Here is a 144,179-nt window from a genome sequence, read left to right on the forward strand (position 1 = left end):
AAATGAGGAAACAAAGACGAAGAAAGCAATAGTCACATGAAGTGATGAAGACTCCTCCTCAAGCGAAGAGCTCATGCCTAATCACTGCTTTATGGCATAAGAAAATTATGAGGTAAGTGACTATTTCTCATCTAGTTTTAATTCTAATTCAAATGATAGTGAGGATGAGGATATCACTGCTTTCCCAAATTTGAAAGACTTGTAGCTGATCTAGAGAAGTCTACAGAGAAAACTAAGATATTAGAAAAGGAAAACTCTTTCTTAAAGATCAAACAAAAAAGTTTATAATCTGAAAATGTAGCTCTTATTGATCAAAATAAGAATCTATAATATAATACCCTTAATGAGTTATGATAAAATTGTCAATTAAGAGAATATTGGTATATGAAAATTTTCATAATTGCCCTTGAATTAAAGAGAAGGCACATAATAAATAGAATGCCTTAGGAGGGACAAAACGGTAATTTGGAGTCTCGTCCCATAAAAGGTAAATTATTTTTGAAAAAATTATTTATATTGGATAATTGATTTTGAGAGAATTTAATTCTTGTTTAAATGCATGAATAATTAGAAATTAAAATGGAAGCCAAGTAGGTTAAATTGGTGACACTTGGCAAGATCTCATGGAAAATGATTTAATTAAATTTGGGAATAATAAATTAGTTTGATTAAATGTTATTGGTGACACTTGGCATGATCTTGTGAAGCAAGAGTGTGATTTAAAGAAATTCAAAAAAAAAGAAAAGAAAATTAGTCGCTCAAGCATTAAATGAGAGTCATTATGGTGTGAATTAAAGAAATTTCTTATTAAATGAAAATTAGTCATGCATTTATGTGGAAAAATTGTGGATTAAAATAAATGCCAAATTAAAGGAATTATGTCTTTCAAGAGCAATTTAAATTAAATAAAAATATATATATATTAGTCTCCATTAAATGTTTGAAAATTTATGGGATTTAAATTAAATGAAAAATGGAGAAAATGGTCAATCTTGAAATTAGTCTATATTTATTAATTTTGAAAATTGAAGAATTATGGGAATTGGAGAATTGATCCAATGGTTGAGGATTTAGCTTGAAAGGAATTAAGATCTAATGGCTATAATTGAGTCTTGAAAGTGGCATGGATTGCCAAATTTGTAATTTAAATAAATATCCAATAAGCCTAATAAAAGAATGGATGATGTAGATTTAGTCTCTAGTTTATCATCAAGGTGGAGATTTAAAGAGACTAGATGGCAAGGATTGTGTTTCTTTAGAGAGTAGAGATTAGTTCTCTCTAAATCAAAAGCTAGGATTTGATGTTCTACCCTTGTGCTTAGTTTTGATGATGAAAAACATATGTTTTTAAATCCCTAAGTCATGAATCAAGGTGGTGGTTTTCAACAAAAATCAATTTCAAGTGCATTGTTAAAATGAAAACCAAAAAGATTCATGATTTTCTATTTTAGTTAGAGATTTGCAAAGTCAAGTTTTTAGTCTTAAAAGAATCTCCTAAAATGATTTTAAAATTAGCTTTGAAGTCGTTGGTCAACATGGAGCTAAAATTGTTCTAAGGCAAAAGACCAACTTGAACATAAATGTGTTTGATGAAAATTCAATCTTAAGTATGAAAAATCATTTATGTTAATCTCATTCTTCAGAATAAGCTTTCATATTTTGAAACAGGCATGAAAGGTTTTGGTTTGAAACTTAATCGTATGAAAAATCCTTTAGTTCATGCATCATGTCTTGAAACTCGTTTTGATAACGCTTCAATATTTTTCTAAGTCTGGAAGCCTAGCACCTTATAAGGAGACATATATGAAAATGGTTTCTTTTTAGAAAACTAACTCCCGGTAATTCAATAACTAACATTCATTAGTGATAAAATGATTTTTAACGAATTTTTCAAGAGATGAAAAGTGTATATCTTGGAGGTGATAAAATCGCAAAATCCTAAGTTCCTACTAAAATCCAAATTCTACTTTTTTATTCTTATGGATTTTGATTTTTTAGATATTTTTATTGAATCCAAATGGGGGGTACTTTCTTATTTACATTTATGTATTAAAGTAAATGGAAGGTAAAATATAAATTAAACAAAATGAGGACATTTAAGTAAATATGTTGTAATGTTTTCAAAATTCATTCTGTTGAAAATCTTCTTCATCTGTCGACTGTGTGCTTCAATCTGTCGACTATATCTTGCATCTGTCAACTATTTTTGTGTCCGTCGACTATTGTGAAAGGATAGTCGACTATGCTATTTCATCTGTCGACTATTTTTGTTCTGTAAATTCAAAATTTTCTTCACATTTTTGCAATAGTCGACTATGCATATGTATCTGTCGACTATGGGATTTTTGTGTTATAAGATAGTCGACTATGCTTTTCTGTCTGTCGATTATGGCTAGTTTTATTTGATAAAATAGTCGACTAAGTTATTTGATCTGTCGACTATGTGTTTCACAGAAACTTACAACGACTAGTTTTTCAATCTCCAACGGCTAGTTTCTCTTTCTCCAACGGTCACAAACGGCTTCATTTCTCTTCAATCTTATGGGAAGCTTATATATACATATCAAGGAGATCAATAGAAGGCTAAATGGACGGGAATGAATTAATTTGAGCTTACTGTTACTCGTTTGTATTTACAGTGATTGTGCTTCAATTTTTTTTCTCTCTTCAAGGCTTTGATTTTAACTTGTATTAATTCATTCAAGCCTTGTTTTTATTGTGAGAGAACTTGTAACTAAGAGTGCCCACTCTTAGCATCTCGTTTACATTTGTATCACTCTTACTTTCCTAGCTTTGTGCTAGAAGACTTGCTCGTTAAAGCAAGTGGCTGTAATTCCTAGCTAGGTGCTAGAGGGCTTGCTTATATAAGCAAGAGGTTGTAATTCCTAGTCTTGGACTAGAGGACCTACTTGGTTTAAGTAGGGGGTTTTAGTGGATGGTTTGAAAAATCATTAGTGAGGAGCTAAGGTAGTGGATTAGGCTTGGTTAAGCCGAACCATTATAAATCCTTGTGTTTTCTTATGCTTGTGTTCTTTGATATATTTATCTTTCCAAGCATTTCATTATTCCTCCTCGGTTCTCATATTTATCTTTGTTCATTTGTCATTTTTATGGTTTACGCTTTAAAACTCTAAATCCTCAATCTATATCAAAAAGTTTTTATATAAATGTTCTATCATTTAAGTTTTTAAAATAACCAATTCACCCCCCCTCTTGGTGTGTGCCATAGAACCTACCTGTTCTAACAGGATTAAGTTATCCAAAAGTACAAGGATTGTGCTAGTTTCAAGGGTAGGGATTTACTCTTCAAAATATTAATCAAGGGCTAGAAATTTGTCTTGAACTTGTGATATGTCAAAACTTATTATATAAAGGAAGAGAAATTTCTAAGAGGAGGTTTTGCTTGGTGGAAGAAATTAGAGATTAATGAGAGTTCTCTTGTGAGCTTCCAAATGAGAGAAATGTAAGTCTTGATTTAAATCTCTTCTAGAAAGGAAGTAAGTTTTCATTCTCCTTTCATTTCTCTAGTCTTCAAGCTCTTAAATGCTTTAAGAATATTTTTCTTAAACTGGTTGAAAGCCAAAGAGAGAGTCTTGGCAAGTGAGGGCTTGAAGCTTCAAGGATAAAGAGGTAAGGGATGACCCCAAGTAGTGGGGTTTGCTTGCATTTGTAATTGTTTTGTATGAGTTGCATGTAATGGTCATATTTGCATATTTTGTGTTCTAGTGGACCTATGACCATATGAAGGACTAGTGATGAGAGAGGGGTTAGTTGATGCCTTAACCTATGTGGTTATGAAGGCATGAAAGACTACCCATTATATGCATTGCATTTACATTACATGTTTATTTTTCATGTTATATTTACATTTGCATAGCACCCTTATTGAGCATTGGCTCATAAGGTCCTTTGACCTCTATGTAGGTGGGGAATCTTCTAAAGGAAATGGAGTTTTGGAAGGTTGAAGGTAATGAAGCAAGAGGAATGTATGTGTTGGTGTATGGTTTTGTGTATGGATGATGTATTTATTTTAGTTAAATATGTATGAATGCTTAATGTGAATGAATGGTGGAAAACTTGTATGTTTTGGAAGGTATTAAATGTATCTAAGCATTCTGGAAATTTTGGGTTTAAAAAAAATATATATATATTTTTTAATTAAAAAAAAGTTGGAGGCAGTGTGCTGGGCGTCAGGGCGCGGTCGCGTGCAGCATGCATGAGCACACGGGTGCAGCCTGCGCGCTGGGGCGCGGTTAGCTGCTGTTGCCTGCCCCCTGCTGCTTTTTGAGATTTCTTTTTATTTATTTATTTATTTTCTGTTTATTTAATTATATATAATATTTGGGGAATTTCTAAAATAAAATTATGTTTAAATAAATAAATAAAAGAAGTATTTAAGCCTCCAAATTAATTATTAAATTAATATAAATTTTGAGAAAATTGTGAAAAAATTCCTATACTTTGGAAAATAAATAATGGAGTATTTTCCTTAAATTTTGAAAAAGGGATGAGGATGCTTGATGTTTGTATTTCGAAAATTTATTTCCTAAGGGTTTGAAATTTGAGGTATTTTGAGATAATTAAAAAGAAAAATCAATGGAGATTTGATAAGGAAAATTTTATTAAATTTTTTCAAAGAAATATTAATCCAAATATTTCCTAAAGGATTTGGAAGTGAGAAAATGGGTTAATAGTTGGGTCAAAGAAAAATTATTTTCTTATAATTAAGGCCTTATGCCATAATTTATATGAAACAAGTGAGTTAGTTTATTTTGTCAAATCCTGTGAAGTCATCATTAGCTTTTTATTAAGAGCTTGAGAATGAGTGACACTTTGCGAGGTTTTGAGTTTTATTTTCGCAGAGTCGTTTAGATATTTCCCGGATCCTTGAGTGGAGCGAAGGGAGGGCAAAGCCTAGTTCCCACCTAGGTCGTTTTTCATTGAAACGTAGTCGTTTCTTCATCTTTGCCCTAGCGTGTGAATAATAAAATGACTATTCGTGAGTAACACCCATAGGTGGGAGCGGGGCGTTACATATAATCTCAAAATTCAATCTTTGTTGATCAAAATAAAAATCTTGAAATTGAATTGAAAGATTCTAAGTTAATTTTGTCAAAAATTTCTACTGGTAGCAAAATTCTAGATAATATTTTAGAATGATATTATGATAAAATTGGTTTAAGCTATGTTGAAAGAAGTCATAAGAAATTTGAAAAATTGCTAGAACCTAAAACAAAACAAAAATTTGATTCTAAATGTAAATTTCGTAAATCTTATGGTCATAGGGAATCGTTTTTTTCAAATAAAATGAATATTTCCTTTAAGATAAAAAAGGTATGGGTTTTTATGGATGAGCTTAAGTTAGCTCCAAAAATGATTTGGGTAGTCAAGAACAAGTCCTTGGTAGAAAAATAAGTTAGCAAATTTAAGGATCCAATTGATTGGGTACTTTCTTTTAGGAATGTTGTATATGTAGAGTCCATGGAACTTAAAAAGCCAATTTGTAAATATTAAGTAGCTAATCCTATTTAAAAGTTACCAAGTGTAATAAAAGGCATAACTTGTGTGTTTGTAAAATTCTTGGTGATAAATTGAGGTAGTGGACTAAGATTTAAATTTGAACTCCTTTAAATCTTTTGTACTATAATCTTTACATTCTTATTTTATTTCGGTTATTTGAATTTTTTTAAATTTAAAAAACTTAATTCATTCCCCTTTTAAGCTAACAAGTTTATCATTATCACATATTAGTTTGTTATATCATCAACATCTAGACACATGTTTCGTTTGGATATTTGTGTTACATGATTTCTCACCAAGCTAGGAGGCTTATTAGATATTTCAAAATATATGATAGAGGAATAGAATTTTGGCATATAAGGATGATTTGTTTTGAAAATGACCATAAAAATAGAAGTTTTTTTTTTTTTTTTTTGCGGACTATGATATTAATAGAACTTGTGATGCCTACTTGTCTATATATGGCATGTACAACAACCGTGGAATGAATGTTGCCTTAGTGATGATGTATTTGCTAAAGATGGATTTATAAACAATGATTGTATACACTTCCTTGTATAGCATGCCATTTGCTATTTGGTGTATGTGATTGGAAGCAAGAGCTTAGATGCGCAAGTTAATTTGATTAAATTATCACTGTATAATAAATAATTTTGAGTTAAGAATAGTCATTTGAAAATAGGACCTAGTAGGTCCAACTTCTTTTGTCTCGTGATAAGGAAAATGTGATGGTTTGGGATTAAAAAGGAAAGAAAAAAAATTACACTTAACATAGCAATTAGTCCTTTGAAGCATCTTGTAGAAGGGTCATGAGATCAAATCTTGAAGGATGTGGCTTAACATTAGGTCAAGTTACTAATAATTTTTAAAAAATAATAGAGTATATTCCATTAAAAAAAAGTAGTGTTTTCAGTTTAGTTTGTTGAGATTTCCTATAATTTTGATTTTGTTTAAATTTAGCGTGCATCTATCTATATGACCTTAATTAAATGTACTATAATTTGGTAAGTTTGTCAACTTGTTGAATTTTAAATTAATAAAAGGTAATATTAGAAAACAAAAAAATAAACTAGAGTGATCTTGGATATCAAATGTAAACTAAAATAAGATTAGATAAATTAATGGAATTATCAAGAAGTGTAAGTGTAGATTACCATTCTTTTTAGGATGGTGAGGCACAGGATGACTTGGCTAGTTCATCAAATTATCTTTATTTATTGTGATTTTTTTCTATAATATGCAACGATATTTTGATATTTGAAAATATCAATTAAGCCATAGGGAAAAGGTAGTGAAATTTCTTCCTTGCTCCTTTCCCAAATAACTGAAAGGCAGAAAGAGACATTTATCTTCATTAAAAAAAAAAAATAATGATATTTTTGACTAAAAATTCAATTGAGTCAAAGGGGTAAGGGTGAAATTTCCTCTTTACCCCTTCTTCAAAGAGCCAAACAAAGGTAATTGTGAGAATTCCCAAACGGAGGCAACGCTTATCGTCATTCTCCTTTAAATAATAAATAAATAATGATATCTAAACCCAAAAAACCAACCCAGTCAAAACAGGGAGAGGGGGAAATTTCGTCTTTTCCCCTACCTGCCCCTCTTCAACAGTCTCCGAGCCGGGGAAGTTCTCTTCACAGCCCCAGGGCCAAGAAAGTCCTTTCCCACGAGAAGCAAGAGCGTCGGTCGCAGTTGTGGCACCCGCGAGAGGTCATAGTCAGGCACGTGCGAGCCACATCACTCTCTTGCTAGCTCTGGGCGATGCCCCTTCAATTCCACCACCTGTCCACTTTGTCATTTAATGTATTAGCCAGTCGCTTGTGAACTCTCTCACCGTCGCATTTTGCCTCCTCGAATCCGGAATCCAAGGCTCCACAAGGACGCGCAGCGGCTATTACCTTTTGCAGCTTGGCCTTGGCTGCAAAAACGTAATCGCAGATCGAGTCCAGGTATGTGTATCTCTTCTCTGATTTTCTCTTTTTCTTCTTCTGTTCCTTTTCAATTGCGGGTTACTGAAGTTGAAGTGAAAGGAAGCACGAAAAATGGGTTAATCTATCTCGCTAGTTTGTTTCGTTGGTGTATCCAGTCTCGATCCCGGCAGCACTGTGCTTGCTTGTTCTATTTCTGCTTTTTGCGTATCATGCCAGTGTTTCTGAAGTTGTGTTTTGTGTTTTTGATGCCCTAGTAGCTCCAATTGTGTAAATTTGTTTCGAAAATTGGTGCTTGTGGGTGTCAAATTTTGAGGAAGGTGAAAGCTTGTAGGGTTTATGTTCGGGTCAAGTGATTTTGTAGGCTGCTCGAGGCCGTCAGTTTTGAACGTTTGAGGTGGAGAGACGAAAATATTGAAGTTGAAATGGGGCGTTCTTTTGAAGAAACTGGTTCCACAATGTTACTGCACAATATTTTCGGCCGGGGCTTTTAACAGCGTAGTTGCAAAGTGAGGAACAAATCTAAGTTCCTGTTGGTTATTAGTTGGTAGAGTCTGTCTCTAAATTACCCACACAAGATCACGCCTTCAAGTTCTATCCTTAGATGCTAAATTGATGAGCATCTTGTGTTAGATGTCATCTTATACCTATTAGTAGAGTTATCTAGTTAAAGTACGGAAGAGTTACTTTAGAATAATTTAGTAGTCATAATATCTGGTAAAGTCCCAATCTATTTTATGAAATGTTTTGCTGCCTGTAAATAAATTCACCAAATTAGGAATAATAAACAACTAGGAGTATATTTCGGGAGTAGTGAAATTTATAATCTTCTTGTTTGTTTGCTTATAGATTATTTTTCCTCCATCGTTTATTTATGCTGTTATCCTGGATATATTAAACATTCTAAACTTTGCATAGAATAATAGAATGATGGACAACTAATTAGGACGGCCTATGTCTGTATCTATTTCTAACATATGTACATTTTTGACTTTACAATTATACTCCTGTAAATACATCTAAGTACATAAATATACCATTAACATGTTCCCTCAAGTTGAAGCATATATGTCACATGTTTCAAGTTTTTACAAATAAAGCTCATTTTAGCTGCCCACAGTTCTATAAAGAAATTTGATAGTTGATCGTCTGACTTGATATAAATTCTCTTGATTACACTTTGTAGCATTTTTCTCAGATGAAGTGACTATCAATCACAATCCATTTAATCTTTTCATGAAACACAATATTAAGAGCAATACAAACTGTTGCTTGTTTATCACATATCAACTTCATAGATTGTGAATTTTGAACTTTGAACTTTTCTAGATTATCTTTTAACCATCATTTACTCCCAAATGGTGTTGTTCCATTCTGTAATACTAAATTACCTAAAAAAAAAGATAACAGTACCACATAGGGCATAGTAGATAATTTGTTTGATGGAGAACCACCCAATTTGTATTTTTGTATTCAAAGGCTGGTGACCATGATCTTAAATAATCAGTGTTCTAAAACGTGCTAGGCGCTAGACTGGGGCCTAGCACCTAGGATGCCTAGGCGGACTCTTTTTTTTTTTTTTTTTTTAAGTTTTTAATATAATTTCATGTTATTTTCAGATAAATCAAAGTTAAAAAGACAAATGAAACTTATATATATTTATATGTATACGCTGTTTATATATATATAAACAATATTTATATAAAACATTTTGGTAAAACATTTCTGCTGACGCCCAAGGCAGCAAGCAGCAACGCTTGCTGCTTGCTTATTGCTTACTGGAGGCTGAGGAAGACTAGAGAGAGAATTGGAAACTAGAGAGTGGAACGATGGTCGACGGCGGCAAGTCCACTGTCCACGAGAGATGGCGGCGGCGTGCGATGAGAGAGGCTATGACAGAAATGGAAAACGGCGATGGCGACTCTGCAAGAGATGGCGGCGGCGTGTGACGAGAGAGGTTGAGATAGAAAGTGTAAAAGTATACACAGAGGTAGTAACTAGGGCAAACAGAGAGAGGAAGTCGAGAACTGAAATCTGGAATTTAGAATGATCAATAAAATAAGAAAGAATAAAGAGTCGCTGATATATACTCAGCGACTCAACAGATACAAGGCACTCAAACATAAAGCGCGCAAAACAAAACACTATTGTATGAAATAAAACTAGTTTAAACTACCAACATATAGCAGTACAATATAATTTCAAAGAGGAGAAAATACAACATAAAGCAGTAAGGACACAGCTTCAAGTAACACTTCCTTTCACATTCCTCCTCAATTGTGACTCTCCTCTGTCAGGTTGCTTGCTTGAAGAGCTATTAATGCTTGAGACTGATTGTATAGGTGACTTCTTTAGATTGAGCCTTTCACATAGAAACCTGAATCTCCTACTAGGTAATCCCTTAGTAAATATGTTAGCCAACTGATGTAATGAAGGCACATACCGAATTTCAACAGCACCACTTTCAACCTTTTCTCTCACAAAGTGAACATCAATTTCAATGTGTTTGGTGCAAGAGTGGAATACCAGGTTTTCAGCAATACTCTTTGCAACCATACTATCACTCCACACTATAGGAGTAGGACCACACCTGTAACCCAACTTTGAGAACAGTGATTGTAGCCATAAAATTTCAGTTATCCCTTGGGCTATAGCTCTATATTCAGCCTCTCCAACTGACCGAGCCACAACTGTTTGCTTTCGGGAGCTCCAAACAATCAGGTTCTGACCAATAAAAACACATACCCCACTTGTAGATTTCCTGCTGACTTTGTAGCCAGCATGATCTGCATCCGTATAGACTACCAAAGGTAAATCAAGGGGAGCTGGTGCAAAGAACAAACCTAGACCCAAGGTACCCTTGACATACCGTAGAAGTCTCTTGTAGGCTACCCAATGTTGCTGTTTAGGGGATGATAAGAACTGGCCAATTTTGTTTACAGCAAAGGATAAATCTGGTCTAGTATATGTTAAATATTGAAAAGAGCCAATGATAGTACAATAAAGAGAGGGATTATCAAACACTTCACCCTCATCTGATACCATGTAAAAGCATACACAGAGGTAGTAATTAGGGAAAACAGAGAGAGAGGAATTCGAGAACTGAAATCTGGAATTTAGAATGATCAAGAAAATAAGAAAGAATAGAAGAGCCGTTGATTATATACTCAATGACTTAGCAGATACAAGGCGCACAAACATAAAGCCCGCAAAACAGAACATTATTGTATGAAATAAAACTAGTTTAGACTACCAACATATAGCAGTACAATATAATTACACAGAGGAGAAAATACAACATAAAGCAGTAAAGACACAACTTCAAGTAACACTTCCTTTCACAGAAAGGGCAAGCGGCGACGGTGACTCCGCAAGAGACAGTTGGTGGCGGTGTGCGCGAGAGAGAAGGGGAAAGCGACGAGAGAGAGAAGGGGTAAGAGGAAACAAAAAACCTAACATACAAAATGGATTAGGTGGCCGATTAGGCCATAATCACCCTAGGTGGTTCATGCGGCTAGGCGACCGCCTTGGCAGACTAGGTGCCGCCCGGTACCGATTAGCTGGGCCAACGCCTAAGGGGGCCGATTAGGCCATAATTGCGGCGGCCAGTGGCCGCCTAGTGCCTCGGCGGCACCTAGGCGACAACCTGTGCCGATTTTTAGATCACTGTAAATAATATATCATGAATATACTTGCTTTGAGAAATAATAATAGTAAAGCAGGACCTCCCAATAGCTGTACCCAAAAAATATTTATTATTTAAGGTTCGAAACTTAGAATATGAAGTGATTTTAGCTCAACTATACCCTTAGTATCATTGGTATTAATTAGATTATCATCTACATATGCTAATAACCATAGTCTATCGCTTGGACATGATAATAAAAAGTAGAATAATCCATACCCCTCACTAAAGGCCAGACTACATAGTAATATTATCAAATCTTCCAAACCAAGCATGAGAATACTGCTTTAATTCGTATAAGGATTTCTTCAATCTATATATTAGTTGATATTCTTGAGCAAAGAACCCTGGAGCTACTGTCCATAAACTTCCTTATTAAGGTCCCATGCATATTCATGAAATCAAGATATGTATCGTGAATTGGAAGGCCTAATTTCTGCATCGTGAATCATGAATTGTATCATATTGTATGATACAGTAACAATTTGATAAATAGCTTAAAAAAATAATATGAAAGATGTTTATTCCTATAACATGAATAAAATACTCAAACAATAATTTTGACCCAAGTTTAATAATTTTGATACCTTGTATCACACTAACAAGAGCTACCAGGAATCCAAAATTAACCATAAGTCTTACAGATAGGAAAGAGTGGAGAGAGCTGAGAGAGACTGTTCATATACTGGGCAGAGACCATTCTTCAGAGACCAGAAGTAAGCTTTCTTGGAGAGCAATAATATTTGACTGTTCATATGCTTATCATAATGTTTTTTAACCTAGTTGTTGATTTATACTTTTGAACTCAGTAGCCAGCAATAATTTGCATTGGATCTGTTATGACTGTTTGGATTCCCATATGACTGTCCATATTTGCAGTCTTGCATGACTGTTTGAATATTAAACTGATTTGATTTTTAACCTCAGCTGCATTTTTGAGGACTGTTCGCATTGACCAGGTTGCAAAAAGTCCCCTTGAACCACATTTTTTTTTTCCTTATGATACATGCAATATATGTTGCAATGCAAAGAAAAACGTGATTCACTATTCAATTCATATTGTTGAGCATGTGTATCGCATTGTATGATCCCTTGCAAGAAGACATTTTTAATATCAAGTTGATGCTTAACCTTCTCAATTATTGATCCATTAACATGCAATCATTGATTTGTCTAGAGGAAGTGGTGAATCCAAGTATCATTCCATTTCTTTTTCTAAAATACTATGTTTTGAAATAATTTCAAAATACTAGAGGATAAAATATTTCTTAAACTACACACAAGAACCATTGAATCAAACAGAAATGGACCAAACTACTGAATGGTTCAACGGTTCTTTAAAAGAACCATTCATTCATTCTATAAATGGTTGAATGCTAGAGTATAGCCTTAGTTTTCATAGCCCCAACAAAATGCCCCTCCAATTGAGATACCTTGTCTCATGAATAGCTGTAGCTCTTGAAGAGCAATAGATATCAGAGTGTGGAGGTATTAGAGATAAAAGGCACCATTGTATGCAATGTTTGAATAAGTCCTAGCCTTTAGCTGGGGAATACAATTGATGGGGTAGATATCCGTGAAGTAACTACATGTGCCCTTGCTGCTGGTGAGGATGGCTCACGTTCAAATGCGCTATCAAGTGAAGACATCTTATTTGCAGACCTAAGGGAAGTATACCTACTGGTGCCTATGGATGCCATATTCTTTTTCCTCGATGACTTGTTGGCTACTGTGAAGACTTGGCCCATTGGTTGTCTTGCTGTATGGTTGGATTCTGTAACTATGCAATGCAGACCTGAAGCAGATGTAATTCAATTAGATTAAGGATAGGATGAATATTACGTTGCACCATGCTTGATATCAAAGTTTCCATACTTAGTTGGGTGAGTTGCATGACAAGATTGCTCAAGTGGAAGGGGTTTGAGGGCAGAGGGGAGAGCTTATTTTGATTGCTGAGCAGGCATCTCTTGGCAGGACACAAAGGATTCTCTTTGACATTAATGATAACAGACTTGAATGCAGTCATGTGATTAGACATAATAGCATTATGTTTGTCCTATTCTTTGTGCAATGTAAAAGGATGATCTTAAATTTTTGTGTGCTTGTGAATATTCTTGCCTATTGTTACTTATATGCAAATGACAATTTTATTCCCCAAAATATTTGGCATGTGCTTACTATGCTAATCCAAAGTGTTCTCACTTCTCATTGCTTGATATGTTAGCAAAGCTCTGGCTAATTCGAAAACATCTTCACTAAATGCTTTATGGATGACATTATACCATTCTTACAATTGAAGGCGCCCTCAAAGAACTAACTTGTTGGGGGCAATTGGATGCTATATGTTGAGTTGGAGATTATCCTTGGATGCTTATTTGAGTATCCTGGGTGGAATTATAAATGGAGAGTTAGAGATTCCCTTGGAGTGAATTTCTTGAGGAGAACATCCACGGATAATTATATAGTGAATTCATGAGGGGAGAGCTCTTGGAGGTCTATTGAGTTTTCCAAGGAGAATTATCTATAGTGAATTTCCACATAATTGCCCTTGCACAGTTATTAAGCATTTCAAGGATATTTATTTATGTGGAGTTGGAGACTACCCTTGGAGTGCATTTCTTGAGGAGAATTGTCCATATAGATTACATTTGGAGAATTGTTGAATCTCCTAAGGAGAATTTCCCATGGAGGGTTGGCTATGACTTTAGGGAATTATTAAATTACCCAAGGAATATTTTCCCTGCAGATTTGGTCATCATGCTTGGAGACTGATTTTTCTCATAAGAATAGCCTATGGCTAGTTTACAATTACCTTAGGTGTGAATCCCCCCCCGCGCAGGGTTATTTATGTATTTGTGATACATTAGCAATACAACATGCAGAGTACTACTTTCATTAAAATTTGTTCATTGATTATCTAGCAAAAAGATTGTGGATGAACTAATCAGCATAATAACAAGGAGATTCAGAACATCAATTCATTGTTTACTAGGAGTCACTTGTTCCTTTTTTATTTACATATTTCCCTGGGAGAGGGTTTTTCTTAATTTCATTATTCATTGAGGGTTTTTCTTAATTTCATTATTCATTTGTGTAGTTCTTAGACAATCTATGCTTGTTTGTAATAAATGTATTGCGGTTTTGGGCAAATATAATACTTTGTTTACCAAGTCTTTCTAGCATATTTTCCAAGGGCTGATGCAGCTTAAATATGCTATTGATATTTCAGATTTGAAGATGTTGTAATTATTTTATGTAACTGTTAATGACAACATATGTTTTTCTCTTCCAGGATTTTGTCTGTTTCTATTTGTGTCTTCACCTGGTAGATGGCATCGCTAACCAGATAACTATATCTTCAAGGCGAGCCAGATGATTTATAGCAACTCTATTACGCTTTCCCAGTGCCAGAATGGGCAACCTTTCTATCGATATTCAAAAGCTATTGCTTTTTTATGTTCTTCTACTTTCTGTTATGGTGAACAATGCAAGAGCTCTCAGTCCTGATGGTATGGTTTTCTGCTTTCTATGTGTTTCTTGTTTTATTCCTTTTCTTCTGGGTTATCAATGTTAGTTAGATGGGGAAGTCACTGCTGGATATTCTACTTTCATCTGAGAATTCCTTAAGTGATCACTTCCCGACTTCATAGTAGTGGTTGGCGAGCATAACTTGGTTAGTTGCCCGGTGGATATCCCAGTCAGCCGTAATTTCACTGCTTTATGGCACCTGCTTGAAATGGATATGCCAATTTCTATACATTGTGAAACAGGCTCTCTCCCCTGTTTTCCACCCACTTTTCTGGTTTTTACTGTGATTTTATCATGTTATGCTAAAATCTTGATTTTGATTTGTAGGTGAGGTTCTTGTAAGCTTTAGGACAGCCATTGTGAATTCAGACGGTGTCCTACTTCAGTGGAGGCCAGAGGATCCTGATCCTTGTGGGTGGAAAGGAGTAAAATGTGATTCAAAAACAAAGAGAGTTATATCTTTGTGAGTTTCAAAATACAAGTTTTATTTTTCTTATGTGAATATTTTTACTTGCTTATTTTGTTAATAACATATTTTTGTAGTTGCTTTTGATAAAACATTTAATCAGCCATGGAGTTATGGAATTCGTTTGCTTTATTGTTGTATCACATATAAGACTTCTGGATTGCCCCTTTCATTATATACGAGCGTGAAGCTTATGAGCAAGATCAAAAAGATAACAGAAGGATTTTTCTTTGCTTTTTCATGTGATAACCGCAAGAATTGTTTTCCTTCTGTAGGAAGTGTTGTCAACTTTCTGCAATGTTATATGTTAAGATAAGGCTGGAATAATATAATTTTTTAATATGTTTATTGAAAATAAATTTTTAAAATTTCATTTGGAGCTCATGCTTGAAAATTTGGTTATTTGGAAAACCTTGATGAAATAAAATACTAAATCATCCCTTAAAAAATTGAAGATACCTTCCTCTATTAACAACAACAACAACATATCCAGGCTTTATTCCACTATGTGGGGTCGGTTACGTGAATTTTAGATTTTCATGTATTTCTGTCTTTTGTCATATTTTCATTTAGATCCATACACTTCATATCAAACTTTAATGTCTCTCCCAAAGTCTTCTTGGGTCTGCCTCTACCTCTTTTTTTAACTAATTGTTCTATTTCATCAACTCTCCTCACAAGAGCGTCTCTTGGTCTCCTTCTCAAGTGACCAAACCATCTTAGTCTAGTTTCTCTCATCTTCTCCTCGATTGGCATTACTCCTACCTTATTACGAATAACTTTATTTATAATTTTATCTTTTCTTGTATGGCCGCACATCCATCTTAACATCCTCATCTCCGCTACACTAGTCTTTTGCTCATGCTGGTATTTGACTGCCCAACATTCTGAGCTATACAACAAGACTGGTTTTATAGCTATCCTATAGAATTTTCCTTTCAGTTTTAATGGGATTTTACCATCACATAACACCCTTGATGCATTTCTCCATTTTAGCCAGCCTGCCTTAATTCTATGTGTGACATCCTCGTGAATTTCTCCATCTTTTTGAATCACTGATCCCAAATATCGAAAATGGTCTTTTCTTTGTAAGATTTGGTCTTCTAATTTTATTATAACATCATTCACTCTTACATTCTTACTAAATTTATATTCCATATATTCTGTTTTCTTACTACTTAATTTAAATCCCTTAGATTCTAAATTGTTTCTCTACAACTCAAGCTTAGTGTTCACTCATTCTTTTGTTTCATCCACCAATACTATGTCGTCTGCAAATAGCATACACCATGGCACCTCTGTCTGAATATCTTTAGTGAGTTCATCCATTACTAGAGCAAATAAGTATGGACTTAGTGCAGAACCTTGATGCAGTCCTATTGTAATTTTAAACGGTTCAGTATCCCCTTTGCATGTTCTGACCCTTATCTCTGCATCGTGATACATGTCCGTAAGGGCTTGTATATAGGCTATTTTGACTCCTTTCTTCTCTAAAACCCTCCATAATATTTCTCTAGGGACCTTATCATAGGCATTTTCTGGATCTATAAACACCATATGTAGGTCTTTCTAATGATCCCGATACCTTTCCATTAGGCGCCTCAGTAGGTATATAGTTTCCACTGTTGACCTACCAAGCATAAACCGAACTGATTTCCTGAGACCTTTGTTTCTTTTCTGAGCCTCTGTTCTGTTACTCTCTCCCAGAGTTTCATGGTATGGCTCATTAACTTAATTCCTCTGTAGTTTTCACAGTTTTGAACATTTCCTTTGTTCTTGTATATAGGAACCAAAATACTCTTCCTTCACTCATTTGGCATCTTTTTTGATTTAAGGATCGCGTTAAATAATTGCGTTAGTCAGGAGATGCCCTCTTCTCCCGTGCATTTCCATGTTTCTATTAGTATATTATCTGGTCCCACCGCCTTATGATTTTTCATCTTTTTTAATGCTTGCCTTATTTCATTTGAACTTATGCGTCGATAAAATGTATAGCTCACGTTCTCTTCGGAGTTACTAAGATGTCCCAACTTAACTCTTGTGTCCATAGTTCTGAAAGGCGCGAGGCGCAAAGGGTCCTGGAGCCTGAGGCGCGAGACGCACGAGACGAGGCGCGCCTTTGCGAAGCGAGGCGCACCTTTTAGAAAAAAAACTCAAAATCTTGTAAAATCATAAAAAACTATCAAATTATCAATAATAACACATGCATATCATTAATGTTTCATTATCTTCAAATTCTAAACTAACAACATCAAAGTTAATTCATTCATCATGCAATTTCTAAACTAGAAACATCATCAAAGTTCAAACTTAAAGTCTCAAATTCAAACAAGTACCAATCATCGTGCAAAGTTCTAAACAAACATATAAACACTACAAGTCCACAATCAATAAAGAAGTTTTAATCATCATCATCATCATACCCTTCACCAAATTAAAAATCATCATTTTACGGTGCCATATTTTGCTCATCCCTGATTCCCTGTTATTTTTCTCTCCAATCTCTTGTTTTATTGATGGAGGACATTTTGGAATAGCTTTAGTATTCTCCACAATCAATAAACACTACAAGTCCACAATCAAGAAAATGCTTTCATTTTGAAAAATGCTATTTTTCTAGGTCTGGAAGATTAGCGCATTTTTTCTAAGTCTGGAAGATTAGGGCATTATAAGGAGACATATAAGAAAATGTTTTTATTTTGAAAAACTATCTTCCGGTATTTTGATAGTTAATATTTATTGTTGTTAAAATGATTTTTAATGAATTTTTCAAGAAATAGTAGGTATGTATTTTGGGGGTGGTAAAATCGCTAAATCCTGAGTTTGTACTAAAATCAAAATTCTATTTTCTTATTCTTATGGATTTTGATTTTTTAGATATTTTTATTGAATCCAAATGGGGGTACTTTCTTATTTACATTTATGTATTAAAGTAAATGGAAGGTAAAATATAAATAAAAGAAAATGTAAATAAGTAGTGATGTATACATGCTGAAACTGAGAAGAGGGGATGCTGGAGAGGAGAGGAAGAAAGGATGCAGGCGCGGGTTTCATGAGGCGCGCCTCTCGCCTCAGCGCCTCACCTTGCAAGGTGAGCGCCTTGCAGAAACCGCCTCGCCTCAGCCCAGGCGAGGCGCCAAACTGGCGCCTTGCTCCTAGGCGCGCCTTTAATAACTATGCTTGTGTCGCCACCATCATTGAATAATTTTGTGAAATACTCATTCCATCTCTCCTTAATCGCTCCCTTATTCAGTAATACATTTTGATTTTCATCTTTTATGCATTTCACTTGATTTAAATCCTGTGTTTTTCTTTCTCTTGCTTTAGCTAATTTATATATATCATTTTCTCCATCTTTTGTATCAAGTCGTTTATATAGATTCTTATATGCTTTTGACCTTGCTTCACTAACAGCTCTTTTTGCTGCATTTCTTGCTTATTTATAATTTTTTTGATTTTCTTCATTGTTGCATTGATATACAGCCTTATAGCAAGTTATCTTATTTTTAATTTTCAATTGTACCTCTTCATTCCACCACCAAGACTCCTTAAGGTTAGGGGCTCTACCATTTGTCTCTCCAAGGACTACCTTTGCCGTGCTTCTCAGGGTGTTAGCCATTTCTCTCCATATTTGGTTTGTCTGTCCTTCTTCATTCCCTTCTACCTCTTAATTTTTTTTTGAAGATTAGTTGTTTCTCCCCTTTTAAATCCCACCACCTGATTCTTGGATTTTGTTTTATGTGATTTTTTCTCTTCCAATTTTTTATTTGGACATCAAGTACTAGAAATCTATGTTGAGTAGTCAAACACTCTCCCGGTATCACCTTACAATCCCTACAACATAACCGATCCTCTTGTCTCATGAGGAAGTAATCTATTTGGGTGCTTGATGTGATATTTTTTTATGTGATTAAGTGTTCGTCCCGTTTTTTAAACCTAGTATTGGTTATGATGAGCCTATATGCCATAGCAAAATCTAGAATAGATTTACCCTCATTATTAATTTTCCTCAAATCCATACTCTCCATGTACCTCTCTATAGCCGTTTCCGTCTCTACCCACGTGCCCATTTAAGTCACCTCCTATAATCACTTTCTCTGCTCTCGGTATCATTTGTATGACTCCCTCTAGATCCTCCGAGAATTTTGCTTTTATCTTATCACCTAACCCTGCTTGTGGTGCATATGTACTAAAGATATTCATAGTCATTCTTCCTAGACTAACCTTCACCATAATAATCCTATCCCCTATTCTCTTTACATCCATTACCTCATCTACTAAGCTTTTATCCACCACTCCATTTTTCGTTCGATCATTTCCTGTGTACCATATTTTATAGTCAGTTTCTGATAAAGTTTTTGCTTTTTTCCCCACCCATCTCATCTCTTGAAGGCACATAATATTAATTTTTTTCTCCTAATCATCACATCTACCACTTCCATAGATTTGCTTGTTAATGTTCCTATGTTCTATGACCCAATCCTTAATCTATGATTTTGTTTTTGGCCTTGACTTTGAATTTGATTTTGGTTTTGATTTTGATTTTGATTTAGGACTAGCTTCTTTACCCACATCTGTCCAAGCAAATGCGGGGACTCTTGCTCATTTGTCACTACATCCGACCGCCGATGCAGCGGCCCTAGCTCACTTGACACTACACGCGGGCAATGTAGCGCGTCGCTATGAAGGGTTATGTCTATGTCCAAACGATTTTTCATAATTTGTCTAGAGTTCATGTTTTAGATCCGACTAAGTTTTACGTTGGCTGTCGGCTACCTAACACAACCCTCCTTCTTTATCCGGGCTTGGGACCGGCGGTGGATAACATCCCAGGCGGAGTTAGATACCTTCCTCTATTATATTAGATTAATTCTCTCTACTCCTATGCACATTTGAACGCATGCCTGCTTCTTCTATTAATTCTTAACTAGATGAAGTTGTCAATGTATTTTGTAATTAAATAGTTGACATTATATTTAACTTAGAAATCTTTTTTCAGCATTATATCTGTGGTGAGGGGGATATTCTTTCAAAACTTGAAAAGCTCGGTTTTTTTTTTTTTTTTTGGGGGGGGGGGGGGGTGACGCAGCGTGTGTGAAAAAACACACCAAAATAAACCCTTGAAAGGGCAAACTTTAATGGCCGAAACTTGGCTTTCAAGAAGATATAAAAACAAGACTGTTTTGCTAAAAAAACCCAAATAAGTTGCTGAAATTTGATTGATTAAAACTTGATTATAAATTCTAAATCCTAGGCATATTTATAGTATTTGGCTAATCCAAATCCATCTAATATTTGTAAACAAAATCCAACTAAAATCCTAATAAAAATAAAATCCTAATCCAACGTGAAGTAAAATCATAAATCAAGTAGAAACATGAAATTGAATCCTAAATCAAGTAGAATTCTAAAACTTAAGAAGTATTAAAATAACATAAAGTAGAATCCTAAACTAAGTAGAATTCTAAAACTTAAGAAGTATTAAAATATTGTTTCGGCGTGGTTGGGTCGGCTTTGGGCAGGGTCTTGATTGGTGACTGCATCATTCACCTCCACTTGAGAAGCATTTGTCCTCAAATTATGATCTGGGTATGACAACTCAACGTCCGACAAATACAAAGAAAGATCAGCAACATTGAATGTTTTGGAAATACCCATATGATTTGGCAAATCCACAACATAAGCATTATCATTGATCTTCTTTGTAATCTTGTAAGGACCATACTTCTTTGACTTGAGCTTGTTTTGCTGTCCTGCTGGAATTCGTTCATTCTTTAAGAATATCATGACCTCATCTCCAACCGCAAATACCTTGTGCTTCCTATGTTTGTCTGTTGCTGCCTTGTACTTCTTATTTGCCTTGTGCAACTTTTGCTTAACATCTTTTTGAACTGCTTGAACGTGCTGGGCTAAGTCACTAGCTGCAACACTGAAACCTGGTACCTTTGGCAATTTTACCAAATCTAATGCATGATTAGGAACTTTCATGTATACGATAGAGAATGGTGATCTTCATGTTGAGCTATGCACGGCATTGTTGTAGGCAAATTTCGCTTGAGCTATGACTAGGTCCCATTGTCTTGGCTTGTCTTTGCAAACATTACGAATCAGATTTCTTAAGGTACGATTCACCACCTTTGTTTGTCCATCAGTCTGGGGATGTGCTGTGCTGCTGAAATTCAAAGATGAATCGAACATTCTCCACAAGGTAATCCAGAAGTGACTTAAAAACCTTGTATCACGATCCGAAGTAATAGTTTTAGGGACTCCATATAGTCTAACAATCTCCTTGAAAAACAGTTTGGCTGTAGATACTGCATCTGCTGTCTTCTTGCATGGGAGAAAGTGCGCCATCTTGGAAAACCTATCAACCACTACAAAAACAGAATCCATACCTCGTTGGGTTCGCGGTAGACCCACACGAAGTCCATAGACAAATCTTCCCAAATAGCATTGGGAACAGGCAATGGCATGTAGAGACCGGCGTTAGAAGAGTGCCCCTTAGCTGTTTGACATATATAACACGTCGCCACAATAATAGAAACATCTCTCCTTGCTCTTGGCCAATAATACCTTCCCATAACAGCTTCAATAGTCTTGTCTTTGCCAAGATGCCCTGCTAAGCCACCACCATGCAAATCCCGAATAATTTTCTCACGAAGAGATGTGTAAGGGATGCACAACTGATTTCCCTTCATGAGAAACCCGTCATGCACATAGAAATCTCTTGACGGTTGCTGAGACATGCATTGTTCCCACACATGTTTGAAATTCTTGTATGTCGCATATAATTCTTTCAAGTACTCAAACCCAACAATCTCAACACTTTAAGTGTCTTGATCAAATACACACGCCTACTCAAAGTGTTCGCCACTCGATTATGCTGTCCCGACTTATGCACAATTTTATATGGAAATTTATCAATAAAAGTAGACCATCGAGCATGCATATCACTCCTCAATTGCCTTTGGCTACTCAAGTACTTAAGAGCTTGGTGATCCGTGTAAAGAACAAATTCTTTGACAATCAAGTAATATTCCCATGTCTTAAGAGCCCTCATCACTGCATAAAACTCCTTATCATAAGTAGACCATTTTCTTCTGGCTTCACACAACTTCTCACTGAAAAATGCAATTGGTCTCTTCTCTTGGGACAACACAACATCTATACCCACTCCACTCGCATCACACTCAACCTCAAACAATTTGTCAAAGCTTGGCAAAGTTAAGACAGGAGCGGTACATAATTTCTCTTTTATCAAGGTGAAACTTTGCTCTTGTTCTTCACCCCAATGGAACTTTCCTTTCTTTAAACACTCAGTAATTGGAGCCACAATATTACTAAAGTGTTTGATAAACTGCCTATAGAAAGTTGCTAACCCATGGAAACTTCGCACATCACTGACATTTTTAGGGGTTGGTCACTCTCTAATAGCTCGCACTTTTTCCTCATCTACCTTTATGCCCTCTTTGCTTATAACAAAGCCCAAAAACAACAAGCTCTCACTCATAAAAGTACATTTCTTCAAATTAGCATAAAGTTTGTTTTCCCTCAACACACTCAATACATCCCGAATATGCCCCTCATGCTCATTAATAGACTTATTGTATATCAAAATATCATCAAAATACACCACAACGAATTTACCAATGAAAGGGCGTAATACTTGATTCATTAGTCTCATGAAAGTGCTTGGTGCATTGGTTAGTCCAAAGGGCATGACTAACCACTCAAACAACCCATCTCTTGTCTTGAAAGCTGTCTTCCACTCATCTCCGGGTCGAATTCTGATTTGATGATAACCACTTCTAAGATCAATTTTGGTAAAAATCACAGCCCCATCAAGTTGATCAAGCATGTCGTCGAGCCTAGGAATTGGAAATTTGTACCCAATAGTAATTTTGTTGATGGCTCTACTGTCAACACACATCCTCCAACTCCCATCTTTCTTTGGTGTCAATAATGCTGGAACTGCACATGGACTCATGTTGGTCTGAATGTGCCCTTTTCTCAACAATTTCTCTACTTGCTCACGCAAAATCTCATTCTCCCTAGGACTCATCCTGTAGTGTGGTAGGTTAGGCAAGCTAGCACCAGGAACCAAGTCAATGTGGTGTTGAATCTCTCTCATAGGAGGTAGCTCATTAGGCAACTCCTCAGGAACCACATCATGAAATTTCTCCAACAATCCCTGCACCTCCATTGGAATTTGATTCACCTTCAGTGGTTCACTCACTCTCTTTCCCTTGATAACCAATAAGTGAATCTCTCGAGAGTATCCTTACACTCTCTCACAAACTCAGTGTGTTTATGTGTAATAGTAAGAAAATTTTGCCCCTCTACTTTAGAAGCTTTGGTTTGATTCTTTTCCACTATGGGTAACAAAATATAACGCACACCTTCTTTCTCAAGTTGATATGTGTTCTTCCTACCTGAGTGCTTAGCATCCACATCAAATTGCCAAGGCCTCTCAAATAAAATATGGCAAGCATCCATATCAACAATATCACAATAGACTTCATCGGAGTACTTACCAATAGAGAAAGGCACCTTGTAGCATTCATCCACATGTATGCCACCAACTTCTTTGATCCATCCAATCATGTAAGGGCTTGGATGTTTTTTAGGAGTTAACTGTATCTTTGCCACCACGTCTCTTCCTATGATATTCTCCTGGCTTCCACTATCAATAATCAACTCAAAGATTTTTCCTTTCACCGTTCACCTCATGCGAAAAAGCTTATGCCGTTGAGTAGTATCTTCATTCTTTTGAGATAGCATTAACTTCCTCACTACACAGGTATATTCCCCATGTCCATAATCTTCTTCGTCATCCTCCCCATCAGGCTCGCCATATACTTCCTCTTCAGCAACATCTTCTTCTTCCCTTTCTACAATGTTAACTGTTTTCCTCCTTGGGCAATCACCAGATCGATGCCCAACCTCATTGCACTTGAAACATTTTAAAAGAATAGGCTTTGCATAAGGATTAGGGGATTTTGGAAGATTAGAAGTAGTACCTCGAATATTTCCCCCCGTTGTAGCCTTATTAGGGTTGACTATATGGGATGGATTGGAGGGCGCGCTCCCTGAACCGACTTGCCTTTATCAAAAGCTGTTTGTTTATTTTCATTCCTACTATACCGACGATAGTTGTCATTACGAGCTCTTTCACTCAACATTAACTCAGCCTTTAAAGCTAAGTTCCTTGCTTCTTGCACACGTAGAACCATCTGAACCCCAATTTTATCACGAATAGCAGGCTTCAATCCATTCAAGTAACGAGCTGCTTGTTGATTGTCACTTTCTGACAATTGGTTTCTCTCCGCCAATCGCAGAAACTCAGAGGTATATTCATTCACACTCTTCATTCCCTGTGCACATATTTGATAAGCTTCAAACATATATTGTTCATAGTCAGGGGGTAAAAACCAACCTCTTAACAGCTGCTTCATTCGTCTCCATGTTTGAACTGTCTATCGGCCTTCCCTCAATCTCGTTTCTCTTAATCGCTCCCACTAAACAGATGCACCCCCCTTCAATCTGTAAGCCACTAACTTTACTTGTTGTTCATCTGGGATTTCCATGTATTCGAAAAAACGGTCAACCTCAGTGATCCAATCCAGGAACCCCTCAATATCAAGATCTCCACTAAAGGTAGGAATATCAACTTTTAGTTTATACTCATTGTTGCCCCAGTGGTTGTGCTGATGCACATTCCTCCTAACCCCTCTACCACCAGGGTTAGCTATTGCTCGATCAAAATCATCATCTTCATCGCTATCTTCAATCACTGGTCTTCTAGGATTAACAAGGACATGATTAATGGGTGGTCTTCCTGCTTCGGCTTGATTCACTCCATTATTCAGGTTCCTATCATCATCAACTTGTAGTAAGGTGTCCAATTGGTTGCTAAGTTGCTCCAATCGTTGCTGGATAGTACGAGTTACTTCCCACTGTTCTTCGATTGCTCTCCAAACTGCGGACAACCCCTGATTACCGTCACAAGGCTGGTTGCTACCGTTACCTTCAAGATTGGCCATCTGATTGGTTGATTAACCTCTCTGATACCACATGACGTAGCGTGTAGCGCGTATGTGAAAAAAAAACACTAAAATAAACCCTTGAAAGAGTAAACTTCAATGGCTGAAGCTTGGCTTTCAAGAAGACGCAAAAGCAAGACTGTTTTGCTAAGAAAACCCAAATAGGTTGCTGAAATTTGATTGATTAAAACTGAATTACAAACTCTAGATCGTAGGCATATTTATAGTATTTGGTTAATCCAAATCCATCTAATATTTGTAAACAAAATCTAACTAAAATTCTAATAAAAATAAAATCCTAATCCAACATAAAGTAGAATCCTAAATCAAGTAGAAACATGAAATTGAATCTTAAATCAAGTAGAATTCTAAAACTTAAGAAGTATTAAAATAACATAAAGTAGAAACCTAAACCAAGTAGAATTCTAAAACTTAAGAAGTATTAAAATATTGTTTCGGCGTGATCGGGTCGGCTTTGGGCGGGGTCTTGATTGGTGACCGCATCGGGGGGGTGGGGTGGGGTGGGGTGATGACTTGACATTTTTCCTTTGCAGGGCATAAGAACTAATACATTCTTTAGAACTGGTCACATAAAAAATGAAGATTTTTAGGCTTTGATGTTGGGGCATAAGTGATTGTACAGATAACAACAGAGGATTAGTATTGATTGGTGTCATTTTACATGCACTTTGTGTTATTACTTAAGGGGCTAAGCTACAAATTTGCTATGATATGATATATGATGACCTATTGACTGGTGGATATCATCTTAAAACTTGTGTATCTCTTCTTACATGAATGAAGTATGGTGTGAGACTGTCAGCTAGAACAAATGCACATGAAGGACTTAACCCAAGTAGGAACCTGGGTTTTGTCTGAAAGTTGGTCAGGGAAACTGTAAGGATTATGTTCCCTTGGTTGGTATGACACACAAAGATTTGCATTTTTGTTTGTATAAATCATGTTCAGGGACTGTAGATCATATTCTAGATCAATAGTTATTGAAATCTCATTTTTTTCTCATGGTCTGGGTGCCATAACATGAAAATAATTGGAAATAGAATATGATTTTGAGGGTTCTATCTTTTTTCTTTTTAAATTGTCAAATTTAGAAGATATTGTTTTTTTTTTTTTGAAGAGCTGATTTAAAATGATGGATGAATGGAATAAGTTTTAAGGAGCTTTGAATTCTACAGTTGTGTTTGGCAGGTTGAATGGAGAAAGAGCATTGACAGTACAAAATATGAAATAATGAAAGGGGATTGTATTTTATTCATTTACCATGTGGGGATATATTTTTCTTTTGTCTCCTCAATATTTGACCTTAGACTGTGCCTGTTGTTTCTTCAGGCACATGCTTTACTGTGATTGATTTGTTAATATTAGTCCAAAATCAAATATGACACCAGAGTTTTGCTCAGAAATAGATGAATTTATTTTTTCCAAGACAAGTTCACTCTATCGTTTTATTAATTCTTCTAATTTTCTTATTACTGTGTCAGCCTCAAAGCATGTCTGGTGCATTTTGTCTAATCACACAATAATCATTGAAAGCCAAATCAATTCTTTTAATCGAAAATTTACAACTGGCTTCAAATTGTTGCCTGAAACAATAATATCACAGAAATATTCATTACCTTCCTAAAACTATGATTACACTTGTAACAGCATGGCATCAGATAGATGTCTTAAGGAAACGGTTCTTGTGCAGTGTCATGCTGTAAGGATGGATGCTATTTTCTTTTTAGGTTTTTTGTTCTGATGCATGTTTATCTCTTTTATTTGCTTGGTCAAAAAGGTTTTCCAGTATGCTTTACTTGCCTTAAATGTATAGCTTGTGATTGAAATAAATGCTACATATTATTGGCCACCTGCATATATGAATGGAGTAGTGGGACTATGTTTTTATTATTTTTTCCTTCAGGAGCCTTCCCTATCACAAATTGAGTGGACCCATATCACCAGATATCGGGAAGCTGGAGCAATTGCAGTTCCTGTATGTAATTGCAACAACTTTTTCTTTCTTTTTCTTCCGTTTGGTGGTGAATGCAGGTTCACTTTAGAAGAAATTGTACTGCTTTTTTCTGAGATTATGTTTTATATGAATTTTAGAGCTCTTCATAACAACAATTTTTATGGGACAATTCCTCAAGAGTTGGGCAATTGTACGAAGTTGAGAGCATTGTAAGTAATAGTTCTCTTATCATTTTTCTTCCCTTACTCCTAAATGCTGCTGGACAAATGATTTCTAATTTGATAAAGTTTATTATAGATATTTTTAGGATGAAATCTGTTGGAATTTATACAACTTGCAGTGATATTTTAGAACGATATGTATCACCACTAGGCTTCTTTTTGTTCTGTTTTAGTCTATATAAAGCAGTATATATCTGGTGTGGCAAGGACTTCGCATGAGTAATATTTTGATGAATGGTTAACATCTGTCTTGGATTGACTAAAGGACTTGACATGAAGCTGCTGCAAAGTTAGTTTCTTTTGGCTGAGGTGTTGCATGTTAGTAGTCCTTTCAACTTGTTGATCTCTTATGAAATTTATGTTGATACACTGCAAGGACCTAACTGAAATTGAAGTCGGGAATAGGAATATACATCTTATTCCTAAAAATATTGGTCACTTTGGGCTTCTCTATTTATAATATGTTAGATCTGGTGTACTTTTGGAGCTTTCTTCACTTCATAGGACCATGCATGTGGTCAAACTATTTTGTGTATAAACATGCACCTGTTCTCAGGGCTAGAATAGTGTTACTAGACAATGCTAGCATCTTAGTGATTTGTTAATTGTAATCCTTGTTCCCAAACATGGTACAGTTTTTTGGGTGTATATACCACTCAACCATATGACCAGCTCAGGTGGTTCTGTGTGGCTGACAATCCTTCTTGACATGGCACATGATTCTCCACATGCTATTATTCACCCAAGTATCAAGAATCTACTTTTTTGAGTCAATTCATAAGACACTCCCCTTCCTTGAGCTTCCCCTTGAAAGGAACTGCCTTGGATTGGAGACTCTACACAATGATTCATCCTTGGTCTGAGTAAAGCTTATCGAGAATCTCCTCGATAACTTGCCTTAGTCAAGACTTCTCATTAATTTACTCACCTCAATCAAAATCATCTTCTCAATAGTTTGTTTCATGCCTTAAGTGCTCTATATCACAATTAAAACCTAGAGGTTTTCTCCCTTTTGCCCTGATTCTCAGGGACATTGATTGCAGGTCTAAGGGTTAAAAATGCTTCACCTCTTCTCCCTGTTGTCTCTGCAGTAGTGTGGAGCCTATGCCTTGTCTAGGAATTTTCCCCATAATCCAGCCTAATTAAGCAACACCCCACAATCCCTTTGTGACCTTTGGAGGTGCCACTTGATCAACCTAGGGAAGGGAAAGGACTCTTGGGCTTTAGGTCTGATCTGAGTAATGATATGCCCCAAGCAGGCAATGTTACTCGTCTATCATCCTATTGTCAATGAAAGGAATGCCACTGTCTATCTCAGTTACCTCTGTGCAGATTGGTCTAATGCACCCACCAAGGTGGGACTTATTAGACAACAACATACTAAGCCTTAATCCTACTAGGTGGAGTTGGCTACATGAATTCTAGTTCATCAATCATCTCTGTCTATGACTATATCTTTTGCTGTCATTACAATCATGTCATGCCTAAGAGTTTCTTGCTAAGCTTTTCTTGTTCTTTCTTCTCGAAGTCCATCCCTTTCTTCATACCTATATTTTCATTGAATCACTTTCTGCCAAAAGCAACCAACCTCTAAAGTATCTCCATAATTATTGTCTGACAGAAGAAGCAGAGTCTCCAATGTATGAGGCTTCCTGCTTTGCAAGGGTTGAGAGAGATGTTTTCGTGAACAATTTTACCCTTGCTTTGGAAAGAGTTTGTTTTGACAACTAGAACCCATGAACTTACAGTCATAAAGGGGCAACTTTACCATTGCTACCAAGGATTGCTTTGTATTATTTACAAAAGAGCTTAACTAAAAAGCCAAAAAAAGTTACTCGTTGCAAATTTTGCCTACTCTAAGGTGGACCTTGACAAAGACTTGAATCATAATGTAAGCAAAACTAGTTTGGTTTGGTCTATGTAACTTCTTCTTTTAAATATTTTCTTAGTATTCCAATATGGACCCATTTAGGGTGTTGGAAACAAATGATTGTGGACTTGATATGCAGGTGGGATTATATATGATAGTGCTTCATGTCACCTGGAATTTCTAATACTTTTGATCATTGGGTTGGGGCCTTGGTGGAGGGTCGTATTTATATGCTGCCTTCCCATTACTCTTTTTTAAAGAGGTTTCTACAAGTAACCTGTCACCTTATTGCCTTCTGAAAATTTTGTGGTAAAAACTTTTAATTGATAATTTCTTTGTGCTCAATTTTTAAATTCAAATATCTCAACCTTGATTCCCATTAATTTGAGCAGTTGTGTTGCTTAAAATTAATCCTTACAAAGTATAATTTGACCACTATTCAATTCCCAAATCTCATATAGTTTAGCAGGAGCAAAGTGAACATCCGTAATGACATTGGCTAAAAACTCTGATTGAAACTCCTTATTAAAATGACTAAAATACCTTTTCTTACTTAACACCCCATGCTACTAAATTCGTTAGTCTCCAGAACAAGCAGCTTTTTGGGGATCAAATGATTTTTTTTTTATATGAAATTATTGTTTAGCATCACTTTTCAATTTATCTCATCATTCCCTCACAGAGGGTTGCACCAGGAAGGCTTCCTACATAAAATTTTCCCACATTGTTCTTTGTAATTGTCATTGTGACTTTTTAAAGTTGATTGACATTATGAATGCTGTGTCACTGACCCTAACTTAGTTAGGATAAGATGTAGTCAGTGATTAATTTTCCGAAACTGTTTTGACTGCTTTGAAACTCCATATTTCTTTGGTTTCAGCATCCTGAAACTTTTCTGGATAAGTTGTGCATTCCAATTTTATTCACCTAAACAAATATATACATTTTGAACCTGAATTTAACAGGTATCAATAATCTATAAAGCTCTCTTTTCCATTTCTTTTTTCCAGAATTCCAAATTTGTAAAATGTGCTAAAATGCCTAGTTTCTTGTTTCTGGGTCATGTTGTCCATCTTAATTAAATCCAAATCAACCAATCCAACATAAAAATGCAAAGATAACTCAAAACTCATATCTTGCTACATTAAATCATAATTCACTTGAAACATATAATGTGCACATAATGAACAAAATAGAACAATATACTTCTTATCTAATGGCATACCAATATAATATCATCTCCATGTCCACAATAGAAAGAAATACGTAACTTCAAAATCTAGCTTCAGAACTCATTGTTTCTTGTCCAAATAACTAGAACACTACATCATACTAATACCAATATATCATTTGAAAATAGTCTTATAGGACTGGAGAATTCATGGATGCATATTCACCTCCAAAACATGGAAACACCTACTCATCTTCTCACTGATAGGCAACCCATAACATTCTCCTACCAAGGACCTAAGAAATAAGGGCAGAATAGGGATATTGAAATGGGAGAAGGCAAGTGGTGCATGTGCAGCCAACAAATTCAGTTAAGGGGTAGAATGGGAAGAGCAAAGAGGGGGAGGCATGTGAGGGCAACTGATTTCTTTAAATAGAGAAGCAAATGGAGTAGAAGGGGTGGAATTTTTTAGTGAGGATATTGGGAGAGTGTGGACCTCTCGAAAGTCCACTTTTGTTTTCATTTGCTTAATTTTCCAACTGTCTTTCTCCATTTTCGGTATCCTATCACTCACCTTTGGTCAAGCTACTGAAAATGGTTAAGGCAATGAGCTTCACATGCTCAATAAACCTCTATGTAGTACACAATGTGAGAACTTAAGATAGGGCAGAAACGAACAAGGAAGAATCGAGAGAGAAAAACAAATGTATCTTGTAACTGCAGATCACAATAATGAAAACTACATACACTTAAAATAAACAGTTGAGCTATTTATACAAGTAGCTCAACATACACGGAAAGCATACATCATAAACTAAAGAAAAACAACACCATACAACTATATAACTAACAACTGAAACAACTTAAACCGCCTCAAGTATTTAACACTTCCACACTCCCCTTCAGTTTAGGCTCTGATTCCTTAAATATTCTTGCACCTGTCTTTACTTCTAAGCAACCCGGTATCTCTGTGAGGCCCAACTTCTTGCATAGCAGTTCAAAGCGATCTCTAGACAGCCCCTTAGTAAATGCATCAACAACTTGCTCAGCCATAGGAACAAATTTGATTTCCACCTCACCATTTTCTACTTTTTCACGCACAAAATGAACATCAACACCAATATGTTTCGTACGAGAATGATACATTGGATTTTCTACCATCCTTTTGGCAGCTAGATTGTCACACCACACAACGGGAGTATTTACACACGGATAACCCAACTCTACCAGTAACTGCTTAAACCACAAAAGCTCAGTCACTCCCAAGGCAACTACACGGTACTCTGCCTCCCCAATAGACTTAGCCACAACCGATTGCTTCTTAGATCCCTACACAAGCAAGTTTGGACCAATGTAGACACAGTAACCACTAGTGGATCTATGAGTAACCTGGAAACTAGCGTGGTTTGCATCAGTGTAGACCACTAAAGAGAGATCTTTCGGTGTGGAAGTGAGCACTAACCCCAGACCAACTGTGCCCTTAATATACCTCAACAACCTCTTACATGCCAACCAGTGTTGCATCTTAGGGGCTGCCATAAACTGACTCAACTTATTCACAGTGTAAGCAATATCAGGTCGAGTGTAGCTGAGATACTGTAGTGAGCCAATCAGTGTGTGATACAAACTAGGCTGAGAAAATAGTTCTCCGTCATCAGTCAAAGAAGTTCCAGTAGCCATGGGAGAACTACAGGGCTTATAGTCCTGCATTGATGCTTTACCCAACAAATCACAAGTGTATTTGGACTGATTAAGATAGAGACCAGTGTGATCTCTATATGCTTCAAAACCCAAAAAATAATTCATTGCCCCTAGAGTCTTTAGTGCAAAGGCACGACCAAGATCTGCTATACAAGCATGCAAAGCAGCTGAACTGGAGCCAGTAATCAATATGTCATCAACATAAACCCATACAACAACACATGATTAGCAGCCCGTTTGATGAATAACGAGGCATCAAACACTGATCGAACAACGCCCCAACACTGAAGTGCTGTTTTCAGCTTAGTATACCAAGCTCGAGGAGCCTACTTTAGACCATAAAGAGATTTCCTGAGCTGACAAACATGCTGAGGAAACTGAGAACTCACAAACCCCTCAGGCTGGACCATATACACTGCCTCACTCAAATCACTATTGAGAAACGCATTATTCACGTCTACTTGCTGTATTTCCCAACCAAACTGAACATCCAATGAAAACAAGACGCGAATAGTGGGAGCCTTGACCACATGGCTGAACGTGTCAGCATAATCAATACCCAGGTTTTGAAGAAACCCTTTTGCCACTAACCGAGCCTTATACTTAAGGATGGACCCATCGGAATTATACTTAATCCGGAAAATCCACTTATTCCCAATCAGATTCTTGTCACTGGAAAAAGGTACCAACACCCATGTATGATTCCTCTCCAAGGCCCTATACTCATCCTCCATAGCCTTAACCCATCATGAATCTAAAAGAGCTTCACTCATTGAATTAGGTTCAAGAGAACTCACTAAGGCGTGTGGAGGAGACATAGCAAGAGACTTGGCTCGAAGTCTAGTGAGCATAAGGTGAGTAGAGGGTGTTGAGATAGGCTTAATAGGTTTCGGCTTAGAAGCAACAGGATGAACAATAGGCAAAGGCACACCGGAGGTAGGAGATGTGTCTGATAAAGATGTGCCAGAAGATGGCACAGAAGGAGGATCCGGGAATCCTAAGGATACGGACTGAACTGCTCTAGGACAAAACAAAGAAGACGAATAAGAAGAGACAATAGGATGAAGAAAGGTAGTGAAATGATCCCATGAACTTGACTGTGAGGATGAAGAAGAGGAAACAGAAAGCAACTGAAGAAAAGGGAATTCAGAGGGATTAAACTCAACATGACGAGAGACATAAATTCTGCTTGAAGGATGGAGACACCTATACCCAGCTTGGTTTTGACTGTAGTCAAGAAAGACACATTTGGTAGAATGAAAATCGAAGTTATGCTTGTTATAAGGCCATAAAAAAGGAAAGCAAGTGCAACCAAATGGTTGCAACAAGATGTAGTTGGGGGCGCGATTATATAACCTTTCAAAAGGAACTTGAAACTGTATGGATGAAGAGGGAAGCAAATTTATAAGATACACAGCTGTTTGAAAAGACTCAACCCAGAATTTTAAGGGTAGATAAGCATGAGACAACATGGTAAGGCTCATTTTAGCAATATGTTGATGCTTCCTTTCCACCACACCATTCTGTTGATGGGTGTGAGGACAAGTAAATCTAGATTGAATTCCATGAGATTGAAGATAAGGAACAAAAGACTTAAACTCCCCCCCATTGTCGGTTTGCGATGCACAAATCTTGGGTTTATATTGAATTTCAGCAAGTTTGTGGAATATCATGAATGTTGACAAAGCATTGGGCTTTAGTCTAAGAGGATAGAACCATGTATAACGAGTATAGGCATCCATAAATATAACATAATACTGAAAACCCTTTGTGGACAATATAGGGGCAGGTCCCCAAAGATCAGAATAGACCAGTTCAAGGGGTGCTTTAACAGTGATATCATGCCTTGAAAATGGAAGTTGACTTAGTTTTCCAACTTTACAAGCATCACAAAAAGATAAATCAATAATAGAACATGGTAATCCAATTTTATTTAGCACCAAACGTAACACATGTAGAGAGGGATGACCTAAGCGGTCATGCCACTGTTTACATACAATTGTTCTGGGTATAATTTGAGCCACAATTACAGACTTAGACATCTCATGACCAAATGAGCACTGTCTATTACATTGTTGACTAGTACAATTATTATCACTAGTACAAGAAGAAAGGTAAGACACTAAAGGAATTGAAAGGCATGCTAGAGAATGGGCCGACTTGCTGTCAACAACAGATTTAGAAGTTGGTTCCAGCCGATATAGCCCATCCTTAAGGTGTCCCTGGAGCAGCACTCGTTTGATAATTTTGTCCTTGATAAAACAAACATTAGAGTGAAATTTAGCTATCACATTATGTTCTCGAGTAAGCTGAGACACACTTGAGTGGATTTTTCTTCATACTTGGAACATGAAGAATGTTTGGAACACACAAAACATAATTTGAGTGAGGTAAAGTCTGTAAAGAACCTGTGCCGACATTTGTTATAGTTAATTGCTTACCATTGCCTATAGTAACTTTATCCCCACCATAATATGAAGAGTGTACCGAAAGATTGTTCAAACTTGAGGTCATGTGATTTGTGGCACCTGAATCCATGAACCAGGACTGGTCTGGAAGAGTAGATGGAGAAGTAAATTGGTCAGAAGGTTGCAAAGTAGGTTTAGAAGGGTTACCATAGTGAGAACCCTGGGTTGAACCATAGTCAGGCATGAAAGCTTCGTTAGAGTCACTAAAGGAGGCCACATAAGCATGAGCATCCAATTGAGGACCATAAACACGAGCATCCAATTGAGGAACACTCCGGTTACTTCCTTGTGATTTGCCATTACTATAACCAGACACTCTATGAAAATTCTTATCAAACCTGTAGTAGCACCGATCTGCAAAGTGGCTAGCCTTGCCACACAATTGATAGTAGATACTTCTGTTAGAATTTTTGCCACAACCTTTGCCGCCTCTAAATCCAGTACCACCTCCTCGATTAACAAATCCTCCTCTATTATTACTAGATCCTCCACTGTTCTGAGCAGTATAGTATGACGCCACATTCGCACTCAAAGGTGCAGCAACACCATCAAAATTGAGTGTCGTTAGTGGCTGATTCTTAGCAGACAATCGTTATTCGTGCATCAGTAGTAGATATTGGACCTTCTCCAAGTCTATGTTGTCCATTTGATAGGTTATGAGACTCACAATAGTCTCATAATCCTGGTCTAAACCATTTAGAATGGCCAATAGTAATTCATTGTCATTTATAGGTTCTCCTATGGATGCAAGTGCGTGGCTTATGTTTTTGATCTTCAAAATATAGTCGTTAATAGACATGCTATCCTTCTTAACAGAACGTAATTGTTGTTTAAGTTGAAAAGATTTTGCTAGTGTCTGCCTAGCATATAAATTCTCCAACAAAATTCATACCTTAGCTGATGATTCTAAGTGTATCACCAGAGCGAGCACCTCTTTACTAATTGTGGAGAACAACTAGCCGAGCAAGAGTTGATTAGAATGGAGCCAATTTATGTACTCCGGATTCACCACAGTCTCACCGTCAGGAGCAGTCACATTCTTCGGAGGAGTTATATTGTTCAAAAATGAAACAAGATCAAAGGCATGAACAATGGTGAGAATTTGCGCCTTCCAGAAGATGTAATTCCTCTTGTCTAGTTTTAGAGGAATATAGCTAAAAGCCTTCGCAACTGCAGAAAAATCAGATTGCGAAGTAGCCGAAAGACTCGAATTAGATTGACAAGGAGGAGGAGAAGAAGAGGTGGAGCCAACAATTCAATTGGAAGCCATTAGTATGGCTCTGATATCTTGTGAGAACTTAAGATAGGGCAGAAACGAACAAGGAAGAATCGAGAGAGAAAAACAAATGTATCTTGTAACTGCAGATCACAAGAATGAAAACTACAAACACTCAAAATAAACAGTTGAGCTATTTATACAAGTAGCTCAACATACACGAAAAAGCATACAACATAAACTAAAGAAAAGCAACACCATACAGCTATATAACTAACAACTGAAACAACTTAAACTGCCTCAAGTTTTTAACACTTCCACACACAAGTATCAAATCCAAGCATTATACAACATCCTCGTGCCTTGAGAAAAAAAAAAAGAAAAAAGAAAAAAAAAAGCATTTTAACACCATTTAGCAAATCATGAATCAAACATCTGCCCTACCATATCAAGATCTAACTCAACTAGGCTTGGGAAACCCAACTAGCTAGATCAAACATTCACAAAAACAAAATAACTTGATTTGCAGTAACATGCATAAAAACCCCAATATGCATGATACTTGAATACAAAAACTGAGAATTCACCTCCCAATGTGTGAAAAACTTGTCAAGATGAATTTGATTTTTCCTTCTTTCTTTCCTGTATTTTTTTCTCCAATTTTCTTCATCATTCGTGCCCCTGTTTTTCTGTTGCTGGCAGCCCTCTGGCTGGCCAAACCATCTCCATAGGGTAGACCAACCTCTCAGGACTCCAAGTTCCACCTATGGGTGGAGGCCAACCTTGCTGGAAGCAGCCTTGGAAGAAGCCACCTGAACCAGCCCCATTTTGTAGCAGAAAAACAGGGCCAACTTCTCCGGTTGATTTCTTTACAAAGCCCAACTGGTCTTACCTCAATTAGATCTTTGTTTCACCAGCGGGAACTTCCAAAGTTGGCTGGTCGGCTTCCCAGAAGTTACAACAACCTGACTTTGAGCTGGATTTTATCCCTTTTTTGGTCAGTTTTCAGCCACAACTTCAACAAGAAGTTTGTAGACTTAAATGCTCTTTAACACTTCCAAGTCATGGCTAACTTAAAGACCTTCTGTAGAGCTCAAAATCTTCTCCCAAAGATGGTTATCAGAAATGAGAGATTCAGGAATTTTAAGCTAGGTTGGCCCCCTTCTTTCCCAACCAATTCAACGTAATTTGCTTATACAATCTATTATTCAGAGGATTCACCACTCAATCATATAAAATCCTAGGACTTTCGTTTGATTTTTTTGTTAATTATCCTTATTTATCAAACAAAATTTTTGAAGTTTCTCCCTTATCACTGATGTGTTTTCTGTATAAATCAGATCAAAATGATCCTTACGTGCTTGAATATTTTATGGAATTTCTAGTTTTTTGCCCAAAATTCGAAACCTTATTTTCCATTTTTTGGGCATTTTCCCAATTTTTGAAAATTCCATAAAATTCTGAATGTCCAAAATTTCATATTTTAGTATTTTCCATCTCAAAATTTGTGCCTCATTATTAGGAATATTTATTATCTATTTTGGATGTCTCAGTCTATTTCCTCAATTTTCATATTTTAGCCCAGTTTTTCCATCCAACCTCATTATTAGATCTCAAAAGAAAATTTTGGCCGCTTTTTCTGTTTTTCCAAAAAATTGAGGTCAGAATTATGGAAATGCCCCTCATGGGTATAAAATGACCAAAATACCCCTCATTTTCCCATCAGTTTCTCCTTAAGTTTTCTTCTTTCTTATAAATTCCCAAGTTCTAATTTTCCATGCTTTTGACCTTTCCTGGATTTTCTTTTTATTTTTCGTTATTTCATGCCAAACTGTCCAAAATTACCAATATGCCACTGGTATTAAAAATCTGAATATAACACTTCAACTACTATATTTTTTTAGTGCAGTGACAATTTGGTTTTAGCTGTCATGATGGAAATATGAAGCACAGATCTCTTGCATCAAAGTTTTTGATAGTTGACTTGGTGTATTTGATGTACACTACAGTGGCTTTAGGTTAGATGCTGCAAATTCATGTAAAATGTTTTATATTGTGGGGCTATATCTATGATCCCTTTTGATTCCAAAATAGAGGAACTGCACAGAGAGTGTCCTGAAAGGATTAATTCTCTCATGTGATGTTAATTGAGTTTATTTCATAAGGACATAAGAGGAAGAAAACTAATTTTTATATTGTGTTTGTGGAAAATTTGAATTGAGTTGCCGCTGAAGTAAATTATACATTTTCCTTTGCATTTCCAGGGAATCTGTTAAACGTGAGATTCCCTGGCTTGCTAGAGAATATGTGATGAATCCTTCAAGTTCCATTTTTTCCAGTAATTTTTTTTTTCTGTTTTTTTAACCAGGAAATGGATTTCATAAAAAGATTCTCTTGGCCAGACTAGCCTATTATGCACCAAACATGGAGAAAGTTAGAAATGCTATTGCTTTTGCATATTTATGTAGCCTATGCATATTTGCTAGAGCACATAGTATCTCATTTTAGCGAATTTGGATTGTTCATCTGTGCTTATTCCAATGAATCCTGGAACCCAGGTATTCTCTTATTTTTTGCTAGCATTTACTGGAAACTGATAGCTTGCATGTCATATTATGAGGGTCTTTGGTGGGTCAAATTAGTATTATTTACCCTCTTACATGTTGCAATGAAATTGAATAGTCTGTGGGCCTTCATAGTTACATGAATCAAAGAATTAATCTGAGTCAACTTCTCTTTTATTGCTGTAGTGTGTACCTTGAGTTTTTTTCAATTGGATCCTTGTAAACGCATCTTCTTTCACAGATATATGCAGGGTAACTACTTAAGTGGATCAATTCCTAGTGAACTGGGAAACCTGTCCATGCTTGAAAATCTGTAAGTTCTTTCCTCTTGTCTAATTATTGGTTATCATTCTACATGGTTAGGCATTTCATTTTTGTCAATGGAATGGGAACTGTTGTATCATTAAGGTTCTGCATAAACTCATTGATTAGGTTTCATCACAGGCTTAATGAATATAGGAGGTTCCCCCACATTAAAAACATAAATTTTATTATGTACTCTGGCGTCAACTAATCACAACTGCTTCCCAGCTAGACAAGTCACATTCTTATACAATTATTATATAACATTCTTAAATCATGAACTATGTAATGAGCACCAACTAACATGATTAAATCCTCTAACCAACGATCCTTAATCAAATCAATGAGTAAACATAGTAGATTTTGGAAGTTTGAAAAATTATTCATATGCTATTGACCTTGGTGGGGAGGCCACACAATCTTCATCTATCTTCTACGTGATATCTTTATCACTATACCTGAGCAGTCTTGTCAGTGTGCACTTGGTAAATTCTTTCATCTATATCTCTTTTTTTGAGAGATATGTTTGGTGAAGCCATTTATCTGGGAATTTTTTCAAGTCTACAATAAAGAAAAGTGGAACAAAATTATTTTCCAGATTATCTAGGTGTTAGTTTTGTCCCTTGAGAGAGAGAATAAAGTGATGCTAGAACTAGATTAAACTACTTAATGAAAGCTGGAAGATGAATAATTTCATATTTGCAATTTGAATTGACTTTGGTGTCAGATAATCAAAATTAAAAGAAAAGAAATTTCCAAAATTAGCTATTGTTAGTTGAGAAGAAAAAGAATTGAGAAAATTTCTTTGGTTGCCTTTTGTGTATGTTCTAGATGGGTGGCTTGAAGTGGGTTAGTTCAATAAAGTTTTTTTTTTTTGCTTTTGCCTTTTATCTTTTCCAACCAAAGAATTCTAAAGAGGCTTGCTTCTTACATTATCTAGTGTAGCCCTTATGATTTGGTCTTGGGAGGGTAAAAGATTAACATTATTGTATAAGTGTACAAAATTAGGAGTAGAAAGTGGTTATTTTGAGATTTGATTATGTATAGTGTCACGAACCTAGGGTTTAATCTAGGATTAGATCGGAAATCGGAAGGATCCGATAGGTTTAGAACTAAGCATTGCCTGGTTTGGGGGAGGAAATGAGAAGAATGAGGGGGAAAATCAGAAGAAGGGGGAAGAAACAGAAGAGAGGGAACAGAAGAACGAGAGGGAGAGACGGGAGAGGGAAAGGAGAATTAAGAGAGAAATAGAAATCAGATTTTCATTCATTCAATAATCCCTTCCCTTCTCCTACCAACAGCCTTATATAGGCTTCCTCTAACAAAAATAACAACATCCATGTGCTGTAACAGCATTACAAAATATCTCCTAACAACTTGCCAAATCTATTACTATAATGCCCTTCTATGGAATCTTGGGTCATGACATATAGCCGTGCTTGTTAGCCCTGGCTTTTACCATATCACTTAGCAATGCCCTTTTGTACCGTCGATGTCCTACTAGACATTTTAATTTCTACATGGTAACACCATTTCCTTCTTGTTCCAAAATATTTTCCTACTCTTTTAAATTGATTTTGATGTGATTTGAAAAGTCCACTTTCTCCATTTTATCCTAACTTGAATTTTGAGGCGACCCCGCCATCCTATTTTGTATCTTCCTGTTGCATTATGATTTAGTTTTGCCTTATGGTGCAATGCTTCTTTAGGTTGATTGGGTTGAATATAAAACTTTGTAAATGTTGAACTAATAACAGCGCCAGTGATTGACTGAAAAAGGATCTGATTTAACCTGTCCCTCTAGTGATAAGGAGCACATGTTACCTAGCCTTCATATTATCTTATTTGGTTCAGACCAAAAGAAAGATCTCTTCTCTCTGGATGATTTATGGAGTAAAAGGAGCCATATTGCTATAATTTTTTTTTGAATATTTAGAAGTCTTAAGAATGGTGTATTTAGGTGAACAACTTTTTCTTTTAGTCTACTAGCTTAAACTGTCGCATTTGTCCAAGCAGGTAGATGTTTTTGTATCTTTAATATAATTATTGGCATTCATATCCTGTATCTTTCAAACTTATGACCATAATTTAAACTGCCTTGGGATCTCTTAAATAGTATGTCTTTCAATTCTTTGCAACTTGTCGGTGACTCGGTGCATTCAGTTGCTCGTCCACTTTGTCCTCAACTAATTCATAATACGCCTCTGATTTCATAGGGATATTTCTAGCAACTCTCTCAGTGGATCTATTCCTCAATCAATTGGGAAGTTGTACAAACTCTTAAATTTGTGAGCAGGACATCTTCCTTTACTTTGTTCTTTGATAGATTTTCTTATTTCTAATATTGAATTTCCCATAATTCTTTTAATGCATGAAGAAATGTGTCAACCAATTTTCTGAGTGGGCCAATTCCATCCGAGGGTATCCTTGACAAATTCATGGAGAGCTCGTAAGTTCCATTTTGATTTTCTTTACTTCCCGTCAAAGGAAGCTATCTTATAATATGTTAGTTAATGGTAATAGTGGTCATTGTATTACTTATTTACATCTTTTTCCAAAATTATTATTTGTGGCTTGCATTTGGTTGTCTAATGCATATGGAGCTCCTAATTTAATCACTTTTTCAATTGTCTATTTTACCTTGTTCTCACTTATTGTTTATGAGTTCATGGGTCATTAGTTTAAAATTTGTGCTACTCCTAAAAAGCTGTTAGTCACTGTCATAGCATACAAATTTGATTACGGCACCATTATTGCAGCTTTGTGGGTAATAGTGGTTTGTGCGGGAAACAAGTCAACAAGAGATGTGATGGTGCCAGTAATCCTGCAACTGACTCCACACCCTCCATTTCAGGTAATCCCTTCTGGACCAGAATTATCCCAGTATGTCCCCTGTGCGCTGTCAGGTCAATAAAATTTGCATGTGCAGTCAATTTCCAAAGGAACCCTTGGTTAGTATGGAACCAACCACTAATAGTTGGTATAAGGCTTAGTTGAGTTGAATGCTCTGCTGATTGATGCTGTTTTTGTTCTATTTTTGTTTTAGAAGTTAAGGTTATAGTGATAACATAACTTCAAACAAATACAAAATTTTCATGTGATTCACCAACAATTCTAGTCTGATGTTTGAAGCCAAAAATGTCTTTGTGGGTTCAATTGTGACCCTAATAATGAGTGAGTTGGACGATGATGTTTGGATGCACTTTGATGAAACCAATCAACTCTTAACCTAACAGCAAGTCGAAGTTATTCTTGAGGTCTATTGTTTTCCATACGAGACAAGTCTTCTTCCTTGGTCACTGTGCCCAAGGTTAACAGATCGTTTTCTCCCTCATTGAGCAATTTGGGAGTTAAAGTTAATGATGAATTATATCACTATGGCTGATCTCCTCTCACTTCTATATGGGGCTTCTTCAATGCAATCTAAATTCAGCAAGGGATCTCTGTTAATGGATCGAGTCTACAGGTGATTAGCTAGATCAGAAGCTAACCCCTTCAAAGACCTCCTTCCTTGTCCACCTATGTTGTAAGCTAGGGCTCGTTAGAGAGAACCCTTTGATTTTTTGCACACAAAGTATGCTGGAAAAATATTATTCTTCTTATTGCCTGTACTCAACTACAATAGTCTTTATAACATAACCTTAGAGACTTAATAGGAAAAAAATTGCAAATCTTCTAATCAAATAGGAAAAGGCCCAACAATATTAGGAATTAAGAAACTGACTGAAAATAGGAAAACAAATCTCCTAATGAAAATAGGAAAAGACCCAACAGTATTAGGAAATAAGAAACTGACTCAAAATAGGAAAAGAAATAATCCTATTCAGTTTTGGACATAGTTCTACCCTAGTAAATTTGGGTGATTGGAGGTCTGGCTGTATTTCCCATAAAAATCTCTTAAGTTCTCTAATCCAAGTTACTACTATTTCAACTATTTTGCACAACTCCTCTTGATGGATATGTGAATTAGTATAACACTATACTCCTTTAAGTGATTATGGACTCTTTGTTGATTACTGGGAATTATGGACTCTTAATGTTGAACCACCACACGTCCCACACACACTCAATCTCTCAAGAACACACAGAACTCACACGGGAATGACATAATAGGAATAGGAAAGAACAATACATTACACACACAAAAAAGACAAGGGATTTATCCTAGTTCAGATCACCTTAGGACTGGTGAATCCTACGTCTATACTGAACAGAGGGCTTATGGCTTCCACTATCTTGAAACAATCGGTACACCGCACACACAGCTCTTTTACCAAGCTATCCTCATAGAGATTACAAAGGCTAATGCTAGTCTTTTCTCTCTCACAGTACATGATCACAAGATACAATGAATCAGAAGTAAAAAACTCAACCCATGCCATCTATTTATAGAATATAGAGGCGGTTATTACAAGAGATGACCTAACTAACTGGTAGTTACCGTTAATTGGTAGTTACCGTTACAAACACCTAACTACTTTTAATAACTGGTCTTCATAAGGCTTGCTTTCTTCTGGTCTTTAAATACTTCCGAGCCATAGGACTAATCTTAGGCAAACTCTAACACTTAAATTTCCCAATCCATTTTAAATATGTGAATTTATACAGATTGTAGTTTTCATCTTGTGATTGGAAGTTCACAAGCCCGTAATAGTGGGCAACTGGGCATCTAACTTGCAAAGGCATTGATTGCAAGAAAGGATATTATCAAGAACCAAGTCGTTCAAGTTTTAGACATGCTTGTGTATTATTAATATTGATAGCTGTAATAATGTGTTCTTCCTTTGATTCTTCTTAATTTAAATTTGTAGTTATTTACTGCAATGATTGAGATAAACCATCCCGCCAATTTACAGATTATGTGTGTTATGGTCTAGTAATTCAAACTGTCTAAAGCTCACTCAAGATCCCATACAGTATACAACTGCAAATAATAAAAATATTATGTCTCTTTCATGAATTCAGTCATGTGCTTGATTCTTCAGATGAAATGCATGGAACATAACACGGTCATGCATTAATATTTGCTAGTACAATGTGGATATTATAAAAGAGTGAGACTAATATAAATGGAAGAACTGTCACTCCAATGGCGTAAAGTGCATATACAATGCAATGATGCTTTTTGGGTCAAATTATTGGAAGTCCTCAAGATGATCCAATCTAGACAAATGCCGATGCTTCCAAGAAGTACAGGAGAAAATAAAAACTAAAGCTGCCTACAAGACTTTAGATAAATGTCTTAATTAAGAACCTAAAGAGTATTTGGCAAAAAAAACAATGAAGCAAAGTCAAAAGCTTTTGAAAATTTCTATTGATGACTTGATACAAAAAGATGGAGAAAGATATAAGTTAGTGTGGACAATGGACATATCTTATTTCTCAGCATTTAATTCTTTACAATATGTACAGCTACGAAGATTTTTCAGTTATTTGATTTTATTAATTTCCTTATTTGCTGATTGGTTAATCTTAGGAGATTGATTGATGATTTTTAGGAGTCCAATCTGGTAGGGATTGGATTCTTCTTGTATATATATACACCCCATTTTTACAGAGAATAGATACAAAAAATTCTTCCAGTTTTACAGTTAGCTGAGGCAAGGGAATGACAAATAAGGGATTTGAGCCAAGTGAAATGTGTAAAAGAAAAAAACCAAAAAAGTACTAGTAAGTGAGGGAAGATCAAGGAGAGGTGGAGTATTCCTGGAAGTTATCCGATGAAGCTAGAGAAAGAAGTGTTATGTTGAGGCATCTTAGTAACTCTAAAGAAGATAGGAATTACAAATTCCATAGATGTATATGTCCAAATAAAATAGAGCAAGTATTGAAAAAGATGAAGTGTATATGTCCAAATAAAATAAAGCAAGTATTGAAAAAGATGAAGAATAATAAAGTAGTTGGACCAAATAATATATTGATAGAAGCATGGAAATGCATGGGAGAATATGATATTTATTGGTTAATGAAATTATATAATGTAAATCTTAAACCAAAAAAGATGTTGGATGGGTGGAAGAAGAGCACTTCAGCGCCTATTTACAAAATAAAAGAGATTTCAAAATTTTGGAAATTATAAAGGAATCAAGCTAATGAGCCACACTATGAGACTTCAGGGGAGTAATTAAACAAAGATTAAAAACAAAACCCAATGTATCTGAAAACCAATTTGGGTTCATGCTTGGTAGGTCAATGATGGAAATATATACTTTGCTGAGGCACCTAAATGAAAGGTATAGAGGTAAACAAAAGGATTTGCATATGGTGTTTATTGATTTAGGAAAAGCTTATGGCAAAAATCCTTGAGAAGTTTTATGAAGGGTTTTAGAGAAGAAAGGAGTCTATTTTGCTTCTTTATAGGTTACTAGAGACTATATCATGGATCAGTTACAATTGGATTACATCAAGGATCTGCTTTATGCCCTTATTTGCGTTAGTAAGGATGAACTCACTAAACATTTCTAGGAAGAGGTGCTTTGGTATATGCTGTATCCAAATGATGTGATGGCAGATGAGATAAAAAGACTTGAATACTAAACTCGAGATGTGGAACAACACACTAGAATTTTGGAGTTTTAAGTTAAGAAGATTGAGAACAAAATATATGAAATATAAGTTTAGCTAAAATATAAGTGTGGGTGGTGTTATGGTAAAACTGAAAGATCAAGTTATGTTCAAATATCTTAGCCAATTATCTAAAAGGACGGGTGAGAGACTAATGGGAATGTTACTCATAATGAAGACATGAGGGTTGAAATGAAAGTGTATCTAACATCTTATTTTATGGTAAGATTCCGCTAAAGCTGAAAGAAAAATTTTATAAGACAATTATAAGACTAGCTTTTTGTATGGTACATAAATGCTAAACAATATGTGTAAAATATGAGTGTAACAGAGATGAATTTTAAGATGGATATATGGCTATAAGAAAAGGTAAAACTAAAAATGAGATTATTCATAATAAGGTTGAAGTGGATCCTATTGAAAATAAGATGTGTGTGTCATGATTAAGATGGTTTGGTCATATGAGGAGAAGGTTAAGGGAGGCTTATTGAGGAGAGTGGATGGAGTGAAGAGGTATCTTAAAAAGAGGTAAGGAAGACCAATAAAAGCTTACAAGGGCCTTACGATAGATAAGGCCATAGATAGAAATGGCTAGCGAGTTAGAGTTTATGTAGTCGACCACACTTAGGGCGATAAAGTCTTGATATACTGTTGCTTCGAAGGTTGGACAAAATTCTGTATGCTGTATCTGGCAGACTGAAGGTAGTGATGAGAAAAGTTGTCTCTAACCCCTATTATACTTCCTTTGGACGTTTCGTATTTTGAATAATTTTTTCATTGCCAACAAATGCATTATGTTTCATCTTCTTTTACTCATTGCATTCATATATCTTGCAGCCATTTAGCTACAGAACTCAGGTTGCTGTTGTATTTTGTTGCAGTTTCTGGCCTTAAGAAAACCGGCTGTGAGGAGAAGACAAATACTGATTAAATGGTGTTAGAATTGTTTTAATTAAGAGTATCATTTATAGACTTCCCCCACTGACATTTTACTACACCTTTTCCTGTGATTAAGAGGTATGGAGAAATATTTTACCTTTTTATGTGGTGTTAAAACCAAATAGATTACTTCTTCATGAGACAAGAGGATAGGTTATGTTGTAAGAATTGTAAGGTGATACCGGGAGAGTGTTTGACTACTCAACATAGACTTCTAGTACTTGACGTCCAAGTAAGAAATTGGAAGAGAAAAAATCACATAAAACAAAATCCAAGAATCAGGTGGTGGAATTTAAAAGGGGAGAAACAACTAATCTTCAAAGAAAAATTAAGGGGTAGAAGGGAATGGAATGGAATGGAGAAAGACAGACAAACTAAATGTGGAAAGAAATGGCTAATGCTCTGAGAAGCACGGCAAAGGTAGTCCTTGGAGAGAGAAATGGTAGAGCCCCTAACCTTAAGGAGTCTTGGTGGTAGAATGAAGAGGTACAATTGAAAATTAAAAATAAGAAAACTTGCTATAAGGCGGTATATCAATGCAACAATGAAGAAAATCAAAAAAATTATAAAGAAGCAAAAAAGACAGCAAAAAGAGCTGTTAGTGAAGCAAGGTCAAAAGCATATGAGAATCTATATAAACGACTTGATACAAAAGATGGAGAAAGGGATATATATAAATTAGCTAAAGCAAGAGAAAGAAAAACACGAGATTTAAATAAAGTGAAATGCATAAAAGATGACAATCAAAATGTTTTAGTAAATGAGGGAGCGATTAAGGAGAGATGGAAGGAGTATTTCACAAAATTATTCAATGATGGTGGTGACACAAGAGTTAGGTTGGGACATCTTAGTAACTCCGAAGGGAATGTGAGCTACACATTCTATCGACGCATAAGTTCAAATGAAATAAGGCAAGTATTAAAAAAGATGAAAAATCATAAGGCAGTGGGACCAGATAATATACTAATAGAAGCATGGAAATGCATGGGAGAAGAGGGCATCTCCTGGCTAACGCAACTATTTAACGCCATCCTTAAATCAAAAAAGATGCCAGATGAGTGGAGGAAGAGTACTTTGGTTCCTATATACAAGAACAAATGAGATGTTCAAAACTGTGAAAATTATAGAGGAATTAAGTTAATGAGTCATACCATGAAACTCTGGGAGAGAGTAATAGAGCAGAGGCTCAGAAAGGAAACAAAGGTGTCAGAAAATCAGTTTGGTTTCATGCCTGGTAGGTCAACAATGGAAGCTATATATTTACTGAGGCGTCTAATGGAAAAGTATCGAGATCATCAGAAGGACCTACATATGGTGTTTATAGATCTAGAAAAGGCCTATGATAGGGTCCCTAGAGAAGTATTATGGAGGGTTTTAGAGAAGAAATGAGTCAAAATAGCCTATATACAAGCCCTTAAGGACATGTATCATGGTATAGAGACAAGAGTTAGAACATGCGGAGGGAATACTGAACCATTTACAACTACAATAGGACTGCATCAAGGTTCTGCACTAAGTCCATACTTATTTGCCCTAGTAATGGATGAACTCACTAAAGATATTCAGACAGATGTGCCATGGTGTATGCTATTTGCAGACGACATAGTGTTGGTGGATGAAACAAAAGAAGGAGTGAACACTAAGCTTGAGTTGTGGAGAAACAATTTAGAATCTAAGGGATTTAAATTAAGTAGAAAGAAAACAGAATATATGGAATTTAAATTTAGTAAAAATGCAAGAGTGGATGATGTTATAATAAAATTAGAAGACCAAATCTTACAAAGAAAAGACCATTTTCGATATTTGGGATCAGTGATTCAAAAAGATGGAGAAATCCACGAGGATGTCGCACATAGAATTAAGGCAGGTTGGCTAAAATGGAGAAATGCATCGGGGGTGTTATGTGATGGTAAAATCCCATTAAAATTGAAAGGAAAATTTTATAGGACAGCTATAAGACTAGTTTTGCTGTATGGCTCAGAATGTTGGGCAGTCAAATACCAGCATGAGCAAAAGACGAGTGTAGCGGAGATGAGGATGTTAAGATGGATGTGCGGACATACAAGAAATGATAAAATTAGAAATGAAGTTATTCGTAATAAGGTAGGAGTAGTGCCAATCGAGGAGAAGATGAGAGAGACTAGACTAAGATGGTTTGGTCATGTGAGAAGGAGACTAAGAGACGCTCCTATGAGGAGAGTTGATGAAATGGAACAATTAGTCACAAAAAGAGGTAAAGGTAGACCCAAGAAGACTTTGGGAGAGACATTAAAATTTGATATGAAATATATGGATCTAAATGAGGATATGACAAAAGACAGAAATACATGGAAGTCTAGAATCCATGTAGTCGACCCCACATAGTGGGATAAATGCTGGATATGTTGTTGTTGTTGTTGTTATTGTTGTGGTGTTAAAACCCTAACCCTAACCTAACCCTAGTTAGTTTAGTAGTAGCCATTTGCCACTGCTGTTGCTAACCTTGTCTCAATCATTGACCATTGTGGTCGCCATTGTCGCTACCTATCTCTAGCCATGTCCTAACCATTGTCTTTCCATGTGCGACTTGTTAAATCTCGCAATTAGACTCGCTTGCAGTTCATTACACATCTCTGTCACCTATCCCCCTCTTGTGACTCATCAGATTGTGTCGATTGCTCGTCTCCTTGGCATCAAGCAACCTATATCTCAGTAACCTAGATCTAGGTAACCAAGATCTTGATTGTCTTGTTCAACCCAAATCTCAATCATCTTGGTCTTGTCAATGGTCTTGGGCAACTCCAGATCGTGTGGCTCCTATACACGTTTTAGATCTAATATGCATAAATGGTAGCCAAAGCCAATGATACCCTAGTCACCTTCACACTCTCACATTTTCCCAGCACGCCTGCTATTACCACAAAGAAACTCAAATCGCCAAAATTATTCTACTTGGGGACTTGAGGATCACTTGACTAAGAATGTTTTAGATATTCCTACGAACAATCAACCAATTTGGGAAAAAGTGGATGCTCAGTTATTATGCTTGCTATAGTAGACAATTAAACTTACCTTAATGCCCATTTTTTTGCATGCAATGACTTATGGAATTGTGCCTGTGAATTGTATATGAGTGACATATCTCATATCTATGATGTTATTGATGTATTATTTTGCCCGCAATAGAACGAGTAAGATATGATGCCCTATTTGGGTAAGCTTCAAGACTCAATTATGGATTCAATGAGCTCATGCCATTCGATGTAGATATAAAAAAGCAACAAGACCAAATGTTTATTGTTCTCTACCTTCATGGGATCCAGTTCAAGCTCGAGCCCTCCATTACATAGACTTTGGGCAGTACTTCTTTTCCGCCCTTGGAGTCTTTTTTGTGTAAGATTAATGTGTCAATTCACATTCTTCATATTGATAATCCACTCAACTATTTGTATGCACTCATTTAGTCTTACATGGCATCCAAAGGGATTCTTCACCAAACTTCTTGCCCTAACAGGGGTGCTAAATGGAAGAATTATCCTCCCATCGAGAATGCAGGAACACTGCTTCTTCAGATGCATGTCCCATTTTGTGTTGGGTTGATGTTGTTTTGAAAGCGTGTTAATTAATCGGATGCCTTCTTTTGTCCTTGATTAATAGGTCCCTCTTTATTATATCCTTTTTCCTCGAACTTACTCCCTCACCTTGTATATTTGGTTGGTCTACAAGCTTGCTACTAATTGTGATAAATTATTGGCTTAGTCTCTCGAGTGTGTTTTCCTTAGTTATTCTCGTCTTCAAAAAGAGTATCAATGCTATTCTCCTGAGTTGTCTCGATATTTTCTCTGCAAATGTCACCTTCTTTGGGTTCCCCCCCTTTCCTTTCTCAATCTTCTGAAAGGAAACACCCACACTTGGTGGATCATGCAAGGGTTTTATCAAATTTCAAAACCTTTTCAAGAACATAATACAACATGTAGCGAAAATGGAACAAAAACGCCTTGCAAGACTTGGTGGTAGCAGCTATATGCAATTTAAAATCCATATATCCGTAGGGGGTTAGAAAGGTATACCACAGTGGATGAAGGTGATACCGGTTGTGCTGTTGCTTTCGTTGCGCTAGTCAACCTGAACCCGTCGACCTCCTGGTTGTGCTCCCACGAACCTCGTTCCATGAATAGTCATGAACAACCTCCTTGTGCACTTGTTCTTGGCTGACCAAGCCTCCTAGGGACCAAGTCGGCCCACCTGTAGGCAGACACCAGAACCCTTTGCCGGACTTGCATGCTAGACAAGCCTGAACGAAGGTGACTAAGAGCTGGAACCGTTCTTAACGATCAGTCTATCTCATGGACTCAAAAAAGGGATTCTACAAAATAGGGGCAGTGGGCTGTAAAAGCACTGTCGGCAACTCCTGCCAGAACAGCTGCTGGAAAATCACTGTCGCTGTTATTGCCGGCAACTCTTGCTGTCACAATAGCTCGATTCGCCGGAGAATCGGACTGCATCACTGCTGGCCACCTGTAATAGTGCACCTTTGGCCTCCGGCAACTCTTGTCTGTGCCAGAGTGTCGCTTGCTGCTAGTTCCCAGTGACGGTGATGACATACAGCGATGGTCATGGCAACTTTTGCTGGATGCTCGCGTTGTAACTCGCCGTTCAGACCCTCTGCCCATAAACTTCTCTAACAATCCATCCGTCCGATGGTTCTTCTTCTTCTTTCAATAGGCTTTTCGACAGCCTCTTCTTCATCTACTGTTTCACCTCCCATATGATATATATGTGTATATCACATATAATAAATAATCGAAGGAAGAAGGAGAAGACGAGATAGAAGAATGTCATGAGAAGCTTCAATCGACTGCTTCTTCCTTATCCCTTTTCTCTCCTTAATATACATATATCTCATATACTAATATTGAGAATGCCAAGAGAAGGAAGGTTGGTTCTGCTCGCTGGAATTTCCCCTGTTAATATATTATACATATATTGGAGAGAAGACGATAGGAAGCTTGAAGAAGGAGAGGCCCTACACTGCACTGCTTTCTCCTTTTTCTATTATATATATTTTATATCACATATATAAATTGTTATGATTTGCATTAGTTAAGTTTTTTCAAGTCTTGGTAGAGGGCTTTAGTATGTAGACTGAGAATAATTTTGTATTTTTATATTTTATGTGTTTTTAAATGTAATGGAAATAACTTGTTGTAAGTTATTTCTGGCAGTCCTTTTATTTCTTTCTATTTGCATCTAAGTCCCTGTTTTGTAACCGCCTCTATCTCTTATAAATAGAGGCGGATAAGTTCTGGGGTAGGGGGCATTCAACATTTGTTCATTATGTTTTCTTGCACGAATTCCAGAGAGAATAGAGAGAGAGCGAAGGGCTTGGTCCTTGTATTCTTGAGAGGGTAGGCTATTGTTCATAGCCAAGAGTGTGCGAGAGGGAGTGCTGTATTCTTGATTGCTTTCTAGTGGATTTTGTCAAAGGCTTTGGGAGTGCTGTATTCTTGATTGCTTTCTAGTGGATTTTGTCAAAGGCTTTGGCAGTCTGGATGTAGGGCATTTTCATGCCTGAACCAGGAAATTCTTATCTCTTTACTTTTCTGTTATTGCTTTGATTTATTCTAACTTTCGTTATTCTACTTCTGTTCCTATCGGGTGAGGGTTTGCTGAGAAAGTGGTGGTTCTTGTGTGAATGGTCCTAGATTCAACATAAATATATACATTAATCTGCCGAGAGAGTTAGAGAGGGAAAGGCTGTGCATAATATATATTTATATATATACAATATATACAAATATGGTGGGCAGAGATAACATTTCTCTTGCCCATGCCCCAATTAATTTACTCTTGTAGGTGCATTTATTGCGTGTGCAAGTTGCCTGCATAATTTCTCTCTCTTGCACAGGTGCAATTAGTGTGCCTGTGCTTGCTGCTGCAGAGAATGGCTTTAACCCATTTTCTTTGACTTTCAAAATTTTATTTCATTAATTATACACATTAATATTATATGCATTGATATATATATATATTATCTAGAACTAGAATTAATTAAACATAGAGAACTTTTCTCTTTTGTATTATCCCGCTAAAATTACCATTATTAATGGTAATTTAATTAACCATTAACTCTTAATGGTAATATATTCCCCATTAATTTTGAATAGTGGATATGAACACTGTACTGGCTCAAATTTACTAATCCAATGTTATGCCCACTTTTGGGTGTGACGTTCTAGGTTCACAACTGAATAGTAATCGAGACACATCAAACACTTTGACGCTGGTTGAACATTTTGATCTACAATGAGGATCTCTTTATCTCCTCAAAACATCTTGAAAGGTTTTGAGTGACAACTAACATTATGTCTGGATGATCCTATCAGCAATAAAGTCAATTCTTCGAGTAAAACTATTTGGGCTTTTGATTATTGTGCACTATAATCTTTCTATCGACTAGCATCGGTGTTATTAAAAGCGCGCCTAGGTGCTTGAAAGCATTCCAAGCGGGCACAGACCAAAAGACGTGCCTCAGCCTAAGGCGCGCCTTGGGCTGTTTTTCAAGGTTTTATTTCACTATTTGTTATTTTATTTATTTTTTTACTATTAAATTTATTGCTTCAACTGTAAATTTGACAATAAGTAAAAAGACTATTACTTTAAATGCTCCAATTGAATTTGAACTAGATGAAGATGGATGGGGAGAATTGAACAAATTCAAGGCATGCAATAACAAAATGCAACATTAAGTTACCAAAAGAGCACCCCCATACTTGCAACCATATTTCTTAGGCTTCTATATATCACTAATGATCTCCAGATGCAAGAAGTGGACAAAAAGGGAAAAAGAAAATTATATTTTCATGGGCCCAAGTTAAATAATGGCTTTTCTGTAGTTTCCCATCTTCCTTGATTGTGTTTCATTTACTTCAACGATGTTTTGTTAAAGTTGTTCAAGTCTTGATTTTCTTAAGATTATATTATTCTAGTAATAAAAAGTCAAACTACACTTAATATCTAATGATCAACATTCTATTGGCATGATCAATATTTATAGACACCACAAAGGCTGAGTTTTCATTATACAAAGAAAGATGCAAATTCAAGTCTAGTATATTACCTATTAAAAAAATGTATGAAATTATCATCACACTTCTAAACCATAGAAATCATCCAACAAGAGGAGTAGATGATGTGGAAGAAGATATTAGAGATGATGATTCTAATGATGAAAATATAGAATTGTTTGATCTTGATGATGAGGATGATTTTTAGATTATTTAAAATGCATAATTAGTTAATTTTGATTAAGATTTAAGACCTATAATTTTTTTTAAGATTTAATTTAAGTTGACTTAAAGACTTTTAGATTACATTTTTTGGCATTTTTTATTATTCTTTTCTTTAGTATATGTTGAATTTTTTAATTTCCTTGATAACATATTTGTAAATATGTTATTAGGAGTTAGGATTTATTTTATACCTTATTTTTCAAGTAGGATATATATATATATATTTTAGTAAGCATGCGCCTAGTTCTATCAGACACGCGCCTTGTCTTGCGCTTCAAGCTCTAACACCCTTTTGAGCTTTAGTGCACCTTGAGCCTTTAATAACACTGACTAGCATCCCGACTGAGTAAAAGACATAAACTAATCAAACTCATAGGACTCGCAAGTATGCCAAGATCTAGTATGGTATGATCGAGATGAGACATCATAATTCTTTTCGACATCAGAAACTCATTTCCAATCGTGCGTACCTTGGCCAAGGTTTTTCCAATCACTAACCAGCTAAGATCGCATAGGATGCTCACCTCACGTTAGAGGTCAATGGATCCCTTCAGCGATCACTTGCTTCCATACGCCATTGAACAAAGACCACATAGAGAACATTTTGACCTCATATTTGGGCGGTTTTGCGCAACAACAAAGTTTTGATACCAATGTATAGGACAATTGTATTGCCTCCGGTCCAAGGACCAATTACACAATCAAATGCTAGTAATAGATTATTAATCATCTCACCCTTGTGATCTGTTACACGTGTCACATTCAGTAGATGTTCAACCAACTCCTATCCATGTGTTGACTATTTGCATTTCATGTAATATGGCATGTGACTCACCATCTATTGTCATTAGCATCCCATACTAATAAATGGTAGTAGTCTATGTGTTAGTTCATCATCGATCAATCATATTTCCTTTTTGAGAAATCTAAGTACCGAGAATTACTCTAAGAAATCATGTGTTATATATCTTTATCACATATTCTTAATAACTTAAGAATAAGATTATCAGGATATCTAGAGACTCTTTCATATATAATTGGTGAGGTATGAATAAAGATATGACTATTTATTAATATGCAAGATTATATTATTAGGCCTAACACACACTAGATGTCATCTAAATCTAGTATTATGACACTAATACTAACATCTTCTTCGTCGGTTGAGTCAGTGGCTGTTAGCCTACCTTCGCTTGTTCCCATCTTTAATCTTCCATCTCCATATCCATCCCCCTCTCAGCTCAATCATGTAGATCTTTAAAAAACCAACGTCGTCCTTGACATTTGGACACACAGGCATAGCCAGTAGTAGATTGATCCACGGAGCACATGGCTGATCTTAATGGGCCACAACACTCATTCTTTATGCTGATTAGTCTTTGCTCCTCCACTTCTTCTCCTCTTGATCTTGATTTGTTGATCCCCCTTCACAAAAGGTACCTATCATTGTACTAAACATCCTATTTCGAACTTTTTTAGTTATCACTTGTTGTCTACTAGCTATCATGTTTTTTTCTCCTCTTTGTTTTCGGGTTCTATTCCTAACAATGTTATAAAAGCTCTTTCTCATCCAAGGTGGTGTGATGCAATGGTTGAAGAAATGTTTGCTTTACATTTCAATGGGACTTAGGACTTAGCATCTCTTCCTCTATGTAAGTCCACTACGAGTTGTATCTGGATTTATGCTATCAAGGTTGGTCGCGATGATCTTGTTGATTGCCTCAAGGCCTGACTTTTTGCTAAGGCTACACTCAAATTTTTGGCTTTAATTATGGGGACACCTTTCTCTTGTGGCCAAGATCTCCTTTCTTTGGTTATTTCTATCTTTGGCTGCTCCTACTATGTACCATTGGCCTTTCCATCAGCTTGATATCAAGGATGCGCTTCTTCATGGTGACTTATAGAAGGAGGTTTCCATGGAGCATCCTTCTAGCTTCTTTGCTTAGCGGGAGTCTAGGTTGGTGTGTCGTCTTCGAAAATCCCTTTATGGCCTTAAACAATCTCCTCTCCTCAGGCTTGGTTTGGAAGATTTAGTTCAATGGTCATGGAGTTTGGGTTAACTCAAAGTGGAGTAAATTATTCAAATTTTTATCACTCTAAATTTAGCCCCAACGTTCTTTTAGTGGTGTATGTGGATTGAGGTTGGCATCACTAAGTTGAAAACACATCTCGAACAACACTTTTAAACCAAGGTTTTTTGCCATTAAAGTGGGAAGATCAAAGACTGGTATCTATATCTCTTAGAGAAAATATGCATTGGATATGCTTGAAGAAATAGGGATGTTCAGATGCAAACCATTAGATACTCTATTGATCCAAATATCAAGTTGTTATTAGGATAGGGGGAGCCTATATCTGACCCTAGGTGCTATTGTCGATTAGTTGGCAAACTTAACTACTTTACAATCACCTGTCTTGATATTTCATTTGCAATCAGTGTAGCAAGTCAATTTTTGGATTCTCCTTGTGAGTCACTGGGACACAGTGATTTATATCCTTTGATATATTAAAGGTGCCCTTGGGTGTGGTATATTGTATTGGGATCAAGACACAGATTGTGGAATACACAGATGTTGCTTGGGTAGGTTCTCTTAGTGATAGGTGGTCTACATCTAGATACTGCTAAGGTTGAATATATGGCTATGAGCCTAGCAACGTGTGAGTTGATATGGTTGAAGCAACTTATCAGGGAGTTGGGAATAATTCAGGTCAAGTCTATGCAATAATTAATTTGTGACAATCAGGCTGGAATTCTAACTCCGTGTTTCATGAGAAAATCTAACACATTGAGATTGATTGTCATTTTGTTGGAGAGAAGTTGCTTTCTGGAGATATTGTTACATCTTTTTTGTGTTCTCATGACCAGTTAGCTGATTTGTTCACTAAGTCTCTCAAAGGTCCTCATGTAAGCTACATATGCACTAAGTTGGGCATGTTCAACATTTATTCTCCAGCTTGAGGGAGTGTTAAGATATGATGATTTATACAATGCATCACTGTATTATAGTAACCATATATCTAGTATGGTATGTAGAATATATGTAAGATATATACTTTCCTTTGTGGTCAGATATATTCATGTATATAAGTGCTGCACATATTATCCAATGGAGGTAAGGAGAAATATTTTTACCCTTTTACAACTACAAAAGATGACTCCTAGTTGAATTAATTATTTTCTTTTGGCAAAACCATTATCTTTAAATGGTATTTGGTTATTACTAGGAACTGATAGTTTTTTCTTGCATCTCTCTCTCCGTCTCTACGTAATAGTATAATTCTATCTTATTGTACTGTTTATTAAATAATTGTTATTGATCTTTTTGTAGGACAAAACCAAGGTGGAAAGAAGAAATATTCTGGACGACTACTTATCAGTACATCTGCTACTGTTGGTGCACTGCTTTTAGTTGCCTTGATGTGTTTTTGGGGCTGTTTTCTTTACAAGAAACTTGGTAAAAATGATAATAGAGGTCTTGTGATGCATGTTGGTGGAGGTGATTCTCTCAATACTACTGCAATTGTTTTTGACACATTAAGTACCTCTTAGTGTAGCTAAAATAAACATGGTATCTGTTGATTTTGAAAAATTACGGTAATCTTGTAATTGATCTTCTATAACACATCACTTGTACACCATTAGTTAAATAATGAAACTTGATTTTGGCAAAGTAGAATTATTTTTAATTTCATAATTTACTCAACCATGATGCAAGTGAAGAACTAAATTATTAATTGTTTCATTTGACTTCTAATGAGATATAATCCGTACAAAATCTCTCCTCTCACCTTAACCATTCCACTGCAGATCAATAGTGGCAAAACAATGGTGAGCTGCCACCAACAACCTCCACTGCTAATCAACCCTTACTTACCACCATCCCTATTTTGTTTAGCATTGCTACTTAAACCCTATGGCTATTCCAACCAACCACTTTTTCTCCTGTAAACTGTCTAATGATTGGCCACATCAAGCAACAATTTCCAAACCCATAGTCCCTAGATCATCCTTATTATCTCTGTGAGCGTATTTTCTTTTGATAAGTATAAACTATTCAATATTGTGTAGACATTTTTCATGTGTGCATTATTTGCAAGAATTAGATAGAAGATCTGTAATGATGTTTAGTGCTTGAAATTGAATTTGTGAGGCTTAAAAAAGAAACAGAAAAATTATGAGGCTGTGGCTATGGATTTGGAGTTGAGTCAAGATGATAAGGATGATGAGGGCATTATGGTGCTGGTAGTGTTGTCCAGAAAGTTTTGTCAGTAAAGTGAGTGAGGGAAGGTAGAAAGGAGAAGGTGGCTTTGATCGCAGGGAGGAGATTAAGACTAACATAAATAGAGTTTGACAGGGTTTGGAATGCCAAGATATTGAGCTATGTAGACCTGAATATTGTCAGGAGTCAAATTGGCACGTCAGCTAGTAAAATCCCCAGTTTGACTCCTGACAATATTCAGGGTTGTATGTGCATTTTAGCTATACCTCAGAGGGGGTCACTTTCATTTACCTAAATTATTATAAAAAAGAAATATCATGCAAAAGTCTTCTCTAGCTATTACCTCATGGAGGGAGACAGGGATGCTTATTGTAATTTTCCAAATCGGAGGCCTCTGTGTGCATTTTAGCTATACGTCGGGCAATTAGTTTCATTTGCCTAAATTATTATAAAAATGAAATATCACGTGAAAGGGTTCTCTAGCTGTCTTTTGTTCCATCTGTCTGGCTTTTATAATTCCTATAAATTCTACTTTTAACATTTGATGTCTTATTGCTTTAGGTGCATCAATTGTGATGTTTCATGGAGACTTGCCATATTCTTCAAAGGATATCATTAAGAAATTAGAGACTCTGAATGAGGAGCACATAATTGGTTCAGGTGGGTTTGGGACAGTATACAGGCTTGCGATGGATGATGGTAATGTATTCGCTTTGAAAAGAATCCTAAAGATGAATGATGGGTTTGATCGCTTTTTTGAGAGGGAGCTTGAGATTCTTGGGAGCATAAAGCACCGTCACCTGGTGAACCTGCGAGGGTACTGCAATTCTTCAACATCAAAACTTTTAATCTACGATTACTTATCCGGTGGTAGCCTAGATGAGGCTCTTCATGGTGAGAGATGTCTCTCTCTTATGTCTCTGTTTATTTTGCCCATTAACTTATTCAGGATTAGTGGCATATTCAAATACATAAATAAATGCAATGTATGTATACCTTTGTACATGCACACAGCATTTCCATTCTTTTTATGGTTTTTGGGACATAGAACAGGCTCATACTCATAGACAATGTTAGTCGTCTCCCAAAAAAGGATTCATGCTAGGCATATAAACAGACAATTGAAAACTTAGCACACTGGTTTACCTGCAGAGACCAAAGTCCATTATGAGATGTCGCTTTGGTAAGTCAGCAATTTACATTAAACAAATTGATGGGTATACAATACACTCTATGTACAAGCCTGAAGATGCGTATCTTCACATTTTATGAGCTGTATGTTGCTGGAGACCCTTCAACAATCATTTTCCAACAAAAGTAGCTCTCATTCAAGCAGAAAGGAGCATCAATGTAAGGTTGAGTGCGAGCCTTTGTAGCAACCTTGCGTTAAACAAATTGCTGAAGACCCTTCAACTTTGTTTTCCAACAAAAGTAGCTCTCATTCAAGCAGAAAGGAGCAGCTGTGTAAGGTTGAGGGTGAGCCTTTGTAACAACCTTAAGATTGCTCCTTAGTAACTGGGATGTCATGTGCTCAAGTTGTGAAAACAGACTGTAAGAATAGTAGCAACTAGGTTTTGAAACTGTAGGCCAAGACACCTTTCCCCTTTGGATTATCCTCTATTTATAACCTCATAATTTACAGCTTAGAAATCTTAAACAAAAGAAAAGAATACATAAGGAAAGTATATACAAGAATCATCCTAATTATAGTTCATATACATTCACGATTATTTAGATTTGATTGCTTTGTTGTCTTCCTTGGTTGCCTTCATAGAATTTGTCATTTACAGTCTTGCACCACAAATGTCAACCTTTCCATAATAATCATATGTTTACAACTGTAACAGCTATCATGGCAGCCCTCTTTTACCCGAGATTCCAACACTCTCCCTCAAGATGATGTATGGTTATCCTTTATACCCATTTTGGATATCATAGTCATGAAGTCTTTGCTATGTAAATCCTTGGGGAAGGCAGCCAGGTGATGCCTTGACTGAACAAATGGGATGTGCAGTTGTCCATTGACTAGTTTCTCCTTTATGAAGTGTCTATCAATCTCGATGTGTTTAATCCTATCATGTTGAACAAGATTGTTTGCAATGCTGATTGCAGCTTTGCTATCACTATATAGTAAGAGTGGCTCCTTTTTAGGCAATCTAGTTCTGTCATAACCTTATTCACCTATAATAATTCACATACAGAGCTATTGCCTTATACTTAGCTTCAGCACTTAACCTAGCCACAACTGATTGTTTCTTACTCCTCCATGTGACTAGGTTACCTCCAACAAAGGTGCAGTAGCCTGAGGTTGATATTCTATCATCTAAGGATCCAGCCTAATTTGCATTTGTGTATCCCTCTACATTCAGATGGTTATGGTTAAAAAATAGTAAACCCTTCCTAGGAGCTATTTTCATATACCTTCAAATCTTGTAGACATCCTCCATATCAATTGAATTGGCTTACAACCCATACTGCATATGCAATATTTGGCCTTGTATGGGACAAGTATATCAGCTTCCTGACCAATCTTTGATACCTGCCTTTGTTAGCCTTCTCTCCTTCATTAGCTCTAAGTTTATGATTTACTTCAATGGGTGAATCTGCAGGCTTACATCCTACCATACCTATTTCAGTCAATAAATCTAAAACATATTTTCTTTGGGAAATAAATATGCCTTTGTCTGATTTGTTTACTTCAATTCCCAAGAAATACCTTAGCTGCCCAAATCTTTGATCTGAAATTCTTCCCCCAAGTATTCCTTCATGGTCATTCTTTGTTACCACTATGTCATCAACATAAACAATAAGAACAGTTAGCTTGTGTTCCTTTCTTTTAAAGAACATGGCATGATCAGCATTACTTTGCTGGTAACCAAGTCTAATTACAGCCCTACTAAACCTATCAAACCAAGTCTTAGGGGACTGCTTAAGACCATATAGGGCCTTTTGTAACTTATAAACTCTCTCTTGCTCCTTCGAATTGTTGAAATCTGGTGGGATTTCCATGTATACCTCTTCTTTCAGCTCTCTATGTAGAAATGCATTCTTTACCTCCAACTAATTCAAGTCCTAGTCTGGAATAGCTGCACATGATAGAAGGATTCGTATTGTGTTCATTTTTGCTACCAGAGCAAAAGTTTCTTCATAATCCACTCCATAGGTTTGAGTAAATCCTTTAGCCACTAGCCTTGCATTGTATCTTTCAATTGCTCTATTTGCCTTGTACTTAATAGTGAAAACCCACTTATAGCTAACTAGTTTCTAATCAGGTGGCAATTTAGTGATTTCCCATTTGTTATTCTTCATTAGGGCTCTCATTTCTATTGAAATATGATTTAAGCGAGAAACGAAAACAGAGAGGAACAGTGAGAGAGAACTGAATATTGAATCAACTCAATTCAAGATACAGAAAATGAGGACTATGCTGATATATATAATCAGCCAGCCTCTGATACAAAACCAACCGCATAAAGCAAACGCTTAATATATAACCAGCAAGCTTAACAGAAAGCTAGCAGAAATACTAAACATAGAAAAGACTAACTAAAGATCAGTTAGTCATGTCACGTGATCTCCAACATTCCCCCTCAAAACAAACTTCCTATTAGCAGCTGATTGCTCTTCATGTGTCTTAAGTGAGCTTCTCCAACATTCACCCTCAAAACAAACTTCCTATTAGCAGCTGATCGCTCTTCATTTGTTTGAGAGTGAGCTTCTCCAACGGAAGCATGTGGCAGCCGGAGACCCAGATTAGCACAAAGCAACTGAAATCTGGTCTTAGGAAGACTCTAGTAAAAACATCAGCCAACTGATTGGATGTAGGAACATATCTAATCTTCACTTCACCCTTCTCAACCTTTTCTCGAATAAAATGAAGATCAATCTCAAAGTGTTTTGTACGAGTATGAAATACCGGGTTTTCTACAATGCTCTTAGCTGCCATGTTGTCACTCCAAATAATCGGCATAGGCTGAGATTTAAATCCCAATTCAGAAAACAAAGAAACCAGCTACATTATTTCGGTGACACCTTGAGCAATGGCTCGATACTTAGCCTCTCCAACTGACCGAGCAACAACTGTTTGTTTTCTGGAACTCCATACCACTAAATTGTTGCCAAGAAAAACACATACACCACTGGTGGACTTCCTTGTAACTTTACACCCTGCATGATCAGCATCACAATAGACTACAAGGGGTAGATAAGAAGGAACTGGAGAGAAAAATAGTCCTTGGCCAATAGAACCTTTGAGATAATGCAGTAAGTGTTTGCTAGCCACCCAATGTTGCATCTTAGGAGAGGAAAGAAATTGGCTAAGCTTGTTAACAACAAAAGAGATGTCAGGTCGGGTGTAAGTCAAATATTGTAAAGAACCAATAATTGTCCCTATACAATGAAGGATTAGAAAATAGTTCACCCTCAGATGTTAATGCTCCAGTGGAAGTCATAGGAGTGTCATAAGGTTTACATGCAAGCATAGACGCCTTTTTCAGCAAATCAACTGTATATTTAGATTGAGAAAGAAAAATGCCAGTGGAATTCCGAAACACCTCAAAGCCAAGGAAATAATGAACCGACCTCAAGGTCTTGAGAGCAAAGTGAGTGTCCAAATGACGAATGAATGTTTGAATAGCTGATTGGTTAGACTCGATAATCAAAATATCATCAACATAGACAAAAACATACATAACAAACTGATTAGTCCTTTTGATGAACAAAGAGGCATCCGAAATAGCTCTAACAAAACCCCAAGAATGCAGAGCTGATTGTAGCTTGATATACCAAGCTCTAGGTGCTTGTTTAAGATCGTAGAGCGACTTTCTGAGTTTACAGACATGAGTAGGAAATCGATCATCAACAAAACCCTCGGGCTGGACCATAAAACACATCCTCATGAAGATCCCCATTTAGGAAAGCGTTATTCACATCCACTTGTTGAATATCCCAGCCAAAAGTCACTGCTAGAGTGAACAAAACTCTGATTGTAGGGGCCTTAACAACTGGACTGAATGTCTCCTCAAAATCAATGCCGGGTGTTTGATGAAATCCTTTTGTTACAAGGCCTCACTAACTGAAGTAGGTTTGAGGGAACTAACAAGGATATGAGGAGAAGAATGAAGAGAGGCAAGAAGTTTGGTCTTGGACCGGGTTTGCATAAGATGAATAGAAGGAGCTGAGGCAGGTATAGAGGTAGGCATCCGAGATTGAGATCTGATGGCCATAGGGATGGATTGAGATACAGGAGCTGAGACATGACAATCATTTGTATCCATAGAAGAAGAATGTACAGGCTGGTTCCTTCTAGAAGATGTAGAAAACGGAAGAGATTGAAACACAATGGTGGAAAGTCCACCAGAGATAGAGGAGGACGAAGAAGATAATACAGGAGCAGGAAACAATTGATTATATGGAAACTCAGCTGGATTAAATTCTACATGATAAGAAACATAGATTCTCCCAGAAGGATGCAAACATTTATACTCGGCCTGACCATAGCTATACCCAATGAAAATGCATTTAGTAGAATGAAAATCAAACTTGTGGGTATGATAAGGTCGAAGATAAGGAAAACAAGTACAACCAAAGGGTTGTAACTTAAGATAATTTGGCTCCTTATGAAAAAGAGCTTCAAATGGAGAACAAAAGTTGAGAGGAGAAGAAGGTAGAAGATTAATGGTGTGCACAACAGTGCTGAAAGCTACCACCCAAAACTTAAGAGGCATGTTAGCATGAGACAATAGAGTAAGCCCCATTTCAGTTATATGTCTATGTTTACGTTTAGCTACGCCATTTTGCTGATGAGTATAGGGACATGTGAATCGAGGTTGAATACCATGATGACAGAGATAAGGAATAAAAGCCTTAAATTCGCCACCATTATCAGTCTGTAGAGCCTTAAGTTTGGTCTGAAAGTGATTGGCAACAAGCTTGTGAAAGGTTACAAAAACAGACAATGCATCAGATTTAAGTTTCAAAGGATATAGCCAGGTGTACTGTGTGTATGCATCGACAAAAACAATGTAATAGCGATAACCTTCAACAAAAACAGTAGGTGAAGGGCCCCAAAGGTCAGAGTAGATTAATTCGAAATGTTGTTTTGCTGTTATAGAGCAATCAGCAAATGATAACTGATGTAGTTTCTCAACCTTACAAGAATCACAAAAGGACAGAGTAGAACTTGAGCAAGGAATGTGAATTTTATTCAACACCATTTTCAGAACATTAAAAGAGGGATGGCCTAGTTTGGCATGCCATTGATTACACTATGCATTGTTAACAGCTACATTTACAGTCATAGGCAGTTCAGGAGAAACTGAAACTGGCCTATTACATTTATTTGTTGAAAGAAAAGTGCTACTAGAACAAAAAGAACAAGGAGTGGATAAAAGAGACTGGGTAGAGGTGCTGTTAGCACGGCCAAATGCTGAATGCAGCTGATAAAGTCCATCCTTAAGAAATCCTCTGAGAAGAACTAGCCCGGAATTCTTGTCCTTGATCAAACATGAAGAAGAGTTAAATTCAGCCACAAGATCATGATCTCTAGTGAGTTGAGAGACACTGATTAAATTTTTAGTTATGTTCGGTACATGTAAAACATTGGAAAGAGGAATGGTAGAAGTTGGTTGTGTATGAGTATTCAAAAGTCCAAGACCAACATGAGAGATGGGAAGTTTTTTACCATTACCAACGGAGACTTTGTCAGTACCATTGTATGGTGCATGTAAAGAAAGATTGTTGAGATTGGAGGTAATATGGTTAGTTGCCCCGGAGTCAACAAACCATGAAGAATCTGGTAAAACAGAAGACTAAGGGTTGTCAAAATTTTGTGGTTGAGAAAAATGGCCAATAGTTCCATATGCTGAACCTACATCACTAATGTAGGGCTCGTTAGAGTCACAATGAGAAGCTATATAAGCCCTTGGATCAAAAGAAGAACTCGAGTTGCCTCTCCCATAAGCCAAACCAGGATTTTGGCTTGACTGAAAAGAACTTCCTCTCTAAAAATTTCAATCATCTCTCTAAAAGTTACGATCAAATTGATGATAACATCGATCCACAACATGTCCTGGCTTTCCACAAAGCTGACAATACACATGTCTATTAGATTGACGACCTCTACCTCTTCCTCCACGATTATAACCACCTCTATTTTGTATGTAACCTCCTCCTGAATTCACTGAACCACCACCTCTTGTTTTGCTGTCACTAAAATTAACGTTCATTGCCGATGGTAAAAATGATTAAGTAGTTACAGAAATAGAATTCTTGACACTCAAGCGTTGTTCATGCATTAATAGAAGATACTGCACTTTGTCTAAATCAACATCATCCATTTGATAGGTTATGAGACTGACGACAGTCTCATATTCTTGATCCAATCCATTAAGAATAGTTAGAAGCACATCCTTATCACTTAGTGGTTCGCCTATAGCAGCAAGAGCGTGTCCTATCGTTTTAATCTTGAGTATATGGTCATTAATGGACATAGACTCTTTCTTGACCGACCGAAGTTGTTGCTGGAGTTGAAAAGATTTAGCGATTGTTTGTCTCGAATATAAATTCTCTAGACATGACCATACCTCAGAGGATGATTCGCAATGAATCACTTGAGCTAAGACTTCCTTATCAATGGTTGAAAATAGCCAGCCAAGCAATAATTGGTCAGAACGCATCCAAGTCAGATACTCTGGATTCACCGTTGTGTTGTCTTCTGCATCAGCGTCTGAAATTGTTATAAACTTTGGAGGAGGTGGAGTCTTGTTGATAAACGACTGAAGATCGAAAGCACGTATAGTGGTTGAGATCTGTGCTTTCCAGAAAAGAAAGTTGTTCGGATCAAGGCGGATTGGAATATAGTTGAATGCCTTGGTCATCTCAGCAAAATTCGACTGAGATGCAGATGAGAGTGATGCAGAAACATGAGAAGGAAGAGAAGAAGCAAAAGTCGAACTCGGATGTGACGCCATGGATGTTAATCCAGAGTCTCTGATACCATGTTGAAATATGATTTAAGCGAGAAACGAAAACAGAGAGGAACAACGAGAGAGAACTGAATATTGAATCAACTCAATTCATGATACAGAAAATGAGGACTATGCTGATATATATAATCAGCCAGCCTCTGATACAAAATCAACCGCATAAAGCAAACGCTTAATATATAACTGGCAAGTAGAAAGCTAACAGAAATACTAAACATAGAAAAGACTAACTAAAGATTAGTTAGTCATGTCACGTGATCTCCAACAATTTCCTCCTCCATAGCATGTTTCCAGCATGGATTACTGATAGCATGCTTCCAATCTATGGGTACTATTACAGATTCTAAAGAGGATAGAAAATTCTTATAGGTGGCAGACAAATAATTATAAGTAGCATATTTGGAGATAGGATGCTGTGTACAACTCCTAACTCCTTTTTAGATAGCTATAAGAAGCTACAAATCAGAGAGTTTAAATGAAGAGTTAGAAATAGGTTTAGCTTTAGAAATTGTAGCATCAAGATCAGTAAGATCAGGGTTAGTTGTTGGTAATTGACTAGAAATTGAAAGTTGTTTAGATTTAGTGGAGTGTTTACCTGGATTAGTGAGGTCTTGGGGATCTTTTTGGCCAGGTTGACTTTGTTGATAGGCTTGTTTCCTTCGAAAATAATTCAAAATACTCCCCATTCCTGAGTTTGTTTGGTCCCTGTTGTCGATCAACATTTCCTAGATCTTCCTCTTGCCTTAGTTTATCTCAATTAGCTGAATTATAAAAACCATCAGCAACCTCTCCTCCTTTTCCCCTCAAATCATCATTAGTTTCCCCACCTTCTAGCCTCAAATCAACAGTAGTATCAGTCCACTGCACGGACATCCACAATGAAAAAGAACTTTTGGGTAAGTCGATAGTAGCACTTGTACCCTTTCTGTGTAGTAGAATACCCAATGAATATACATTTGGTAGCTTGAGGGGCTAATTTGCTGATTGTAGGAGAGTGGTTTCGTCCATAGTAGGTGCACCCAAACACCTTGGGAAGGATAGTATAGGAAGAAACTCCTATTAGAAGCTCCAAAGGTGTTTTGAAATTGAGAGTTGTAAGTGGCATCCTATTGATTAAATAGGCAATAGTAAGAATTGCATCACCCTAGTAAACTTTGGGAACATGCATAGCAAAGAGCATAGACCTGGAAACATGTTTGTTTTTTCTTTCTACTACACCATTTTGAGCAAGGGTATCAACACAATTAGTTTAGTGTATGATTCCTTTTATCTCGGAGGTAGTCTTGGAAAGCAATTTCCTTATATTCTAAGCCATTATCATTTATGAGAACTTGGATTTTTGTATCGAACTGAGTAGAGTTACCACTTGTGAAATGACTCAAAACAATGACCAACCTCACTTTTATATGTCATAAGATAAACCCAAGTTGTTCGACTAAAACAATCTATAAAGGTAATGAACCACTTGTATCAAGCAAGTGTTTTAACCCTACTAGGTCCCCACACATTTGAATGGACAATCATGAAAGGCTCAGGACTCCTTTTATTAAGTGTAGGGTAAGTACTTATTGTGTGTTTGTCGAACTCACAAGCTTCACAAAATATACTGGTATTACTACATTGTTTACTCATACCATGAATAATCTTCCCCATCATTGAAAAAAAAGGATGACCTAATCTTTGATGCTATTGCATTAGCTCCTTCTCAGATAAGGTAGGTCGGTTAACTTTTAGGGCTTGATCTTTAGGCTGAGAGAATGATTTATTGACACAAGTACAAGCCATCAACCAGTCTACCAAAGCCAATTGGTTTCCCTTTGCCCACCTCTTGGAAAACACAATGGGTAGGGAAAAAGGTAATTTTATAGTTTAGGGAATTTGTGGTAGAACTTACAGATAAGAAGTTATTTGCAAAATTAGGAACATGAAGAACAAATGACAAGTTGAGGTTTTTGTTGTAGTTAATAGTCCATTTTCCAAAAATAGGAGAGAGAGTTGATGAGGAACACCATTATGAGGTGTACCAATGCAAGGGTTTAAGCCATTTTCAAAAATGATTTTTGAAAACATTAAAGATAGTAGCGGAAACAAAAATGAAAACACCTTGCAAGACCTATTATGTCTATATGCTAATCAAAACCAAAACATGCCATAGGGGGTTTAGTTATTTTACCTCTCAACTATTTAATGCCGATGTAGGGTTGAAATCCACCTAAGGCAACAACTCTTTCTCCAAAAACCGCTCTTGAATCTTCTTTCGATTAGATTGAACCATCCCTCGAAACTACGGAAGGCCTATGAAGTCCACGCTCTGGTGAATGATCGAATCCTACCAATCTCTCCATGTGCTAGACAGAGAGAATGTGGGAGATCATGGGCTGAAATGAAATGGGTTCGGGTCAAATGAAAAACAGCTTCTCAAAGACAAAGCATAGACTCTTTATGGATGGATTGCTACTCTAGCAAAATGAGAGAGGGAGAGCCAATCATTGGGAGCAGTGATTGAGGGCTCTTGTGCTCTGGAATGAGAGAAAGAAAATGAGCCTAGGGATGAGAGAAACAAAGCTCAGCCGTCACTTCTTATTCAGCACAAAACAAAGACCTTATATATTCCCAAATTTGGAAACCCTAGGGTATCTCCATAAACCGTAGTCGCCTAAATCCTCCACAAAGGACAAATGACATGGAGGACGAGCTGGGGAACAAGAGGGAGACCAGAAGGACGCACGCCATCCTCCCTTCGTCTGCCCTTGCCACGTGGCTCGCTTTCTGTTATGCAAAACGACAAATCGGTCGTGCAAACGTTTAGCGACTTCGATAGAAATTGTCGACAATTTGCTTATATATTAAAGGAAATTGTTGAAACTGTCGACAATTTTGGCCCTTATTTCCAAACTTTGGTTTATTGCATCTAGGCCCGCTATTAACTCTGAATAACACTTTTCACTATCTCATAATGACACTAAGGCCTACGTTAATTCTTAACGGTATGTTCATCAACTCTTGATGATTGCTCCTCAATTATTAATCATTTAAACCCAGCCTGTTAACTCTTAACAGTAATTGTCATCAACTCTTAATGACGGTTTCAATCTTAATCACTTAGTCAACCATCACACTCGGATATGTGTGACTTTTTAGGTTCACTACTAAGTAGCAATCGAGACACGTCAACCACTTTGACGTCGACCAAACATCTTTGGTTTACAACGAGGATCTCTCCATCTCTTCGATGTACCCCGAAAGTCTCTAAGTGAAAACAAGGATTATGTCAGGACGATCTTACCAGTAATGAAGTCTTACTTCAGAACAAAACCTATTTGGGTTTTCGATTCCCATGTACTTTAATCCCTCCATCAGTTATCATCCTAATCGAGTGAAAATCATGGACTAATCAAACTCACTAACTCGATGACTATGCTAGAATCAATGTGGTGAGATTGAGACGATACATTGGAACTTTTTCCTACATTTGAATGCTTTCCAATCAAGTGTACCTTGGTCAGAGGTTTCTACAATCAAGACCACCACTGATCGCATAGGATGTTCACCTCACGTCGGAGGTTGATGGATCCTATTAGCAATCATCTGCCTCTACATGCCACTACACATGGACCACACAATGCATCTCCTACCCGTTAACCGAATGATTCTTAGCAACGACAAATCTCTGCCACCGACACATGAGACAACTGTGTTGCCTTCGGTCAAAAGGACCAGTAACACAATCGAAGCCTGTGATGGATCATAGATCCTCTTAGCCATGTGATCTATCACGTGCGTCACATTCAGTAAGTGTTCCACTAACACCTACCCACATGTATACTATATTTATCTCATGGATTATAGTATGCGACTCACCATCCTTTATCATTAGCATCTCATGCTAATCAAATGTAGTATCCCATGTGTCAGTCCGTACTCGACTAATCATAGTCCCCATCTGAGAAGTCTAAGGATTGGGAATTATCGTTAAGATATCTTTTTTACAAATGTCAATTGTCACATATTCTTAACACTTAAGAATAAGACCTTTAATAGAAAATCTAAGAACTCATTCATATATAATGATTGGAGAGTTATGAATGAAGATATGACCTCAAAATATGAAAACACATTTTGTCATATATATATATTGTAAGAATTACATCATTAGTCCCATAATTATAAATATCAAATGCCATCTAAATCTAGTATTAGGACACCATCACTAACAAGAGTACCATCTACAAGTCTCACCTTTTCCTTGCTGAAACATGGGGTGTAGGTCAAGTACGAATTAGATAAACCAGTCATGTGGGCTGAAGCCTCAGAATCTATGATCCAAGTTGGTTGTTCTACAACATTTGAGGAATAGAAGAATAAACATGGGCTGTAACAGTACCTTTAGTAGGAGCACTACCAGTTGTACCTGCTTGGGCCTAGTGTGATGTAGAAGGGGTATTTGAGTCCATTTTCATCTTATTCATCAGTTGCTGTATTAAAACTAGTTCTTCCCTTGAGAGACTAGCCTTTTCAGGTTCTGGTTGTGGCCCCCTATTAGTTTGGACAGCTTATGATAGATGACCTTGATGATATCCCTCCTGCCTTTTATCCTTTCCCTTAGTAGGTCTACAATGTAAAGACTAGCAAGTCTCCTTTGTATGCCTAGGTTTTCCACAATATTCACACCTTAGCTGATTCTTATTGATACTTCCATGGCCGGTAGGGTTTTGTCAAGTGATAGTTTCACGAACATTTCGCTTGGAAATCTTGATAATAATCCTACTCTTACCATAGACTGTTTAATTTAACATTATATTGAGAAATTAACCACTCACTTTGTTTAGTTCCATGAACCTTTTTTCGGATCTCGTAAATTTGTGCATCATGTCCGACTTGAGAGTAGGTTTGTGATGCAGCATTCTAGATCTTCCTTGCTGTATCTAGTAGTAGATAACCCTTGGCAATGTTTGATTGCATTGAATTGACCAGCCAAGACATCACAAGAGAGTTCTCTATCTCTCATTGTCGAGTTTGTACATCTCCAGTGATAGGTTTTTGAGTTTTTATACCAATGATGTAGTCTTCCAATCCTCAGGCTTTGGTGAACAATTTGCAAGAGCAGGACTAGGCTAGATAGTTACTATCATCTAGTTTCATTGGACTAATAGAAATGATGGATTTTTGGAAGGAATTGCAATTTTAGGCCCCTCGGTAGGCACCACAGTCCCTGGATGATCTAATCTCTTCTTAGGACATTTTCACTCAAACTATTGTCTTTTTTGTGCCTAACCTAGTTGTGGCTCTGATACCATGTAAGAATAGCAACAACTAAGTTTTGAAACTATAGGCAAATACACCTTGCCCCTTTGGATTATCCTCTATTTATAATCTCATAATTTACAACTTAGGAATCTTGAACAAAAGGAAAGAATACATAAGGAAAGTATATATAAGAATCATCCTAATTACAGCTCATATACATTCATGATTCTTTAGATTTGATTGCTTTGTTGTCTTCCTTGATTGCCTCCATAGAATCTGCAATTTACAGTTTTGCACCACGAAGGTCGACCTTTCCATAATAACCATATGTTTACAGCTGTAACAGCTGTCATGCCAGCCCTCTTTTACGCAAGATTCCAACACAGACCTCTTCTTTTCAATGGTAAGGCTGAGTACAGAAGGAACCCTCCTCTGAACCCCACAGAGCAGGGAGCCCTGTGCATTTGGGATGCCTTTTTTTATGCTAGATATTAAAGCAATAACTATGAGAAAAAGGGGAGGGGACAGCGCCCGTATTCACTGTCTACTTAGGAGGGTAGTTGCCGCAATAACCTATCTTCTACCAGGTTAGATCCAATTGCCTATGCGGAAATATGAAGGGCCAATGTCTAAACTTGACCCCTGTGTTAACAGCCATTGTTTGAAATAAAGCCTAGTGCACCACCTACCGTGCCTCTTCTTTAAAATTAAATTTCAAAGTATTTGATTCTTTTGGTTCATCCTGATCATTTTATCAATTATACTTGGTTTTGCATCCTGTTGCCTGGTAAGTGCAGATTGCACGTTTCATTCTGCTGTCTTAAGTTTTCCATATTCTCCAGCTCTATCTGTGCTTTGAAATCTACTGTAATTTGCTTTTGTTCTCTATTATTTATTTTAATGAGGTAAATTCAAATAAATATTGTTGGGTACGCTTAATAAGCATTTCATTTTGATGTTTAAAAATGCTTCATCGAGATTCAACAGTTTCAACAAGTTCCATTGCATTTACCTAGAAATGGGAATCTTGTCTTCCTATTACCATTTCCTGTTGGCCTCCCTAGAAAACTGAGGCGTTTCATCTGTTTCAACCAAAATGTATCACATGTGTTTTCTTCACCCAATTATTCTTTTATGAGGGGAGGCTTGAGGAATAGAAGGCAAGCATGTTTTGTATCACCTCACAGGTTTGAGTCAATGCTTCCTACAGCAAATGAAGGTAAATTGGCGTTGCCATGTGGGAAGTCTTGGTGTAATGTGGACCTGTGGCTGTTTCTATTGATGGTAATGGGATGTGCACCCACAACAAATGTGATATGTTGTTAGTTCGATATATAATATGTGTGTGTGTGTGTGTGTGTGTGTATGAATGTGTGTCCTTTTGCTGTTTAATTCAAGTCACACCATGTGGAGTGTATGGTAAATCATGAGCTCATGATTTTCATATATTTATCTGCCATTATGAATGCTTGTTTGTATACCTTTTTTTTTTCTGTAAAAATATACCTTTTGCTTTTTACCATTGTGGTATATTGTTATGTTGCATGAATAATTGGATAACATTGTTATGTTCTGATACCATGTGCAGAAAGATCTGAGCAGCTAGACTGGGATACACGGCTAAATATCATCATGGGAGCTGCAAAAGGGCTGGCCTACTTGCATCATGATTGTTCCCCGCGTATTATACATCGGGATATAAAGTCAAGTAACATCTTGCTTGATGGCAATTTCGAGGCTCGAGTATCTGACTTTGGACTAGCCAAGTTATTGGAGGATGAGAAATCTCATATTACAACTATTGTGGCTGGAACATTTGGTTATCTAGCTCCTGGTAGGTGCTATAACTTAAAGCTGGTACTCACTTTATAATTGAGATTGTTGAGTTTAACTCTTGATGGCTTGGACTAAGACAGATGATCCTTCTGTTGGTCTAAAGTTTTATGTAGGACAGGTGTAACCATCACTCTCACTAGCTATGATGCCCAACCTCAGGTGTTATGTGTGAAGGTTCCCTTGGAGTCTTAAATTGTCCTTTTAGCATCAACACAAGTAGCAAAATGCAAGGTTCATTTTAGGTTTATATGGTTGGATGCAGGGAGCAAGATTGCAATTTTAGGTCAATGAAACATGCAAGGGGAAGTTATAGGTGCTGGTGTCCAGTGCCCAAGAACCGTGACTTTGTATGCATTCATGCTTGCAATATACCAAATGGGGATTTGAGGCTGTGAAGGTGGAATAAAAGTTGCAGTTAACTGATTTAGTTTTGAAATGATTGAACATTTGCACGTTATAGTGTATGATCTGAAGAACTAGAAATTGAACAGGAAGAGTTAGGCGTCAAGCCTTGGGTAGGGTGGTATCACAATTATAAAGTTTAAAATAACATTGCTTTGTATAAACTCAGAAAACTCCTAACTTACTTGGAAACTGCATCTTGAAAACCTTCTTGAATCAATCAAAAATTATCTATAAAGACTATAAATTTGACCTGAAATATGACCCTCAGTAATCGCTGGAAATATCCAAGAAAATTGAAGTTACGAAAATACCCTGCCTAATTATAGTTTAACGTTAAAAATATGCAACTCATGGATAATAGGATTCTATGGAAATCAAAATCAAATTTACAGCTCTTATATGGCCCTTAGAAATGAGATGGCAAATTTTTTACACCTTTTGAAATTTAATTTTCTATAATTTTCTAATGACTTATCAAAAGTTGTTTGGTCATCTGATATTGGCCATTCGATTGCATATAAGGGATCTTGTTTGCTGATCTTCTTTGTCAGTGGGTACAAAAAGGAATTGATAGCTTACTATTCTAGATGATTATAAAGTAGTTTATTAAGTTTTCCTTAAGAAGGAAAGATATCTTACCAACAAAAAGAGAGAGAAGGATAAGGAGAATCTAGTAGTATTTGATTGCATGGCATGATGTCAAAAAGAGAGAATAATAGGTCCATATGTTATGTCATGATGTCAATTTAAATGAAAATTATGCCACCACTTCTAGCCTTAAATGGAACTTGAATTAATGGGTATGCAGAGCATCAATGAAATGTTCTATTTTAGTTCTTGAACATAGCTATTACGATTTTGGTAAAAGCATCAACTCTCATCCATGCTAAATTTCTGCATATTACTCATTTGCAGAATATATGCATAGCGGTAGAGCAACAGAAAAGACTGATGTTTACAGTTTTGGGGTTCTAGTGCTTGAAATAGTGAGTGGGAAGAGACCAACTGATGCATCATACATTGAAAAGGGCCTCAATATTGTTGGCTGGGTATGTGTCTCCCTCTAACTTGTTTTCACTGCTAGTATCACTTGTAACTTTCTTTTGTCTTCTGCTTAGACTGGTTAATTTTTATACGGAAAAAGTTGCTTGTTTTTTTTCTTAAATTTGTTATTCAAGCTATCATTTGCAAATGTTACTATGAGCGCTGCAGATTGTTATGGTGATCTTATTAGTTTAACAGTAGATAAAAAATTCTGGGCCTGTGTGCTGCCAGTTTTCAAGTTAGTTTGGTTGCTACACTTTAGGTGCAATGGCCACTGCTTTATATAAAATCCAGGGGTGTTGAGAAAATGAGGCATAGGTCACTTCGTGCAAATAATGTCAAAATTGTTTCTTCACTTGAAGCTAGAATGGAAGTTACGAGTTTTCAAAGCACCAACTTTAGAAGATGAAGCAATGGGATAAAAACGGCATCTGATTGCATGAGGCTCCACGATTTGCAAGGTTTAGGAGAATGTCGTATTGTATGCAGCCTTTTTCTTTTTTCTGCGAAGTGGTGGTTTTTAAAGCTCGAACTTGCGACCTTCTAGTCACAAAGGATCAACCTTACCGTTGTTATCAAGGCTCACCCTCAAAAGGGATATAGTGACAATTTAAACTAATGATGCATAAACTTTTTGAAGTTTCCATATACTCCTATCAAAGTCGTGCCATATGACCCTTTTTGGATGTGTGAGAAAGAACGTTTTTATTTTTTATGTCATGACTCGAGGTGTTCTCTGCTCTAGAAATGAATCTCTGTTACTTCTGCAATTAGATGCCCAGAACAGATCTTCGACTAATTGCCCTAAACCAAGATTGTATGGTTCCAACATGGGAGTTTTGGAATTGCAGACACCAAGATGTATGCCAATAAGGAAAAAGTCACTTGAAAGAGTTCTGCCTCGATGACGCGTCGTAGCATCCCCACAGTTGGTTTATGATGCTTTGCCATCTGTTCTCCCAATTTTTCTGTTCAACTAGGAGGAGATAACTGATAAGGCCTTAACATAGGAACAAGGAAGCACAGAAGAATACCAGAAATATACAAATTCACGTGTTGTGAGGTTAGTAAATGATGTAATATATTTCAGGAAGAAAGGTGCCTGCTTCCTGAATTTGGCAGGAAGTTTCTCAATTTAGGAGCTTCTGGAAGGAAAGAATCCTGGAACAAATGGGAATGAAGGAGAAGATCTAGAAAACCGTATATAGGATAAGGGTGTGTGTACATGTGGAAGTATTTGGAAATTTTGAATTAGGTCATTTGGTGCAATAGACAGAATTCCTTATGGCCAACTATTGACTCTTTATTACAGCTTTTATGCTTTGTATATGTATAGCTGCCAGTCCCATGTATTTGAGAGCTGAAGATATACAAATAACTATCAATTGGTAGATTTATGGTGATGAGGAAGAATAATATTGCAGTTTTAGTCTCAAGGCCATCTGTGACATTCTTGTTACATATTTTAGTTGGTGGTATTATTATGAGTTTAGTTCAAGCAGAAGATGCATTTCCTGCTCAAATTTTACTCAGTAATTGTCTCCTTCAACCCTTAAATCAATGCATTATTCTGTGAGGGAAGATTTTTTTTTATTTTAAAAAAGAACATCTTATTGCTTGATGGTTCTGGCATGTTTAGAGCTCAATGGTTCTCTACGTTTTTCTAGCTAGTAAGTTAGGAATTTCATTTTTCAATATTCTGCAACTTTTCTGCTCAACCCTATTATGCTTTGGGAGGATTTCCTTTTGATTAGATCATATTGTTGTTTGAAATTATGCAATAAGAATCTGAAGCAAGGATACAGGCATACTTAATTTTACTTAATTTTCTTGAAAATTCATGTTCTCATTCTCCTTCATGAGAATTCAAATTTTATTGGTAACTGGGGATTCAAATGGCATTGGGCCGTTTCTTAAGAGAGGTTGGTGATAAACATGGTATCAATTTTACTACTTCAGTCCTATTTATTTTGTTTTGAGTTCCTTTGTTGACATCTTGAGTTCAATTCCTCTTCTGGTGATTGGCTCTCTTTTGTGGTGGATTATGTTGGAGATGAGAGAGATAGAACCTGTATAGGCCTCCTTCATTTAATATTACTAGTACAAATCTGCACCTGAAGTATCCTCTTAACATTTTCCTGCAAACTTTAGCATAGCTTTCTATCATATACAGCTTGCTATATAACTGAAAAACCCCATTTTCCTGAGGTTGTAAACACATCATCTTGCTATGAGATGATTTAGCATAAACATTTCTTTCTTCACCATATATCAAGCAAAAAATTACAATTTATTTCAACATGTTTTTTCTTTGATGAGTTGTTTTTTTTTTGTTTATTACGGATGAAATCCTGGGTTATTGGCAACATTTGTTGAGCTCGATTGTCCGAAGACATGCTCATTGATTTTTATCTATTTATAAATCCCATTCAAGGAAGGAGACTTCATCCATGTCATCTCACATGATGAACATGCCATAGCTCTATATTTGTACCCACCTGTTGCACTTGAACTAGAAGCAGTATTTTACTTTTGGGTAAAAGACCCTCAATGCCCAACTTTTGGCTAATATTAAGATTTTTTCTGAAGTTTCAATTTTATCATTTCACATCTTTAAAACATGTTGCAATGATATTGCAAAACTTATGTTAAGATCATACTTCACTCATTAGTTATGTGCTTTCCACTTCTGTTATTGCTGACTGTTCAAAAAGTCACATGATAGCAGGTGACTAACAGTTGGGCATGATCTTAGAAATTTGACAACTACACAAAAATGTAAAGCCAACTGCCTCCAAATACAGGAAATCTAGCAGCTATGAAGGGCTTTGAAGGAGGAACAAATATATAAGTAACTAATGTGTTTGGATTGACTCCTGACACAAGACACTGCAGTAATAATAGAATGGATTCAAAAATGCGCTTGAATTGAATGCATATGTTTTAGACTTAGGAATAATAGAAACCATACTTAGTACAGAGAGTCTATTAGCCATAAAACTATAAAAGGCTTTGAAGGTGGTGACTATCAATGAATCCCAAAATACTTTTGTGAAGGGTAAGCAGATTCTTGATGCCTTGTTGGTAGCTAATGAGCATGTGGGTTCGAGCTTGAAGAGTCAGGTTGATTGGAACATCCTTTTGCATGTTAAACAAATAGCAGGATTTGGGCTTGAAGGGAGGTTCTGGAGTCCATGCTACATTGCCTCATTTAGATACATTTTTTGGGTTAATTTGGTGGCCAAGGTTTTAGTGCTAGAACTCCAAGTTTGAAGCAAGGAAACCCTTTTTTCTCATTTCTTGTTTGTTTTGGTCATCAAGGCTTTTAATTTAATGCCGTTAATGTTTCTATGTATGGATGACTTATTGGCTTCATTCTGAGAAATTCAGGGGAAGGGTGGATGATGTTCTATTTTCTGTGTCTCACCTTTTTTCTTTTGACTATGTGCTTCTTATTTGCAAGGCATCAGAGAGAAAGTTGATGTATCTTATTGTATTTTGAGGCCAATTCAGGAATTTGAATGATTTTGGCTGAGAGCTAATTTGTTCGCACAAGGTAGGTAATAATCATGAGGAGATCTCTAAATCAGGAGTTTGGAAGAGCTTTCTATTTGTGGTATTTAGTTGGTTAAAAAAAAAATAAAATGAAAACATGTTATTTGATAACTTTGGCTTGTTTTCAGTTTTGCCTTGGATTTTCTTTTTTTCTTCTTGTTATCCTCTCCACTTGTAGTGGAGCACTGGTGGTTGTGATCAGCCTTCAGCAACTCTCTGGGAGTCACCAAGACTCCCAGACAAGGGGGTGGGGTCTCCAATGTCAGGTCCCTACAATTGTAGTAGGGGTAATTCCGTCTTTTGGGGAGTTAGGAGCAAGGGTAGTTGGTAGGGGTTGTTAAAGAGGCTGTTAAACGGTTGTAGAAGCTGTTAGAAGTTGTTGCACTAAAAACAGCTTCAACCACCTGTAAGTGGTGCCAAGGGGCACCTATAAAAGAACTCTCCACTGTATGAGGAGTATGCATGAATTCATAACAGAAAACCTCTCTCTCTCTCTCTCATTCTCTATTCTCTGTCTCTCCCTCTCGGTTCTTCTCTTTCTTCTGTTCTTTCCCTCTCTCGGCCCTAATTCTCTTCCTTAGGAGGAGAATTACAGTGCTGGATGCAAGGTCCTGACATCCAATTGCTGGGACTCTTGTCAGAGGGTCTGCAAGTCACTGGGGACTCCCAGTTGGGGTTGTCAAGAAGTCTGGTATGGCTCTGACATTGGTGAGGGAACAAGTGAAAATGAAAATGAAATGGAAATTGTGGAAACACCTTTTTTATTATTTTTATTTTTCTAAAAATTTTTCAAAATGAAAACATTTAATTGAATGCCATTTCCTATTTTCTTTTCCAAAATAATGAAAGAAAACTGAAAATGAAAGCCCTACCAAACAGTTCTAAAATGTGGAGCTGTGGCCTGTGGTGTTCTCAACATTTCTATCATCTCACTTTGATTGTCACCCAAGCTTTAAATCATAGTGGGATGTGGTTTACTTAGAGGCTGTATAGAAGACTTGCCTCTTTGAAGAGGTAATACTTATCTGAAGGAAGCAGACTCAATACTTAATGAAAGCACTCCCTCAATTCTCAAATATGGTTCTCTTTGAGCTCTTTTCCCATGGAAAGTCATTTAGAGATTGTGGTTCCCACTAGGATAGCCTTCTTTAGATTCCCTTAGATCAATTCTCACTTGGGATGACCTTAGGATGAGGAATCTGATTATGATGGGCTGATGCTTTATGTGCAAGAGTGGCTGGATGGTGGCTCAAGATATATGGAGTCTCATCTTTTCTATTCTCGGTAGCAAATGGCTGGTGGCAGCCTCTGCAATGTCCCTTCTATGTTTTCATGGGATAGGGTGCCAAATCATAGTCAATTAGAATCTAGCCAACTGCTTTCCTGGTTGAGATGCCGTATTTGCATCAGGAGCATAATATTAGATAATGCAAAATATTCTAATGTGAACCACTCATTTTTTTTTTCTCTATTCTATTTTATTGATTATTTTTGTGGATCATGGTTTTTTTAAGTTCTTGGATTATTTATATTATATGTGCCAGTAGATATGTGGCGTATCTTGGATTTCTTTATGTAGGTTTAACATAAAAATTTCTTATTTCAATTAGTGTACTTTTTAAACATCCTAGATAATTGGCTCAATCTTTATTGTAAATTCTTGGGAGGCTAAGGCTTTGGGTCAGCGCCTAATATGGAAGTGCACATCTGACATGAATCTAGCTTCCAGTTGAAATTTCCCTTTTATTCTTTCAGGCGGGAACCCAATTTTTATCTGCTATCCTTTTTGCAGTTGAATTTTCTTGTTACAGAAAATAGACAGCGGGAGATTGTTGATCCTTACTGCGAAGGGTTTCAGACAGGAAGCCTTGATGCACTGTTGTCAGTTGCCATCCAGTGTGTGTCTTCAGTCCCAGACGATAGACCAACCATGCACAGAGTTGTCCAAAGACTTGAATCTGAGGTCATGACCCCTTGTCCAAGTGACTACTATGATTCCAACTCTGAGTGAAGCTTTGCGGAGACGACAAAGAAATTTTGGGTCAGCACTGCTGTTTCCAAGTGGAAAATCATAGCAGTGAAAAGGGACCACAATCTGCGAAGGTTTATTCTTTTCCCCCAATTTACTCAATTCTTTTTTTTTCCCCATGTTTTTAGGGTGATGCCCCCTTTCATCTGGAGTTTTTCCTAGAAATGATGTTATTTATATAAAAAAAATTAACAAAATAATACTCAAATGAAACAATTTGGCCTGATACTGCTCCTTACATCACATCATCACTGATATGGAAGAGACAAAAATCTGCCCTTTCAGACTTTCGCTGATTGCTTAAACAGAGCCTAGCATTACAGCATAAAGACGACCACCATAGATTAATCAATCACGAACCATAAAAACTGTGCTTTCATCTAGCATAAAAATGCCGCTCCCTTACCTCAAGAAATTCATACATCCTTCACTGATGTAGCCAACCCCACCCCACCCCACCACCACTACAGAAAACAAATCTGTAGAAAGAAGAAATAGAGGAAAGAGAATGTGGAAAAGCAAAAGTGGCTACAAGGACAACAACAAAGTCTAAAGTTCTATGGTTTCATAATAGCTGGTGAAGAGTAGAATCAGTAGCAATAGTATGATGTGGAAATTTTCACAGTATGACACTGAAAGAAGTTAAATAAAACATGGAAAGAAACATAAAGTAGGAGAGCGAATCAATTGACACATAATGGCATACAGAGAAATTACAAGAAAATAGAAGATTGAGACGGATTTCCTTGCCAAAGAATGTTACTCAACGGGGTGTTAATGACCCTACTGAACAACGCAGCAGGTCTGCTGAACGGTAGCGGGTCTAAGACCCGCTGCATCTCTTATACCCTCTTTTCGAAAGAGTGGGTTTTTGCTTCCTCCACATCAGTGATGATGTAGCATATGGAGTAGTATTTTTCTAAGTACTTTCTGGTGAATAATATTTTGTTAATTTCTTGTATGAATAACATTAACAAAATAGTTCATAGAAATTTTTGGTCATCAACGGGACTTATGGTTGCCTTCTGAATGTTCAGGTGTTTTTTTCCCGCTCTTTTTTGTCCTGCAGATGCATGCATGAGATTTCCACCTGTGAGAGTGATCTGTCCCGTCCCTTTTCATTTCTTTTCCCAACATGTTCCGTATTCCCCTATTGATATTGGCAAAATTGAGTGTGTAGATCACATTGTCTAATGACTGCAGTAATCCTTTGATCTTGATGCCAGTGTTGTGTAATTGGCCAGAACAATTTGTTAGGTCCAATTTGATACAGTTTTCCTGTAAATATGTATATGCTTTTGCTTCCATAAGTATGATGTGAACTTCTTTTATTATTATCTTTGACAAAACAAGGAGATGCAATCAGTACACTCATAATTTAAACACTAGGTTGTTAAATCTATGAAAGTAGTGATCCAATTTGTTTCCCAAGTTGAATTTGATTAGTCTACGTGAGTAGATATGTCGTGATCAGTTAGATATAACCTCTCTCTCTCTCTCTCTCTCTCTCTCTCTCTCTTCAAGGGACAAGTGATTGAAGTTGCTGAAGTAGTAGAACTGTTTTAACAGAGAGCGCTACTGTGATTAAACCAAGTTTCCAGTTGAGTATTACACACACCGCACGCGTGTGGATATATATTTGATCAAATGATGTAGGATGAAGATTGATAATTCTCATGCAAGTAGTTTATTTCGGGCAAGTTTGATGTCGTGCCATTACTTGGGTGCAAAGGTGAAATCTCTCACCTTAAGGGCCTCCCCACACTGCCCCACGCATGTGGGAGGGGTTAATCACGGTACACGGTGGTCCCCAAGGTAGGAGGCACAGTGCATAGTGTCTACAAGGAGCCACCCCCACAAGAGGATGGAATTCTCACATTGCGGCTGCCATGACTCAAAATTGTATCTTTGGGTGCAATCTTTTACCCTGTGAACAATCCGTGCTACGCTCGTGGGGGCGATGTCGTGCCATTACTTTGTCTATGCCTAGGTGCGCTTGGCTTGGACTGGATTGGATGACAATCAGTGTGGGAGCCACATAGTAAATTTACAAAAGTAATGATTTGTGGCCCATAATGTTTTCTTTTATTAATTTGCCGTTCTTAAATTTACAGTTGGTGGGTACTATGAGAGAGAGAGAGAGAGAGAGAGAGTACATAATAGCTTGTTTTAATAGAAAAACTACTATTTCATATAAATTTTATGATATAGTTAAACTTTGTACTTGGTAGGATATGATGTTAATAAATTTAAGTTGAGTCGCATACTAACTAATTGATAGTTGTTGAATTATTTGTCATGAACGTAGGGTTTTTCTAGGGGTAGAATAGAAAATTACTATGGAATTTGGTAGGAATCGAGAAAAATAGAACATAAATGGAGAGATAATTAGACAAAAAGAGGGAGATAATAACAAGATTAGAGGGAAAAATGCAATTAGAACAGAGAATGGGAGAGAGATAAGAGGGAGAATAAAAAGTTAAGAGAGAAACAAGAAGTTCAATCATCATTCAAAACATGATTATTTTTTTAAATTACTAGTTATTTATAGGCTTTCTAGGTAACTATATAAACTAACAAAGCATTAAAAGACAACACCTAATAATACATGTAATCTACTATTATTAGTATGTCCTTGGAGTCACGACAATTCTCTCATTCTTAAAAGAGTTTTTATATGCAAGAATTCATAGGCTCTACCCTTCATCTAATCCTATCTTTGCTATTTGATTTATCCTTCTTTATTTTTCTCTCTCTCCTTCTAGGTCTCTACCTTTCCATATTTATGTTAATTCTCTTTTCTTTTTCCTGCAAATGTAAAATGTAGTTCTCAAAGATATTCATGATAAAGTTTCTTCTTCTTCTCTAAATGATCTGTAAGTGCCAATAATTTCCTAGATCTTCATAAATAAAATATGGATTTCCTTAGCCTCCAGCCTTTCTTTGGATTTGGACCTTTTATAATAATTTTTTGGAATGCAGCGGTCCAAAACTCCTAATCTTAAGACTACATAAGCCTTATGATCAGTTTCCCAGGGCCAATGTGAGATTGTGCTGGTCCGAATTGGTTGATCAAAACTTTTGTAAGTGCATGTGGATTGTCCCAAACTTGATCCATCCTAGGGTAGGTGTCACAAACATACCCCTCATCAACTCCTAGAAAGCTATCTTCACTGGAATCTTCCTCTTTCAATGCTACTCCGTTCGTTTTCTACAAATATAAAACGTGATCCTTACCAATGTCCTTGATTAAGCTCTCTTTCTCGTCAAGGTATTGAGTTGCAATTGACGGGTCTACTTCTGATTCTTTCTTAAGATTCCTGCACTTCGTGATTGGCAATCATGGAAATACCTTCTATTTGTTGGCTACTTTGCTCTTAAGATAACCTTTAGGCGGTAACTCATGCTTTCTGTAAATGGCTTCCAACGCTAATTTTTGTAGCCTTGCCTTCTCCACAACCTGTTTTACAGTGATATGATGCATTATCTTCATTGTAGACCATAACGCATCGTTAAGTTCACTAATGAAACTCGATACAAAATAAGACTCATCAAGGTTGGATAGGAATTGAGTACAATTGCTTTCAATTTCTCAAACTTGACTAGGTACTCCATCACTGAGCCCTTTTGTTTTTGCTTGTTGAGCTTATCTTTGTAACTCTTATCACCGATCTAATTTAAGGAAGTAGAATATTTTTTAGAAAAATATTTAGCTGGAATATTAACTTGAAATTTATGTGAAAATAGAATCAAAAAGTCATTCAGCTTTCTACTGAGGTTCTTGATTTCTTTTCTTGTTGCAATTCATTCTTTCATGACTATTTTGCCAAATGACTGTGCACTTTTAAGAAGTCCGTTGGCCATCTCCACAGTTCAATTCCTTGAACGTTCATCGCTATAATAGCCTCTTGATAAGCTTTTAAGGACTTATTCGAAAACTTATTCTGGTACTAAAATTTAACAAACCCAAATTCACTTAAACCTAATTCAACAAACCCAAGCCCCTGCAATTGTTGCTTCTTGTTGACACACATTTTTGTAACACCTCGCATCGAGCGATAGGAAGGTCTGAGACAACTTACCTTGATGGACCTACGCGAACTTCCCAAGGGTGTCACCCATTCCTGGATTTCCTCAGCTCAAGCATGCTTAACTTGGGAGTTCCTTTGCCTGCATTCAGCCCAAAATGTATCCAGCTAGTGTTGTTTCATTCCTTACTTATCTTCGATATATACTACCATCTTTTAGGCTCTTGGGGTGTTACGCACATCGTGTCATCATCGGCCTACAACCACGTGTCAGCTCATAGCTCTCGCCCTTTGACAGCCAAGAGCTCCATTGCACTTGTGAGCCTCTCAGTCGTCTTCTGGGCAGTCCCTCTCTAGGGGATCGATGTGGGTCGAACCCGGTGCATCCACACCATCCAATGGTGTGGATGTACCGGGTTCGTCCCACATCGGTTGCCCAAAGGGCAATCACTGAGGGGCTCATAGGTGCAGTGGGGCTCCTGGCCATTGAAGGGCGAGAGCTAAAGAGTTGACCTGTAGTTGTGGGGCCCATGATGATGACACGATGTGTGTAATACCTCAATAGCCCAGAGAAGGGTAGTATATATCGAGAATAAATAAGGAAGGAAACAACACTAGTTGGATACCTTTTGGGCTGAATGGAGGCAAAGAAATCCTAAGTTAAACGTGTTTGAGCTGGGGAAATCCAAGAATAGGTGACCCCCTTGAGAAGTTCGCGTAGACCCATCAGGGTAAGTTGTCCCAGACTTTCCTATCACTCGATGTGGGGTGGTACAAAAATGTGTATCAACATTTGGTGCCGTCTGTGGGAATTCTCTCTAATAGTCCCTACAACCCCCGATAAAGGAGTGGTCGATAGAGCCCCACCACACTTGCGTCGGGGGGGGGGGATGGTGTGGGTGCACCGGGTTCGTCCCACATCGGTTGCCTAGAGGGCAACCATTGAGGGGCTCATAAGTGCGGTGGGGCTCCTAATCGTTGAAGGGCGAGAGCTAAAGAGTTGACCTGTAGCTGTGGGCCCCATAGATGATGACACGATGTGTGTAATACCCTAAGAGCCCAGAGAAGAGTAGTATATATCGAGAATAAATAAGAAAGGAAACAACACCAGCTGGATACCTTTTGGACTGAATGTAGGTAAAGAACTCTCAAGTTAAGCATGCTTGACCTGGGAAAATTCAAGGATGGGTGACCCCCCTGTGAAGTTCACGTAGGCCCATCAGGGTAAGTCGTTCCGGACCTTACTATCGCTCGATGCGAGGTGTTATAAAAATGTGTGTCAACACTTTCAATTCAACAAACCTAATTCGCTTTAGAAATTACCGCTATTGTGTTGTAGGGATACAACAATTAAATTTGTTTGTCTTAGGAAACAACTTAGTAGAGTCTGGTGAGGAAGTCAGGAGTAAGGTCTGCATTGGTAAGTGGTGTTAACAAGCGTTTGGCTAGAGAATGGTTCAATCCGTTGTCTAGGAGAGCAGAGTTCATAGGGCTAGGCTCGATCTATTGTCCAGAAGAGTGAGATGAATGCTTTATGACTTCAGATGTCTGATGACCTGAAGAGTCTTTGGGAGAGTAGGACCCCGAAGATTAGGGGTCTTTTGCTGGGTCTGTTTTTGGATGGGTTGGCTCCGGGAGAGTTGAGGAGTCTTTGGGAGATGTTATGGCCTTGATGCCTCCAGATGGGTTTTCAGGATGTCTGTAGCATAAGAACAGTTAGAAGACACACGAGAAACTCTCCCGCACGACCCCTTCGATGCCAAAGTCAAATGATGTCATGATGTAGATGGTAAAATGTATATGGGTTAAGTGTGTGAATCTTCGGATGTGTCTTCAGATGGGTTTGGATTTGAAGAGTTAAAGTTTGGGTCTTCGAGTGCTAGATTTGGATCCTGAGGGCACAAATCCAGGGGGTATTTATAAGCTTCGAAGACTAAGCCACATGGCAAGGCAGGACTCGTGGCATGTGCGGGTGGATTGACTCTTTAGGTGAAAAGTATGTGGATGCTTGAAGGTACCGTCGGGGATAGGATGCCCTCGAAGAGTATCCTTCGAAAGGGGCTCTCCCAAAGACCTCGAAGACTCTTTAAGTCTTCAGGATTTAGGGAATTCCCCGAAAACTCCTCGGGTTTTCAGGGTTAAAGGGCTTCTTAAAGACTCTCTTGGTCTTTGGAGTTACTGAATGCGGATGACTCCTCTAAAAAGTCTTTGGGTCTTCGGGGTCATTGAATGAACTTGCTCGGAAGACTCTTTGGGGTCTTCTGGGTCTTTAAATTTCTTTGATACTTAGGGATTCGTTAGCTTTTGCTAGGTTATCCCACAATAGCTGCTAATAATTGCCTAGATCTGAATCAACCTTTAAATTCTAATTGAAATTATGACTAGCCTATCAAACTAATTCAACCTCCTGAATCGCTTATTGCAATCGAAATTACTGCTAGGCTATTGAACTGATTTAACCTCTTGGAATATATTTTCTAGCAATTTACTCTAGAATTACCATCTCAATTCAATTGTAAGTATTGCCTCTAGATATTCGCTTGAATTATAGCGCCTCGGATCTTAGTCGCCTTCTTGGATCGCCTCTATCACATGCAATGACCTAGATTAGTTCAGAGAATTGCTTGCTTTGCTTTGTATTAAATATAACAGTATTTTTGTATTTCTGTTTAGTTGCTGTTTAGTATTTAGCTTGTAGTTTTATATTTGTTTTAGTTGATAAACAAATAATGGCATTCTTGTAATTAGGTGATGTATTAGTTTTAGGTATTTAATTGCTGAGATCATATTAATAAGAGATCGAGGAAGCATTTTACATCGTTTTGTCTCTTTAGCCTCTCTGTTCTAACATGGTATCAGAGTGTCTCTATTGTTTCTGCTGTCTTCGTTATTTCCGATAGCTTGAGTTCTTCTCGTTGTTCTTCTCCTAGCGATTTTCTTGTTCATTTTCCAGTTAGATCTTGCTGTTCTAACTGTTGGTATCTTTTTTTCTAGGCAATCTTGTTGCTCTGTTTCGATTCATTCAAAATCGAAACCCTAGTTCGCTGATTCGTTTATGATTTGTTTCGATTTGTTCAATATCGAAGCCCTGGTTCATCGATCTATTTGATCTTGCTTCAATTTGTTTGATCTCGCTTTGTTCGATCTCGTTTAAAATTAAAACCCTAACTTATATATCTGTTTGATCTAGCTATTGTTCGGACAGATTCGACTTTCTATCGATTTTTTGATCGTTTAATTTTTTGTGTGGTCATATTCTAATATGATCTAATCTGTTCTTCGAGCTTCTTATATGGCTGCGATGGTGCCTAGTTCCTCCTCTTTGTTGATGAGCAACACTGTTGTTGATGACGGATCGAGTCTATATTTTCTTCACCACTCAGACAGGCTTGGGCTTGTGTTGGTTTCTCAGCCATTGACCGGACATAATTACACCTCTTGGAGTCGGGCTATGACGATTGCTTTGTTCGTGAAAAATAGGTTAGGTTTCGTTGACGGTACCATCTCGCGACCTACAAGTGATATCTTTCTTGTTAATGCTTAGATGAGGAATAATAATATGATGATATCCTGGATTCTTAATTCTATTTTCTGCCAGTGTCATATATTATGATTCTGCGTATGATATGTGGATTGATCTTAAAGATCGGTATCAACAAAATAATGGCCCTAGAATTTTCCAATTAAGGCATGAATTGATGAATCTAAACCAATGACAATTATCTGCTAGTGCTTATTTTACAAAACTCAAGATTATATGGGATGAACTTGCTAATTTTAGGCCTGCTTGTAGTTGTGGACATTGCACTTGTGGTGGTGTCAGGGGTTTGGTTGATCACTATCAGATGGAATATTCTATGTCATTTCTTATGGGGTTGAATGAGTCGTTTTCTCAAGTTAGGGGTCAATTGTTGTTAATGGATCCCTCTCCTTCAATTAATAAGGTGTTTGCCCTAATATCACAATAGGAGAATCAAAGGAGTGTTATAGGACGTGTGACCGATTCTGCTATGTTTCATGTCAAACATGAGGTGAATAAACCTAGTAATAATAAATCCCAAAAAAAGGAGAGATCGATATGCACACATTGTGGATATCATGGTCATACCATAGAAAAATGTTATAAATTGCATGGCTATACTCCTGGTTATAAGATGAGACAGAGGAATGCTCCTAATCATTACAACAATGATAATGCTCCTAATCAAGTGAATGTTGCTTCTATGGGTTAGGAATTTGAAAATTCTTCTGGCAGTCCAGTTGAGGATTTTGTGCAAACCTTAAATCTCAATCAATATCAACAATTGCTGTGTATGTTGAACACCCATTTTGGGTCATCAAAGCCGAAAGCAGAACTTTTTATTTTACAAGAACAGACCTTAGGTAGTTGCTTTTCTATATCAGTGAGTCTAATTCTTAATAACTCAGGTATTGGATAATAGACTCAGGAGCTACTAGCCATGTATGTTTAATAAGGCTGTTTTCTATTCCTTGAGGCCTGTTACTGATACATATATCATGTTGCCTAATCATTCTCGGATACTTGTGCAGTCTATAGGGACTGTTAGGCTTAGTCAGTTTTTGGTGCTTGAAAATGTGTTGTTTGTGCCACAATTCAAATTTAATTTGCTATCAATGAGTACTCTAGTAGGAGGGAATACTATGAGCCTTAGTTTTTCTTCTCATTCATGTATTGTTTAGGATGTACATCTTTCGAAGATGATTGGCAGGGGTAGACTTCTTGAAGGTCTTTATGTGATTGATGCTGATTTATTGACAGACAATTGTTATAAATCTGCCACTGTGGCACATGTTGTAAGTAGAAACACTTGGCACACTTCTAACATCCTGATCGAGTGATAGGAAGGACCGGAACAACTTACTCTGATGGGCCTACGTAAACTTCCCAGGGGGTCACCCATCCCTGGATTACCCCAGGTTAAGCACGCTTAACTTGGGAGTTCTTTGCCAACATTCAGCCCAAAAGGTATCCAATTGGTGTTGTTTCCTTTCTTACACTATTCTCGATATATACTAACTTCTCTAGGCTCTCGGGGTATTACATTCTCCCCCCCTTAAGCACATGACGTCCTCATCATGCGACCTTACAACCGGTCCCAGATCTCCCCCCTTGCATGGTCGATGTGAGATTCGCCTAAGGTGCTTACACACACCCCCCTTGGGACTCAGCCTCCTCGCTAAGGTTTGCCCAACCACCGCGCTCAAAGGCTCGAGGGTCGGCTCTGATACCACCTGTAACATCCCGATCAAGCGATAGGAAGGATCAGAACAACTTACCCTGATGGGCCTACGCGAACTTCCCAAGGGGGTCACCCATCCCTGGATTACCCTAGGTTAAGCACGCTTAACTTGGGAGTTCTTTGCCAACATTCAACCCAAAAGGTATCCAACTGGTGTTGTTTCATTTCTTACACTATTCTCGATATATACTAACTTCTTTGGGCTCTCGGGGTATTACAACACTAGACTTGGACATGTTTCTTTTGACAAGTTTGAAAAATTGAAAAATGTGTTACACTTTGAAAATAGTGGTGATGATTCTCATTGTTCAGTTTGCCCTTTAGCTAAGCAAAAGAGACTTCCTTTTGTTTCTCATAATCATATCTCTCAAACTGCTTTTGATCTTGTTCATTGTGACACTTGGGGGCCATATCATATTCCTACACATGTGGGTTATAGATATTTCTTGATTTTGGTTGATGATTACACACGTTTCAGTTGGGTATTTTTAATGAGACATAAACATGAGGCTAGAGACATCATTCCCAAGTTTTTCAATATGGTGGAGACTCAATTTAATGCTAAGGTGAAGATGTTTAGGTTTGATAATGCACATGAGTTGAGATTTCAAGATTACTTTGAATCTAAGGGCGTCTTACATCTGCTTTCTTGTGTTTAGAGGCCTGAACAAAACTCAGTAGTTGAACGCAAACATCAGCACCTCCTTAATGTAGCTAGGGCATTGATGTTTCAATCTAGAGTCCCTATCCAATTTTGGGGTGAGTGCATTCTCACTGCTACCTTTTTAATCAATCAGACTCCTACTCTAGTATTAAATCAATAGTCTCCTTTTCAGATTCTTTATCATACACCTATTGATTATAGTTGTTTGAGAGTATTTGGTTGTCTCTGCTATGCATCCATATTATTATCTCAAAGGAATAAATTTTCGCCTAGAGCTTCTGCTTGTGTTTTCCTCAGATATTCTTCTGGCATGAAAGGTTATAGGCTGTATGATATGGCTGCCAAGAATTTCTGTCTCTCGTGATGTTTTTCATGAGAATACTTTTCCCTTTCATAGTATTGTCTATTTTCATGATTTGGTGGATCCTTTTCTTGATCTGGTCATTTCTTATTCTTAACATTAGCCCATTTCTTCTCCTGCTGATTATGTTCCAGCTGAGGATTGTGTTGTTGATTCTGTTCTAACTAAGGGTTGTGTTGTTGATTCTGTTTCGATTTCTCCTTGTAATCCTTTTCCTCCTCATAGATTAACTAGAGTCTTGAGACCTCCTTCTTATCTCTAAGATTTTCATTACAACTTGTTATCCCAGACTTCTTTGCCTTCTACAAAATCTTTATATCCTTTAGATCATTTTGTTTCTTACTCAAATTTCTCCCATGCTCATAAACATTTACTTCTTAATATTTCATCTAGTTTTGAGCCTCAATTCTATCATCAAGTCATGCCCTATGTGCATTGGAGGGATGTTATGAAAGCAGAGTTGGAGGCTGTGCATATGAACCATACCTGGACGGTTACTTCATTGCCTCATGATAAGCATGCTATTGGGTGCAAATGGGTGTATAAAATCAAATTTAGATCTGATGGTACTATTGAGAGATATAAAACATGTCTTGTGGCAAAGGGATACACACAACAAGAAGGGTTAGATTTTTTCAATATATTTTCTTCGGTTGCCAAATTAGTTACTGTTAAGGTGGTGTTGGCTTTAGTAGCAGTTCATAAGTGGTCCCTTATTCAACTAGATGTTAATAATGCCTTTCTCAGTGGGGATCTTTTTGAGGAAGTGTATATGGATCTTCCTCTTGGTTATAGTCCTAAAGTTGATGCTCCACCTAAGGGTGAGCGTTTGGTATGCCAGCTTCATAAGTCTATCTATGAGCTTAAACATGCTTCTAGGCAATGGTTTTCTAAATTCTCATCTGCCCTTATTGAATATGGATTTCTTCAATCAAAATCTGACTATTCCTTGTTTACCAAAGGTGTTGGGTTTTCTTTTGTGGCTTTACTTGTCTATGTTGATGATATAATCATCACAGATTCTGATGCTACCATTGCCTCTCTCAAGTCTTTTCTTCATAGTAAGTTCAAACTTAAGGATTTAAGCCGGTTAAGATACTTTCTTGGTCTTGAGATTGCCCGGTCAACTAAGGGTATTTTTTTCTCCCCTTACAACTACTTGAAGACACAGGTTTTTTGTCTAGTAAACCAGTTGCTGTTCCCATGATTTCTAATATCCGATTAAGTTCAGATGAAGGTCCTTTACTTGAGGATGTGTCAGCTTATCGGCGACTTATTGGGAGACTTAACCATTTCTTGGCTAAACATTACATTTGCTGTCCATAAGCTTAGTCAATATGTTTCTAAGCCCAGAAAGCCTCATCTTGATGCTGTTCATCATTTGTTGCGATACATTAAAGCCTCTCCAAGGAAGGGTTTGTTTTTTTTCTGCTGTTTCTTCCTTACAGCTTCTCGCATTTTTTGATGCTGATTGGGCATCTTGCTTGGACACTCGAAGATCTGTTACTGGTTTTTGTGTCTTTCTTGGTGACTCGTTAATCTCTTGGAAGGCTAAGAAGTAGTCCACTATGTCTTGGTCTTCTGCCGAAGCTGAGTATCGTGCTCTTGCTTCTATTGTTAGTGAGATTGTTTGGTTATACCAACTTTTATCTAATTTTCAGCTCTCTACGGTAACTTCTTCTCTCTTGTTTTGTGATAATCAGGCTGCGGTTCATATAACTTCTAATTCGATTTTTTATGAACGCACCAAGCATATTGAATTGAATTGTCATTTCGTTTAAGACAAGTTGCGGGCTGGATTATTGTAATACCCAATAATTAATATCGAGGGTATTTTTGGAAGTGGTTGGGTCAAAATGGAATTTATCAAAGTTTTAGGCTAATGTGTAATATTTAAAACTTGCACAAAAGGCAAGCGACCAAATCAAGACGAAACTTGGAGGGTAAAAATGTTTAAAGAATCGTGGGATGTCAAAAACCAAGGGATTTACAGAGGTTTTGGGGCAAAATTATGCAATTAGGGGCGTTCAGACCAAAGTGTAAAATTTGAAATTTGATAGAGGGTGGTCAAAAAGAGGGTTTTTCTAGACTTTCAAGGGTGTATTGATACATTCTAAACTTGAGGGGTTTAATGGAATAGGTGAGAAGTCTAGGATTTAAGTGAAAGGGGTAGAATCATAAAATTTCAAAGTTTAGGGGTGGAAGTGCAATTATCGAAAGTTGGGTGTGAAACCTGCAAATCATCGGCCAACTTTGCGGCGGCTGTCGTCGAAACTTGCAAGGGGCATCAAAATGATCCCCAGGCCATGATGGTTCGAATGAACCTAGCCATTGGCCGAGATCTATGGTATATCGGTGGTAATTCGTTTTTAAAGAAAAGTCGAATCTGGCCGAAAGTTTCAAAGCAATTGCATCGCAATTTGGTTTGGTTTTGAGGCTTCTAATGATCATATTCGAAGCTTAGGAGGTAGGAAAGCTTCCTATTGGTCGAAGAACTGGTCGAAATCGGGTATAAATAGGGTTTGAATGGCCGAGGGTTTCAAAACAAAATCGAAGGTTGGCCGTGTTTTAGCAAGAATCGAGCCTTGGGAATAAGGGGCTTTTGTTTCTTGAGTGCTAGGGAGTTTTTCTGGAGAATTTTGGAAGTTTTGATGTAGGTTTTAAGGGGTTTTAGTGGCTTGGTCGGAAAATTGGGCTTCGCCGGAGCCGACCCTGTAAACGACCGTTTGAGGCCTTTCCAGTGGTTTTTTTCCGATGGTAGAGGGTACCCCTAGGATCACCTCTCCAAGAGCTTCAAGGCCATATAGTTTGTTAGGCCATTGGAAGCTGTTTCAGATCGCCGTCATTGGAGAAGGAAGCTGGAGAAGACGAAGCGCGTGACCAGCACGCGTGGACTTCAGTCGTACCCCACTCTCTTGGCGCGTGAGGTATAGGAAAAATTCGAAATTAATTTTATTATTTTGGTAAAATTATTTTAAGGATATTTATGCAAAAATATTTGGAGAAACTAGGTGTTTGGTATTTATTATGGATTTTCGAAGAAAAGAAAGGTTTGAAAAAAATAGAAAAAAAATAAGGAAAATTGAGGAAAGTATGGGAAAAATAGAAATATTAATTTCTATAGTCATAGTGGTAATCAGGAGACGACTTGACTGTTAGAAGAAATGAATTACACAATTTTTGAGGTGTGATACATTTTTCGAGGCAAAAATCAGCTTATTCCGAATTAAGGTGAGAGGTTCGAATCCAGTCTTACTGTTGTTTGAAAGTGTCTTGATGTGTTAGTTGTGACTTCAAGTGAGTAGTTATGCCTCCGAAATTTGAGATACATCGTATAGATGTTTACTTATGTACTTAAATGTCGTTCATTTGGAATAATGCATCAATTGTTTTATTTATGAAAATCTGGTGCATGGTACGCGTTTTTCTCATATCATCAAGGTCTTAATTTTGTGCTATTGATATTGGGATTTAGCTAAAGTTTCAGCATTTTCTTTATATTCATCTTGAATGTGGTCTCACTGGACATTCCTCCTTTGAATGTTTGTCTTTTTCAATTCTGCACCTATGAAACTTTGGAAGGGCATTTTGGTACCCAATTTCTTATTATTGGATCCTTAGGGTTGGTAGTACAATCATTAGAAAGTAGTACCCCATATTATCTTAAGTCCACATGAAAATTTCTCCTTTTAAGAAGCAATTGTATACATTGTGGCCTTGTTATTAATAGCAAGGACATAAAAAGTGTAACCCAGTATTTTCAAGATATGTCCTTTTTGTTTCTGTTTCCCTTTTTGAATTTTACAGGCTTGAAAATGATTTGACCAATATGAAATTCCTTTTGATAATGAGTACCTTTTGATAATGAGTGAGTGCAATTATTTTTAAAGACATTTGTAACTTTAAGGAAATGTTTTCAACGTATAGCTCATAGAAAGCCCTTTTACAGTCTTTCACGTGAAAGATCATCATCATGAGTTTTAATATCATCTTTTAAAGTCTCATACTCATGATCAATATCAAATATACTTAGTAGAGAGGTTACCTTCTCTTCTTCTTCATTCCCATTTAAGCATATATTTGACCAGATGCTTTCATAAGAACTCCATCATTCATTTTTTGTGCTTGTTGATGATTGGAATGTTCTTCAATCTGCAATCTTTTCATCAACATTCTTATAAAAAAAATTAGATAAGATAGATATGTTTAATGTTTGAAACTTTCAGCAAGAACCTTCTCGTGTAAAGCACGTTGTAAAAATTTTCATGATTTTTAAGATAGAATATATTTTTGAAATAATCCAATTTATACTTGCGTTGTCAAATTATAACAATTAAATTTATTTATTTTGAGATAAACCAAAACAGAGTGTTTTCGCTAAAGCAGAGGGTTTGAGATGTCGCTATTGAGTTCAATTGGATTTGGATTGGGTCGGAGCCGCAGTCTTAGAAGATCGGATCTACAAGAACTTGGATGAGGGGTTTTCGGGGCCTTCGGAACTGTGTGCTCGGAAAAGCCTTTGGGGCAATTACAAACTGGGGACTCAATGAGTTTTCGGGAAAGTGAACCTTCTGGGTCTTTGGGGAGCGTAACTTTGCCTTAGCTTACGAGCACAAAGGACATCAGAAAGGCACGTGGGAGACTTCCCCACGCGGGTCTTCTGATGCCTAAGTTAGACAATAGTCCGACAAGTATGTTCAAAAGTATGCGGATGAATGTCCAATGTATGTAGCATGTAAGTGTTCCAAGTGTCTCGAAGATTGAGGTAAGAGTATGTTTTAGAGACAGAAAGAGTTGGGTCCAAATGGTTTCAAAGAGATCCGTTTGCCTTGGAGGAGACAAATATTTATAGGTAATAGGAGGGACTCATGGTCGAGTCTAGAGACTCTTTTGGGGAGTATAATTAGAGAGACTGGAGGGCTTGGAGATGTCTTTGGGGTAAGGCCCCGATGGCTGTCTCCGGGTGGTCCTGAAGAGGGTTTTGGGGCCACTGGGTGGCTTTGGTCTGGGAGACCCAAAGGGTATCTTTGGACGTATGGGAAAGGACTCATTGGGAAGATGCTTAAGACTTAGAAAAATTTTAGGGCACCCCACAACAATACCACTACTCTAAAGTTTATGATCATATTAGATAGAAATTATTTACTTCTGTTGATCATAAATGAAACCATCAAAGTAAGAAGCAATATCTATAAGATATGTCTTCTTAAACATTGAAATTTCTAGTATGGCTTAGGATCACTCATGGCGGTTAAGCCAAAGATAAGAGCACCTGCTTTGATACCAGTTGAAAAGACCCATAGGAATGTACACCTAATAGGGGAGGTGAATTAGTGTTTCAAAAATTTTCACTTGTTTTCAAAAATATGCACAAAAACTGCTTTGATTGCTTTTACACCTTTGAAAACTTTTGTAGTGAATAAAGATTAATGAAGTTTAACTTTTAAAGACAATGTTTGAAGCATGAATTAAAGATGCAAAGCAGGTGAAAATCAAAATATAAAGAGATAGAAAGAAAATAGTGAACATAGTATTAATAGTGGTTCGGCTCAATTGTCTACATCTACTACATTAACTCTTCACTAAGGATTTAAAATAGTTCACTAATTGTATTTAGCTTTTTCAGATTCAGTTATTACCTTCACATAACTTTTATACATTCAATTGGAACCTCAACTTTTAAAACCTAAGTTTGAAACCTCAACTTCTTACAGGCTAAATTAGGACCTCTGCTTTTAAGGACAAAGAGCAACCTTACAAACCTTTTCATGGGATCAGGCGATAACTCTTACAATTTCTTTGTTGAAAGAGAAAATGAAGGATAAGCTCACAACACAGAATAACCCTTAAAGAATGAGAAATAAAGCTCATGAGAGAATAAAAGAGAAGTATAAAGAAATATACAAGTGAACCTCTCAACTATCTTGAAAATTCTGACTTGAGATAATTTCTTCAATAAGATCAACCAGAGACATATTTGAGCAAGTCTAAAGAATATCATAATTGGAAGTATACACTCAGGGCCATTGAATCGACAACTTTACAAGCTGAAGAATTGGCTTGGAAGTAGGCCAATCTCGTGCATTGCTTGGGATTTTATAGGATTCTTTTGTTGAACTTGAATTTTTGTTGCCTATAGTCTCAATAACTCTTTTGATTTGACTAATTTTTCAAATTAGTTCACACAGATATACATATAAAGGGAATATATCACTTTTAACATCATTTGTATATGGTAAAAACAATTTAAATTCATTTTTGCACCCAATTTGTGTGAGAGAATATTCAGATAGCATTAAATGTCTATGAAACAGTTAAAATTATCAAAACAGTGTGCATTTAATTCTTTATAACAACTATATTTTCAAATTTCAATCGATTAAGCATATTTGTTACTCAATTGCACAATGGTATTACTCGAGTTGTAAAATAACTCATACTCGATTAACATTTGAACTTTATACTTGATACTTGATTAATCATTTTTGATACTCAATTATAATGTATCATTTACTCGAGTATAAGATTCCTCTTAGTCGATCAATAAAAAGGATATAATGACTCATTCCTTGTTCTTTTGATTTGTTGTACCATTGAAAGAAAGATGGGGACGAAAAAAGAGGACTTTTGAAGCAAGATTGTCTCGGTAGAGTGGTTCTCTCGATAGAAAGGTTCTCTTAGCAAAAAGGTTCTCTCAAAAAACCCTTTCTCTAGGCCTCTCTCTCAGTAAGGCCTTTCTCTTTGGTAAGACCTCTCTCTCGGCAGGGGCATCCTCTCTGCAATGATTCATTCCAACTCGAGATGACTAACATGTGTCAAAGGAACTAAGTAATTCCCAAAGGAACTAATCGCATCATCACTCATTCCTAAAAATCTTCCAACTCTCTCCAGAGCCTTAGACTTCCTTCCCAAGAGACTCCCAGTTCTCTCCGGAAGCCCTATACCTCATTCCTAGAAAACCTTCATCTCTTCTTGGAAGCCATTTGTCCATGAGGAAATACATCGCGAGGAGCGAAATCTCTTTCAATGAGCAATAGAGAACCACAAGATTCTCCCAACGACCTTATTTCTCTTAGCTGCCTTATTTCTCTTGGCCACACAATTCCTCTCAGCAACAAAATTCCTCTCTGTAACAATATTTCTCTCAGTAACATTATTTCTCTTAACAACACAATTCCTCTCGATAATAATATTTCTCTCAACAACAATATTTCTCTTGTCAACATTATTTCTCTCGGCAACATCATTTCTCTCAGCATCCCTGGTCCTCTCGGTAGCCTCGTTTCTCTCAGTAGCCTCAGTTCTCCTAGCAACTTTTATTCTTTTGGCAACCTCAATCCTTTCGACAAATTCATTTCTCTCGGATGTATATCTCACAGTCTCTCAAGCACCCCACAACAACTCATCCCACATCATAAATTCTAATTGTTATATTTTTAGCAACAAGAAGATTGTACTTGACTAAGGCCCAAATTTACTCGCTAAGGTAATAGTTACTCGATTAAGTCTATTCTCTTAGTTGATAAATGTCCAAGTACAGAGACTTAACATTCTTCACCTGATTTATCATTCGAGTAAGATTTTTTTTACTTGACTAAAAAGATGTATTACTCGATTATTATTTTCTTATAGTTGATTATCATTATAAGTCTAGAGACTTGTCATTTTTAACCTTAATTCTTACTCGATTAAGGAATATAATTAGTCGACTAATATCATGGTTAGTAGAATAACATTTAGATTGCTCTATTTGAAGTATTTTTAGCTTTTTACTTGAATATTTTAGCATATACTCAATTAACCCTTAGTGTATTCAAGTCTTACTCAATTAATTTGATAAGTTAGTTGATTATAAACATTTGTTACTCAACTAATCCTTTTTTTTACTCTATTAGCCTTGTAAGCGCCCCTAACTAGGGACCCACAACAAAGATGACATAAATGCTAAAACCCATTAAAACATTACACATCCTCCTTGATATTAACAACGGAAACTACACTCATACATTCTTGCTCATAGACAAACACAATAGTGTCCTCATGCTCACATAAACAAGAGCAACTCAATATTGCACACCACATTAGGGTTCATAAACTCACCATATCCTCTCAGGGGTACAATCTAAAACATAAACAAGCATAGTTTTAATATTACACAACACAAAACACCCCCAGGGACCTTTGATTGAGATGGCTCTGTACACACTGCTACCCCATGGATCCTGATTCACTTGGCTCGCCCTCTACTTTAGCCTTACCCTTACCTGGAATGATGCAAGCAAACATCAGCCACAAGGCCCAGCAAGTATAATTGGAAGGAAGTGAGTATAAGAGTCATGGGTATCAAGAAGTAGAAGAGACGTAAATGTCATTTAAGGTACTTTCACATGATAAAATGATGAAACATGCATCCATGCTCATATGTAGAACTTTTTAGAACTATAAACATGGGACCGAAGTCCGAAACCTTGGGACCAAAGTCCATAACATAAACTTGGGATCGAAGCCCAACTTTGAGCTCAACACTTTCTCTGCGGATATATCCTGCGGACTCGTCCGCTACTCGCATCATGAGGCCTTTACATATTTTTTAAAAACCATTTTCATGTATATGTTTCATGCATTATCATAACATGCATATTTGTAATAACTTTTTATAAATAACTGACATGCAATTAACGGAGCAACATGCACAATAGGGTAACATTCATGCAAGATAACGTCAAACCCATGCATGTCCACAATAAAGCATCATTCCCAAGAAAAGATAGGGTGATACAAAACCCTATTTGAGATTCAATAAGTATAAATGTAAATCATGGAATAATTTACTAGAAAAAGGGAAATAACTTGTAAAATAGGAAAATGATTTGCAATTTAAAATATAAGAGGTAGGATCTTGCAATAATAAGAGTTAGAGAATGAAACTTGCAATTTAAATCATAAACTTGAGATAAGAGGAACTGAACTTGTAAAATAGGAGAAGAACTTATAAAATAGTAATAAGAACTTGCAAACATGAACTTGAGAAGAGGGAGAAACTGAACTTACATATTAATAAGAAAACTGAGATCTTGCCTCTTAAATGAAACAAAGAGGAAGAAAAACTTGCCTTAGATATTCTTCTTTAACCTTTACTGCGAATCAATGTTGCTTACGTCACAGCCCAAACTCACACGGCAAGAATTTTTCTTAATTTCACCAAAATTCTCCCAAAACCTTCCCCTAAAATCTCCCAATTTCTCACTAAATTCCCCCTTCTCTTAAGTATTAATGGCCTATTTATAGGCCCTAAAGTAGGGAGATGTTAGAGCATCGTGGAGGCAACTTAGGGGGCCAAAAAAATCAGCTTGGGACACATGGCAAGGGGCTGCACAAGTGGAATGGCAATTTGGACAAGTGGTAGTGGCTGGAAGCCACTTGGCAGCAGTTGGCAGCTACTGGCGCGCAGCAGGGCCACGCAGGGCCCTGTGTGGTGCGCATGCGCACGCATGGCTGTGCGCATGAAGGCGCCTGCTGGGTTCAAAAACCCAGCTTTTGATATGCTTAGCCGGGGGTTTTATCCCGCGACCTCCCCTTCCTCCTTGGCACTTCCAACCATCTCGCCTATAGTCCTCATTGGATAGAAATCCTTGCCATTTATTTTTAAGGTGACATCCAGTTTCTAAAAATTATCCTTTAACCCCGATTAATCTAAATTAATTTATTCTATTATTTTCATAAATACTTTCAAAACCAAAATAATTAATTACCTATTCCTCAAAATAACATAAACAATTATTTTCCCTTAAATCCCCAAATATTCCGTAACGACCTCAATAATTTCGAATAATTACCAAAACTCACTTGAAAAATTTAATTTTTCTCCAATTAATTTCTCACACCCAAATTCACATTAATTCACAAATAAATGGGTCATTACAAGCCTTTAGACCCATACATTGTTTTACTCGATTAATAGTTAAGAGTAATCAAGTAATGTTTTGAAAGTTAGTTAAAATTGACTTTACCAAACATATATACTTGATTAATAAGTGGAATATACTCGAGTAGACATTGCGTTACTCGATTAACATGGATCTTTATTAGATTAACAATATCATTAAAGTTTTGTTTAGATTTTATCATCAAAACATAATTGTGATAATTGTGACTCAAAATCCTTGTTTATTTGTGATTGGGCTTCCTAATTTGACCGAGATTATGACTTCAAATTTGATTGTGATTATGATGTTGTCAAATTCGATTTTATGTGAGATTTATCTTATCTGGAGGAATATCCTTATATATCATCTTCTGATTAGGATACGATTTTCTATGTTCATCCATAGATGATTTTAGGTCTATAAATAGGTGCACAGGTCACATAAAATCAGACATAGAGTTACACAAAGTTTGTGTCAATATCACTTTTTTATTACCATTTTTGGTTAGTGATATTTTGTTCTTTCTACTCATGGTTTTTCCCGATTTGGGTTTTCCACTTTAACTTCTCTGCTCGTTTGTGGTTGATTGATTTGATTGTGGTTTGTATTCGATCCTATTTCGTAACAAACTGGTATCAGAGCCGTTGGATCAAATCATCAACCGTTTGTAGATCTTAGCCATTGATATGATTTTCAGCATAAGATCATCATCATCTTCTCCTTCTTCTTCTTCTTCTTCAAAGTGGGTCTCTGGTTACCCAACAGCAGCAGCCATCGCCAGCATTAACCGCCACCTCCGCCACCGTCGACCACACCCACAGCCACTGGTCATCGTTGTCACCGCTATCGACCCTATCGCCATTAGTCGCCGCTGTTTTCGTTCATCTTCCTCTCTGTCAAAGCTTCTTCCAGATCTAAAATCGCCAACAATCGTTGCTCTTACCTCCGTCGTCTGATCTCTACTGTCACTGTTAGCCACCGTCGATCATTGTCGCCTCCTTCATAGTTCTACCATTGCGATCGCTGTCGCCGCCACTACATCTTACGCTTGTCGTCACCCCCATCATCGCCAATTGCTCGAAGCTTTCACCATCGCGACCGTTGACCTCCCTTTACCAGCCGCTACTTTCGATTGTCATCGATCTCTCTCACCGCCAGTCGTCCTCTTTGACCCTCATCACGGCCATCCCTGCCTTCATCCTTGCATTTTGCCTTAACAGAATCTTTAAGCTTCAAGACACCCAGATCTTTATTTGGATCTAGTTTAACCCACTACACTGCAATCCAGTGTTGGCCCATCTGACCAAATCCAATAGATTTGGCAGCCTAGTCCAGATCTGTTCTTTGTCCAAATTTGGCCGAGATTCAGTATTTTTAATCCATTTTACAATTGGGTTTATTATTGAAATTATTTGATAATATTTGGGGATACTTAATGGCTTTGTTGAAGTACAATATTCCTTTATTGGATTAGAATATCATATTTTTGCTATGGCAGGTTAAGATGCATGCAATTTTGGTACAAATGGATTTAAACGATGCACTTTCAGACTTTGAAAAAAATGCCATAATCATGGAGCATTGAAGAAAAATAGCGTAAGGATCGTAAGGTCTTGTCTCAAATACATCTGCATTTATGGAATCAAATTTGGTAGGATGTTTTGAAAGAAAAAATCGTTGTTGCTCTGTGGTTGAAATTGGAATAACTGTGCATGACGAAGAGTTTTAACCAATAAGTTGCATCTGAAGTAAAGATTATATTTTCATTGAATGATGGCTGAAGGTACGTCTATTGTGAGTCATTTAACAATTTTTAAAGAAATTATTTTTGATTTGGAGGCCATAAAAGTTAAGTATGATGATGAGGATTTGACTCTAATTTTGTTATGTTCTTTACCAACCTCTTATTCAACTTTTAGAGACACCATACTTTATAGTCGAGATACTCTCACCCTACATGAAGCTTATGATGCTTTATTCTCAAAAGAAAAAATTAATAAACAGTTATTGGGGACTTTTGGGAATCAGGAGGAGGGTTTGTTGATTAAAGGAAGAACACATGATAGAAATTATGGTGGTAGAGGAAAAAGTAGATCCAAGTCCAAGAACAAAGAAAAAGCTTGTAATTACTGTAAGAAGAAGGGACACATAAAGAAAGAGTGCTATAAGTTACAAAACAAACTTAAGAGACAGGAAATTGACCAGAAAGAAAAACAACCAGAAACTTCAGATGAAACCAATGTTGTTGAAAATAACAGTACTGATGGGGAACTTATGGTGGTTACTAATGAGGGTACTAAACCTAGCGAATATTGGATTCTCGATACAGCATGCACGTTTCATATGTCTCCTAATAGGGATTGGTTTTCGACATATAAAACTCTAAATTCTGGTGATATGTTGATGGACAATAATTCTTCTTGAAACATTGCTGACATTAGAATTGTTAAAATTAAGATGTTCGATGGTATTGTTCGAACTTTAACTCATGTCAAACATATTCCTGATCTCAAGAGAAATCTGATTTCATTGAGTACTCTTGATTCGAATGGGTACAAATTCATTGGTGAAGGTGGAGTTATCAGGGTAAGTAGAAGTGCTCTTATTATGATGAAAGGTACGAAACAATATGGTCGATTATATGTTCTACAGGGTTTTACCGTTAAAGGTGATGCTTCTGTTTCTACTTCTTCTTTATCTGATACTGATCTCACTCAATTATGACATATGCGTCTTGTACATATGAGTGAAATTGGTATGGCTAAATTGAGCAAAAGAGGACTTCTTGAAGGGCAGAGTACTGAAAAATTGGAGTTCTGTGAGTACTGCATTTTTGATAAGCAAAAACGAGTCAAATTTACTAAAGGCATTCACAATACGAAAGGTATATTGGATTATGTCCATTCTGATCTCTGGGATCCGGGCAAAGTACCTTCTGCAAGTGGTGCTAGATATATGCTGACTTTTATCGATGATTTTTTTAGTCAAGTTTGGGTATTCTTCTTGAAGCAGAAGACTAAAGTTTTTGCTACTTTCAAGCAGTGGAAGACTATGATTGAGAACTGATAGACATATCAAGTGTCTCCGCACAGATAATAGTTTAGAATTTTTTTCAAGTGAATTTAATAATTTATGCAAGAAAGAAGTGATTCTAAGGCATTTAACAATTACAAGTATGCCACAACAAAATGGTGTAGCCGAGCAGATGAACAGAATCTTGAAGGAAAAGGTACGGTGTATGCTGTCTAATTTCGGTTTATCTAAGTCTTTTTGGGTCAAGGCTTCTTATATGGCATGTTTTATGGTTAATCGATCTCCATCGTTTGCTATTAACAAGAAAGCTCCAGAAGAATTATGGTCAAGTACTCTTGCAAATTATTCTAATTTAAAATTTTTTGGATGTCCTACATTTGTTCATGTTGATAATGGGAAATTAGAATCAAGGTTTAAATGGTGTCTCTTCCTTGGTTATAAGGCCGATGTTAAGGGTTATAAGTTATGGGATCCAGAAGCGTCTAAAGTTGTGATTAGTAGATATGTCATTTTTTATGAAATTGCTATGCTTTGTGGTTCATCTACAAAAAAAACTAATCCTACAGGTCACTAGAGTTCTGATATTCAGGTGGAGCTTGAAATTGACAAGAGTCAGACATTTGAGCCATCGTCATCATCTCAGATTAAGTCAAGCCCCAAGTTAAGTCCAAAAACAAGTGCTGGTTCATCAGATTATTGTATTACTAAGGATAGACCTAGAAGAATTATCAGACCTCCTCAAAGATATGCTGAAGCTGATCTCGTTGCATATGCTTTGAATGTGGTTGAAGATATTGACTGTAGTGAAGAGCCTTCCACTTATTTTGAAGCAGTTAGTTGTCCTGAATCTGGGAGATGGATTATCGCAATGCATAAAGAGATGAAATCCTTACACAAAAACGGTACTTGGAAGTTGACGAAACTACCCTTAGGATAAGAAAACAGTTAAGTGCAAATGGATATTCAAGAGAAAAGAAGGTACACCAGGAGTAGAAAAAGCAAGATACGAAGCTAGACTCGTAGTGAAATGATACAGTCAGGTTCCAAGTGTAGACTTCACAGACGTATTTTCTCCATTTGTGAAACACAGTTCTATCCAAGCACTACTTGGTATTGTGGCTATTCAAGATCTTGAATTGGAACAGTTGGATGTTAAGACAACGTTCTTACATGGGGAACTTGATGAGGATATCTATATGCAACAACCAGAAGGTTTTGAAGTTCCAGGCAAAGAAGACTATGTGTGCTTGTTGAAGAAGTCTTTATATGTATTGAAACAGTCTCCTTGGAAATGGTATAAAAGGTTTGATTCCTTTATGATTAAGAACAATTTTAACAGATGCAGTTATGACAATTGTGTCTATTTTAAAAAGAACAAGAACGAGTCCTTTATATATCTACTTCTATATGTTGATGATATGCTAGTAGCATTGAAAGACAAGGATGAGATAAGGAGATTGAAAACTCATCTTAATAAAGAATTTGAGATGAAAGATTTGGGCACAACAAAGAAGATACTTGGAATACAAATTTCAAGAGACAAAAAGATAGGTAAATTGTATCTAAGTCCAAAGGGATACGTTGAGAAAGTCTTGACAAAATTCAATATGTAGAAGACTAAACCTATGAGTACTCCATTGGCCGCACATTTTAAGCTTTCATCAAGCTTATCTCCTCAATTAGATGATGAAATTGACAAGATGTCGAAATTTCCATACTCTAGTGCAGTGGGTTGTCTTATGTATGCTATGGTTTGTACACACCCTGATTTGGCTTATGTAGTGAGTGTGGTTAGTAGATACATGGCTAACCCTGGTAAATAACATTGAAAGATAGTCCAATGGATTCTTCGATATTTGCGCGGTACCGTTGATGCTTGTTTATAGTTCAGAAGTACTAGAGGTGGAGTTATTGGTTTTGTTGATTCTGGTTTTGCAGGTGACCCTGACAAAAGAAGATCGCTTACTGGATATGTGTTCACCATTGGTGGTTGTGCTATTAGCTAGAAAGCTACCTATGTAATACCCCGAGAGTCCAGAGAAGTTAGTATATATCGAGGATAGTGTAAGAAAGGAAACAACACCAACTGGATACCTTTTGGGCTGAATGTTGACAAAGAATTCCCAAGTTAAGCGTGCTTAACCTGGGGTAATTCAGGGATGGGTGACCCCCTGGGAAGTTCGCGTAGGCTCATCAGGGTAAGTTGTTCCGGTCCTTTCTATCGTTCGATCGGGTCGTTATAGGTGGTATCAGAGTCGACACCCGAGCCTCTGAGCGCGGTGGTGGGGCAAACCTTAGCGAGGAGGCTGAGTCCCGAGGGGGGTGTGTAGGCCCCTATGGGGGTGCGTGTAGGCACCTTAGGCGAATCCCACATTGGCCATGCAAGGGGGAAAGATCTGGGACCGGTTGTAAGGTCGTATGACAAGTACGTCATGTGCTTAAGGGGGGAGAATGTAATACCCCGAGAGTCCAGAGAAGTTAGTATATATCGAGGATAGTGTAAGAAAGGAAACAACATCAACTAGATACCTTTTGGGCTGAATGTTGGCAAAGAACTCCCAAGTTAAACGTGCTTAACCTGGGATAATCCAGGGATAGGTGACCCCCAGGGAAGTTCGCGTAGGCCCATTAGGGTAAGTTGTTCCGGTCCTTTCTATCGCTCGATCGGGTCGTTACAACCTTACAGTCCATTAATTTTTGCCCTGTCTACTATAGAAGCAGAATATATGTTAATTACTGAAGCAATTAAAGAAGTTATTTGGCTAAAAGAGTTAATGGGTGAAATCAGTGAAGATCTTCATGACAATACAGTCTATTGCGACAGTCAAAGTGTTATTTTCCTCACTAAAGATCAGATTTTTCACGAGAGAACGAAACACATTGATGTGCAATATCATTTTATTTAGGATATTATTGTTCGTGGTGAAGTTACTGTAAGAAAAATTAGCACTCATGACAATCCTTTAGATATGTTGACCAAGTCACTGCCTATTTCAAAGTTCAAGCATTGTGTGGATTTGGTTGGTATTCATTAGGGAGATTGATTCTCCATGATTTCGTTGGAAGAAAGAATTCTAAATAATTCTATTTGCAGATTTAGAGTCAAGGTGAAGATTTGTGATAATTGTGACTCAAAATCCTTGTTTATTTGTGATTGGGCTTCCTAATTTGATTGAGACTATGACTTCGAATTTGACTGTGATTATGATGTTGTCAAATTCGATTTTATGTGAGATTTATCTCATCTAGAGAAATATTCTTATACATCATTTTCTGATTATGATACGATTTTCTGTGTTCATCCATAGATGATTTTTGGTCTATAAATAGGAGCACATGTCATATGAAATCAGTCATAGAGTTACACAGAGTTTTTGTGTCAATATCACTTTTATATTACTATTTTTGGTTAGTGATATTTTTTTCTTTTTGCCCGTGATTTTTTTCGATTTAGATTTTCCACGTTAAATTCTCTGTTCGTGTGTGGTTGATTGGTTTGATTGTGGTTTGTATTCGATCATATTTCGTAACAATAACTCAACAACGTGGATGGTTGTTACACCTTTATTTGTTTTGAAATATTAATAAACTATTTCCTTTTGATAGTCAAGTATCATTTATGGATACTTAATTACAATTTTATCAATAGTCAAGTATTAAATAAAGAATTTTTATTCCTCTGTGCTTCAAGTTTTAATCGACCAATTCCTTCCATTAGTCAAGTAATATCCATGATTACTTGTGATAATTGTGACTCAAAATTCTAATTTAACTGTGATTAGAATGTTGTTAAATTCAATTTTGAGTAGAATTTATCTCATGTGAAGGAATATCTTCATGAATCATCTTCTGATCAGGATATAATTTTTTGTGTACATCCATAGATGATTTTAGATTTATAAATAGGTGCCTAAGTCATTGGAATTAGTGTGACAATATCACTTTTGTTGTAACAGTATTTGCTTAGTGATATTTTCTTCTTTCTACCCGTAATTTTTCCCTATTTGAGTTTTTCATGTAAAATTTTGTGTTCGTGTGTGCGATTGATGGTTTGATTGTCGTTTGTATTTGATATAATTTCGTAATAAATTGGTATCAAAGTCATTGGATCAAACCATCAATGTTTGGAAAATCTGAGCCGTTGATCTGCATCACAATCATCGTCTTCTTCTTCAGCTCGATTGCAAGTTGCCTAGCCCTAGCCGCCGCCGCCACTAGCTATCGCCATCGTCGTTGTCAAACGTCATCATTTTTGCCTTCGTCATTCTCACTGACTGCCTCCTTCTCCATTTTTTGATTGCTGATGTTGCCTTACCTCGTGACAGTCAACTCTCTTTGTTTATATTCTGGGTTTCCTCTTCAGCCGACCACCCCTTCCCGTAGCTGTTGAGCATTAGAGAAGAAGAAAAGGGTCTGTCGTAATCTGCTAGATTTGTAACCTACCGCCTCCACTGTTTCTGACGCACCTTGTTGTCATCCATCCCTATCATCAAGCGCCATATCGAGGAAGATAAAAGGTCGCTAGATTTGCAACTCGTGCCCACTAGCATCGTTGTTTTCCTGTGAACCATTCATTTTGTTGCCATTCGCCCAACACTAACGACCGACGACCTTTTATTTTCGATCGACTGCCTTGCTCACCGTTACTGTTGATGCCATCAATGACCCTCCTTTAGTATGCCATTAACAGGTGCTTCTGCCATTATTGGCGGTTTTTAACCCACCCAGATCCTTGCCTAGAGTTCGACTCGATCCATCAGCCTATTTTAGACCTGCTTCAGATCTACCAGACCAATTTTAGATTTGATTTTTTTTCCAAATTTGGTATTTTTTGGTTAGTTTTCAATTGAGTTTCTTGTTTAAATTATTTGGTATTATTCGAGGTTATTTAATGACTTCGTTGAAGTATGATATTTCCTTATTGGACTGGAATATTAGATTTTCACCATGCCAGGTTAAGATGCGTTCAATTTTGGTACATATAGATTTAGATGATGCATTTTTGGTTTGTGAAAAAATGTCACAATCATGGAGTATTGAGAAAAAACAATGTAATGATCGTGAGGCCTTGTCTTAAATACATCTGCATTTATTGAATCAAATTTGGCAAGATGTTTTGAAAGAAAAAAAATTATTGTCGCTTTATAGTTGAAACATGAACAATTGTGTATCACGAAGAGTTTAACCAGTAAGTTACATCTAAAGAAAATGTTGTATTCTTATTGAATGGCTAAAGGTGCGCTTATTGAAAGCCATTTAACAATTTTAAAGAAATTGTTTATGATTTATTAAGCATGGAGGTTAAGTATGATGACAAGGATTTGGGGGTAATTTTGTTTTTCTGTCTACCGGTCTCTTATTCAACTTTTAGAGACACTATACTTTATAGTTGTGATCTTTTCAACCTAGATGAAGTTTATGATGCTTTATTCTTGAAAGAGAAAAGTGAAAAGCAGTTATAAGAAATTTTGAAAATCAAGGGAAGGGTTTGTTAATTAGAGGAAGAACACATGATAGAAATTTTGATGGTAGAGAAAAAATTAGATCCAAGTTTAGAAACAAAGAAAAAACCTGTAATTATTATAATAAGAAAGGACACATAAATAAGGAGTGTTATAAGTTATAGAACAAATTCAAGAGATAAGAATTTGACTAGAAAGGAAAACAATCAGAAATTTTTAGTGAAACCAATGTTGTTGAAGATAATAGTAATAATGGGGAACTTATAATTGTACCTAATGAGGTTGTTAAACCTAGTGAGGATTGGATCATCGACACAACATGCACATTTCATGTCTTTTAATAGGGATTGATTTTTGACATATAAAACTTTGACTTCTGGTGATGTGTAAACGGGTAATAATTCTTCTTGTAAAATTGCTAACATTGGTATAGTTAAAATTAAGATGTTTGACAGTATTGTTCGAACTTTAACTTATGTTAGACATGTTCCTGATCTCAAAAGAAATCTTATTTCATTGAGTACTCTTGATTTGAATGGGTACAAATGTAACATCCCTGATTTCTCGAGCGTTAAATAACTTAGAATTTCAAGAAATCTTTTTTTTTTATACCACAACACATCCATCGATGTATAACATACAATTCCTAAATCCCAATTTCACATTCTCAGCCTATCAAACTAAAATAGTTAAGATAGGTGTTATAATTATAAATGCGGAAGCTAGATCGAACCTGATATGGTACATAACCATAACGCTTTATTTATTATATGAGAAATCGTTCAAGATGTCTACAAATAAAATTACATGGATATAATCTCTCGAAAACAATAACTGAGAGTCTCCAACATAACAAAAAATATACTAAGGTTCGCATCGACTGAAATACTTAAAGATATTCTAAAACATGCTACAAACAACAAAATGAGCTTATTCTTCAACTATCTCATTTTCCTTAGAGCCACTTGTCGAATCTGGAACATTTGAATATTTTAGGGACACAGTCCAATTAGAAGATGAATCTTCTAGTGAGAACTCCAAAAGTTTATATAAATGTATAAACAGTTATAAAACGTATGAGGAAACAACAAGCATTACTCTGAAGTATCTCATGAACATGTTAGCCTTCTCCAACGAGAGCTTTCTCAACGACGCATGGCCTCTCGGGAGGTCCCTAACCATGTCACCTCATCCTGATCTCATAGAATTCATGCAAACGCCACATCCGTTGTCCCTTAGACTCACGGTCTTCCTTAGAAGAGCTTTCTCGATGGCGAACGCATAGCGGCTTTTGGGGAATATTCAGACTTTTTTCCCCGGGCAACAACAAATAGGTGCACCAGTATGACCACACGGATTTTATAAATGCAACAGTTGAAAGTTAACATCATATATTTTTAAAAAAACACATTTTATATATGCAACATGATTTCATGCAAGAGAATAACAAGAGTTTGCGTACAAGAATTTCACAAAACACATTTCATGTAATAGAAGTATCTCGTAAGAGAAAAACACAGGAATGGAGTTTATGAGCCTCACCTCGAACTTAATTCGGGATTCCTCAAAATTCATGCTCAACCTCGATTCTCGTGTCGGGCATACTATTGCTCAACCTCAAGCTTCAATGATCCCTAGCCATCATATTTTCCATAATTTTTCTCTATTTTCTCCTCGAAAATTCTAAAATTTTTCTCCATCATAATTCATAAAATATTTTTCTAAAATATATAAAAAATTTAGGAAATTACCTCAACCCATGCGCCCGCACGCACCTGTGAGTGAACTGTGCGTGAGGACCAGTGCATGTGATGAATGCGCCGATCGTCTTCTTCCTTTCTCTGATAGCCAAAGATGCTCCGATAACCAAAATTCTTGCACCATCTCAAAGCCCTCCTCAAGTCGATCACCTAGGTACCTTTGGGTGCCCAAAACAACCACCAGAAAAGCCCTAAATAGGCTAAAAGTAGTCCGACTTTGGCGATAATACTCAATTTTTTGGCCACATTTGAAAGCCACTCAAATCTCCATGAAAACACTCCAAATTCTCCAAAAATGATGCCCAATACCTCTAGAGAAAAACCCTCTATCAAATATCTTAAAAACTCACCAAAACTTGAGGAATATGATGCTCTAAATTTGGCCAATACCCTTGCCTATTTATAAGCAAAATCCTACCTCTCTTCGGCCAATCAACGACCATTGCGTAGCCCATATGCTTCCTAGGACGATGGTGGCCATGCCTTGACGAGATATTGTCACCCCATCATTGAATTTTGGTCCATGTGCGGCAGCCAGAGCGGCTATGCCTCTGGCAACCAGTTTTAAAAATTGCATTTTGGCCTCCAGCTTCTTCCTTTGCATTTTGGACCCCTTTCTCAAGTTCTTAGACTTTGATATTTCACCACATGAACCCCTAAGTCCCATGCTTCTCAATTGGCTCAACCAATTTGGAAAAATATCATTTTCATCCCTCTTTCAACTAAAATTAAAAATTATACTTAGCCCTTGAATCCATGTTTCGATCATAAACCCTTTTGTTTTATCCCAAAACCACTTAAGGGGTGTTCTAAATACAAAATTAGAGCCTTTACAGGGTTTCTTGGATTTCCTGAAAGCCCCTTACCATTATTCGGTCTTTTAGGCTATAGCTTAGCTGTATCGAGAACCGTCCCAGATTTGATTTCCTTTGGCGTCATAAATCCTATCTTAAGACGCTCGTCTATTTAATACCCTTATCTTTAGACATCTAAGTTCTGAGGCACTCCCTGCCATCGATTCGGCGATTTATTTTACCATCAAACCAATTTTTAGTATTTTAAACTCATCTAAACTAAATGACGACCTTATGAAAATATGGGGTATTACAACAAGTTTATTGGTAATGTGGAGTTATTATGATTAGTAAATGTGCTCTTATTGTGATGAAATGTACAAAATAATACGATATAGATTATATGTTCTACAGGGTTCTACTGTTATAGGTGAAGTTTATGTTTCTACTTCTTCTTTATCTGATACCGATATCACTTAGTTATGGCATATGCATCTTGGACATATGAGTAAAATAGGTGTGGCTGAATTCAGTAAAAGAGGACTTCTTGAAGGGCAAAGTATTGGAAAACTAGAGTTTTGTGAGCATTGAATCTTTGGTAAGCAAAAATGGATCAGATTTAATAAAGGCACTCACAATACAAAATTTATATTGGACTATGTCTATTATGATCTCTGGGCTTCGGCTGGAGTACCCTTTAAAGATGGTGCCAGATATGTGTGGACTTTCTTTGATGATTTTCCTAGGAAAGTCTAGGTATTTTTTTTGAAATAGAAGACTGATGTTTTTGCTACTTTCTAACAGTGGAAGACTATGATTGAGAAACAAACTAACAGACATATTAAGTGTCTCTGTACTAATAGTGGTTTAGAATTTTTTTCACATGAATTTAAGAATTTATGTAGAAATGAAAAAATTCTAAAGTATTTACCAGTTCCAAGTATGCCACAACAAAATGGTGTAGCCAAGGGGATGAATAGAACCTTAATGGAAAAGGTACGGTGTATGCTATTTAATTCTAATTTATCCAAGTCTTTTTGGGCCAAGGCTTCTTATATGGCATGTTTTCTGCCTAATCGGTCTCTTTCATTTGTTATTAATAAACAAAACTCCTGAAGAGTTATGGTTAGGTACTCCTGCAAATTATTCTAATTTAAAATTTTTTCGATATCCTGCATTTGTTCATGTTGATAATGAAAAATTAGAACCAATGTCTAAATAGTGTCTTTTCCTTGGTTATAAATCTGGTGTTAAGGATTATAAGTTATGAGATCCAGAAGCATCTAAAGTTATAACTAGTAAAGATGTTATTTTTGATGAAATTGCTTTGGTTTGTGGTTCGTCTGCAAAAGAATCCAACCTTATAGGTCACCAGAGTTCTAATATTCAGGTGGAGCTTAAAATTGACAAGAATCAAACATCTGAGCCATTGTCATAAGCTCAGATTAAGTCAAGCCCCAAGTCAAGTCTGAAAGCAAATGCTAGTTCATCAGATCATTGTATTGCTAAGGATAGACCTAGAAGAAATATCAAATCTCCTCAAAGGTATGCTGAAGTTGATTTTGTTGCCTATGCCTTGAGTGTGGTTGAAGATATTGACTACATTGAAGAGGATTCCACTTATTTTGAATTAGTTAGTTGGGCTGAATATGGGAGATGGACTACTGCAATACAAGAAAAGATGAAATCATTACATAAAAACAATACTTGGAAATTGATGAAACTACCTGAGAATAAGAAAACAGTTAAGTGGAAATGGATATTCAAGAAGAAATAAGGTACACCAGGAGTTGAAAAAGTGAGGTACAAAGTCAGACTTGTAGCAAAGAAATACAGTTAGTTTCCAAGTGTGGACTTCACAAACGTATTTTTTCCAGTTGTAAAACATAGTTCCATCCAAGCGCTCCTTGGTATTGTGGCTATTCAAGTTCTTGAATTTGAACAGTTGGATGTTAAGACAACGTTCTAACTTGGGGAACTTGATGAGGATATCTATATGCATCTACCAGAGGGTTTTGAAGTTTCAAGCAAAGAAGATCACGTGTGCTTATTGAATAAGTCTCTATATAGCCTGAAATAGTCTTCTCGGTAGTGATATAAAAGTTTTGATTCCTTTATGATTAAGCACATTTTTAATAGATGTAGTTATGAAAATAAAGAGTGCTAGCTCGAAAGGGGTGGCATGGGAGTTCTCTCACATGCACGTCACATGGCATTATTGGCCTTTCATGCATCTCGTAACCTTTCGTGGCTTCTTTTGGCCTCTCATGGATTGAATGAAAAACCCTTAAGAAAAGAACCACATAAGGGCTATTTATAACCCTTGGCAACAAAACCCTATTTGAAAGGTTTGGGTTGCATGGCCTTTAAGCCCATGTTTTAAACTCTTCAAAACATGATATTAAGTTTTTCTTTCCATTGTCTTTTTGGGTTTTATGTTTTAACCACTTTAAAACAACCCTTTTGGGCCTTATGTTTTAAACACTTTAGTGGGCTCGGATTAAATTGCTATTACTTTAAAGGCATTATATTCTTGGTAATGGTTTAAAAGAAAGATGAATATTTGGTTATGTATGGTTGGCGTAAAATGAGGATAATTGGAATCGGATAAATCTATGTGTGGGATAAATTTATAAATGTGAATTTAAATGTGAGTATTATAAATTGTGATTTTTGTGTTTATTTATGAAGAGAATTAAAAGAAGGGATATGAGGGTTATTAGGAAGGATGCATGGGGGTAAAATTGGAAAAGAGAAAATTGAAAGTTAATTGGAGGGGGGGTAGTCGAAAGAGGCATTTTTGCCTCTTCTCCTTCTTGTCCTTCCTCCTTTCCTTCTCTTTCTCTATCTCCTTCTCTTCAATTCTTGAGAGATTGAAGGTTTTGCAAGTCAAGAGTTGGGTTGAAGTTAGGGCATCAAAGGAATATTTAAGGCAATCATCATTCTCTTCTTTCCCATTTTTTTTAAGATATCCTTTTTATTCATGAAAGGGGAAAACCCTAGTCTTCCTCAAGCCTTCGAAAATAGCCATTGATCCCTTTTTTCGGTTGTGGTTTTTGTCTTCTTTAGGGTGGGTAGTAAATCCCCAAAGTTTTATGTTAAAAATTTCAAGTTTGGTTAAGAAACATTTTGGCATGATTTTTATGGGTTTTGGGTCTAGATCGATCCAAGGAAATCTTGAAAGGGGCATTGTCTCGTGTTTTATTTCGTTGGGAAGTGACAATTTTTTGTTGTGGTCGCCTTACAAGCATTGGGTTTAGCTGGATATAGGGTTTTGCTTTGAGATTTGGGGGTTTTTCGGTGGAATTTTGTGGTCGGGCGATCTGGTCTCTAGTAAGTCGACTCATGGGTAGCCTAAGTCGACTAGTATAAAGTCGACTATAGGGGAGGCCAGTCGACTCATCGTTAGTCGACAAACCTGGCTCATTTAGTCAACTAATTTCGAGTCTTGAATTCCAACTTGCAGACTAGTCGACTAATCCCTTTGGTTAGTCGACTCAACCTTCTGGATAGTTAACTAATCCCTCAATCTAGCCGACTTAAGGGAGTCTTTAGTCGACTAAATTGTCCCAATTTTTCTTTTCCTCTTTCAGAATCTTAGTAAGGTGTTTAAAGTCAAATTAAATGGGTTGAGCGTGTTTGGCATTCAATTAGATGTCCGTACATCCCTCAATTAGAAGCCTATAAGTCCAATTGGGGTCATGGTTGTTAAAATATGAGTTGAGTATTGGATTGAAAATACCGAACTCCCAAATTGTGATGCAAGTTTTGTGTGTTTGAGATATTATATTATTGGGGATTAGTGCACTTACTATTTTGCGCAGCGGTGTGACCGCATGGAGGAAATGAAATGGATATCCGAACCAAGTCGGTGGCATTTTCCATTTGGGGAGAGCTTAGGCTCTGCATGCCTGACTAGTTGCATCCAGGGTAGGGGTGGACGTAGGTCCATGTGGGGAAAGGATGAAGGGTATTTGTTGATTCTTGTCGCCATGTGTAAGTGGGTGGATATATATATATGTATATATATACTTAATGGTCAGGTGAATTATTTGGAAAATTTTAAATCCCCTAACATTCCTAAATCATAAATGGATGGGACATGATAACGCGAATGAAAACTGCAAATAGTATGTTATGAAATGCTTCCTCAATGTCATATGTTTATTCATCTTATTGTGGGTCAGTGACTTGTTATGAACCATGAATTGTGGTGCTTATTCCATTGTAATGTTATAGGAGGTATAGATCATATTGTTGCATTATTGATGATGTCCTTATTCTCTGATTGTTAATGCCTATTGTTCTATCATTGCTTGTTGAGTCTTGTGGCTCACTTTGTATTCTTCGTCATTTCAGATAAGGGTAAAGAGAAGGAAAGCGGTGAGTCCAACTGCGGGTGATTTTGGGGAAGTCTAGTGTGTACAAATCCATCCCGGATCGCTAAGCCTGAGAGTAGATTTTGCCAGGGCTTATGGGTATTGTAGATTTTGGAAGTTTTGTTTTGATGCCCTGGATTTGTATTACCATTTTGTGATGTATTGGGTAGTTAAGCCTTGAATAAGATGTATTTTAATGATATGTAGTCAATTTCCCAGTAAGGGGCTTTATTTGTTATGGATTTTTATGTCATATTCTCTTATCTTGTTTTACGTACCATTTCCAAGTGACCTTTTCACGGAACACCTTGGCTAGCGGGTTGCTCCAGGTTATGGGCCTCCACAACTTATGTTGGCAATGACTTTTCTCAAAGGCCATATACCAAGAGCTGAGTCTAGTAACCCATCATGGCCTCCAATTAATAGAAGGATCAAGTTGTGATCACTAGCTTGCAGTGGTGGTCTTCCCATGCAATTCAATTCTTTTATCGGTTTAAAGTGTCTCAATCAAACAAGGATATGGAATGAGTGTCAATCCATTTTTAGTTTAATCATGATGTTCTTTGGTCTCTTGAAATGATGACTTCTTTTGGATCAACATTTAGCTGTGCCCACAAACTTCATGTCATCTGTCACAAAAAGGGCCCATGAGACATATCCCCCTTTAACTGGGGTTGATGAATCCTATCTTGACCACTCATAGCCTTCACATGCTTCATGGCATACCCAATCATTGCTGCACTCCCACCTCTTATTGAGATGCTTCCATAACAGTGTCAAAGTATATGAATCCACATGCAACCCTTATTGAGATGCTTCCATAACAGTGTCAAAGTATATGAATCCACATGCAAGGCACTATGGTGATCTCAAGTCAAAAGATCACTTGCATAATTGCCACAAGAGGTTTCCTTAGACACTATATACAAGATCCATTTGGAATCCTCGAGTTAGGTTACTATCTAGTAAACTTGTTCTCTAACAAGCATCTATGTACTAACTTAGGCATCCAATGCCCATAGTCTATAAGATCAACTGCCATCTTCCCTAAAGTGATGACATAGTACACACCGATCTCTGTGCGTCATCAATGTCCCATCTCAATGACACTTTCGACTAAGGACGTTTTAAGGTATACTCTTATGTGTATGAAAGACCTTACAATTAAAGTCACGCTTTAATTCTTTTCTATACATAGTAACCCTAGGGACTTTGTCTTTAAGCATCCAATATAATCAAATGTAAAAGACAAAGATGTGCCAATTGAATATCATGAACATAAAACAAATAGATATATTATTCATTAATATATCATGTACAACTTAACACTTAAGTTGTAGAGCATACACTAACACCTTCCTTTGTTTGATCCATTTTCATCCCCTCGTGATCCTTAGATTTTTTATTCCATCTTGTACTCAATGTTGTTCACATTTAATTTATTGTTAAACTTTTTCTTTTGATCAATGTATTTTGATGATTATGGATATATATATATATATATATATTATGATTGAATGCACATCAAGGTTGTATCTATTGTTGAATGATTTTGAATGAATGTAATTCTTGATCTATGCACTTCTTTATCCGTGTGAAAAATTCCTTAATGTATCTTATAAATGCCATTCTTGATATCTTGTGCATCTTGTCTCATATTATCATGAGACCAAATTCTTATTAACTCAATGCTTAAGGGGAGTTCTCTGTGTAAGGGGGAGTTTTCTAAATTACAATATTGATATTGTAAGTTTCTCTCTCTCTCTATCTCTCTCTCTCTTCAAATAAGGGAAAGAGCTTGTTCTTTACAACTTACCTTTTTTGATTATGACAAAAAAGGGAGATAGTTATGGCATAATTTTTGTTTGGGTTCTTGACTGCCTAGAAAAAAAAGGGGGGGGGGGGGGGAGATTGTTATTTTGCTTTTGATAAAAAAAAAAAATTATGATGAAAAACTTATTTGGAATTTGAAAATGATTAGTGAAATTAATTTGTAAAATATCTAAAATGGTTTTGATAATAATGTTGTTCAAATTCTTTATATATTCTATGGATGCCAAAGGATAAAAATCCTAAATGTCCTTTCAATATTCATAAAATCCTTTGTGGGAGATATTTCATCTTGAAAAACAACATTACAGTATCAAAGAAAAGTTATTTTGAAATCTTATGAATTGTTATATGAAATGTGCAAAATTATTTCAAAAATCATACACATATTTTAAAAGTACAAGGCAAAACTATTGACCATGTTAAGGTAATTGTCGATCGTTTTGTATCTTAGTTTATGGGTTATTGGATCAAGTAAAAATTGCCAACTTTCTTTTTAAAAGTGTCAACCATTCTTAAGCATAAAAGCAAAAATAGTTGACAAATCATGTAAATTGTCGACATGAATTTTTCATGCTCTTAGTTGTTTGTATGTGAGTTCAAATTCGGTCGACATTAAATGTATGGTGGCGACTTTCTTTTAAAACTGTCAACTTATTGAAAACTACAAAAATTCTATTGAAAATATCGATTCCTTCATTAAAAAAGTAAACCATATGCTTGCATTTTAAATATTTTCAAAGAAACTGTCAAGCTGTTATTTTGAACTACTAGTCTTTTCATATCTACAAATCTCAAATGGTAGTCGTTTCATATCTGACGATCTTAAATGGCTAGTTTTTCAAGCATTAAATGCAGCCCAACGGTTCCATTAACGCCTAATCAATGCTTGGACGACTAGAAGGCTATAAATAGAGATTGAAACTGCCCAAGAATAAGCTAATAAAGAAGTGCATGTGCTCGAGTGTTTGATTCTACTATTCAAGTGTTTTAAGTTTTTATTTTTCATTCAAAGGTAAGTTGTATCTTTGTAATTCTTATTAATAAACCTTTGAATTTGTATTATGAGATTCATTGTAAGTAGGAGATTTATTTCTTAAATTCATTCAATTATAATTCATTATTGGATTGCCTAGATTATAAGCTAAAGGGCCTAGCGATTTTTGATAAGAGGCTTTGTATTTCCTAGTATTGAGACTAGAGATCCTAATGGTTTTTGGTTGGAGGATTTAGTAGATTTAATTATCCAACGAAATTGTTAGGGGAGTGGAAGTAAGTTGGTGTCGAACTACTATAAATCTTGTGCCTCATTTATTTTTAGCGTTATCTCTTCTAGCATTATTTACTTATTTGATCAAATCATTGTTTCATTGTTTTTATAGTTCAATTTTCTCTCAAAATTTGAAAGTTTCAAACATTTTTAAAAGACACTCAATTCACCCATTTCTTGGGTGTGTGATGAATCCAGTGTGCTATATATATCACAACAAAATGTGAAATGCATTAACTTGGTTTATTAACTCTATGTTTTAATTTTTTTGGTATTCCATCTCACGTAGGTTTGATCTAAACTATATTTTGTACAAATCTCCAATTGGTCACCTAATTATAGTTAGTTAAAAGACTAAGAAGAAAATTCATTAAAATTTACGAGTGTAAATGTAATTTAAAAAATTCCTAAATTTTCAAGGTAATAATGTGCTAGAAAAGTAAGGTGTTACAAAAGAAAAAAAAAATTAGAGAGACAAGACATGTCAAAAGAAAGCAGAGATGATGGTGATGGCGATAATAACAGTTCAATCGTTAAAAAACCAAAAAAAGAAAGAGTAGGAGAGAAATTTTTTAAATATAAAAGTATTTTGGTTATTTATGAATATATAGTTGGGGTTAATTAATGACAAGAGAGAATTAACATAGTATTAAACCTCCAGAGTACTTGCTAGATTTTTTCAATTATCTTAAACTTCAAGGATACCATGTGTAATTTTTTCATGAATATATTGGGTTTTAATTTAGCATATATATATATATTATTTTTTTTGTTTGTTAACGTACCATCACGAACGCTTCTCATTGTTCAGTCTCATGACATCAGCAGGAGATGTAAATTAGAGAATTCAACGATCAATTCGATCCCTAATCTCGCTGCAAACATGAGGGCGATAAGCGATTTTTAACTTTCAGAATTGCTTTAACTGCTGAACTTTCTCCTCTGCTCAGAACTTGAACACTGAATCTGAGGGCCCAAAAAATAACACCTTAGAGTGTACTTTCTTTGCCAGCAGAGTTATGCCCTGAGACATATATACATTGTTTTGTAAATTATAAATGTATATGTATTTTATAATTTTTTTTATTGTGTATGATTTTTCAAAATGATCAAAAGGATATTCCATACTTATTTTTATTGCATTATTAGTTTTTATTTTTTTAAAAATTCAAAATGGTTGGGGAAGTGCACCAACCATGTGGCATTGATTCGTAGGCCTACCCCAACATGGACCACCCTAGGGGTCATGCCATAAGACTTATTGGAACGGACACATCTACCGTGCCTGCCTCCATGATGAATGAATAGGATAATACGTTTAAACTCGCCGTCACGTGACGTGTCCCTCTCGGACGCGGACACGGCCACAGGGTATGTCGGTGTACATACATTACATCACATTGTATTAGTTTACCACCTTATAATTAATTTGTATCATTCTCCCTTTTAAAAGGTGACAATTCTTAATTTCTCCATCTATATTATATTTAAATAAAGGCTAAATTAGATACACGCCTGTGACTTGTACCGAAGGGTTCCATCTTCAGTACTGATTGCATTCTAATAACTCAGAGAGAGAGAGAGAGAGAGAGAGAGAGAGAGAGAGAGGGGGGGAATGAGAAGAAGAATAACAAAGCCAACCCCAAATGGATTCAATTGATCAAAGAAAATAAGAAGATGGATCATAGAAGAAATCGAGAAGACCGTTCTAGGTATATATATTCTAGCTTTGGAACAAACCTAAATAGGTCAAAGAAAAACCCATTTGGATTCTATTTCAAGAAGAAAAATGAACCCAAATGGCATGGGTTTGATCAAAAAAGGATGCTAAAGCCTAAAATGAATCGATTTTTCATTGTTAGAGTAACAATAGATCATTCTCTTTGTCTTTTCTTGAATGGGGTTTTTTGTTTTCTTTCCCTCCTCTTTCTTTCTCTTTCTGCTAAGTTTTAGAGAACCTATCATAAGTAGATTGTCCATTAACGATAAGTTCTTCGACTACTAGAACTCATGGGTTCTAGTCCATAATTATTCTCTTTGTATTTTTTTTATCTTTATTTTATTTAAATTTAATACTTAATTTACATAATTTAATTAATACATATGATGCAAAACTATGTCATTTTAACTCGAGATAGACAATGTTAGTTTTTTTTTTTTTTTTTTTGTAAATTGTGTTGTTAGCTTTAAAATTGACAAAGAGGGCGTTTATATGAAAAATCAAAACCACGCAAACATCCATGACCAATTTTGAAATACAAGGGGTGCCTTTGCAAATGAGTCAAACCATAAAGGGCGTGTATGCAATTTATCCTCGAGTAAAATACTATGTATATGAACATATATAGTTGGATTTTTTTACATGGATGAGCATCTTATGGTGTCCATAGATTTAAATAAATCCAAAAATCGAACCAAATCTATTTGGTTTAATTTTGTAACTTGATTTTCTAAAGCCAATAAACATTAATAAAGTGGTGTTTGATTGAATGGACCATTGTTAAGTTTGGCATGGACAGGAGGAATAGGAATGGAGTTTGCATTCGCAATTTTTGTTTGGCACATAGAGATCTTTGTTGTAATATATATTTTTTTTGATTATGGACGAAAAGGTTTCGTTTTTGAAACTTAACTTTGTTTAGGTATTTGGATTAATATTTTGAAACAGCCGTACGTACGTTCATGGTTTTGAACCATATTTATTTTAGACTTATTTTGAAATGTATTTATAAACGTCTCAAAACATACTCTAAATCTTTCCAAACATATGTCAATATATATATTATAGAAAAATAATAGAATTCTCTTGAAAAGTTTTTTTATTTGTATTTGTTGTGTCATAAGTAAAAGTTCATTAAAAAATCAGAAGCCCAAAATATCTCTTTTAGGTTAAAAGGCATAAATTTCGCATAACCGCCCAAGGGGGGTTTCCTACACCAACGCACAAAATAGATAACTCCGACATTCAAAAAATCTGTTCGAATATTCCAATAAAGGGATAAAGCAATCATTCATAAAGAATTCTAATTCTAAATAGATTAAGGAAATAACAAGATAGATATTATTTGTAACAATCTTAATTTTGAATTATTTAATATTACTTCATATCTCTCTATAAATAAATAAACAGACACTCATTCTTAAAAAATGTACGCTTCGAATACTGATTTCGATACAATATTTATAATCTTTAATATCTAACTTAAATATCGGAGTGTTTTTTAATCAGTTTATCGTTACATGTCAACGCTTGCCCCAAACAAGTCAATTTCGAAGCAAAGTTTTGAGACATGGGTCAATGTTTAGAAACATATTTTTCAATGTTTCAAAACATATGATTAAAAAAAAAAAAAATCATCTCTGTCACTTCTTTACCAAAATATCGACTATATCTGTTACATATAATGAAGCCGTCGAAGGGGTTAACAGGTGGAGAGTCTCTAATTGCTTACGTGACTCTATTATTGTGGACTATTTAATTAGTTTTCTCTATTTTGGCTATTTATTATACATTATTTAGTAATTAATTAATTAATTAATTTGTAACGTAACAATTAAGAGTATTAATTGAAGGGAGACACCCACAAAGTTGTAGAAAAGAAAACAATAACAGTTACATATATATATTAGAGTTATTTGATGAAATGGTAAATATTCAAATTTATTGACAAATAAATAAATTATAACTCATAATAATCATAACTCATTATATATGAATTTCAATGGGTTAAAAGAAAAAAGAGTGTTATTAATGTATTAACAGAATGATCCATTGCATCTAATTACTTATTTATATGTGCGCGGGCGCGCGCGGGCGCACACACACACATATATATATATATAATGAGGTAACAATTTTATATTAATTTAACAAAATGATAAGAAATAAAACTAACTCAAATTTCTTTATTTTATGAGGAGATCCTAATCTCAACATTAACTAAAGTTGCAACACAGGATTTTGAAGCATCTAAAAAAATAATTTTCTAAGTGTTTGGCCTGGAAACTACACAACAATAGAATTTGTAGTGAGAGAATATTGGAGCCAAGGTAGAGCAATGTAGACAACTGGTAGGAGTCTACTAGTTGAGATGCGTGTTGAGCAGCTTCAGTCCTCGATGTACTGGTCAGGGCCGTAGGTGGACCTTCGAGGGCACTTTCGGTAGTGAGTTTCTTCATTAGATAGCAGTCTCCCAGGGCGTAACTGTGATCACAAGAACAAGTTAGAAGACACGTCGGGATTCCTCACCCACGTGTGCCCTCCGATGCTTAAGTTAGTACAAATAGAGAAGTAGTGCAATATACAAGTAAGGCATGCTATCGGGATGGACTTGCATACAAGGTAATCGTACCTTACCCAATCAAAGAAGGTTGATCACGATACTGTTACAGGGAACTTGGGATGGACTTGCATGTTAGTAGCAATCGGACAGCTTAAGAGGAATCCCCCCGAAAGGCCGGTCAACCTAGGGGGCCCTCTGGGAGAATGTGGGCCTCGCAACAAGCTGTCGAAGCAGGGTCTCGACCCTTAAAAGGCCTGCTCAAACGCAACTCTGGGCTTAATAGGAGATGCCTCGAGGTGATGCTTACTTGACCACTGTTCCCCTAGGGGACACATTGCACTCCAGGGACGTAAACATACTACATTACATCCTATAAGTATATCACACGTGGGATAATATAAGCATTATACATATATTATGTAGTGCAAACATAATGTGATATAGGGATCTGAGGGTATATCATAAGAGCACACATGCCATTGCACTATATCACAATCCATAGGGCCATCTCTCTGGCCACCACGCTTATACATACTATATATATATATATATGTTAATGGTGGGAAAGAAGACCAAAGAACATGTGAGACGAAGAAGATGGTGGAAATGAAGCTCGCGGACAACACCTCACATAAATGGCCCTCTCGAAGAGAGGCCTTCCCGAGAGAAAGCTCTCAGCCAAAGGTCTCTCGGAGAGACTCGCCGAGAAGAGAAGCAGAGAACTTTCGGTGAGAGGTCTCTCTTAGAGACCTCGTCGAAAGTAGCTTACCAAGGGGAGTGTCGTAATGCCTTGTGGAGGCAATTTCCAGGGAGTTATAGTGGTGAGAGGCTTGCCACCACCTCTGAGAGACGCTGAGAGAGCTGCAGCCATTGCCGAGAGACGTTGCTGCCTCTGAGAGGGAAGGCTAGCTTCTCGAGAGAGATCATCGAGAGAGTTGTGCCTCTCCGAGAGTGCAGGTCCTTTCAAAGAGGGCCATTACCCTGCCTTCTTCTTTCTGAGAAAGAGAGAGAGAGAGAGAGAGAGAGAGAGAGAGAGAGAGCTTAGCCTTCTAGAAGCAACTCCCCTTCTCCTTTGACCATTTGACTTGGCTTTTATACCCTTAGTTTCCTTGGACCAATTTACCCCTCAAGCTTAGGCTATTTACCCTTTTGCCATTAGCTTGGTTCTTTGGTTATTTGACCACGATTTCTTCTTGGAAAACGCGTCCTTGCTCGGGATCACTTTTGGGATTCGTCCACCTTAGGCTTATACCCCTAGGCGCCTAGTGACCAAAATACCCTTAGGTGGATGCTCGAGAATTCTATGGCACAACAATTGCCCCCCAATCTTTTGCTTTGACTATTAAGTCAAAGGGAAGACTAATGTCACTCTCGCGTCCACCTACCCCGATGGACAAAACTACTTTCTTAAGATTCATGGCCTCACGTCGACACTAAAAACGAGATCAAATTTTGAGTGCTCAGGGGCGCTAGCTGTTTTAGAGAATGGCTTTCGAGTGTAGAAAAGCTTACGCCAGCAGTTTCGCTCTATTTAGACTTGGGCTTGAGCTAAGATGGATTTTTCTAGGATCGAAGTGTCCCGGTGGGGCCCTGAGATGATGTATTTGCATATGACGACTCTCACTAATGCCTTGAATCATTCCCCATTCAAACTTGATTTGCTAAACTCCTATGAGTGTCTTAAATCTAAGGTGAGAAATGATGCTGCCAACCTAAAATCATTGTGCCAAGAGTGTTTCTATTTTCTTCCATTATTAGTGGCTTTGCTTACCCTATCCCAGGGATTCCATCGGTATTCTATCATAACACTTGGTGAAATATGGCTGTCCATGTGTTCTACTCCGACCCCATCGCTATGTAAAAGTTATCCATCTTCAGCCATTCTCTCTGATTTAATGCAGTTCCATGGGCGATTAATGCCAATATCTTCTCCATAATGGCCATCTTTGCTATAACCACATTCCATTTTATCTTGCATTGAATACCAGCAGCCACTGTCTCTTCTTCTCTTACCTAAAGACGCCCCAACATGCCTTTCCACATTAGATCCATTCTCTTTTCCATCTCTCTTCAAAAGGCTGTTATCTTCTGGTCTTCTGTCATCACCATACGAGCTCCCGAAGCTCTTACTTAAGACAAGACCATTGTCCTCAAAAAGAGTTTTTAGTTCGCATTTCAGATCAAACTTTCCTTCACCAGCCGTTCTTATCTCCTCCCCAATTTTTTCCCTAGCAGGTTTACTAATTTGTCTTAGGTGACTCCGTCACTGCTTTGGACTATCGCCTATATGACCCTAGCTTTTGAAACTCTTTCGAGTGTCTCAAATTGAAGGTGAGAAATGACATTGCCAACCCTACCAAGTCACAGGCTCGGGGTGCGCTCGAGAGGAGAGTATTTCTTTGGGCATCCTAGAGGTGGCCTAGGAAATGGAAGATAGTATTTTAAGTAAGCTAAAGGAAAAACCTTGGGGACACTCTAATCGGGGCTACAAGAATAGCTCTCTAGTAGCCAGTTGTCCTACCTCGATCATCGACACACTAGTCTAGCTTTTGATTTTCTTTGTATTTTTTGCTCTAGAATGTTATTGTTTCAAAGGAACGAGCAACACAATTTTTCTTGCACCTAGGGTGTCTTTTGTTTTCTAGCGATGCATACTACTAATTTACATGCTTTAAGCTATCCATACATAGATAAGCAATGAGGCATGCATCAAAACGAATTCAATGAGAAGTCGCACCTGGCAATGCTCTTACACGCTCCCTTAGATCTGCCACCATGTTAGTCAAGAGATTAGATATGTGAAGACTATATCGGTTGGTGCAATACCTTTGCCTTGGCGAGAGTATTATGCCATTCATTGGCTAAAACTTTCTCCTCGCCCTGTCGACTAGCATTTCACTTCTCAATCATAAAGTTAGTGCCCGAAACTCTTAATTCAAGCAAACCAACGTAGTTCGACATATACAACTTAAAGAATAAAAAGTTATTCATTAAGCGAGCAAGGAAAAGCTTCTTGTGTACCTCGAGTCAAACACCATTGGCTAAGGCATTAAGATAATGATGACTAACTAGGGCGAGGCTACCCATGCTACTTATACCGTCCCTCAGCCTTCGCCGAGTTACTACGGGGGACCCTAGTGTGGCCATTTCTAGCTGACCATCTCGATGGGCTTCAAGCATGGGGGACCCTTAGAGCTAGGACGTTATGACATGCTGGTACTTAGGCAAGGCACACCCCCATTCTTAATCACCGAGTGGTTCTAAGGCGAAGTTTCTCACACCAAGTCGCTTGAGTTAAAGTCGTAGGCTAGGCGGAGTTTAGCGTAAAGTTAGAGCATGAGCCTAGCCCCCCAGAGTCAAGCAAACCATTTTTGTTCTGGGAGCAGCAAGCATCAGCTTGTAGAAAGATGTTTAGCCTTTGATACCTTTGACGTAGGTTGCTCCTTGATAGGGTATGCTTTCTAGCTTCTCTTGTCTACACTTGCAGCCCGTGCTTGGGATCTATTCACCACAAGAAATATGGATCGGGGTCTGCATCTTTAGTTTGAGTGTGGTGTCCAGGCTTGAGTCATGTCAGAACCCAGGGTCGCCCGGTGATCTTTACTCTATATCTTCGTCGAGTATTTTCATTCCATATTTTCCTTGGTTTATCCGCCATAGAGAATCTAGGTTGGACCAGGGGTTGGCCGCTGAATTCTCACTAGTCGTTCCAAGCTTGTCGAGAGGCTTAATGCCGGATCTACCAAGGAGTCAAGGTTAGCTCGTACGCTTCACATCGGACTTTGATAAGGGATCCAGATTAGCCTGGGAGCATGGCGTTAGAACACATCTTGGAATTCAGGCCAAACATTTAACCTTACATGCACTTCACATTTTTTTCATTCCTCTTTTCAGGTTTGTCTACCATAGGGGATCTAGGTTCGACCAAAGGTCAATAACTGGATTCCCACCTGCCGTTCCAAGTTTGTCAAGAGGCTTAGTGACGGGCCTACTAAGGAGTCAAGGTTAACCTAAGGGCTTTGCACTAGACTCAAACGAGGGATCCGGGTTAACCTACGGGAGTGGCATAGGAACACGTCATGGAATCCAGGAAGGTTCAAGGCCATAGCGCCAAATCACCACTAGGCAGGCTCGTTTGAGAAGGTAGGGTCGAGCCCCATTTCTTCCATGTCGCTCATTCGAGTTTTCCTTACATAGGGAATCTATGTTAGACCCGGGACCTTTCTTTGAATTACCATCAGTTGTTCCAAGTTTGTGGGGAGGCTTTGCGCCAAATCGACCAAGGAGTCAAGGTTAGCTCGTAAGCTTAGCGTCAGACTCAGGCAAGGGATCCAGGTTAGCCTACGGACACAACATCGGAACACATCAAGGAATTTAGGCGAGTCTGGGGTCTTAGCACCAGATTACGATTCGTCGAGCCGAACCTTTTAGGATGTGGGCTTACATTTACCTTTGCTAGCCTATCGCCATTATGAACTGTTAGTTTATGCCCATCTTACAAAATTGACTTCCCCCTAATGAAAATTAAATTAAATTTAGATTGATTAATTTTATTATTGCGTATCACACATGTTTTGAATAATGTTTATATCACTCCATTTGATATTTTATATAAGGACACTAGTTTAATTTATCATTCTTTTTCTCTTTAATGATGAATGCAATTAAATATTTTCTTCGTTATTTTCTAGCTCTTATTGATTTTGATATCAATTGTATAATCGATTCTTAGAAAAAAAAAACTCAATTTAATTCATGATGTTTAATTCTATATAAAAAAAAATTAGAGATAAGTTTTATACATTATTTTTCATAATGGATTAAAAGACAGCCTAAGCCAAGCACGAGTTTATCATCTAGTTGTTAAGTAACTTAAAACACAGTGTACCAAATATCAAATAGAAAAGTCAATGATTTAACTCTTATTGACAAACACCATAAAAATTGACATGTATCCTTATATCCAACTTTGATTGAACAAAAATGTCAAATGAATTTAACTCCCATATATCAATCCTGGAGGATCCAAGAGAGGCTAGTAGATTTGTCATTATCCAAATTTAGCCCCAAAAAAATGGTCTATCAACCCATAACTACTGAGGTGCGAATCTCAGAGATAACACTGAGTGTCTCACCTCACCTAGCATATACAAAAGGTAAGGGCCTCATAAGTAACACCTCTGAATCTTACTCATCTTTACCCGTTACATCCTATGAACTAGTGTCACTTTACTAACTTGAGTATTGAAAGCTAAATCAAGAGACCTAGCCTCATTTTTTCTTTTAGGTGTTCACATCAAAGCACATCTTGATGATATATTCCAACCATCATCAAATAAAAAATAGTAATACTTTTTTTTATTTTTGTTAATTATAATTATAAGGGTTGTTCCTCATGTAAAACTTAACTCCTTTATGGGTTCCGTTGACTTTTCGAAAGTCCCTTACAACAACTCAATTTTTTAGCCTGAACCATAGCTATACCAAAAACTATTTCTGATCTGATTTCTTTCAGCGCTAAAAATCATGCCTTGAGATGGTCATTAACACTATATCATTTTTCTTAAACATCTAGATTCCAAGACACTCCTTTTAGTTGATTCGGTCACTCCAAACTGTAAAAATTACACTATAGTCCCCAAATCTTCTAAAAATTTCACCTACAGTCCAAGATAAATTACACTCAAGTCCTTTAAAATTTCTCGGGTGTTACAATCTACATTAGCCATTTGTGAGCTAGTACCATCAGGCAATAATTCTTCAACCACTTCAAGTAGTGATTCTTCAACCACTTGTTGTTCAGTATTGTTAAAATGTTCTTTAGCACTAGGAATAACATTTTATATAATAGTGGAAGAAGGAACAATTATGGGTAAAGGGACATTTACCCTAATTACCTTTATGACCTCATCATGTTGTTCCTTTGTTTCCACATTTTGGCATTTATCACTCCTATTAACTTCACCATTATCTAAAAAATATTGCATTACCAATTTTCACAATTTTTGGACTATGGTTTGGATAATATAATATGTACCATTTAGACTTCTCTAGGTAACCAATAAAATAACCCTTTGTTATTTGAGACACTAGTTTCTTTTCATGTGGATTATATATCCTCGCTTCTGCTGAAAAACCCCAAACGTCCAGGTGTCTTAAGATAGGTTTCCTTTCTGTCCACATTTCAAAAGATGCCTTTTGAACTACCTTACTAGGAACCCTATTCAACAAATATGTTATAATTTTGAGCACATACATCCACAAAAACTTGGGTAATGAGGCATTACTCATCATGCTCCAAACAATATCCATTAATGTTTGATTACGCCTTTCTGCAACACCATTTTGTTATTATGTACCTAACATAGTATACTGTGTACATATGCCATGACTTTTGAGGATTTTAGCAAATAGACCTAGACACTTACCTAACTCAGTATACTATCCATAATATTCAACACCTCTATCAGATTTGATAACTTTTATTTTTCTATCTAACTGTCTCTCAACCTTCTATATGTACACCTCAAGAGCATCTACCTATTGAGGCTTTTCATGGAGCAAATAGATATAACCATAACTTGAAAAGTTATCTACAAAGGTGATGAAATATTTCTCTCAATTATGAGTTGGAGTGTCTAACGTTCCACAAATGTCAGTGTCTTCAAAAAAGTTGGGTACTTCTTGTGGCTTGTTTCTTATTGTGTCTTGTTTGCTTACATTTAATGCAATCCACACACATTCCAAGATTAGTAAAGTCCAAATTAGCTAAAATTTCATAATTTACTAATCTCATCATCTTTTCTTTAGATATATGACCTAAACATTTGTACCACAAGTAAGCAGAATTTTCGTTCAACATGCTACATTTAATTCCAATTTATGATGCACAGTAAGTAGGGAATAGCTTTGATATGTCATTTAATATGCTTCTCTTTAAGGTCATCTTAAAGGTAATGCATGAGTGTTTTGTTTAGCTCATGATATGCTAAGTGATATATGTGGCAACATTACTCAAAGTTTAAGAATAATGTGTTCTATACTTCATATTTGATGTTTATGTAACGACCCGTTATTGGGTCTATGTCATTATTAATATTTTATTTTATTTTGGTGCATCAAATATCCTAACATTTTTAAAAAAAAAATAAAGGATGAAAATATTTTATGTGGCCCACGAGCCCAAAGTAATGAAAATGAATATTATGTTTAAAAGTCTAGGTGATGGGAAATTAATTTAGGTGTAATTCATAAAGTAAATTTATGAGATATTGTGGGTTGAATATTTAAAGTATATGTGTGTGTAAATTGAGTTGAAAGGTTGAAGTTTCTAATGTGTAGAAATGGAATGGGTTGGGCCAAGTTGAAAAATAAATCCTTTAGGCCTTAAGTGAGTTGGGCCTAATTAATATGGGTTGGATTAAGGGGTTGGGCTTGAGCCCATTTGCAAAATTATGTTTTAAATTTAAAATGAAATGGCATGAATTGTAAAATGACAATCAAGGGTTTAATGAATGAATTTGAGTAGAGAAAAAGTAAAGGGCATTTGTGGAAAATGAAATGTGAAGAATAAAGAAAAAATAAACAAAATTTAAATGAATGGCAAAAGATCAAAAGGGGCATGGGATATTTGTGGCTTGTGTGTTCAAGTAGAGGGGCAAGATGGTCAAATAGCAAAGAGGTGGTTGGAGTTGGACATTTAACTCACTCATCTCCCATGCTTCTCTTTTTTTCTTGCTTCATTCTTCTTCTTCTCCATCATCTTCTTCTTCATCTCTTGGCTTGTAGTTTCAATGGTGGATTTTCATATTTGAGGGACAACTTATTCTCTTTGGTCTCTCACCATAAAAAAGGTAAGTTCTTCTCGCATCTCCTTTTGTTATGTAAGTTCTCTTCTCTTCTCCATTTATGTGTAAGTTCTTCCTGATTATTTCTCTTCATTTTGAGCACACTTTGCTCTCCTCCATTTCTATAATATCATTTCTTTTGATAAAATGGGTATTTCTTTTTAGTAGTAAACATTTTGTAAATTTCTTAAATATTAATGGGTCTTGTTGAGGTGGTCATTTGGGGCTTGATTCACTCTAAAAATCCTTTAAGGAATGGCATTTTTATTGGTTAGATTAGAACAATGCAAATATTGTTGATTTGCATAGCATTCTATCCGTCCATTTTCGTTTTTGGTTCTTAAGAGTCAACTTTTATGAGTAGGAGTCAACTCTGTATATCAAGCTCTTGACTAGGTAGACTAAGTTGATGTAAAAGTTGACTTTTTCATCCAAGAGTCAACTTTCCAACTCCAAGAGTCGACTTCCAAAAGTCAACTTTCTAATTTCAAAAGTCAACTTTACGTTTTAGTCTGCACATGTTGTACTCTTTTGGATATAACTTTTTGTGGATATATCCAATTCAAAATTCATTTTTTACGTTGTAAACTAGACTCGATAAGATTGTTTTGATATAGAAATTAGATTATTTTGGACAAGTATTAAGCTTGTAAATGCCCTATGAAATACCCATTTGAAATTTGGGGTTTTTGTTTTAATATGACAATGCTCTAGTTTTTAGAACATAAATTTTTGTGGTGTTATCCAAATTGAGATCCACTTTTTGTGCCATAATCTAGACCTTATAAGCTTTATCTTGGCATATTCCTAGAATAAATTGGTTACATTTGAAACCTGTAATAGCTTTGTTAAACCTTGCTTAAATATGGAATTAGTGAGATAGTATGCATGATAATCATGTTAGGAAGTTGTCATGATACGTACATGGTTGGCATGATCATGGGATTTCATGTGTGATGCATAATACGATTATTATCTTTGCGCACCTATTATTTTACACAACAACTATGTTCACGGGTGAGAAAAAAGATATCTTATGAGCGTCTGATCGTGAGTTAAGGTGGCCATAAGCCCAGTAAGCGAGGCTCAAATTACTGTTGCTTGTTGATTTATTTTCATGATGTATGTATACATGCATGGATGCGGTAGCCTTGGGAGCCATATGGGGCATGTGGAATTTATTACTATTAATTCATGTGCATGAGCATAGAAATGAATACATGACATGTATGATGATCACGACATGGAAAGGGTTGTGAATGGAAATGAGTTGTGTCATACTTATACATTTTCATAGTCATTATTTACTCTATCTTGGTTATCCAAGCCCTTCATCCTATCTCTTCATGCTTTATATATGTACTTGCTAAGTCTCGTGGCTCACTTTGTTTACTTTTATGTCATTCCATGTAAAGGTAAAGCAATTGTTGAAGACGAGTCTAGTGGAGTTAAACCTGGGTCTAAAGGTGTACAAAGACATCCCAAACTAGAAGGTCCATGTTAGTAGTTTTGATGAGGACATGTTATGAAGAGATTTTATTTTGTTAATTACATTAGTAACCTTGTGCACATTTTGTAAAGGCCATGTTGTCAAGATGATGTAAACAAATGATGATGTAAACTTTTATTTTGCTTCCACTAATAATATCTAATGATATAAATCTAGTGTTGAATTATATTGTTTTATATCATCCTTCTGATGACCTCTTTCGAATATGCTATGCTAGCAGGAATATCCGGGAGTAGACCCTTACAGTTTAAGTGTCAAACATCAAGATTTTTTGAATAAATGATTATATACTCAAGGGATGGTTCTTGAGTTTTGATCCAATGATCTTAAATTTCCTATTTGATATTTTACTATTGAATTTTTAAGGTTCTCAATGTTCTAAAATTTAATAAAAGAATACTTGAAGAACTTATAATGTTGAATGTTTGTTGTCTGATAAGCAAAATCATTCAATTATTGAATTTAGCAGTATTTGATTAAACTGTTGTAAATTCTTAAGTTGTCAAGTGTTTTAAAGTAATAATGATTTGGATTTAAAATGTGTTATGATGATTTAAAGTTTTCATATATATGCTTTATTTAACTTGTGTGTGTTCTTGTAAAATATAAATGAGATATCATAATACTTAAGCTAGTGCATCTATGTGTTATATGTTGTGTTTTGCTATTGAGTAACATACATTGTGTTCAACGTATTTACAATATTCTATATGTTTTTTCTTAATCAAATAGCAAGTAAGTTATTTGACTTATGTGTATTTAATGTGTGTGTGTGTTTGATAAAGTATATTTGAATGAATATTTATTTGGGTAAATGTATTTCTATGAAATATGTCATGTTGTGTGCTAAGTAGAATGATCTTTCCTTGATCTAGAAAGAAATATTCTTAGTTGAGTAACATTCAATGTACTCAACTTATTATTTCTTAAGAATCTAATGAAATTCCATGGTATCAAAATATCTCATTATCTTGGTTTATTAAATTTTTTGGACTAACCTGTGAAAGTAAAGTAAGATCGCTACGGGGCAAGCAGTGTAGTTCAAAAATTTTGAACCTTACCCCGATCCTAGCGATTAGATCAATGTCAAAATCAAATCATTCACAAACAAATAAATAAATCTAACATTTAGATTATCGAGTCGTTCGCAGATTCGAGCCGTCCAAGCGTCCAGCCTCTAACTCGTGATACGCGGCACGCGTCCGTTGGCAAGGAGAGTAGAATAGGAGTGCTAGCTCCTTCTCTTTTTCGCGGCTTGTGTATGGACGAAAAAAGAACGCTCACGTTTCAAATCGATGCCAGAAGAAACAGGGAAGAGTGAACGACAATATGTTTTTCAACTCTTGAAAAACAACACCAAAAACTATCTCAATTTTGGGCAACCCATAAAGGGATATTTATAGAGAAATATCCTAGGGTTTCTCAAACCCTAATAGATTGGGCTAGCCCATTAATTCTAATTTAATTAGAATCTTAAGTGGGCTTATTCTAGTCCAACTAGAAATATAATTAAATGGCCCAAATCCTTTTATAGGTTTAAATAAAATATTTTGGCCCAAATCTAATTTGGTCCAAATATAATATTTAATATTTGGCCCAAATCCAATTTAGTCCAAATATAATATTTATTTTAATATTTGGTCTAAATCCAATTTAATCTAAATATAATATTTAATTTAATATTTGACCCAAATCTAATTTAGTCCAAATATTAACTTAAGACCAAATATATTTTATTTCATATTTTCCACTCTAACAAATAAAAAATTATTAAATTAGAAACTCCTTCCTAATTTAATCAATTGTCATTTTAGGAAACTCTTTCCATTATGACGACTCCTCGTCATATCGACGTCATTACGTCTATTTGTTCTTTTTCCATGAGAACCTACGACGGCACAACTTCTTGCCGAAGTGTCCCACTTAACCATACGTCCACTCTTCTAGTTTAAGCTAGGGGCCGTGCCTATTGTGTATGACTCATTTGGCTTCCGAATATGTTGGCAATGTGTCAGTACAAACACATAAGACAAGATTGGCCTCTAGCAAGTCATCATGTCTACCCAATTATTCAGAAGGATTCATAATCTGCAAATAACCTTTCACGAGCATGGTTACCGTGTAATACGATCCTCTCGTCAATGGATCTTATGTGATCTCAAGTATGGCGATGTGTTGCTTGATAACGATCACATGAGTTTTCTTCGATTTTCCGGATATCTTCACTTAATAGAAAGTTAATCAATAACTCTTTATTGATCTCTTTCACCATGGCTATGGATTTAAAGTGAATATCCACCGAAGGCGCCTTAGATACATCATCCTCTATCATGGGTTAGACAAGTTCCATCTTGGCTATGCACCCATCTCCATAAGCCTCACGATATACCCAACGATTGCCCACGTGCAGTCTCTGTCTAGGCCCATCGAAATTATGTCAAAGCATACCGGTTTTCTTATGAGATGACTGTGACAACCTCAGGTCCAAGGATTAGTTACACTCATCTCGTATGAGAATTCCATCAACATATAACCAAAATAGATTCTCATGGCGAGTCATATCCAGTGACACGTTCTCCAACATTGGTCACCTATGTACTTGTCTAGACATCCCCATGCCTATGGGTGTGAGACCCCCATTGTTATTACATAGCAAAAACATAGCACATACAAGTCTTATCGCAATTGTCAATGTCCATTCTTGACATTGCTACGACTTGGGACGTTTAATGATGTTAAGAAACTGTGATGCATCATCTCACATCTTTATAGATTAATCACAGTATACATCATATGGACTTCTATCTAGTTTCATTCGATTATTACAATAATAACAAGAAACTAATAGAATGACTTCTTGTGAATTTAAACAACTCTTTATTCAAATAATAAACATGATTACAATTGTCAGTGTACAACATGCCCAATCTGATTGGGTCTAGAGCACCTACACTAACAACCTGGTCCCCTGCGCTTGTGGGGGTGGTTTGGTCAGCCAAGGATAGGTACCAAAGTGGATGAAAAGTTGGTTTGGGAAACATGTTCGTGAGCCGGTACGCAATGGGATCGTAAGAGCTCAACCAAGAGATCGAGGAGTTCGAGTCAGACGCATAACAAAAGCAACTGACATGCTCTTTGGGCTCGAGGTATCATTTACCATTTTCTACAATTCCATTATGTATGGTTTTGTTATATGCATATGGCTGCTATCACTATGTCATGCAACTAGAGCACGGCTAGCACTCTTTCTCGAAGGTGAATGAGAGTTAGGACTATTCCTCCAAAAAGAGATTGTCCATCCAATGGACCTATAGCATGATATCACAAAGGGGTCGTAACTGTAAATTCACCTTCGACAACTCTTGTCGGACAGCTATCGAGAACTCATTGAAAACCCTAATCGTTGTACCAACGTTAACTCTTGTTGTCACAATTGTTGAGACCGCCAGAGAATGAAGCACAACCACTGCAGGCTGTTGGTAACTACCCACTCAAGGTTGGCAGAAACTTTTGTTGCCTTGAAGATGCCATATTTAGCTACTTGAGTTGGTCTCTTGCAACAACCACGATGAACGCCTTTGTCGGATCCATATGCTGCTATCGATTCTCCAAGTTATTAATCTTTGTTTGCAAGGAGCTTTTGTCTATCCATAGAGCATTCGGTGCCTACAACTCCTTGCAATTAGTTTTCCTCTCAACTCCTGAAGATCCAATCAATAGAGAAGAAGGCCAAATATATATATATATATACATGCATGGAAGCACATGCAATCCTCCCTAAATGCAATTTCTCTCAATCTCTTCCACCCAATTTCCAATTGCAATTCCAGGCACATTATGCGTCTCCTGCAAGCCACTTGCCTCACGTCACTTCCTTTCTTTCTCCTTTCTTTCAATTGAAAATTGGTTTGACTTTTCAACCAATTAATCACCCCTTTGTATTAATTAATTCTATCAGTATAATATAATACATATGTAACAATTATACATAGAATATTAAACAAGAATGAATTACTTAATGCAAACCATTTTCATAATTAATATCCCATGAAAATAACATTAACTTTTAATGAAGGAAGAATGGTCAACTAGCTCGGGTTCACTAATCCAGCGCAGTACCTACTTAGGGTGTGACCTTCTAGGTTCACAACCATATAGTAATCAAGATATGCCAACTCCTTGATGTCGATCAATCCCATCGACCTACTAAGAGGATCTCTCCAAATCCCCAAAACACCTTGAAAGATCCTAAGTATCCATTAGCCAGGACTAAGGACAATCCTAATGGCAATGAAGTCAAAGCTTCTTGTAAACCTATTAGGGCTCTAAATTACCATGCACTATAGTCCCTTCACTGCTAACATCCCGATCGAGTGAGAGTCATAGACTGATCAAACTCACATGATTTAGTAACTATACTAGATCTAGTCTAGGATGATCAAGATGACGTATCAAAACTCTTTCTGACATCAGAAACTCCTTTTTGATCGTATGTGCCTTAGCCAAGGACTCCCACAATCACTGACCAACTCAAAACGTATAGGACATTCACCTCCATCCAATGGAGGATAGTAGATCCCATTAGCAGGCATCTGACTCCATACACATTGGATGATTCCGCTCAATGAAAAATCCTTGACACCAGTGCACAAGACACCAAATACATAATCGAGAGCAAGCAATAGATCATTAATCCTCATGCATGTGATTTGTCACAGGCGTCACATTCAGCGGATGTTCCTACAACACCCACCCACATGTCTATTATATGCATCCCATATAATGTGGCGAGCGATTCACCACCCTATCTCATTAGAATCCCATGCTACCAATATAGTAGCCCATATGCCGGTTTATTAATCAATAAATCATATTCCCCTTCTAATAAATATAAGGATCGGGAATACCTTTGAGAAATCATGAACTAGAGATCTAAGTCGCACAGTCTCAACACCTTGAGAGTAGGAACTCTACTAGGAAATCTAGGAACTCATTCATAAAGATGAGATGGAGAGTTATGAATAAAGATATGACCACGCAAGATGATATCATTAGGCACATTTGCCATACTAAATGTCATCTAAATCTAGCATTCAAGGCAGTAACACTAACACCAAAATGACTCTAAATTTTTCCTCATTCTTTTATATTAATTATTAAATATTCTAGTGATTATTTTGAGGAAAGATAAAGCTATTTTTTGTAGATATCACTCTTTTGATAGCAAGTATAAAAGGACAAGATGATGAATAAACATGTGCTATTTGAAATTCTTTCTACTACTACTTTGAGCCAAAAAGATTCCTCAAGTTTTCATCCTCCATTAGAAAAAGAAAGGAGTGCTTATCTTCTTAATCCTTCTAGTCTCTCTTTACTTTGTGAGAAGCTATTTTCTTTGAGTGATTCATTGTAAAAGCTTCTCTAAGTTTTATTCTATACTTTCTTCTATCTTGTTTAAAGCTTAAATGGTTTGTGCTTAAGCCCATAAAAAGCATTTGAAAAAAGGTTTCAGTTGATCCTTACAAAAGTTATGTATTCGGTTACAGCTAATCCATCGAAAAGCTGAGGTTATAGTTGATCTTGCAAAAAGCTATAGCGATTGTTAAAATCCTTGGTGAGGCGCCAAGGGAGTAGTGTAGGCTAGTTGAGCCAAAACACTATAAACTTGTAGTGTGTTGCTTTGCTTATTTTCTTTTATTTTAGCACTTTCATTCTACTTTCAGTAAGTGTTCTTTTTTAGCAAATTTGTTATTAGTCTTAATACTCATAACAGCAGTTTTCTAAAACTTTAAGAGGATCAATCTTCTTACATAAAATTTGTTTTACACTTATTACATAACATTTTATGAAAAAAAATATATTTGAAGTATCAATGTTTATAGTTTGAAAAAGTCCAAACTTTTTTATACAAAATCTCCTTGAAATCAATAAAAGTTCAAAAACACCCAATTCACCCCCTTCTTGGGTGCACAATATTTCTTACAAGGTCTACTACCCGGACTGGCTCGCTAATGTGGTGATGGTTAGAAAGCCCAACATAAAATGGCATGTATGTGTGGACTTCACTAATTTGAATAAAGCTTTCCCTAAGGACTCATACTCCTTGCCACGAATTAACCAATTAGTGGATGATACTTCTGGCTATTAGATGTTGAGTTTTTTGGATGCTTTCTCCAAATATCATCATATTAGTATGTTTCTTCCAAATGACAAGAAAACCTCCTTTATTACCAAGAAGGGCACATATTGCTACAACATCATGCCCTTTCTGACGGAAAACCCGTGTATGGTCATATGCAGAATTTTAAAATTTTATGCACATCAAATGTACGCAATAGAATATATACATACAAGCTATCCACGCAGATTGGATATTTAAGCAACACGCATATTCATCATATGAATATAAATACATATATCTGCAGCTTGATGTAAGGTTGGTAAAGAAACTATTTTTGTACTGAGACCGCTCCACCTCATGATGTGGTGGTCTTAGTCTATCCACGCCTAGTACGTTGTATGTTATCGTTCCAGTTTTTCGTTCCCAAGCTAGACACAAGGGTTGTTGTATCACCCGTACCTATTTCTCAAATCTTTCTCCTGTAATTGTTATGCGTATTAAATCTCTGGAGACTGCAAAAATTACAGAAGAAACAAAAATAAAAGAAGATAGCAAAGTGAGACATGCAAGCAGTAAAACATATTACTTCTTTAATTTATTATGCCCGAGATCAGCCACCACCAAGCCCCTAGCCTCTCCTAATTTCGCGCCACGTGGTGCTCAATTGCGGTTGCTGGGTGGTACTAAAAGTTGACTCTTGCCTTGGTAAAAGTCAACTTCCACCACCCTAAAAGTTGATTTCCGCCACAGGAAAGTCAACTCTCCAGGTAAGGAAGTCAACATTTAACCTTCCAATCCATGAGATGCTTTGGGCACAAGTTGTGGTTTCCAAACGTGACACTATATGATATGTCACTTTCTAGGTTCACTATCCGCTAGCAATTAGATAGCATCAAAACCCCTTTCGGTACCAATCAACTCCTTGACCTATCACCAGAATCTCTCCATATCTTGATGACAATCCAAGAGTTCCTAAATAGCACCTAGTTGTGGTTCATGATAGTATAGGTGGCAGTGAAGTCTCATTTCAAGTGAACCTATTATGCCTAACGATTACTATGTGTTATAATCCTTCTATCACTTAACATCTCGACTAAGCAATAGCCATGGAGTGATAAACTCACAAACTCATTAACTATGTGTTAGACCTTGTCAATGTGACTAGATGACACCTCAGGAAACTCCTTTCTTGATATTCATCTACCCCGGCCAAGGACTATCCTGTCACACTAACAGTAGATCACATAGGACATTCACCCCATCATTACTGATGAGAGCGACAGATCCTATTCCCAACACTTATCTCCATATATCAGCAATAAAGAACCACATAGAAGAACCTTTCCACCTCATGAATGGATTGTTCAGCTCATTAGCAAATCATGCACACCAATATACAAAATAACTATGCCAGTTCAAGTCCAAGAATCAACACACCATCGCAGCCTGATGACAAGACCATTATTGTTATACCCCAAAATAAAATAAATTAATTCTGAAAGTTTTTAGGAATTTTGAGGTTGAAAAGATTTAGAAAATGAGATTTTACGAGTGACTCTTGAGTAGTTCAAAGAACTAAAGGTCAGTTTAATAGTTATAAACAACTGAATCAATGGACGGGACTACCTCAAAACTTGGATGTTTAAAGAAAAGGGTATGATAGGGACGAGCATCTCAAGACGAGATTTATGACGCTGAAAGCAATTAGAACAAAGACAGTTTTTGGTATAGCTAAAATACAGTCTGAAAAATTAAATGATAGTAAGGAACCTCCGAAAAGTTAACAGAAGCCTGAGAGGGCTCCGATTTTATGTAAGAATCAACCCCGAAGTAGTTATAGAATGAAACGATAGTCCTATGAGGACACTAGGGAAAAAACATACTTATTGAGTGACTTTGATTTTTTAATTTTGAAATTTCAGTATTTTAGTCCAAATGAAATTAATATTTGAGGATATAATTTCAATTATGCAATGCCTAAAGTGGGATTAAGAATTTAATTGAGGGATTTATATATAATTTTCATGATAATATGATAAATTATATATATTCTTCATATGAATGAGTGGAGGCCAAGCTATGTGCGTGGTGCCCAAGTGAAGTGAGGGGTAAGCATACCATTAAAATAATACGTATGATGCTTGGTCACCAAGGGAGGAAAGCCCATAAATAGGATTGGGCGCAAAGGGCAGAAGGTAGGGAAGGAAGAAGGAGAAGAGAAAAAGGAAGAGAATGAGGAAGGAATGAAGGAAAAATAAGAGAGAAAATAGTCAAAAAATTCTAGAAAATTAGAAAAAAAAATTAGAAATTAATGCAGGGCTAAAAGACCGTGCCCGAAGCCAAGAAATTATCCAGGCACGTGTTTTGAAGTCTGAGCACGTATACTAAGGAAGCTTAAAAGGCTAAGTCAAGGGAACGTTAGGGCTTAGAATTTAGCATTTAAAAGCCTGACACAAGATTCGAGTTTGAGCATTAATTTTGAGACATTCTTAATTGTATTCAAGGTGAGTAGTTCTACCGAAAAACTAATTTTGTTGTATATGAGAGTTTCTACTTCAAACTTGATTTATTGTGGGTGGTTCGACCTTATACTTGATTTTTTTGCATACAAATGATTTGACCTATGATAGGTTGATTTCATATGGATGGTCGATGGTGGTTGATGGTGGCCAAAAGTAGCGTCGGAGATTGGCTATGGGTGGCTAGTTGTAGCGGCCAATAACGGAAGCGGTCATGGCAGTTGCAGTGGTAGTGGCTGAAAGCGCGGGGAGAGGCTGGTTGAGGTGGCTGGCAAAGCAGTACGATTCCGGACACGGCCAGCGGTGGTCGTTGTGTCCAACGGCATTGGGCATAACCGGCAATGGCTAAGGTTGCAGCGGAGCCAGGAGTTGGCAATGGCAGCAGCGGCGGTCACGTGTAGGAGGCTACTGCGACGGCTGTGGTTAGGCGACCGGTAGTGACGTGATGTGAGGCTGGCGGTGTGGGCTGGCGACGGCAGTGGGCAGCCGCTGGTGTGTGCACAGGAGCTGCGCGCGAGATGAAGAAGAAGATGGGAGGGAAAAGGAGAAGAAAATAAAAGAAAAAAATAAGAAAAGAAATAAAAAGAAAATCTGGAAAATAGGGGGGAAATGGGGAAAAAATGCCAGAAAATTTCTAGAAAAATGGGAGAAAAATTTGGAAATTATTTGGGGGCTCGAGGAGCATGTTGGAAGCTCGAAAATGGGGTTTTGAGCGCAATGTGGCATTCCATGAGGCAATGCTGGTGTGGGCATTTTTTGGATTTCTCTTCCAGATTAGCTGAGGTAAATAAGTTATTTCTTTTCGAGTTATTTCTAATTATGTGAGATAATATTATGTGAAGAGATGGTTGGACTATGCCCATGGTTGGGGTTGGTTGTAGTTGTTGATGGGCGATTTTTGCAGTGAATGACAAAACGTAGGCCCTAGTGTAATTTCTGATAGAGTTGGATTTTGTGTATTTGCATCTAGGTTTGACCGGGGAGGCGGTGATCCTAGAGGAGCTCGGAGTTTAGACAGACATTCTCGCTCTTGGCAGTAGAGGCTTTGAGCCAAGTAAGGGATGGCCCCATGTGGAGGTGGCCTTGCAAGTTGGTAAATATGGTTTATAAGCTTCTTATGTAGCATTTGCATGTAGTGGTTAACACTTGCATGATAAGAGTTCTAGTGAACCTATGGCCATATGGAGGACTAGTGTTGTGGGAAGGGGTAGGTTGATGCCTCAAACCTTGGCGAGTTGTGAGGATGAAAGAACCTAACCTCATTTGCATGCACTTGGCATACGTAATCATGTTTATATTCATATTTACATTCATTTACACCCTTATTGAGTCTTTATGACTCATGAGGTTTTACCCCGTGTTGTAGATGATGGTTGTCCGGGTGCCAACAGTGATGATGTCGGGAGGGTGAAATGACAACTAACGGTGTTGCCCGAGTTGTATGTTATGCATTTATCATGTATGTAATCATGTGATTGAATGTAAATGTTATTAAGGCTAGATGTATCTAGTTATTGTAATCATCATGGTGTGATAGGTCATTATGAGATTGCTTGATGTATATGGCTTTGGTGGGTGGAGCCAAGTTCGGATCAAGTAAGGATCAAAGAGATATGTTCCTATAAATCCCCAGTACTCAGTGGATGTTTGATGCGCTAATTTTGTGCTTGGGTCACCTTTGGCTTGCTATGAGGTGAGCTGAAGAAAGATGAAGCTCACTCGGGTTTTGGGTCCCGTTCCTTTGTGTTTCCTTGTCTGTGTTTGGGACCTATTCCTCAAGTAGAGTGAAAAGAAGAACGAAACCTAGTGCCCACCTAGAGCGTTTCCTGTTGAAACATAGTCCAACCCTTCAATTGTTGGTTGTCATTTGAGTAATCCGGTCAATTACTCACCAGTGGCACCCGTAAACGGGAGCGGGTCGTTACACTATTGATTTAAGGTCATTAGTTTAAAACCTTATGCTGAATGATGGGATAATTGGTACCTATCAAGAATGATCTAGTCTGATGTGACATAACCTAGCTGTCGAGTTAGGTTTGTGAATGATGATATGAATCATCGAGGTCAATTATTCACCAGTGGCACCCGTAAACGGGAGCAGGTCGTTACACTATTGATTTAAGGTCATTAGTTTAAAACCTTATGCTGAATGATGGGATAAATGGTACTTATCAAGAATGATCTAGTCTGATGTGACATAACCTAGCTGTCGAGTTAGGTTTGTGAATGATGATATGAATCATCGAGGTTCGAGTGTAAGAATGATTTAGTATAGGTTGAGGATCCTAGGGAATGGTCCAAAATAAGAAACCTATGATGGTTCGATAAGTGTTTTTGAGAATAGAATTTGAGGATTCTGAAAAAAAAAATGATAGGGATATTGAAATAAGAATCTCGAAATTGATGAGAATTGAGGTAAGGTTACCTCGAGGAAAGGACTCATGGGATTGAGTCATGTATGTTTTGTTTATTATTCACTTAGAGGATGAAATAGCTAAGGTGTAGTCTTGAGCCTCGAAAAGGTTTTGAGTTAGAAATTTAGTTGTCCCCAATTTAGGACGTGATTTAACGGTTCAATATGTGTATAGTCATTATGAATGTGGAGGATGATGGTATGAATTTTATAGATTATAGTATATACATGCAGAGAAGACATGTGATGATCAAAAGTCTAGGTATGATGTGTAGGTAGGTTATGCCTAAAGCAACTGCATGGGACCCAAACCATTAGCAAGATTGAGATTACATGGGTAAGGTGTGGTTAAGCAAGGAACAAGAGAAAATTTTGAGAAATTGATTGAGGATCAAGCATCAACATACTACCTTGAGGATTAAGCATAACTATAGTCAATTGATATTGAGTGATGTTTTGAAGATTAAAGGATGCGATGAATAGTTTGGTAATGCAAAATATTGCCGATCAAAAGATGTACGAATTAATTTGATGACAAAGAATCTTATTTTGAGGAATCAATCTGAAAAATGTCTTCAGGTAAGAATTTAGGGTCTCTCGATTAGATAGTTATACAATATGATTTGAACAATGATTGTGGTCATTTAGCAGCAATTGTGGTGATATTAGTTGAAGAATGTCTACGAAAATAAGGAAACAATAAGTGAAGACCAAGCAATGATTAAGTTTAAGGTGATCTAAGGTAAGGCGTAGCAAACTTCAAGGAAAAAGTTCATTTGAGAACTTGGAGATAAAATTTAAATTTCCAGAGAACAAAATTTTAAGTAACTAAATAACAGACAACTTTATCCGTAGAAATTGCAAATTTCGAGGACGGAATTTTTGTAAAAGGGGGGAATGTAATATCCCAAAATAAAAGAAATTAATTTTGAAAGTTTTTAGGAATTTTTAGGCTAAAAAGATT

General features: G+C 36.7%; 1 protein-coding gene across 3 annotated transcripts; it reads left to right on the top strand.

The window, feature by feature from the left end:
- The first annotated feature begins 7,301 nt into the window (after nt 1-7,301).
- LOC127814075 (LRR receptor-like serine/threonine-protein kinase FEI 2) lies at nt 7,302-87,286 on the top strand. Of its 3 annotated transcripts, none has more exons than XM_052355312.1 (15): nt 7,302-7,469; nt 14,426-14,642; nt 14,989-15,124; nt 27,095-27,166; nt 27,283-27,354; nt 38,598-38,669; nt 40,876-40,947; nt 41,037-41,108; nt 41,419-41,513; nt 56,763-56,930; nt 58,215-58,547; nt 72,474-72,719; nt 74,042-74,175; nt 79,518-79,828; nt 86,777-87,286. In XM_052355312.1, exons 2-14 carry the CDS (start codon nt 14,546-14,548, stop codon nt 79,734-79,736), a joined length of 1,788 nt encoding a protein of 595 aa, XP_052211272.1. In that variant the 5' UTR covers nt 7,302-7,469; nt 14,426-14,545; the 3' UTR covers nt 79,737-79,828; nt 86,777-87,286. The 3 variants fall into 3 exon arrangements, with proteins under 3 accessions (XP_052211272.1, XP_052211270.1, XP_052211271.1); XM_052355310.1 differs by lacking the exon at nt 86,777-87,286 and adding an exon at nt 80,792-81,106; XM_052355311.1 differs by lacking the exon at nt 86,777-87,286 and adding an exon at nt 80,824-81,106.
- Nucleotides 87,287-144,179: the final 56,893 nt, after the last annotated feature.

The sequence above is a fragment of the Diospyros lotus genome, chromosome 12 (assembly GCF_014633365.1).
Source record: "Diospyros lotus cultivar Yz01 chromosome 12, ASM1463336v1, whole genome shotgun sequence".
NCBI lineage: Eukaryota > Viridiplantae > Streptophyta > Magnoliopsida > Ericales > Ebenaceae > Diospyros > Diospyros lotus.

Excerpts from the sequence above, each read along its gene's own strand:
- LOC127814075 (XM_052355312.1), top strand. The coding sequence starts at position 14,546 with ATGGGCAACCTTTCTATCGATATTCAAAAGCTATTGCTTTTTTATGTT. Across the intron at positions 58,548-72,473 it reads CCTAGATGAGGCTCTTCATG|AAAGATCTGAGCAGCTAGAC; the intron begins GTGAGAGATGTC and ends TACCATGTGCAG. Across the intron at positions 72,720-74,041 it reads ATTTGGTTATCTAGCTCCTG|AATATATGCATAGCGGTAGA; the intron begins GTAGGTGCTATA and ends ACTCATTTGCAG.